This window comes from Chiloscyllium punctatum, chromosome 26 (assembly GCF_047496795.1).
Source record: "Chiloscyllium punctatum isolate Juve2018m chromosome 26, sChiPun1.3, whole genome shotgun sequence".
Classification (NCBI taxonomy): Eukaryota; Metazoa; Chordata; class Chondrichthyes; order Orectolobiformes; family Hemiscylliidae; genus Chiloscyllium; species Chiloscyllium punctatum.
This window is the reverse complement of record NC_092764.1, coordinates 50,429,614-50,573,792: the sequence shown is the minus strand read 5'-3', so window position 1 is coordinate 50,573,792 and position 144,179 is coordinate 50,429,614. Positions and strand designations below refer to the sequence as shown.

At 39.5% G+C, this 144,179-nt stretch overlaps 1 long non-coding RNA gene and 2 other non-coding genes across 3 annotated transcripts; 2 read left to right on the top strand and 1 right to left on the bottom strand.

Annotated features, from left to right (window-relative positions):
• Positions 1–33,520: 33,520 nt before the first annotated feature.
• On the bottom strand, positions 33,521–114,811 carry LOC140453039 (uncharacterized). Its single transcript, XR_011952287.1, has 4 exons — positions 114,706–114,811; positions 114,366–114,466; positions 109,359–109,459; positions 33,521–34,206 (listed from the first exon to the last, which is right to left on the bottom strand). It is a non-coding gene; the product is annotated as an uncharacterized lncRNA (long non-coding RNA).
• On the top strand, positions 67,892–67,998 carry LOC140453250 (U6 spliceosomal RNA). Its single transcript, XR_011952327.1, has one exon. It is a non-coding gene; the product is annotated as a U6 spliceosomal RNA (small nuclear RNA).
• Positions 68,002–68,074, top strand: trnak-cuu (transfer RNA lysine (anticodon CUU)). Its single transcript has one exon. It is a non-coding gene; the product is annotated as a tRNA-Lys (tRNA).
• Positions 114,812–144,179: the final 29,368 nt, after the last annotated feature.

Below are 144,179 nucleotides of genomic sequence, written 5' to 3'. Positions count from 1 at the left end.
AAAACGTCAACTCTCCTGCTCTTTGGATGCTACCTGACCTGCTGTGCTTTTCCAGCACCTTACTCTTGAGTTTATTTTGGATGTATGGAAGAAAAATTGTGGGAATTTTGCAGTGTATTTGGAAAGGTCTTGGGAGGTATATTTAGTAATTTTGCGGATGACACCAAAATTGGAGGTGTAGTTGGCAGTGAAGAAAGTTACCTCAGAGTACAATGGGATCTTGATCAGATGGGCCAGTGGGCTGAGGAGTAGCAGGTGGAGTTTAATTTAGATAAATGCGAGGTGCTGCATTTTGGAAAAGCAAAGCATAGCAGGACTTATACACTTAATGGTAAGGTCCTGGGGAGTATTGCTGAACAAAGAGATCTTGGAATGCGGGTTCATAGTTCCTTGAAAGTAGAGTCGCGGGTAGATAGAATAGTGAAGAAGGCGTTTGGTATGCTTTCCTTTATTGTTCAGAGCATTGAGTATAGGAGTTGGGAGATCATGTTACAGCTGTACAGGACATTGGTTAGACCACTGTTGGAATATTGCGTGCAATTCTGGTCTCCTTCCGTTCGGAAGGATGTTGTGAAACTTGAAAGGGTTCAGAAAAGATTTAAAGGGATGTTGCCAGGTTTGGAGGATTTGAACTATAGGGAGAGGCTGAATTGGCTGGGACTGTTTTCCCTGGAGTGTCAGAGGCTGAGGAGTGATGTCCTAGAGGTTTATAAAATCATGAGGGTCATGAATAGGATAAACAGACTAGGTCTTTCGCCTGGGATGTGGGGGTCCAGAACTAAAGGGCATAGGTTTAGGATGAGAGGGGAAAGATATAAAAGGAACCTAAGGGGCAATGTTTTCACACAAGAGGGTGGTGCGTGTCTAGAATGAGCTGCCAGAGAACGTGGTGTAGGCTGGTACAATTACAGAATTTAAAAGGCATCTGGGTGGGTATATGAGTAGAAAAGGTTTGGAGGGATGTGGGCCAAGTGCTGGCAAGTGGGACTAGATTAGATTTGGTTAGGATATCTGGTCGGCATGGATGAGTTGGACTGAAGGGTCTGTTTCCAAGCTGTATATCTCTCTGAATCTATGCAGAGTTATGGAAAGAAGTTTACAGATGTGAGACTGGAAACTAGTTTCCAAGAATAAGGGTAATGTGAAAATTGTATGTGTGGTGTTTGCTAGATATTTAGCGAAAGTATTACTTAATGTGGGAGTATGGAAGGGGGTCTCTGGTAAACAAGGGGAGGTGTGTTTGGAGGAAAGGGAGGTTAATCCCAGTAGGTAGGAGGAGATGGCTGTGACTTGTACTTCCTATAAGTTCTTTGGAGCACTAAGCATTCAGTACAGAGATGAGAAGTGGGAAAGATGAAAGGTGCCAAGAGCTGGAACAGGATCAAGAAATTGTAGTGAAAGAGGTTGTGGTGAAGACAGAGCAGATAAGAAGAATGAGGGTTGTGACACCTTATCAATTTTCTACACCTTGCTCTGCCAAAGTTTTATGTGGATCTCCCCAGGACTGAGCTTTGTTTCTGTTAAAGTGCAAATTTTCATGAATTGTAATTGATTTAATGATAAAGCATAAACTAGAATTACAATACAGTTAACGCTAATGTCATATCAATCAATTTTGAATATCAGCTGATAGCGAACGTAGGCAAGTCATTCAGAACATTTCTTCAAATATTATTTGTAAATTTATCTGCTTCTTTTAGTTCACACATTTAATGAGAACTATATACTTAAATGACACATGAATATGATTATTTGAAGTTACATATTATTAATGTATCAAACATTATCTAAATGATCTATCATTAATGAAATATTAAATTGATTTTAAATACTTAAATTATGTGGGAATATCATTAATACAAATAAAATAACAAATGCATTCTAATTTCAGCAAAGATGGTTATATTAAAAAGTTAGAAAATAATTCCCTATAATGAGGATACTATTTATTGAAGACCAAATGGTAGTGGATGTACATTTCTGGATTATTAATACTTTGTATTTCTGTACAAAGTAGAGAAATATTTAAAATTACTTACTCTAGCTATCATTTTTAAATCAGTGGAGGTATGTTTAATAGAAATCTGACATCTACTTGAGTTTTACTGAAACTGGAATGCAATTTAGGTTTGAGGTAGTTATATGTTACTCATTATTCAGAATCAGGACCAAATGCTGCCTTCAGATCAAGTAGGATTAGAGGGGCAGAAGTTAACTGAACCCAAGATGAGGGAATGAAGAAGGTTCAGTGGTACAGATGGATAAAGAAGGGGGGCAAAGAAAGTAAAGAGAAATAAAAGAACAAAAGGAGAGAGGGGAGCAGCATGGATGGGAGATGTGAATAGGGAAGAAAGAAAAAAGGAAGAGAGGGTTGGGCATGGCATGATAAGGAAGAAAAGGTTTGCAGGGTTTGGAGAACAATAGGGAGGAAAACAGATGGTTAATGTGAATGGAAACATTAAAGGAGAAAATATTTAAGCGTGGAGATGAATAAAAATAGTGGAGGAACAAGGAGTTGATAGTGATCAAATAGTTAATGGTGATGAAACCATTTTCCAGACCTGGTTTTAATGCTTTGAGGAGGAGGATTAGATGGCTGTGGAAGTGAAATTTGCATGAGCTAAGGGCTATTTCTGTTGCATTGATGGGCATGTTATTTATCACTATTTGGAAGAAGATCAAAGTTCTGTGCAGTTATGAGGAGGAAAAGGAAATTTCAGCATTTGTGTGTTAAGGTAGGTAGCTAGGATCTCCATTGTTACTCTCTAGCAGTGTGTTGCAGTAGTTAGAGGTATGGCAGGGTAGAGGTATTGGTTGGTATGGTGGCAATGAGTTAATGTTATATTAACAGTGATATGGACACATGTACACGTCCTCTGCTAGCATGATACATTACAGGAAAAGGATAGAGGTTCAGCAGGTGGAAGGATGGGTGATCCACAAGGTTGATTAGAATGGGAGGGAGGTAGGATTTGGGGCAAAAATGGTCAACGTGACAGTCTTTTGCTTGCCAAGTGCACAAGTGAAAATTATTAAATAGAAGGATTACTGAGGTAGCTTGTTAATATTTCCTACACTGCAGAAAATGGATCGAGTAGAAAAGTGGGCTAATTCATGAAGGATTATAACAGAAGGGAGTATGGATGTGGGAGTGCCAGTCAGGGCAATTCCAGTTCTCATTTATTGTCCATCTTCTATCAACACTTTGTATGTTGCCTCATGTCCCAATTATCGACAGTGACTCTGACTCTGTACAAAGTTCCTCTGCCAGCTCATTTCATAAACGCAGCACCCTCTGTGTGAAAATGTTGCCCCTCAAGTCCCTTTTAAATCTTTTCCCCCTCACCTTAAACCTATGCCCTCTAGTTTTGGACTCCTCAAACTAGGAAAAGGCCTCGTTTAATTATCCCATCCATGTGCGTCATGATTTTATAAATCTCTGTAAGGTCACCCATCAGCCTTTGATGCTCCAGGGAAAACAACCCAAGTTTATTCAGCCTCTCCCGATAGCTCAAACCTTCCAACCCTGGCAACATCCTTTTCTTAACCCTTAAAATTTCACAATGACCTTCCGATTGCAGGGAGAAAAGAAATGTACACAGTATTCCAAAGTCTTGTACAAACACAACATGACCTCTCAACCTCTATATTCAATGCATTAACCAATAAAGGCAGGCATACCATACACCTTCTTTAAGGAATATGAACCTGTACTCTGAGTTCTCTTTGTTCAGCAACACTCCCCTTACCATTAAGTGTATAAGTCCTGCCCTGATTTGCCTTTCCAAAATGCAGCACCTCACACTTAACTAACTTAAACTCCATGTGCCACTCCTCAGCCCATTGGCCCATCTGATCAAGATCCTATTGTATCTCAGGTAACCTTCTTCACTGCCCACTACACCTCCAATTTTGGTGTCACCTGCAAACTTACTAACCATACCTCTTATATTCACAAGCAGGTCATTTATATAAATGATGAAAAGCAGTGGATCTAGCACCAATCTTTGTGGCACACTGCTAGTCATAAGCCTCCAGTCTGAAAAGTAGCCCTCCACCACCACCCTCTGTCTTCTACCTTTGAGCCAGTTTTGTGTCCAAATAGCTAGTTCTCCCTCTCTTCCATGTGATCTAATCTTGCTAACCAGTCCACCATGAGGACTGAAGTCTATGTAGATAGTGTAAAAACAATGACTGCAGATGCTGAAAACCAAATACTGGATTAGTGGTGCTGGAAGAGCACAGCAGTTCAGGCAGTATCCAACGAGCAGCGAAATCAACGTTTCGGGCAAAAGCCCTTCATCAGGAATAAAGGCAGTGAGCCTGAAGCATGGAGAGATAAGCTAGAGGAGGGTGGGGGTGGGGAGAGAGTAGCATAGAGTACAATGGGTGAGTGGGGGAGGAGATGAAGGTGATAGGTCAAGGAGGAGAGGGTGGAGTGGATAGGTGGAAAAGAAGATAGGCAGGTCGGACAAGTTAAGGAGACAGTAACTGAGCTGGAAGTTTGAAACTAGGATGAGGTGGGGGAAGGGGAAATGAGGAAGCTATTGAAGTCCACATTGATGCCCTGGGGTTGAAGTGTTCTGAGGCGGCAGATGAGGCGTTCTTCCTCCAAGCGTCTGGTGGTGAGGGAGCGGCGGTGAAGGAGGCCCAGGACCTCCATGTCCTCGGCAGAGTGGGAGGGGGAGTTGAAATGTTCATCAACTTCACCAACACATTCCACCCTGACCTTAAATTTACCTGGACTATCTCTGACACCTCGCTCCCCTTCCTGGACCTCTCCATCTCCATTAGTGACGACCGACTTGACACTGACATTTTTTACAAACCCACTGACTCCCATAGCTACCTGGATTACACCTCTTCCCACCCTATCTCTTGCAAAAATGCCATCCCATGTTCCCAATTTCTCTGCCTCCGCCGTATCTGCTCCCAGGAGGACCAGTTCCACCATAGGACACACCAGATGGCCTCCTTCTTTAGAGACCGCAATTTCCCTTCCCACGTGGTTAAAGATGCCCTCCAACGCATCTCGTCCACATCCCGCACCTCCACCCTCAGACCCCACCCCACCAACCGTAACAAGGACAGAACGCCCCTGGTGCTCACTTTCCACCCTACAAACCTTCGCATCAACCAAATCATCCACCGACATTTCCGCCACCTCCAAAAAGACCCCACCACCAGGGATATATTTCCCTCCCCACCCCTTTCCGCCTTCTGCAAAGACCATTCCCTCCGTGACTACCTGGTCAGGTCCACACCCCCCTACGACCCACCCTCCCATTCTGGCACTTTCCCCTGCCACCGCAGGAACTGTAAAACCTGTGCCCAAACCACCTCCCTCACCTCTATCCAAGGCCCTAAAGGAGCCTTCCACATCCATCAAAGTTTCACCTGCACATCCACCAATATCATTTATTGTATCCGTTGCTCCCGATGTGGTCTCCTCTACATTGGGGAGACTGGGCGCCTCCTAGCAGAGCGCTTTAGGGAACATCTCCGAGACACCCGCACCAATCAACTAAACCGTCCCGTGGCCCAACATTTCAACTCCCCCTCCCACTCTGCCGAGGACATGGAGGTCCTGGGCCTCCTTCACCGCCGCTCCCTCACCACCAGACGCCTGGAGGAAGAACGCCTCATCTTCCGCCTCGGAACACTTCAACCCCAGGGCATCAATGTGGACTTCAACAGCTTCCTCATTTCCCCTTCCCCCACCTCATCCTAGTTTCAAACTTCCAGCTCAGTTACTGTCTCCTTGACTTGTCCGACCTGCCTATCTTCTTTTCCACCCATCCACTCCACCCTCTCCTCCTTGACCTATCACCTTCATCTCCTCCCCCACTCACCTATTGTACTCTATGCTACTCTCTCCCCACCCCCATCCTCCTCTAGCTTATCTCTCCATGCTTCAGGCTCACTGCCTTTATTCCTGATGAAGGGCTTTTGCCCGAAACGTTGATTTCGCTGCTCGTTGGATGCTGCCTGAACTGCTGTGCTCTTCCAGCACCACTAATCCAGTCTATGTAGATAGTGTCCACTCATCTATCCTCTTTGCTACTTCTTCAAAAAACTCAATCAAATTCATGAGATACAATTTCTCATGTGCAGCATTTAAAAGGCATCTGGATAGGTATATGAAGAGGAAAGGTTTAAAGGGATATGGGTCAAATGCTGGCAAATGAGACTAGGTTAATTTATATATCTAGTGGGCATGGATGAGTTGGACCAGGGGATCTGTTTCCATGCTGTATATCTGTATAACTCTAGATACAGGCAAGGCCATTATGAGCTTCATAACCCAGAAGGCATCAACCAAGAGCATCTCAGCAGTCAATAGAGGGAGCCTGCTTCTATCACTGCTGAAGGTGGAGGAATTTTTGCCTCGAGAAGCAGTTAAAATGTTTAAGGAACTGTAATGCTTCTGCACTCTAGCACATAAGTATTATACTTTTGCAGCTGCTGCTTACTTATTCGATATGTGATGAATGGGAAAATGTAATCTGATGAGGACCAATTAAAGAATGTCCAAAGTGTGGTCAGTTGGCTCTAGGACTGCTTGAAGTCAGTGACATTGCAGAAAGATGGTTGCAGAGATGAGCTGTGGTTGTTGCATGTACTTCTATCATCTGTCCGCTGATGCAATCTAAGTGAACCTTTTATTAATAAAGGCAGCCCTGACATCTACGCAATAATGTGGATAGCTAGTAATCCATGTGTCTCACTATCTTCCTTAATCCACATTTCTATCCTGCTTTTCCTTAGAATTGTCTGAAGAGATCTAAGTTCAGCCTTGTGCTTCTCACAGGTCCAAACCTTGTTGGAAGCCATACAAATTTGTACAGAGTGCAGCACATTGCAACAATTTGGGAGACCTGGCTGTGGCATGCTGCAGAACGACTCTAGATTTGTTTGAACACCTGAAGGACATGTCCAAAATGCCATTACTTATTTGATCATACATCTGTAGTCATATGGCTTTCATTTTAGCATTGTTGGGTGTCATTAGTCAACTTTCTGACTGGCATCATCTTCTGAATTTGGCATATGCACCTGTTGTCTCAGAGCAACCAAACAACCCAATCCTGTGTCTGCTTACCATCCAATGATGACAGGGAACGTGGAGGGCTACAGGATTAAAATGTCATGGTCGATCCCTGGGAATTTTGTGTGCATTTAGAGGAAATCTATTCGTGGCTGCAAGTTGGAGCAGGCGTTCTTGTGGTTCATGAATGCTCCTGGCTTATCTAGGGTGTGAAGATTGCCAAGTTCTTGTATTCACTGACACCCTGTACTTGTAGGAAGCCAGCCAGTGACTCAGACCTAAGCTCATTATTACTGACACCATCACAGAAAAGGTTCACATAATCTTCAGCAATGGAAAGCAGCCCATCAGTCACCTTTTTCTAGGCCATCAACTGAGAAATCATTATATTTGTTTCTGCAGGAGCTGTGAAAGGATCTGAAAGCAAAAATGTTGAGGGTAGTGGTGATTTTGACAACATCTGACAAAGATTGTGGAATCAAGCTAGAACATTGAAACAAGTTGTTCTCAGTCATCATGAATCTCAGAAGGTGAGATTGGGCATTCAAGTGCTTAAAGATGAGTGAGTTCAAGTGTAGATCCAGGGATTTTAATAGCAAGGCATGTATAGTCATAATGGATGTAAACTGGCGACTTATTGATTTAAAGTGTGATGTGAGTTGTATGTAGAACTTTATATATAATAGTTAAGTGTAACTGAAAATAGAATAGATATTAAAGGTCAAATTCAGTGATCCACAATCTCAATGGGGAATCATGCTTCAAAGAAGAATGATTTGGTAATCAGTGGTGCAAAAATGTCTGGACATGCTCCTTTTGAATGCAGTTTTTCACTGGTCACTTAATTTAGTCTCAAAGTTGGGAGCCTATTTATTGTACCCATCCCTGGAAAATTAGGAAAATATTTTAAAATATGGAACAAATACCTTTACCAACTGGAAGATGACAATGAAAAATGTTTGAGCCATTCCAGTAGCCGAAGTCTCACTAAACAAATAAAAGAGCTTTTGCAATTTTTACAAGAATTTTTTTTTAATTCTAAGGGCTTTTCTGCTGTATTGTTTGAAGTACCCTTTTAATAGAGTACTTTATTTATCTGCCTCAGTGATACATGATAGCAACCATACTGCACTAGCACTGTAATTTCTATCATAAAAAGAACCCTACTGTATCCAATTTACTGTTTAGAGAACCTATGTACAATAGTTACTTTATATAGAAATCTTGTTTGGCATGACGGAATGTCACTTTGTCAGGACTTCTACTGTATCAAGAATCACTCTATTAAGTGGTACTGGCTGAGAGTTTGACGAAATGAACTCAGTAGCACCAGCTTCAGTTACAGTAAACAGTCACATCAACTTGAAATTGCCACAATCTCCACACTCATTTAAGGTAGGATTGAAAAACCAGTCCCAAAGCAGCTTCACATTGTGTTTCTTTCTCAGAACAAACGTTGCTTAAAATTGGCCACATTCAAAATTGTGAGAGGAATATGTATCTCTGTGTCTAATCTTAGATGCATGTTGTAACTTATATCTCACTTTCATGATTTAATTATTATGCTGAGAATCTGAGGCAAACTTGGATTCAAACCCAACATGAATGAGACAGATGCAGTTAAAATTGAGATTTCCTGTTTGTGCCATGATCCTGGCATATTCTGTGCTCAATGCCATTTTTCTGTCGCATGAAACTTGTTCAGGCTGACAGCTGTATGAGGATAATCAGTCAAAAGTCTCAGCTTGTGTAATTAACAGCACATGATTATTTTAAGTGATTAAAAATGTTTGAAGCTGGTGGGTATCATGTCGCTGCTGTTGTGTTAAAAGGGAATATAGTTTCAGTTTAGTAGATCATTGGATCATCACAATATGGTTAACCAAAGACTCTAGCATCCAGTCACTTCAATCTTCTTTGCCTTACATTACCTCAGAAAGTTTCTCTTACCATCCATGAGTTCTGTAATTACTGTTTTTTTCTTCTGGATTGAGGAACTGTTGGAAGAAAAGCAAGAGCCTGAGGGAGCTGTGCCTCTCAGAAGACACAAAGTGATACTGATGGGTTTGGGATATTAGGTGGGAATGTGATCAGAGGCCATATCCACTACTCAGGATATACAGGGTCACTGTAACTTGCCTGGACCTAAAAGCAGAGGAATGTATCAGACAAGCTATCTTGGACATCTGCACCTTTCTACAAGGATACCTGCTGTTGGTACTACTAGGCACTGTATTTGGCCAGAGGCTCTAAGTCACCGTAGCTGTCGATTTCTTTGCCACTAACTCTTTCGATGTTTTGGAAGTAGCCACCTACCCCCATATGCCAGGCATCCATCACTAAATATGTGTTATTATTAGGACAGGGCATCATATGATCAGTTGAAAAGGGTACCCTGGTCCATTAATGTGCAATTGATGGTTGCTCATAGAAATTGGATCATGGACATCGTTGCAAAGTACCCAGATGGTCATCGCAGTATGTATGTCCTTAGACATTGTGCTAATCCATCATCTGTTGATCCTGAGGAACATGACAGGATATTTAGTGGGTGGGAGGGGGGCGAATTTGATACTCTCTTCAGACTTGGTTCATAACACCCATCCATAACTCTAGTATTCTGGAGCAACATACAGTGGAAGCTGTGAAACCACTATGACAATACTGCCCATTTAATACGGATATGTTGTCCTATGTTTGTTTCAAGAGGGGTTGTAAAGGCAGTGGTGCCAAAATGGCTAATGGAAACTACCTAAGTCAATAATCAGAGGAAGTCTTTAGGTATTTTTTTCATGTACAATGAAATTGGGAAGGGGGTGGGGGAGATGGTGGCCAGTTCAGATTTTTTCTAGTTTGGTTTAGTTTCTGCAGGCAGTCAAAAAAAACTGCTGGGAAAAGAGGTTCCATGCTTCAACAGAGGTATTACCTGAACTTTCTGTCTGAAATCTCTCCTGCCTGTAAGAACCTGTGTTTTAATTTACCTTTTGCCAAGGGGTGTGTTTATGGGATATTGCAGGCATTGGAATAGGTTTCTTAAGTTGCGATAGAGTCTGTTGGGTTTTCAAATAGTTAAGTTATTCTAAATTTTGTTTTCTTTTGTTTGCATTTCAATGGTATTGTTTAAATAAATTCTGTTCTGTTTAAAGTTGAGTGGTTTGACCAGCTGCATCCCTCCACTTTACATTTGCCTTTAGATTAGATTCCCTGCAGTGTGGAAACAGGCCCTTCAGCCCAACAAGTCCACACCAACCCTCCAAAGAATAACCTATCCAGACCTATTTCCTCTCTGACTAATACACCTAATACTGGGCAATTTAGCGTGGCCAATTCACCTGACCTGCACATCTTTGGACGGTGGAAGGAAACCGGAGCCGCCAGAGGAAACCCATGCGGACACAGGGAGAATGTGCAAACTCCACACAGACATCCGCCCGAGACTGGAATCGAACCTGGGTCCCTGGCGCTGTGAGGCAACAGTACTAACCACTGAGCCACAGTGCCACCCTTTAAAATGAGAAAAAACTTAAAATCTGGGCTACCTTCTTAAAACTTTTTGGGGGGTTCTGGCCTGGTCCATAACAGCTGCCCAAGATCATAATTAAAGATGTTATAGTAATTCCAGCATTGAAGTGTAGATATTGTCCAAGGAATGTCCATGAAAATTCTTCCATATTGTTGTATGTTAACAGAGCCCTTCAGAGCGTCCTGCCTTTGCAGGACCTAGAGAAGAAGTAGACAAGATTGGTAAGTAAGTAGTAATATTGAAAGAATAGGCCATTTAGCCTACTGAATCTGCCCCACCATGCAATACCATCATGGCTGGTGAACATTCCAATCCCTTTTACCTACCCCATCCACATAACCTTGTGTGCCATTGTTCATCAGAAGTCTACCAGTCTCTAAACATACTCAAAGACTGACCTTTCACAACCCTCTGTGATAGAGAACTCCAAGGGTTCACAAGAATCTGAATAAATATTCTTAAAAATCATCTTTGATGTAAGTCCTTACTTTTAAAATCCTTCTTCTAGACTCCACATCCAGGGAGAACATCCATGCATTTACCGTGTCTATCCCTTCAAGTATTTTGCAAGTTTCAATGAGGTCACTTCATTCTTAAAAACTCTAGAGATTATAGACCCAATTTGTCCAATCTCTCTTCATAGAACAGATCCCCCATCCCAAAAACAATGCTGGTGAGCCTTCATTGCACTCCATCTATGGGAATATTATCCCTCCTGTGATAAGGAGTCCAAAACTGCACAAAGTACTGTAGGAACAGTGTAACCAAGTTTCTGTAAAATTAAAGCAAGACTTCACTCCTCTTGCACTTAAATCCTCTTGCAATAAAGGCTAAGATTCCTGTGACTTATCAGCAAGACCACCAAGATCCCTTTATACATCTACACTTGCCAGTCTCTTATCATTTTCAGGCAGACTCTGCACATCTGTTTCTCCGACCAAAACAAACAAACTAATTTTTCCCATTATAGAACATAGAACATAGCAAAATACAGCACAGTACAGGCCCTTTGGCCCTTGATGTTGCGGCGATCCAAGCCCACCTAACCTACACTAGCCCACTATCCTCCATATGCCTATCCAATGCCCGTTTAGATGCCCATAAAGAGGGAGAGCCCACCACTGCTACTGGCAGGGCATTCCATGAACTCATGACTCGCTGAATAAAGAATCTACTCCTAACATCTGTCCTATACCTACCACCCCTTAATTTAAAGCTATGCCCCCTCGTAATAGCTGACTCCATATGTGGAAAAAGGTTCTCATGGTCAACCCTATCTACACCCCTTATCATCTTGTACACCTCTATCAAGTCACCCCTAAACCTTCTTTTCTCCAATGAAAACAGCCCCAAATGCCTCAGCCTTTCCTCATACGATCTTCCTACCATACCAGACAACATCCTGGTAAACCTCTTCTGCACCCGTTCCAGTGCCTCCACATCCTTCCTATAGAATGGCGACCAAAACTGCACACAATACTCCAGATGCGGCCGCACCAGAGTCTTATACAACTGCAACATGACCTCAGGGCTCCGGAACTCAATACCTCTACCAATAAAAGCCAGTACACCATATGCCTTCTTCACCGCACTATTTACCTGGGTGGCAACTTTCAGAGATCTGTGTACATGGACACCAAGATCCGTCTGCTCATCCACACTACCAAGTATCCGACCATTAGCCCAGTACCCCATCTTTTTGTTACTCATACCAAAGTGAATCACCTCACACTTACCCACATTGAACTCCATTTGCCACCTTTCTGCCCAGCTCTGCAGCTTATCTATATCCCGCTGTAACCTACCACATCCTTCCTCACTGTCAACAACTCCACTGACTTTCGTATCATCCGCAAACTTGCTCACCCAACCTTCTAGCCCTTCCTCCAGGTCATTTATAAAAATGACAAACAGCAATGGTCCCAAAACAGATCCTTGCGGAACACCGCTAGTAACTGCACTCCAAGATGAACCTTTACCATCAACTACTACCCTCTGTCTTTTTCCAGCCAGCCAATTCCTAATCCAAACCTCCAACTCACCCTCAATGCCATACCTCCGTATTTTTTGCAGTAGCCTACCATGGGGAACCTTATCAAATGCCTTACTAAAATCCATATACACCACATCTACCGCTTTACCCTCGTCCACCTCCTTAGTCACCTTCTCAAAGAATTCAATAAGGTTTGTGAGGCACGATCTGCTCTTCACAAAACCATGCTGACTATCCTTGATCACATTATTCCTATCCAGATGTTCATAAATCCTATCCCTTACAATTCTCTCTAAGACTTTGCCCACAACAGAAGTGAGGCTCACCGGCCTATAGTTACTAGGGTTATCCCTACTCCCCTTCTTGAACAAGGGAACCTCATTTGCTATCCTCCAGTCTTCTGGCACTATTCCTGTAGACAACGAGGACATAAAAATCAAGACCAATGGCTCTGCAATCTCCTCCCTTGCTTCCCAGAGAATCCTAGGATAAATGACATCAGGCCCAGGGGATTTATCTATTTTCACCCTTTCTAGAATTTCCAACACCTCCTCCCTACATACCTCAAAGCCGTCCATTCTAATTAATTGTGACTCAGTATTCACATCAGCAACAACGTCCTGTTCCTGAGTGAATACTGATGAAAAGTATTCATTCAGTGTCTCCACAATCTCTTCAGCCTCCACACGCAACTTCCCACTACTATCCTTGACTGGACCTATTCCTACCCTAGTCATTCTTTTATTCCTGACATACCTATAGAAAGCCTTTGGGTTTTCCCTAATCCTACCAACTAAGGACTTTTCATATCCCCTCCTTGCTGCTCTTAGCTCTCTCTTCAGATCCTTCCTGGCTACCTTATAACTCTCAATCGCCCCAATTGAACCTTCACGCCTCATCTTTACATAGGCCGCCCTCGTCCCTTTAACAAGGGATTCCAATTCCTTATTAATCCACAGCTCCCTCACATGACCCTTTCCTCCCTGCCTGACAGGTACATACTTATCAAGGACACTGAATAGTTGCTCCTTGAACAAGCTCCACATATCAATTGCGCACTTGCCTTGAAGCGTACTTTTCCAAGGCACGCATCCTAAGTCGTGTCTCACCGCATTATAATTTCCCTGCCCCCAGCTATAACTCTTGCCCTGCAATGCACACTTATCCCTCTCCATCACTGGAGTAAAAGTCACCGAGTTGTGGTCACTGTCCCCAAAGTGCTCACCTACCTCCAATTCTGACACCTGGCCTGGTTCGTTACCCAGAATCAAATCCAGTATGGCCTCACCTTTTGTTGGCCTGTCTACATATTGTGTCAGGAAACCCTCCTGCACACATTGGACAAACACCAACCCATCTAACAAACTCGAGCTATAGCTTTCCCAGTCAATATCAGGAAAGTTAAAGTCCCCCATAACAACCACCCTATTACTTTCACTCTTCTCCTGAAGCATCCTCGCAATCCTTTCTTCTACGTCTTTGGACTATTAGGAGGCCTGTAGAAAACTCCTAACAGGGTGACCTCACCTTTCCTATTTCTAACCTCAGCCCAAACTACCTCAGATGGCGAGTCTTCATCCATCGTCCTTTCCACCGTGTGATACTATCTTTGACAAGCAATGCCACACCTCCCCCTCTTTTACCCCCACCTCTGACCCTACTAAAACATTTAAACCCTGGAAGCTGCAACAGCCAATTCTGTCCCTGTTTTACCCATGTCTCCGTAATAGCCACAACATCGAAATCCCAGGTACCAACCCACGCTGCAAGTTCACCTACCTTATTTCGTATACTTCTTGTTCCATCTGCCATGTTCTTGTCCATTCACTAAGCATGTTCAGCTCCTCTTGCAGTCGCTTTACAAATATGCTAGTAAATAAGAGAGAGGTGCTCTGATATAACCTTTTGACTCAAGGATAGCAGTTGTTGAAAATTGGGAGGTGTACCTCGAGAGCTTTGTGAGGTACTGTTGTGGGTTGAGCCAAATAAGAGGTGCACTCATCCCTGTTGCTCTTGGGAATTTATGAAATCTTCCTAATCTGAACCTCGGTGATGCCACTATATTATAATGAGACTCAGAAGTTAAAATAGCCTGAGAGTTATGTTCAGCTGTCAGCAGGGTGTTCCCCTCTCACCTTGGACGCACTCTGTTAACATTGATGCTTTTGTATCATCTGTTCTATTCCAAGGATTTCAATTATGTTGTATGAATTTATTGGTGGTGCTGCTTCAATGTTGGTTTTTAAGATTACAATGTAAGTTTATTCAAAATAAATTCTCAGCAATATTAACTTAATTTAATAAAATATGAGACATTAGACAATCGAAATGTGTGATTCAGTATTTGGAAACATCAGACCCATTATAGTTTTGTTTTGCAAAAGATATAGACTAAAGTAAATATAAGGAACCAGCATGATATGCAATTACTTAACCACTTTATAAAATTCTTTGCTCGTGAAATAGTTGATTATAGTTAAAATGTTAGTTCTTGTTTTCTCAGAGAAGAATACTGGTCGACAGTTCCTTCATATGAGTATTTGCTTTCCATGACCTTGAATTTGGGATCTTTAAAAATATTCCACTTGTTGTGACACATTTTGCTGTGAAAATAATCGTGAAACTGATGGCAACATTTAGTGAGTGGACATATGCAATTAAAATTGGAAATTTGGAAGTTACTGTTTTGAGCTACAGCCACTCCTTCATAAACTGTATGAACATAACCTCTTTCAATCTAACTATCCATACAAATGTGTTGAACAGTATGAGGTTCCTGTATTGACATAATGGATAAGAACTACACTCAATATAAGTGTCAGAGTTTATCCTTTCCCATCTAAGAACCCTTTTCACACATTGATAAATCCTAATTACTGCTAATAACCTCTCTGGCATTGAATGTTACCTTTATCAAGCATTAATTCTAGGTTTTAATTATTGTTATTGATTTAAACCAACATGTGACTTTTTCCTGCTTTTGATTTATTTTTAATCTCTTCATCCTGTGTTTCTTTACCCCTCATTTCACTATGCCAACTTCAGTCCTGGTGCCTTTTTTTTAACAGTTCTTCAATTTGCTTGGTTGATGTTATACTAAATTGTTTGCCCTATTTGTAAAGATCTCAAAACCTCTGTAGAGAATGCCACGTTGTTTGGATGTCCTACGAATGGCAATTTTTGTTTTCATTTTTTGGCAAATATATGGACAAGTATAGATCCAGTAAGCAAAAGGTCATTGCTCAAAGCAAAATATGGTCCATTAAATATGACAAATGTGCACATCACACAGTTTACCAGTTACTATATTGATCTGAAATAATCTAAATATAACTGTGCTAATCAAAGTCATTGTGAGAATTACTTTGTCCAGTAGTGGGTAGAAACAGTAATCATATAAAATAAGAGCAGAGAGAAAACAGCATTGTTGAAATGATAAGATGAGAAATAAACTTGCAACAATTATTGTTGCAGTCTCGAATAGTTCAATTGATGGGCAACAAAATGCAATTGAATGGCTTAAGTGAACATTACTTGGAGAAATGTAATGCTTCGAAATTAGTAAAATATTTTTCTACTTATTTCCAAACCGTGTCTAAAGATTCTCTTCTGTCACTTTACAAAATGGAGCTTTTTTGGTGGATATGATAGTGTTCACTTTTATAATTGTTTGATTATGTTTAAGACTCTGTCATGTGGGCCATAGCAACTTTTTTGTCATTAATTTGTATTAGTATTCTAACTTGAAAATTTGAGCAGTTGTTGATTTTTTATCATCATCTGCAATGATCATTGATTGTAAAGTTAATTCGCATATATTGTGATAAGTAACAGTTTTTTCAGTGAAATATGAAGACTGAAACATTTAGAGCCGGTATATTATGTAGTTTTCAGTAACAATTAACCTTAGTTAATATATGCAAAATGTGGCTAAGAAGCACTAATTATGATTTTCACTTTAACATGCATGTACAATGTCTAATTTTTATAAAATTTGACTAGTGAGGAAATTTATTTGCCACAGTGACCCTGTGGCATAAGGTAATAACCCATTTTAATTGACATGTGCATATTAATTAGAATTTAGGCAAAGGTTTTTTTTCAGCGTTATCATTCTCTGGAAATGTTCAGTGCTGTTAAGGTGATGAATCACTTTAGCTGTAATGGTTCACTGTCTGTATTTTTAACCAACCACTGTTATAATTACTGTACTGATACTGTAATACAACTCATTAGCACAAAATGTTTGAGTTGGTAATCCATTACTGATTTCAAAGATATTAAGTCATATGTCCTCTTAAAAGTTTCAAGATGAATGAATTGGTATATTTAGACCCTGGAACCATTGTCCAATGTTGTATGAATATTATTAAAGTTTTCAGTATTAGTGTCATTTGAAAGTGTATTGGTTAAAAACTTTGTTAAATAATAAACACTCTGGATCAGAGCCTTAAAAACTAAGATATGTTGCCTATTGCAAATTCTGATGGCATGTTTTGTTAATCTTATCATAATGTTGGTTTCAGTATTTAATTTGAGGATTTGCAACCAATTACCGCAAGCATTTTCAGAAGAATTGTCCTATATTTGTATTTTTGGTAGATTTAGGAATGGATTATGGCTTATATAGGTCACATAATGCAAATGTCACAACATTTGATTAAACATGATAGATATTATTTTCAAATAAAGCAACTTTATTAACACAGTACACTGAAAAGATACATCAGTTTACGTGTGTGCTGAAGAGAAGCAACATTTAAGTTTAAAAGATAAAACTAGAATATTCTGAATTACGAAATCTTGGGCTGTAAGAAATATGTGCAGGATAGTGCACAGTAAATCCGACAGTCCTATATTTCATGGCCTCACGCTGTTATCAGCTAAGAATATCCTTTATCAATACACTAGGTGCCACTAATCACTGAAGTATAGATTACAAATAAGAGGACTTTGCTGAGTCACTTTGATGGCTTGTAGGCGTTTAGACCTTTCTTTTTAGCTGTGTTATGTGCTTGAGTTAATTTTACAAAAAATAAGCAGAGTTAATTTGTGTAGCTGGAAAACTATTTCCGCCTACGCACAAAATTGCTCTTGCCTGGAATTTCCCATTTGCAGTTAAAAAGTGGTGGTGAAAGAGTTTCATGGAATCATGTCCATCATGGCCTAGGGTGAGTTATCTTTCACGATCAGGAGCTTCTCACCTTATTAATTATACAAGCAGTGTATCACATAGCCAGTGAGACAGAAGTTTTCATCACTGCTGGGACCTTTCTGCTTCCAAGGCTTTGCAGCCATACTTCAAGCACAAGCTGAACACCACTTCAGATGCTGCAAGCTAGGAACTGTTCCTTTTACTGCAATACTTGCCTCTGAGGTCTCATCACATGTCACAGAAGAAAGACACGCCTTCTCCTTGCTTCCCAGAGAAAACTCTTGAGGCACTGGTGGGGCAGTGCACTTCTTAACTGATTGCAAAATGAGGCCACCTAGTCAGATTAATCCAGCCTGGGCAGAAGTAGTAACACAGGTCAATATTGTCTCCATCATCTATAGCGATCACCAGCAGTGCCACAAGAAGGTTGATCTCTGCTCCACAATGGTAGATGGCACCATCTCTCTCTACCTCATATTCACAGGTCTATCTATCACTGTAACTCTGCTAATACACATGCATCTCACTTCGCTGCCTCTCCTGCTCAAGCATGACAACTAACTGCTCTTGCAACATCTTCCATCATACTCTGTCTTTCCCATTGTCTGTTTGTAGGAACGGTAAGCTCACAGCTTGGCTGAGAGTCCTAAGGTAGGTGGGGAAGCAGGATATGGCAGACATTGGGCTTCTCAATCTGTGGTTGATAGTTAAACTGGCTGTGGAAGAGCAAGACTATCCCAAGATGAGAGGGAGACCATGCTTGGCCACCAATACGATAAGCTGATTTTTGCTGTGCTCTTCTCTAGTAGCCATTAGTGCAAACTCATTCTTATTCTGCACAAGCTTTCATCCATCTTCTCCAACTGATTTCCATACTTCTCTTAAGAAATGCTAGTAGTACCCAAGGAACCTCTGGAAGGAAGAGGCAACAGCCTGAACCTCTCAATCACAGTTCCACCTCTGAAGTAAAAGCCTGTGAACCCTTGAAGAATGCAGGCATTCACCTGCACCCACCAGTTACTCAAGCGACTTTTATCTCATGCATAGATTAGATGCAGGAGCATGATCAGGCATATACATCAGCCACACATCTCCCCAGCTGGTCAAGGAAGAATTGTCTAAGGTCTCTGGTACTGCTAGAGACTGGGCATTTGCTCAGTCAAATGCAGAAAATGTGCCTCGTTTCTTAGCCAGAAGTGATGTGGTCAAGCTGCAGAGACAAGCATGGAAACAACAGGCAGGTGTGCCAGACGTCCTTAGTAGCCTGGAATGAAAGATGGCGAAGCCCTCCAATATCTCCAATATCTCCTAGGCACACAACTGCCTAGCTGTGTCCATGGAAAGAGTGACAGCTGCCTTGAAGACCCAAGTCGTGCAGAATGTTCAGCGGTTGCCTGGTCTGTGTTTGGTCTTGTATGCCATCATTTAGCTAAAAGTGCTCAGAATTATTGTCAAGTTGAGGGAGGGAGAAGGCATCTCAGCCGGTCCCTGTAGGTGCCTATTTCCCTCAGGGAGACAGGACTGTGACAGCAGACACCTACATGGAAGAGAAATAACAAATAGACATACTGGAAGTTTCTTCTTAGAATATTCCCTAGGGGCCTGGCCATCAGACACCCCCCTGCCTGTAATCTCAAAGTCCTTAGCAGTTCAAAGCCGAGAAGAGTGAGCCTGCTTCTGGGCAGGAGGCTGACACGGGTTTGGGCTCTCTATCCCAAAAGTCACCAGGGGATGACTGTCCAAGACTTCCAAATCAAGAAAGTCAATCACAGACCAACTCTCTCCACCTGAGCTGTGGATGTTGGGGCTGTATCTTGCCATAAAGGGAGGGAGAGGAAGAAGGAAACATATTAAGGGCACATGTGTGGCATGAGTGCTACATCGTTATAAGTAAGCCACCATATTTGACAATATATTTTTGCTTGCATTATTACACTGTAGGACCTGGTTCAGCCATGTCCATGTGAGAGATACGGAGCCTTTTCATACATCCCAAGGATATAAGGAGTTGCAATCAACAAACATTGTTCATCTAAAATTTGCCTTTGACTGCAGATATTCTCATAGATCAGGAATACTTAAACATTAACTTTGAGAACTGGAGTCAAGATGTTCCATGTTAATGTAGAGGACACTAAGGCTAGAGGCAATGTGGAGAAATGTGCCAGGCCATGGCCTACATACATCCTTTGATGCTTACACCCAATTCATGGGTGAGTGTTCAAATTATCGATTATCCCACACATCTCAGTAGAGAAATATTGTTCCTTTTGTAGAGCTATTCCAGGGAACATAGTAACATTTGAAAATGTTCAGAGAACAGCTGCATAAGCCTGGGCTCTCTATGACAAAAGACACCAGGGGATGACTTTCCAAGACTTTGAAACCAGGAAAGTCAACCATAGACCAAATCTCTCCACCTCAGCTATGGATGTTGGGACTGCATCTAGACATAAGGGGAGGGAGAGGAAGAAGGAAACATATTGAGGATGCATGTGTGGTATGGCTGCTACATCTTTACAAATTAGCCATCATATTTGACTATATATTTCCACTTGCCTCTTCAGGTTGAGCACTGTTGTAGAGCATGATCGAGCACTTAACGCTCTTAAGAGTGTCTGTTCACTCTGGAGCATTGAAAAGATGCACATAAAGAAATAATCAAAATGAGCTTTTTGAGAATTTGTTGCAGTGTAATAATTCTCATGACAGACTGGACCACACATGACTCATGTCACATCCTCTGGGATGCTTTCAGAACTACCTACTTTTAGCATTATTCAATGTAAGTGCACTGTCTCACTGCTTTTCAATGATTCAGGGCATATTATGCATAATTGCATAAGTCTTGGTTCAACTCAAGATATCATTCCTACATTAACAAAGATAATGTAAGCTTTAATCTTCAAGACAAAAAATTAAGAACAGAAAGCCAAGAGTTAGACACATCCTTTACATGAAGCAATGGGCTACCTGATAGATGAGCAACTTCAATGTGCAAACAATCAGAGAAAGTTTGACTTCACCCAGTCATCCTAGAAGCAGGAGATCATATAATGGTTTCTGGCCTCTTGGGCCATCCAAAGCATTGATCTTCCCTCCTGTCATTGATGGCTTCTCTGGATATTCTCCTAATTCTCAGCCTCATTTTCATTGTTAGAGGATTTTATTTGCTCCTCACCTTGTCTGCATCTAGGACATCACCCTTTGATGTAAAAGTTTTGAGAGGCACAGCATACCACAATGATGTAGGACAATCTGCCTGTGTTACACTGTAAACCCTGTCAGAGAGATCCAGGAATTAAAACCTGATTTTCAGGAGGCCCATAGTTTGTTTCACTATGGCCCTGGTGAAAATGTGAGGTGTTTTGGATCTTTGTTCTGATCCATCTGTGAATTTCCTGCAGGTGGCATGAGTTGGAAGGGGTACTCCTTGATTCCTTAGACGAGCTGAGCCATTTGGAAAGAGGAGGGCATTGTTGAGTGTTCAGTACATTCAAATCCTAGCAGTTCCCAGAATATCTGGCACCAACCTCCAAAATGTAGTTTTAATGGTAACAGTTTAGTTGAACATTAAGGGTGGGATCACAATCTGTTCACAAAAACCAGTGGTTGGTGATAGGACACTTTCACAGCAGCAATTAATAATACAGAGCTCTGGAGCTTTGCAAGACAAGCAGATTTACTCTGCAGCATTGTGTAATTCACATAAAAGAACTCTGACATATGCATCAACGAGAATGGATTTAATTGATTCTCTGATGGTATGGGATATTATGTCATCATATCTTGCAAGACTATTCTTGGTCTCTTAGCAGTCTCTGATTTCTTTATTCTGTTACACTTCTCTATCCTCCATCTTTTCCACCCAAAAAATCAGGTTGTAAGCAACACAATTATAAGTGCAGAGATGTGCTAAATCATATCTACATGTCTCAAGGAACTTTGATTGAACGACTCAACCCAGTGGCTCAAATTGATATCCCAAAAGGTGGGGTTCTGCTGTGTGCATTGGTCTGTAGACAGCATGCAATATGGCCTTCAATGTTTTTGCACTGTAATCATAGAATATGCCATTTATTCCCTCAAGCTTGGTCCAACTTTTAATGACATCCTATCTGATCTGCAACCTATCTTTGATCTGTAACTGTGTTAAAATTCATTGTTCCATTCTGCATTCTTTAGAACTGTTCTTCAAAGGAAGAAACCCTCAGAACTACCTAATAAAGAAGTAGACATGTAGGAGTAGGAGGAACAACTGATAAACAGAAGTGCCACCTGTCCTGCCAGCTGTTAGAGCTTTAAGGCAGCAAAACACAAAGGTACAAGATAGCACAAGTCTAAGCTTCCATCACAGCTGTCAGAGCTGTTACTCAAGGCTCCATTGCAGAGAACCTTATTGCAGTATGCATATGTGATCACAAGCCAGTGGTTGACTGCATTGTTTCCATGACTTCCATGTTGACATGTTATAGGTAGATGTTTTCATGCTGTTTGACATTGTTTGCCAGCAAGCCTGCACACAGCCAAGGTCACTGAGAAACTCATATGTCCGGTAGCATCTGTGGAGTGAGAAATGTAGTTCATGCTTTAGGTCGATGAAAGGTCATTGACTTTAAATATTAAATCTACTTCCCTCTATGCAGACAATATCAGCGTATTACTGAGTATTTCCAGCATTTTCTGTTTTTATTTTGGATTTTCTACACGCACAGAATCTTATTCTTTGTGTGTGAAGAACTGAATTCTGCATCCTTCTATCCCTGTGCACTTCTTGTTCTATCTTACGCTCAGTACATCTCCCAGTACAGACCCTGTAACTGATCCTTTAAATATGCCAGTATATCTGAAGGTAAAGCGATGTGTAACACCAAGCTTATCTTTATATGGTTGCTCCTGAGATCAACTTGGTCCAGGAAAAAGAGATTTGAATATTTGTGATGAATGGCAATCCAAAGCATCACCATGTTGTTGCGCAGTGTATATGTAAAAGAAAGTCAAGTAGGGACATAAAGGAGCATGAAATGGACAAAATCTTCAGTATCCTCCAGCTTTGTGATGCTCCTGATACACGGCTGCTCATGAATTCTAATATAGCCTCTTTAAGTGAACACAGGACTGTTATTGATTAGTCCTTTTTCTGTCCTTATCTACTCTGAGTTCATCTCCCACAAGAAAAGTATGAGCGTTAATATGTTGCTCTCTACAAAGTTGTAAGCAATATTCCTTCTAAACAGCATAACCACAGTGAGCAAACAGACCCTGTATGAGCAATTTTCCCTTTAAGATGCACAACTATGTGGCTGCATTTCAATCTTAAAGGAACCAGGCAGTGCAGCAAGCCAGCCATGCATCGCAAACAGAGGTTGGAACTAGCATTGGTTTTAAGATGTGTGTGTCAGGATAGAATAGTGTACATGATGCATGAAAGATGCCTAGGTCTGGGTAAGTGTAGAAAGTAATTGCGGGGACAGCAGGTGCAGAGCCTGCAACAGAAGCTAAAGGAGGCTCAGTGAAGCGTGATGCTGTGTTTGTGCCTGTTTTCAGCACTAGCTGAATTTCCCCCCAATGTTTCTCTTTTCTTGTGCCTTTCTTTGCTTCTTCTTTCTTTCATTTAGCATATCTGGAACCTAAAAGTGCAGACATTCAGCTGTGTCAAGACAGTAACCAATGAATAAAGCAAAACTGCATTTTACATTTTACAAACACTTTTGATGCAGCTATGGCAAAAGAGTTGCAACATTTTTGATTAAAGGAAAATGTTTTTGCTAACAAACCAAGAAATAGTTTCACAAAATAGAACTTAAGGCAGAATTTTTAAAAAAATTATTATTCACTAATACCTTTTTAAATTTAGTATTATGATGTCTTCCTGTTAATTTATAAAATTTAATTATTTGAACATGAGAACAATTTATATACAGACATTTAAAACATCTATTCAGGAAAGATTGACATAGTAAATTCAGGATATTACAGGCAGTTGATTTTTAATTTCGCAGACTAAATTTATTCCAGCTGCATGAAGTGTTGTATAATAACTTCAATGCTTTTCTAAAATGGTGAAACCCAATGATCGGTGAAGTCTGTCACACACAGAATACAGAAAAAAAAATGTTTGCATCAAAATCAGATATGGTTGTCTAACTGATGGACATTTTCCTCATGACCTCAGACAATCTGCATGTGACCTGTACTGTCAAAAGGAGCAGACTTTTTATTGATGCATTAATTTTATATTTCCCAGTTTTATTTTCTATTAGAAAGAGTATGGTACCAACTCCATGAATTTCAAATGCATGCCTTTAAATGATGTTCTGATATCACAACAAAATATACAGAACTATAGCATTTTAAGTTGCTTTGCCACTAGCAATGGAGTTACCGTAAGTACTCTGCCAGTTTTTAGTTAAGTTTTATATGAAAATTGACCATGTTTAAAGTTTTAATTGGCCAAGGAGTTGCTGGAATTTATGTTGGTGCTCGCCTATTAAAATGAAAATTTTCATTTAAGTGAAAAATCCTCAAGGTATTCACATCCAGTTAATTCCTCACAGTTCTCTCTCTGTCATGCAAACTACATCTAATCTTGCTAGTTGCTTCTGGAATTTGTTTTGTTTATCACTACTCTAACACCAAAATGGTCATGGCCAAAATCTAACAATTGCTTCTGCAAATTTGGTAACTTCTGAGATTATTACAAGTGCAAAACCATAGATTGTTCATTTTCCACACAGATATATTCAGGCCAAAAGCCACCATGTTTAGTAATCAATAATGTTTAGAGTGAAATGTGTTTGTGTGCAAATACCTAACCTAGACTGCTCTAGTTATGTGGCCTTTATCACAAGAAACACATCCGGTAGACAGATATCTTAGGTTTCACTTCAACATTATCCTCATATTGAAAACACTGTATGTTGTACTTTGTAAACACGGTGTCAGAAGAGGCACTGAGATGAGTGTTCAAGCTGAAATAAAAAGTACATCTACAGAGTTGTGGGCTGCCACTGAGAAAGGAAAATGAGAATCACAATGAAAACGTTGCTTAAGAGAAAATGGCTGCAATTTTTTCTCTACCAGATCCTATTCAAATTACTGCAGAAATGAAACATAACTGAGAATTCTCCCATGAACAGTAGTGAAAAGTATAGCTGTGGACTTGTTGAGCAAACCAGAACAAATTGCTATGTTTTTATTACTGTTGGGAAAAGACTGTTTCAAAATATATTCCAAAATTCTCAGAATAGCAGATAAAACACATGGCAGAAATTTTAAAGCTTTGAAGGCGCAATATTTTATGTAAGTAAATGTTATGTGTGAACAATCTGTATTCAATACTCGAAAACAAAATGAGAAAGTCAGTTGTTCAATGTGTAATGTCATTAATTCAGCTTAAAGAAACTTCTGAATTTGTACAATTAAAGCATGGGCTAATCAGACACATGATTGTATTAGGAATAAGGGATTCGAAAGTGAAAGTATGCCTACTGAGAGAAGGCAGATTTACACTCAAGAGAATAATAGACCTGTGCAGCAGTGCAAATGATGTGAATCAACAGCTATAGCATATTCATAGCAGGACAGACCAGGGCTTGCATTTTATTGACAGATCTTTCAGGCAAATGGAGCAGGATAATCACAAAGAGTAGAATGCAAATACTGTGGAAGAAATCGTACTGAAGAGAAGAAAGCTTGTTCGGTGTGTCATTTTGCACACAAGTATATGACAAAAAAGAAGCACAACAAGTAGGTACAGCTGAACACTGGAGAGGCAGCAATTGAAGACTCCGTTGAATCACAATACAACAGCTTTGATCAGTAAAGTGAATAGGAGAAACATAGTTTATGAATGTTGGAATATGGACTGTTAGAAGGAGAACATCAGGTCAACATAAAATTACTGATAGATGCTGGTGTATTGTGCAACATCATTACCTTAACAGACCCATGCAAAGTGATCAACAGGGCAATCCAAAAATGAAGACATGGAAAGTTAGGCTAAGATTTTATGATGGCATTATATTGGTGCAAGAAGACAGATTACTGTACTTTGCAAGTGTATTGCAATAACATGAATGAGGATCTGGAGCTCAAACTCCACTGCAAGCAAATGATACTCATCTCAACTGGAGCTTTTTATTGTAAACTTCAATGTGCCAAAAGCAATTTGCAAAGTGTTGCAGTACACAAAATAATTGACTGTGGACCACATTGTAGATGGTTAGGATATCTTCCAGCCGAATATCGTTGCCATAAGTGACAATGGTCTCATACTATCCCAAGTCAAATGGAAATGCTCAGATGGCAGTGAAAATTGCCAGAAGAATCATAAAGTAATTGGATAAATCCTGCACAGATATATACAAAGCATTCCTTGACTGGAGAAATACACCAACTGAACAAAGAACAAAGGCATAAACAGTATGGAAAATAGTCTAATATGAAGACTAATATGACACTACACACAAACAACTCCAATAGCGAGAAAGCTATGAATCCTGAAGTAGTGAAAGGTGTGGTTAAAAAAGAAACTCCAGGTGAAATAACAAGAACAAATTTAATTTCAACATGACTGCTAAATCATTGACAGAATTGATATTGCAGTGTCATTAAGTCTGCAAACAATCTCAACAAAAACGAGACCAAGTGGCAATATAGGACCTGCTTGGAGTGGTTGTCATCTGATCTTCCGCAGTGAAAGTGTATGACCAGATCATCACAACCACAAACACACATGTCCAACTGCAGAATTCGTTCTTCAACTGCAGGTGGCTGATCAGGAAAAGGTGAACATACAACCTGCAAGGAACAGACCTCAACGATCAGTCTAAGAGGTCCATAGCAACTTGGCAACAGAGAAAGAATAACAAGTGACACAAGAATATATCACTTAATGAAGTGATATCACCCAGATGACAGTCAATGATAACACGTGCCATTCAGAGGTCACAATTTAATGACTGTGCAATGCAAATGTAAAGATTGATGGAAATAACAAACTGGTAGAGAATAGCAATACTCCCTCTATTTTTATTTTAGTACATGGACCTTCGAGGCATTGAATGCATTGGCATACTGGATCACTGTACTCTGAACCTTATGTGGAGGTGCAGGGTTGGACTCGGGTGGACATGGTCAGAGATCACACGACATGAGGTTATAGTCCAACAGGTTTATTTGAAATCACAAGCTTCGAAGTGCTGCTCCTTCAGGTGGGATGAAGAGAAGCACACAAGCATATAATTTATAGGCAGAACGATCAAAAATTGTACAAATGGTGTGAGTGAAGTGTCAACAAGCTGAATAATAAGTATTTGCAGATGATCAAAAGTGTTCGACGGTGTGAGTAAAGTGTCATCTGCTGAATGGCAAGGAAAGAGATGACGTTTAATCTGATTAATTGAGCCAAAGAGATTATTGCATAAAATAAGGTGTTGCTGGACAGAAACCAAATAGCTGGAATAACATAGAGTCATACAGTCATAGAGATGTACAGCATGGAAACAGACTCTTCAGTCCAACCCATCCATGTCGACCAGATATCCCAACCCAACCTAGTCCCACCTGCCAGCACCCGCCCCATAACCCTCCAAACCCTTCCTATTCATATACCCATCCAAATGCCTTTTAAATGTTGCAATTGTACTAGCCTCCACAACTTCCTCTGGCAGCTCATTCCATACACATACCACCCTCTGCGTGAAAAGTTGCCCCTTAGGTCACTTTTATATCTTTCCCCTCTCACCCTAAACCAATGCCCTCTAGTTCTGGACTCCCCCACCCCAGGGAAAAGACCTAGTCTATTTATCCTACTCATGCCCCTCATAATTTTGTAAACTTCTATGAAGTCACCACTCAGCCTCCGATGCTCCAGGGAAAACAGCCCCAGCCTGTTCTGCCTCCCCCTATAGCTCAAATCCTCCAACCCTGGCAACATCCTTGTAAGTCTTTTCTGAACCCTTTCAAGTTTCACAACATCTTTCTGATAGGAAGGAGACCAGAATTGTGTGCAATATTCCAATAGTGGTCTAACCAATGTCCTGTACAGCCGCAGCATGGCCTCCCAACTCCTGTACTCAATACTCTGACCAATAAGGGAAAGCATACCAAACGCCTTCTTCACTATTCTATCTACCTGTGACTCCACTTTCAAGGAGCTATGAACCTACATTCCAAGGTCTCTTTGTTCAGCAACACTCCCTAGGACCTTACCATTAAGTAAATAAGTCCTGCTACATGATAGGTATACAAGCTGCATTCCGAGGGTCTAACCAAAGTAACAAGTAATCCAAAACTGTACAAACTAATGAAGGTAGAGAGATCATAACAAGTTATTAAGGTGATGGTATCGAAACAGGACAGTAAGATTTTACAAATACAGAACTGTATGATGGGGTTACTTGTAGCGTGACATGAATCGAAGATTACTGTTGAAGTAGTCTTCATGGGTTCGTGTCATGCTACATGTAACCATACCTTACTGTCTGTATCTGTAAAATCTTCCTAACTGTCCTGTTTTGACACCATCACCGTGATAACTTGTTGTCATTTCTCTATCTTAATTAGTTTTGAATTACTTGTCGACACTCCACTTGCACCATTTGTGCGATCTTTTGATCTCTCTACCTATAAATTTTGTGCCTGTGTGCTTCTCTTCACTTCACCTGACAAAAGAGCAGCTCTTGGAAAGCTTATGATTTCAAATAAACCTGTTGGACTATAACCTGGCGTCATGTGACATCTGAACTCAGAACCTTAGCATGACGGCACAGCCACACAGCTTAGATGGAACATTGGTGTATAGAGTTGGGAACTAAAATTGATGAAGCAAACCTTTCAACAGGGGGCATTTGGATTGAAATGAAATCATCTACAAATGCCCACTCTAGTCTGGTGGAGAGATGTGACCTCTACCATGAGGCACACACCCTGTAGACAGGCATCTTAAGATCATTTCAGTAAAATCCTCTGTTGAACACACTGCTTTGTTTCACAGTCAAAACAGGCAGCATCTCACATTCGTATTTGGATGCACCAGACAGTACATTGAAGTGTTCCCTCTAATTTCTCTTTGCTGTGCATGGCTTGCTTGTTGCTGCAAGACCCATGCATCTTAAAGGGCTCTGTGCAGTCTGTTTGTTCCTTATGTGCACAGTTAGTGCCAAACAGCTATGTACCCGTTCTCAGACAGAACATTGGTACAACGTCATGAATTAAGAAACTATTAACTTTGAAAAAAAATTCTAGATTTTAGATGCGGAATTTATTAATTATAGTTAAAGTTATAGTTAAACTAAAATTTATTAATTTTAGTTAAAGCACATACTGTAAAAGATGGTACATCAGAAATTCTCCATCAATTATTAGTGGTGTACAGAAATTCTGTAAAAAAAAAATTGAGTTTACTGGTTCTTGCAACACTAAATTTCTGTATGGCAGTCATCAATGATGGGTGTCTCAATGTGTAATGTTCACGTTTACTGATGTGTAGTGCAAATTCTGAGTGAACTAAGTTTTTTTTTCCATCTTGAGCTTACATTTTAATATTTTTAAAAAGGACTTTTTATAGGTTATTTAATGTCATTGATTTTTATCCAACTCAAGCTATTTGTTCAACAATAACACAAATCACCGAGTTCCACATTCTTTTAAAAGAAACTAAAAATGACAAACTCAATGCACAATCTTTGCAACTTTTTTGCATATAGCTGTCATATTGTTCTAATTTTTATATTTGCACTGTAATGTTAATCATGCATTTTGTGGAGCCTCCAGTTTTAAATTGCTCACCTAACAACTTGAATACCCTACATATCTGATTTGCCAATGACAAATAGTAATGCTCAGTCATTCACTGTGTCAATGAAGTTAGTTTCTGAGTGCTCCATAGACTGAACAAACAATAGTTTTAACAGACACTCAAATAATAGTTCAATATATTTATTATTCCAACTGTTTGGTTATGAACCACAATGTTGTAATAGAATGTTCAAAAATATCTTGGAATGGAATAAATGCATAAATAAGCACAGCAAGGAAAGTAAGAAAACAGTAGTAGTAGTTCAACATGACAGTTAATGCTGAAAATTGGATCATCACCACAAGAAACTGTACAAAGTCACTGACCAGGGACAAAGCACAATCGAATTGGCCCAGCTGGATGATTGCATGGATGCCTTAATAGGGCAGTAGTTATTCAGTGGAACCCTCACTTACACATATACAGCTCGATTGGTCTGTGAAGATCACATTAGAACCACCTCCTTTGCTGATTTTGATAGCACTTGTATAAAATATTATCATCTGTCCAAAAGCAATTTGAACAGCTTTCGCAATCATGGTACGAAGTTAATTTACAACTTGTCTTCTTTTGATTGTGTTAGTGGTAAGAATGACTTCTTAAATATTCCTTTGTTGTTATTGTACAGAACATAGCCGCTCCTATTCCACTTGTTTTTCAGTGCATGAGTGCACTCATTATTCAAAGTCAGAAAAGTAACTGATCCACTTAGGTATATGGCACTCTACATTTTCTTGCTGTATTAACATTTTATGTTTATTTGATAGAAAGGCAATGTTGAAACTACTCTTGAAGGTAATGCATAATCAACCAAATAGCACAGCACAACCAACAATAAATGTTTTGTTTATACCTGATTTATTGTACTACAGGCAATGTTATTCTTCAAATTATTATAGAAATGGATATTGTGCTCACTGCTAGCTGCTTGCCATTTATTAGACATAACAGTGTCTTTCATTTGAAATATTGGTCAAGTAGAATTCAAACATTTTTAAGAGAACTTGTCCCAAAGATAAAAACATATTCCTGGAATAGATAAACACCATTGTAATCTAACTGGATTACACTAAACATTATGAAAATTCTCTATGTGCTTGGGGTAGCAAAACCATTTTGGAGGTGAGTTGTTTTTAAGGTCCACCCACTTTACATCTGTTATTTTGGCAGAATAATAAAAACAAACCTGAGAAAAACAGAATAAACAAAGTTAATACCATACTTTGGAAATTCAATGGCCCTACAAGAGTAAATGAATTACAAAATCCCTCAGAATTTTATCCTCTATAGTTTGATGTTATTGACAGCTACAGCTAACGCCACTGCTATAAATGGGTAGTGAAATTGAAATCAGCCACATCTATACTAAATTACAAGAAAGTAAATATGAATTTTGGCATCTATAAAACTCAGTGGGACTGAAATTGTAAAATATTGCTGATTATTGTTCAATAATTTGGAAAAGTAGAAATCTCAGTAGTTTAGTTCAGTCTGGCACCACTGATAATAAAACGTTTCGATCACAGTGTGTGAATTCTTGGATGGAAAGGTTATATCACCAATTGTACACTTCTTTCAGACTGTCTCATGTAGTTAATGTTTATAGAAAGCCTGGAAGCTGTGACTACTGTTAAAACTTATTGAATTGAATGCCTCTTGCAGCCTCAGAAACCTAGCAGTCATCTTTACTGTATCTTTAAACCATCCTTCTGGAAGGCCAGTCCATCCAATAGAATGGCAATGCAGCAACTGAGGCCCACTGATAGCTGCAGCTTAATTAAGGGATTTGGAAGAGGAGGCTTCATAAACACAAGTCTCCAAGCATTTTTAGACTGGACCATCAAGTGGGGTTTTCCTACCAATGGGAACATCACAGTAGTGTTCCTGGTCAACCCACAAATGGGCAGTTAATTTGGCAGACTTACTACTTGCTGATAGATTACCCAGCAGAAGGAACACGTTGCATGGCTGACCCAAATGCCAGGTTTTGTGATTATTTTTTCCAGTCCTGCCTTCATGTCTGTCTCCATGGGACCAAGAAAATTATTTCTGTGCGCCAGAAAACTTTGGCAGTTGGCAAATTTCCTATAATATCTTTCATAAGGCTTTGTTAAAGAATGCAATTTTGAAATCTATGGCACCCAACTAAGACCTAAATTGCGTAGGCTTTTTTACTGCATAACTTGTGTGGTTAGGATACATGCCATATGTGCCACAGTTAAAGCCATTAAAAGTATAGTGGTCAGAAGATATTTGGATAGAAGTTATTAGATATGCAAAAATGAGGGCAAATACTACCGTCTTGGTGTTTACACCAACAACCTATGCTTTTACAGGGATAATTACCTGCATGGTTTGTCAAAATGGGATATGATTGAGCTCACAAGCTTTGAATGTCCACAAGCTTTGTCTGAAGCATCAACTTTGACTGATACATTTATGAAAAAAATGTTTCTCAGCAATATAACTAAAAAAGGATTCTGTATTTCTTACAGGGAATTCATTTGTTTCCCATCCTCCAATCATGAACTATTTACCATGGAGTTCAAAATGGACAGTCCTTCATGTGCTGTTGCCATCATGAAAAGACAGGCACAGCAAAATGTGAAAATGATTAATGCTACAGCAAATGAGAAGAGGACCAGGAACACTCACCATTGTCTGCAGTCTGTGTCATTCTCTTGCTGATTGCTTAGAATTAGTCTGCCGAAGGAAACAGTACTTCAGAGGAAACATTGAAGGCACAAACTCAATTCCAGCTATCTTTCACCGAGCTAATGTGTTTTTCTGCAGATGTTTTGTCATCTCACTAGGTGACGTTATCAGTTCACCTCTGGTCAAGCAGTTGTGGTCCATCCCGCCTGATATTTGTGTCTCTGTTTTCTGCTACTTCTGGTTCTGTATCTGAGTGGATTGTATATGGGGTCCAGTTCAATATGTTTGTTGGTTGAGTTTCGGTGGAATGCCAGGCCACAAAGAATTCTGTCACTTGTCTCTGTTTTGCCTGTGCCAGGATGGTTACATTGTCCCAGTTGAATTCATGTTCTTCATTGTCTGTGTGGGTGGAAATGAGAGTACTGGTTATGTCTGGCAGTGGCAAACTGATGTTCATGCAGTCATATAGTCAGTTTTCTTCCTATTTGTCCTATGTAATGTTTTTCACAATCCTCACAGGATATCTTGTAGATTATGTTTGCCCTGTTGGATGTATCTTTTGGGTCTTTAACTTCTGGTGCTGGTGAGAGATGTTTATTGGTTTGTGGGCCACTAAGATTCCGTGGGGTCTGAGTAGTTGGGTAGTCATTTCTGACATGTCCTTGATGTAGGTATGGTCACTATCATGTCTGGTTGAGTAACATTTTCTTCTTTAGGTTTGTTGTGTAAGTACCAGAGGATCATGCTCTTGGGGTACTCACTCTGTTTAAATCCCTTGAATAAGCATTCCCATTCTGCCCTCTGAAGTTCTGGGTTGCTGCAGAGTATCCTTGCCTGTTTAAATAGTGTCCTAATACAGTTTCATTTGTTGGGGCTGGAGTGATTGCTGTTACAGTTCAGTATCTGGTCTGTACAGGTGTTCTTCCTGTACACACTGGTCAAGAGTTCACCGGTAAGTGTGCATTCCACTAATACGTCCAAGAAGAGGAGTCTGCTGCTATTCTCCTTTAGTGAACTTTATTCCAGTGAGGATGTTATTGATATGATGGTGAGTTTCTTCCAGTTGTGTATGTTTAATGATGACAAAATTATCATCTATATACAGGCCTGCTCTTCTATCTTGATAATTAGGTGAGGTATATGAGCTAAGTAGAAAGCTACATAGGCTGTCACCAAGAAAGAGGACACATCCAGAAGGTGAATTCTAAACATTCCACTCATGCTGGGTCCTGAGTGGCTGACCATAGATTTAATTGTATCTGTTTAGAAGCCCCAAAACATTATGAGCTGATTTCAAGATATTATTTACTTCAAATGGTTCATCAATTTCTGTGGTCGAAACATCCTATTTGGATCTACTGACGTTTCTACCATAGAAGATGAATATAAATATTCATGATAGAATCACTTGCTCCAGATTGAAATACATTATGTTGAATCCTTGTTATATATAAATGTTGAATCTGGCACTGAACTTTGCTGTGACCCATGCTATCTGATTCAGATCATGTAAGGTGATCTTCAGTGATTTGTGAGGTGTCATCCAGCATCCTTTTTATAACCAAACCTCAGAGATCTGAATCTGAAAGCTCTTAGGCAAGGGAATAATTTTTGCAAAGTCTTTGTTCTGCTCTGCTGACTCCACATTATATTTTGGAGTCCTCTGGTACTGAGAATAAAGGATGAAGTTATACTGCATATACACAGGGATTAAGTCTTTTTCTTTTATTTTTCTGTATTTTTTATTGAGGACTGAAATAGGGAGAAAAAAAGTTTTTAAAACCAAGGATTGGTGGAGCTTCCATCACCTTTTGGAAAGCAAGTAACCTGACACTTATCGTAAGTACAGCTATTTGTTTGAGTAGTGGTTGAAGTGTAGTTTGAAGCCTAGCTAGAGCCAAGGGCTGTGGACAAATGGAGATTCAACCTGCAACAATTAGCTGATTGGTCCATGGACTAGTGACCAGTTACTGATGACAAAGGTCTTCAGTCTGCCAGATTGGCTCCCAGGTAGTTGAATCATGTGGAGCTGTGAACAAGAAAAGGAGAAGTCATCAATTTTCACAAACATAGGAACTGCATCTTCTCTGCAAAAAAGCCATTTTAAGCCTGAAGAAAATCAATTTGCTTTTCCTTTAGTAGTTGCTGTAAGCTGTGACTTTTAATTAATAAATCAAAGACCTTTACAACTACGAACTGTTCATCCTGTGCTTTCTGCAAATGAGTAAAAGCTTCCAGAGATAAAGACTAAGAAGCAATATCTGATCTGCACAAGAATCATCTCGCTGAATATTTTCCCAGTCATTGCTTTTGCCTAAAAAACCTTATTTTGTTTCCTGTTTATGTCTGTCTGTGTATATGTGTAGAGTGTGATTTCATAAGGGGGTTAGAATATTAACTAGGGGAGTTAAATGCTAATGCTTCATAATTGTTAACCTGTCGCTAGAGTCTATTTATTTGAAATAAATAATAATTCTGCTTACGTGCAGAAACCTGGCACATGCTTTCTAATAACCTGGATCTAAAAGTTAGGTAAATGCGGAATTCTGTGTACTTTTAAAACTTTGACTTTTGTAACAGAGGAGTAATTTCAGTATGCTATCCCAGTGAGACTCAAAGGAAGCAGCTAACTGACCTTGGGAATTCAGGTAACTATAATTCTTCCAGCATATTTTTGGTCCATGACACCTAGCAAACTGCCTCCTTCTGTTCTATGTCAATGTTCAGCTACCTGGAACTTGCTGTGAGCTCCTTGAATTTGTTGTCTCTCTTGTTACCGTGATTGCCTACTTCTTCAACTGCTTTTGCCTCAAGTAAGACACATATCTTGATGCTGGGCCATAACCCTGTCCTTTCCACAGCTTTTTTTCAAGTCTCCATTTCTTCATTCTTTCTCTCATCCATTTCTACCTTCAATTCAGTCTTCCCATCCCATCTCATCATTCAAATCCTCCATCAACTCCCCTTGTAATATTCTTTTCACTCAGCCCATAATACATTTAGGTACAAACTTCCATCTGTACTGTCATTGTCTGCCGTGCACCTCAGCATATCTGTGTCTGGCCCTGTATCTTATCACAGGTTGTCCTGGTTCTAAACTTTTAAACCTGAGTTTAGATGCCATTTTCATTCACTGGACTGATATGTAAAACAGGCATTTTTAACTTTAAATTTGTACTTGTTTTGTTAGATTACTTCCTAGCTCTTTGTTGGTAGCCTTCCCAGATATGGCACTTCAAGTGTCTTTCAAAGACCTTATTCTAAATGTTATAAGTTTCTCCTTTGCCATTCTTTTGGGCAGTGAGTTCCAGATTCCCACCTCTATCTGAAAGAAAATAATTTCGCTCAAATTTCCTCTAAACCCCTTAACCAAAATCTATATCCCCTTGCTATGAACCCTATAACCAAAGGGACTGTGCTTATCTTTCTCTTCCTTTTGTGTTCTCTGTCCAAGGGAAGTACAATATACAGTCTAGCAACCTCCATTGATCATAAAAGGGGCAGCTTATGCCAGCTTTAATAATGGGGATTGGACCCTCACGCTATTGCATCAACCTGTTCAGGCACTGAGTCAACAGATTCAACTTGAACATTATTCATCATTCAAGATAATACTATTATTTAGGGAATTTTGATTTCTTCAGTGAACTTTGTGTTAACTAAATTATGATCTGCTATTAAAAACATCACTCAATTCATCTGATTTGCTTTTTGTTTAGGTACATGAAGTATATTCTTTCCAATTAGCTAGGGTGAGAAAGAGGGATTATCAACTGTGATCTGCTATTTCTGTCATAATTAAGAGTTTGCAGCTGTATTGGAGATTATATTCAATATTTTGGGTTATGGTAAAAATATCTTTATTGATGGTCTTCTATCATGAGGAAAATAAATCATAATCAATGAATCGGAATACCAATAATATATGTGTTGTAGTGTGAAGTTGCAAATATCTTTTGTGATTAGTTTGTAGAACACAAGTATTCAGTGAATTCTACAGAAACAATATCTCAAATTTTTGAAAGTAATAAAATGTAACTAAACGTTTATTTAAATCTTTGAAATTTAATGCTGTAAAACATTTAATAGTGAGTTGATTTACTATTGTAGATGTTCAAGATCTACGTGATTGACAGTTTATTGAAACAGCTACTGTAGGATGGTCAGTTACAGTAAATGCTGAGCCAAAGTGGGACTGTTGCATTCAAAATATTGATTCAGGAAATGATTCCATGACTAATCTAATGAAGATTCCATGCACTTTGTTTCTTAAGTTTGTGAACCAACTTGAAACTGCGTATTTCACCAAAAAAAATGATTCAGAGACTGATCGTTTTAGTCGCCGAAATGGAATGAACACTTTTGAAAGTGTATTACTGTAAAAGGTTCAGTCAATGTAGTGAGATTAAGTGAGTTTCCATTGATTTGTGAGGTGCATTTCCATGCTCTTTATTGGCTAGATAATAAATCAACTCTCAGATTTTCTCTAAGAGGACAAAAAGTTCGATACAATTGTAATATTATTCAGTTCAGTTTGTAGTAACTGATTTCTCACACATTAACTATTCAAGTCTAAGGCACTTGGGTTGATGACTAAAATTGGGTTTCATGGTAATACAAAATTTTTGTTTTTAACACATGTAATGAGCTGTTCTGTTAATATTATCAGTATTTTGTTTTCAACTGTTCCAGCAATTTCAGTGTGGTGGAGGAGTGCTGCTAAATATGGTTTATGTAGGGTGCCTGCTGGTGGCTGACACAGTGCTACTGATAAAGTTAATTGACTAAATCCAGTGAACCTCAATTTGGCAAACTCATCAGTGTCTGTTTCAAATTTTGGACTTTTTTTTAATCATCGGTTGAAACACTAACTGAAATAATGTTAATTGATTCCATGTTAAGGTTGTTATGGTTTTGATTGTAATTGGAATGATAGCATGATGTCATCAGCAAGGAAAAAAACCTTCACAATGGTCATTTTTGTCTTGCTTCTTTCTACATCTGGGTGCACGATATTGTGGTTTAGTCTTTATGTGCTGCATGGTTTATGGTCAAACTAAAAATAACATTTTCTTCAAAAAAGGTTCTATGGATAGCCAGGAAGTACTTTGATTTTGCTAGAGTTTATAAGAATATGGAGTCCAGGTGGTGTTTTCCCATTGTCTTTCTGCAAGAAGAAAGCACAACGATATTTTATCCCATGTGTTTACAGGATTATTAATCTGTTAATAATTTTATATAAAATGATAGCGTTAAAATTCTTGGAAACATTTACTCATAAATTGGCTTTGGTTCTGGAATATGATATTTTAGCAGAACATTACAGATTTGCCAACTTCTAAAAATATGTTTTAAACAATGACTGGTTGAAAGAACGTATGTTGAGGTCAGAAGAAACCTTTTCTTATTGAACATGGGGTCAAACTTGAAAATGTGCCAGCTTCCAATTCAGGCTTTTAAAATATAGTTGAAATTACTATGGTATGCAATGCAAATCACAATCCAACAGGCTAATTATAAGAAAAATGCATCCACTTAACTAGGTAGCATAGATGTCAGCACATTGAGAACTATCATAACCATTTGCTGTCTCAGGTGCAATTAAAAGAATGGAATTGTTTGCTGCTTAAGTGCCATAAGGATATTAGCAGATCATTAATGTAATTGGCTTCTTCAGTTTCATGTGTGAATAGCAGTATTACAAAAGAACTTGTAAGACATACCAAGGTATCCCTCATTTAGTCCTTCAAATTTATAAATGCACTATCACAAATTCCTGAACACAGTATTTGTAACATTTGCATTGCAGCCTGCATTACATTAAATAGCCCATACGATTACTGCGTTTTTTCTGTAAAGATGTTCAAATGTTAAAAATTGTTGAATTTTCCTGCATAAAGGAGGCTATTTTATAGAGTTCCAGTTGCAATCATTTCCTAATGTCTCTCAGTATATAAGTTTCCCTTTAAAAACTATAATGCAGTATGCTTCTGCTACTTGTTTCAGAAGTTCAGTGCTGTAATAATTCAAAATGGGAGTATACTTAAATGACATAGATTTTGAAATAATAGTGAAGTTATCACCATTTTCACAGAGTAAATTGAACAGCAACTTCCAGCATCCACATATTATGCAGTTAAATACAGTATTACAGAAGTTGCTCTCCAGTTTTCTCTGCTTTTTCCCAAGCTCCACTGTAAATAGCTCACTAGGATTCAGCATTAAAATAGGTGAACAATATGACATTTTGGTGTGTACCCATCAGCTACTCACTAAATATAGCAGAAAACAGTAGTGTAATGAATTCTGGTATATTTGAGTTTTTAACAGCATAATAAAACTTGTTATAAATTAATCATTTTGATTGCTGTGTCAACTGTGGCCGAATTGGTAGCACTCTCACTCACCTCTGTACTCCTCTGACCCTCAAGCATGTTTCATACATTCCTTCCTCCCCAGTCACCACTTCAAATCTTTATCTCAACAGGCAATACTGACACTCATTCATTCTCATTCTATTGCCTTTCACACCCTTTCCTTGCCCCTCTCCCCCCTCAACTGTATATTTTAAGCCCCAGGGTGCATGAGAAAGGCACTCTCCTTGGGACTGGGTCATCTGATTTGGTCAGTGCAGTGATCAGGAACTGAGTGAGGCAGGCAATGGGATCAAAATGTGGAGGAGCTTCAGCATTTGCAATTCGCCAATATGTTTGCAAGTTCTTGGGTGAAAGTGGGGTCTGCAAGGTGTGAATTGACCATGGCACATGGTACAGAAAGCCATTCAAGTAGGTTGTGAAAATAGACATGTAGTGGCACAAGTGAAAATATAATCAGATGAAAAAACATAATTTTCTGCAGCCAAGAGCAAGTGTGCAGAAGGCTGTGTTGTCTGCCTGATTCCAGGGTTCAAAGCATCTGCTCAGGGCTGGAGGGAACTTGCAATGAGAAGAGAAGGACTCAGTTGTCTTTGTACACATGGGTAACAATGACGTAGGGCCACAAAAGAATATTTGTTTGGGGATTATAAAGAGATGAGGGCTAAATTAAGAACCAAAGCCACTGGATCTCTGAATTAGTACCTGAGCCAGGAGTAGATGGAAAAGGATAAATAAGATGTGAGAAAAGAATGTATGACCCAAAAACTGGTAAGGGAGAAATGAGTTTCAATTCATGGGGCACTTGTACCATTACTAAGGAATGGGGGGGAGCTGTAATATTTGAATGATCTTCAGCTGAACAGTACTGGTAAATTATATAACCCAGGACAGTGGAGAGGATTTTAAAACAAATAATGAGGGTGGAGGAGGGATATTTTGTGAGGAAATATGGTAAATTGTGCTGCAATAGCAAAATGATAGATCAAGATAGTAATTTGAAAAATGGTAACCAGCATGTAACAGAAGGGACCAAGTGTACAAACTTGACTGCATCAGCAAATGACTAAATAAAGAAAGTAAGGATAGGATTAAATTGAAATAAACACTGTACAAATCTATGAAGACTACTGGTATGTCAGGAGATTGGGAAGATTTAAGAACCCGAAGAGAATGACAAAAAAAAGGACAGTATGAGAGAACATTAGCTAGTAATACATATACAGATTGTAAGAATTTCTGCATGTATTTAAATTGACAGAAAGTAATTAAAGTGAGGATTGGGCTCCAGACTATGAATCTGGGGAATTAATAATGGAAGACAAGGAAATGGCCTCAGTAATGAACAGGGATTTCATGTGTTGTTACGCCTCACTGGGTTGGCCTTCTGGAAATCATGCTCTGCAATTCCCAGTCTCAAAATTTGTTCAAAGTATGCAATGTCCACAATTTACCTGTTTTTTTTAGACCCAGGCTAATAGGAAACATGGAACAGACTTGTGTATTTAACATTTAACTGCTATTTATTACAAACAAGTAGATTCTAACTACACATAAACAACTATCAACTGTCAATATATAATTCTACCAGTTGACTCCTTCACCCACTTTTAAAAACACACATATACAGGCAGACATTAACAGACAAAATAACGCTGGTATTATGAGTGGAGGGAAGAAAAATCTGGGGAAGCAGTTAATTGGCCCCACTCCACAGGGTCTGCTGAGATAATCATTTGTTTGCTAAGATTTTCTATTTTTCACTCTCTCTTCTCAGGTTCTTTTCACTTTTTCACAAGAGTCATAAAGTCATACAGCACAGAAACAGACCCTTCAGTCCAACCAGTCCATGCCGAATATAATCCCAAACTAAATTAGTCCCACCTGCCTGCTCCTGGTCCACATCCTTCCAAATCTTTCCTATTCATGTATCTATCAAAATGTCTTTTAAGTGTTGTATTTGTACCTGCAACCACCACTTTCTCAGGAAGACGGGCAATTGGTCCTCTCGCTGAAAAATGTCTTAATTACTGGTTAAATGCCACAGCTTCCAGTGATTGGTGATGGTAGTAAACAGGCTTTCTTTAGGTTTGAGGGATTTTACTGGAGAGAAAGACACCCCTTTCTGCTGTTATGGCGGTCCAAAGGCTTCTGCCAGTATTACACAACCCACAAGCTGTTCACTAGCCAGGGCCCAATCAGATAATTATTATCAGATTTATGGCCTTTGTCATCCAAAACTAGTCATAACTCGACAAACCAATCACCAACCTTTTGCCAGATGTATTTCTTCCTGTTGTTGACCTGTCCACACTGCTGGAATAAAGCAGCAGTGCAACCATAACTTACAATAATTGCAGTTACTTACTTTTTAGAAGTGCATCAACTTCTTCCACAATTTTTGGATTTAAAACTGTCCTTTCCCATTTGAGTCCACAATCAAAATATAGAAAATTACAGAGTTATCATCTTCACACTGTCTTCACTAGAGAACACTCAGAATGTTTCCAAAGGTAATTGCAGATCAGGTGATGGAAGGGAGGCCATAACTTTAAAACAATCACCATCCACAGGGAAAATGTACTGGGAAACTGTTCAACCAAATTCCTAAGACCTGTAGCTTCCTTATTAAGGTTCTGAAAGAAATGGCTGCATAGATATTAGAGGCATTGGTTATAATCTTCCAAAATTGCTTAGATTCTACAAGGGACCCAGCAGATTTGAAAACAGCAAATGTAGCATCATTATTCGAGAGAGGAGAGAAACAGAAAGCAGGAAACAATAGGCTGGTAAGCCTAACATCTGTCAAAGGAAAATTGCTGGGATACATTAACGAATAAATTCAGAAAATCATAATTGGATCAGGCAGACACAACATGGTTTTCTGAAAGGGAAATTATGTTTAGCTGATTGGATTTCTTTTAGAAAGTAACAAGCAAGGTATGTACAGAGGCATCTGTAGATAGAGTATGTTAATATTTCTGAAAAACAATTTGATTAATGTCACATGAAAAATTATTACACAAGTTAAGAGCTCATAGTATATGCTTCACGGAGTCATGGAGTATTACAGCACAGATGAGGCCTTTGGCCCATTGTCTGCATGCCAGTCTCAGGCACCTATCTGTCTAATCACTTTTCTCAGCACTTAGTCTGTATAGCCTTGTATATTATGGATTTCAGGAGTTCAAAAAATACTTTTTAAATGTAATTGTTCCTGCATCTTTCACCACTCCAGCTGTGACCTAACCAATGCCTGATACAGCTCCATCATAACCTCCAGCTCATGTATTCAGTGCCTCGTCTAATAAAAGCAAGTATCCCATATGACCCCTTAATCAGCATATGCAACTGTCCTGATGCCTTCAAAAATATTTGTATATGTACACCAAGGTCCTGCTGATTCTCAGTACTACCTCAGGTCCTACCTTTCATCATGCACTGCTTTACATTGCTAGTCCTCCCCAAAGTACATCAGCTCACAATTCTCAGGATTAAACTCCATCTGCCCACCTGACCAACGTATCGATATCTTGCTGTCGTCTAAGATTTCCTTCTCACTACCATAAGCAACAATGTTTATGCGTCTGTGAATGTGCTGATAAAATCTCCAACACTGATGCCTAAATCATTAATGTACGCTAAAAAGCAGCAAGGGACCCAGCACCGAATCCTAAGGTATACGACTGAACAAAGGCCCCCATCACAAAAGCAAACTTTGATCATCACCCTCTACTTCCTGCCACAAAACTAATCTTGGCTCCAATTTCCTAAATTGCTCAGGATCCCATGGCCATTTAGCTTAATGACCAGTGTCCCATATGACACCTCGTTTAAAGTCCATAAGGACTCCCATCAATGCAGTACCTTTATCTGCATACCTAGTCACCTCCCCAAAACATTCAGTGAAATTTCTTAGACATCATCTCCCCCTGACAAAGCCATGTTTGACCCTTCTTGATTAAGTCTTGCCTGTCCAAGTGTTCCTCAGAATTTTTCAAAAAGCTTCCCAATCTCAACCCTTTTTTCCCACACCATAAATCTTATCTGGACCTGAGGATTTATCTAACCTTAAGCTTACCAAAACTGCTAAAGGGGGGACCAAAGTAGCATAAATGTATAGGATTGGTGGCTAACAGGAAGCAGAGAATACGATGCTTTTCAATTTGGCAAGTTGTGACGAGCAGAGTTCCCGATCGGGATCAGAGCTGAGAACTGAACTATTTACAGTCGGCATAATTGACTTGGATGAAAGGACTGAATATATTGTTGCTAAATTTGCCAATGACACCGAGCTAAATAGAAAAGTAAGTTATCATGAGGAGGTAAAGAGTTATAAAGGATACAAATAGGTTCTAGATGTAAGTTTGCTCGCTGAGCTGGAAGGTCTGAAACATCTGAAAACTAACCTTCCAGCTCAACGAGCAAACCTACATCCAGAACCTCAACCTGAGCTACAAATCTTCTCAAAACTCACTGATACAGATTAAGGGAATAGGTAAAAAAAAATTGCCAGATGGATTATAACATAGGAAATGTGGAATTAATTACTTTGAAAATGGCAGTAGAAACATATAAAATCCTTAGGGGGCTTGATAGGAAGGATACAGGATGGATGTTTGTTCAGGTGGGGAGTGAATAGAACTAGTAGGCGGGGTTTAAGAATAAGAGATCTCCCTTGTAAGATGGAGATGAGGAGAAATAATTTCTCTGAGGACAGTTATTCTGTTAAATTATCTTCTGCAGAAAGTGGTGGAGGATGGGTAATTGAATTTATTCAGATAGATAGAGTTTTGATAATCAAAACAGTTGAGGATCATGGGGACCAGACAGAAGAGCAGTGTTGAGGCCACAGTCACATCAACACAAACCTATTGAATGGCAGAGCAGGCTCAAACGGCCAAATGCTTCTGAGTCTGATGAATGTTCTCATTTCATCATCACCATTCATTTTCCTTCTCACGCTCACAGCTCACTGCTTTTTCTCATTATAGAAGAGAACCAACAACTCCAGGAAGGGGCAGAGAACTGGAGGTAGAGCTTCGCCTGTGACCAATGGAGGAGAAGGCACTTGAGTTTGATAAGGTGGCAAATGTATTGGCTAGTAACAATGGAGTGGTGGATGTGTGCTGGTGACAGCATTAGATTTTGCACCATCACTTTTTTATATTTGTTCATGGGATATGGGAGTCACTGACTAGGCCAGCATTTATTGCCCAATACTAGATGCCTTTGAAAAGTTGGTGAACTTCCATCTTTAAGCACTGCAGACCATATGGCATAGGTACACCCACAAAGTAATTTGGAAAGGGGTTCCATTACTTTGACCCAGTGACACTGAAGAATGGTAATATATTTCCAAGTCAGGACAGAGAGTGGCTTGAATGGGAACCTGCAGGTGGTGGTGTTTGTACATACCTGCTTCCGCTGTCTTCCTAGTGGTCATTAATTGGAAGCTGTTGTCCTAGGAGACTTGGTGAATTTTTTCAGTGCATGTTGTTGATGTACACATTGCTACCACAGATTGAATGTTTGTGGATGAGATGCTATCAAGGAAGTTGCTTTATTCTGGACGGTGTTAGGGTTCTTGAGTGTTGTTGGCGCTGCACCCATCTAGACCAATGGGAGTATTTAATCTCACTCTTGACTTATGCTTAGTAGATGTTGGACAGGCTTTGGGGAGTCAGGAGTTGCAAGATTCCTGCTTTTGTAGCCACTATATTTATATTGTTAGTCCAGTTCATATTCTAATGAAGGGCTTTTGCCCGAAACGTCGATTTTCCTGCTCCTCGGATGCTGCCTGAACTGCTGTGCTTTTCCAGCACCACTCTAATCCAAAATCTGGTTTCCAGCATCTGCAGTCATTGTTTTTACCCAGTTCATATTCTAGCCATTTGTAGCCCTCAGGATGTTACTAGTGAGGGATTCAGTGTCAGCAATGTCATTGAATGTAAAGGTGCAATGCTTAGGTTCTTTCTTGTTGGAGTTGGCAATTGACTGACACAGTTGCAGTATGAGTGCTACTTGCCTGTCATCAGTTCAAGCCTGGATATTGTCCAATTCTTGCTGCATTTGCACATGGACTGCTGCACTCTCTGAGGAGTCACAATTGAACACTGTGCAATCATCAGGAAATATGCCCATTTTTGTCCTTGTGATGGAAGGAAGATCATTGAAGCAGCTGAAGATGTTTGGGCCAAGGACATTGCCCTGAGGAGTTCCTGCAGTGATGTCCCAGAGCTGAGATAGCTGATTTCCAACAACCATAACCATAATTTTTTGTGTCAGTTATGACTCCAAATTCTGGCAAGTTTGCCCCTGATTCCCTTTGACCCTAGCTTTGCTAAGAAGCTTTGTTGCGACACTTGTTCAAATGCATCTTTGGCATCAAAGGCAGCCCACTCCCACCTGGAATTCAGCTCTTTTGATTATATTTGCAAAAAGGCTGTAATGAGGTCCGGAGCTGAGTGACCCTGATTGAACACAAACTAAGCTTCAGTGAGCAGGTTATTGGAGCTTGATAGCACTGTTGATGACCAATTTTGTTACTTTACTGATGTTCAAGAGGAGACTGATGTGGCAATAATCGGCTGAATTGGATTTGAACTGTTTTTTTGTGTACAGGACATACCTAGGCAAAAACCAGTATTGTACCTGCAATGGTACAGCTTGACTAGGGGTTTGGCAAGGTCTTCAGTACTATTGCTGAAACGTTAATGGGCCCAATATTCTTTCAGTGTGAAGGCAAGACTTAATCTTCACAAGGACTGTATGGTAGTCACTCTTGCCAGTATTGTCATGGATAGATGCTTCTGCAACTCACAATCAAATATATTTTCCACTCTAACTGTTTCTCTCACTATCTGCTGCAGACTGAGTTTAGTAGCTATATTCCTTTAAACTCGACCAGCTTGGTCAGTAGTGGTGCTGCTGAAGCACCTTTGAGGGTGCGAATTGAAATCTCCTGGCCAGAGAACATTCTGCAGTCGTGCCAGTCTCAGTGCTTCTCCTAAGTAGTGTTAACATGGAGGTGCACTAATTCATCAAATGAGGAGGGCGGTATGTGATAATCAGTGGGTGATTTCCTTACCAATGTTTAAGTCGATGCCATTTGACTACTTGAGATATGGAGTCAAAGATAAGGAATTCCCAGGACAATTCCTTCGCAACTGTATGGTACTGTAGCACCACTTCTACTCAGTCTATTCTGCCGGTGGGACAGGACATACCAAGGGATTATAATGGTATTGTTTGGGACTTAGGGTGTCAGAATGATTCATGAATATGATGACATCTGTTGACTGTTGCTTGACTGGCCTGTGAGACATCTGTCCCAACGTCGTCAGCTCACCCACTCCACCCGATGTTAGTAAGGAGGACTTTGCAGGGTTGACAGGGCTGTGTTTGCTGTTATCATTTTTGGTGCCTTAATTGATGCCAGGTGGTCAGTATGGTTTCATTTTTTTCAGATGTTCTAGCGCTTGATACAACTGAATGATGTTTTAGGCCATTTCAGAGGGCAGTTAAGAATCAACCACGTTGTTTGTCTGGAGTCAGGGACAACAGTTTTTCTTTCCTTCTGTAGAGGACATTAGTGAACCAGATGGATCTTTTTGATAATCGATAACGGTTTCATGACCATCATTCGACTTTTTAATTCTACATTTTTTAAATTGCATTAACGTTTCACCATCTACCTGGGTGACTAGATTACTAATCCAGTAACAATACCACTACATTACCACTTCCCAACAATTCATTTGACGCAATTACTCATGTAGAATTAGTACACATCAATATTTGAGCTATCATGTTTTGCAAGTCTTTCATCTCCCACAGACCCTTTGTAGATTGCAATGAAGACAATGTGGAATCAGGCCAAGGTTCCTCAAAGGAGGATGTGCACACTGAGGCTGCACTGACTGCTGTATACCCTTGACCATTTTGGTAGGTTCTGCTTCACAAATAGAGAGAGTTAACATTGATGTGAGGAGGAAGAGGTTCTGGGGGCACCTGTTGAAAGCCGTCTTTGGAGTGTGAAAGACACACCAAGATCATCTCAACTGGACTTCAGTTTTGAGCCTTTGGTATCACCCCTGAGAAAAAAACCGTGGAGACCAATGGGATATCTGTATACTGGTGTCAGCATTGCAATAAGTAGAGCACGTGTGAATTATTGATGGTGAAAACATAGTGAAAGAGTAAATGTGAAGGGGTTTTGCATTTTGCTGGAACACAGAAAGCAGAAGGGAAATGTATAAAATTATGAGAAAACTAGAGTGGATGAGAAGGACCAATTTCCCTAAGCAGAGAGGTCAATAACCAGCAGATATTATTATGATCTAATGCCCCCAGTTATTATGGAGTATTGCCTAGCTAATGTTATTACTGGACAATTCACAGTCACTCATACAGTAAGATTTGTAAAGTGAACATATATTTACAAATGTGATAGTATATTTACAATGAAGTTTTACGGGAAGTTTCACCCATCCCACCTATGCACCCTGATAAGATATTAATCCTTCCCTCTACCTTTAGGTGCAGTTGCTTAGTCTTCAACTGGGGTGGAGGGAGCCTGCCACTATGATAGAATCTGTTGGCTTCAGAGTTTTGGATATTTGAATATATTTATGGCTTGAGGCACCAGGTATGCTAGTCCCCCACTTCAATTTGAACTTGCATAGGGTTACAGATTGCTGGCAGGGTGGAGAGACCACGCACCTCTTGGAGGAACTGAGGGAAGGTTTCTGAGTGCATTGTGTGTGGTTATTGCTCCTGCTGAATGCCTACTTGCACCACACTGTCTCCTAGTGAGGAAGGGGCATCTGGAGTGAGGTCAAATCAAGGTCTTCTGTCCTCCTGTCACCCAGAACAATTGAGTCCAGCTGTGAGCTTTTCTCCAGCACATCTGAACATGCTGGACCTAAGTGTCTCTGGCAGCCACCAACCTGTCCATGGAGGTAGACAGATGCTCACATGCCAGAGGCAGCACAATACAGATGATATTGGTGGACACCTCATGTAGTTGTCTGAATGCTTTCAACAATCTTACCTGTTTCTCCCATGTCAATTTGTGCATTTGAATCAAGTTATTAATGGCTGACACCATGGGGTCCTCTCCTGCTTGGGCTGAGCAGGTGCCTATTCTCTGGCAGTCCTCTGAGTGCTGGTGACATTGCATGTTCTTAGCCAGCTGCAGCAATGCCCTTGTGATGTGCTTACCGAAATGTGCTTCCAACGCTTATCTTCCTAATGTACTCACCAAGGTGTCAGTATCTGAGCTGGTGGAGGGTGTAGGAAGCAGCCTTGCCAGTGCCTCCTCTGTGGGAACTGTGGCTTCTTCTTCAGATGTGAAGGAGAAAATGATATCCTGAAGGGCTGCTGTCTTCGTGGTGGAGGTCATGCAGATACTGTTGATACGTGCAGGAGACAAGGGCAAATAAGTTGTGAAATAGGGGTGGATGGTTGTGCATGTCAAGGGTGCACGCTCAATGCTGGTGCTGAGAGAGTAACACAGCATTGATAATTAATCTTCCTTGCTGTCACTGCATCACCACAATGAGCAGTCATGATTCTTTCACAGTATGCGTAGAGAGCAGCTGACTGGTAGCAAACCTCGCGTGATAATGTGAGTTCGAATTGTGAGATTTTACAACCAGGAATGTTGATAACAAACATTGCTTTTGGTTCAGAAGATCAAGAATTGAGTTGCTTTTTAACTTATGAAATATCCATAGATTGGAACATATTTTGAGGCTGTTCACAAGAAACCAAGCTAAGGTCAGATATAAGAACAGTTTCTCCTGGACAAAGCAAGTTGATCAGAACAGTTAGGAAATAGTTTATCTCAGTATTAGGGTTTTTATTCCCTGTCATCAAATTGAGGTGCCAACTCATCCCTGTTGACCACCTCTGAGGCATTTCTTCCCACACGGCAACTGTGGCACTTCCAAACTTGCAGCAATTGACCAAGCATAAAACTGGGTTTAAACATCAGGCTGGCAGTAGAAATCCCAGCAAGTACACCTGCTGTTGAGCCAAGATAACATAACAGCAATGCCATGGAGGCATACTTAATGAGGTGATCAGCAGAGAATAGCACACCAAAACCCACTAGAACTCTCAATAAAACTCTGAAAATACAGGTACACAATCCTTTATCCGAAATGATCAGGACCAGCTGGTTTTCAGATTTCAAAATTTTTTGGATTCGGAATGAGTGACAGTTTGACCGTGAAATTTTTTTAAAAACTCTTACCGAACAGCAGACTCACAGTGAGTACTATGGCCCCTGAGACAGAACTGAGGCCTGCCAGTGCTGGGCCACACCGCCCTCCCCCACGTTCCATTTGAGTGACATGTATCTAGTGTGTGTGGAATTAGGTTAACTGTTTGCATGCCAAACAACCTTGTTAATGAGACAAAAACTTCATGAGAAAACCCTTCAGATTTCAAAGCTTTTCAGATTTCGGGATTTCGGATAATGGGTTGTCTACCTGTATTATGTTCTCTTCTGTTTGAGCCTTACATATTGCTCACTATTATAACTATTCCCTGAAGGTTTCTGTCTGAGTCTGACTACTTTTATTGGTCCTTCCGTTGAGTTTTACCCTTGTGTGCAAAGCATCCAGCCTTGGGATGTAACTTCTTTCACATCTTTAGCATTTCCTTCACTTCCTTATCCATAATTAGTATGGTTTTTCAGGTTTCCGTTCAGTTCTTGAAAAACTAATCTTTACTTCTAGGAAGGGTCAGTGGCTCTCTATGTGAGAGTGATACAAAGAAATTATTCAGGGTATCCTCACTACTCAATATTATGGAGTCGTGAAATTTACCAGAAAAAAATGTCATTTGGTCCATTGTCTTTCTTTGCACTTTGCTACAGAATTTAAAAACTAATCCTATTGCCCCATTTCCCTTCAGTCTTGCACTGATCGTACCCAAAATATTGTTTTTTTAAAAAAATGCAATGGTCTCTCCCTCTTAAATGCCCCCAAAGCCCACTCCCCCAACAAGCCTTTCTGTCGAGCATCTGCATCAAAATTTCTCCTAATGTTTAATGATAATTTTAAATTTATGTTCCTTTATCCACACTAGTCAACCAGGGAAGATGATCTATTTATTCTGTCAAAATGCCTCAATATTAGAAGAAAAATTGTTATTAACTCCCTCACCTTCCTCCACTTGAGTGGAAATATTGCCACGCTTCCATTGGTACTTTTCAAAGACCCAGATAATTGGTACTTCTGAACTCCATTTTACTTAAAGAAACATTTTGTAGTGTTGTGTTAGTATTTGAAAAACTCTTTTGTTTAATACACTCAAAATTATGTTATTAAGTTAATTTGTTGTGAATATATACTTCTTAAAATAGCATGATAACAAAAGTACTTCAATAATATTACATTAAATACTCCCAGAGGAGTTTATTTTTAATGCTTAGTAGTACTTGATTAATGTATCTGTCAAATGTTTTGTTTATTCATACAGTCTTATAGATGTATTGCACAAAGAAAAGGAACACAAAATTAAGTATAAATTAAGAAGCAATTTGTGCAACATATTAATGTACTAATTTTCAATAAGGCTCAATATTTTGGATATTCTGTTTATCGTCTCTTTTTGAAATATTTAAGTGGAATGACACAGTCACAGTATTCCTCTGTAAAGTTTTGAAAGCAACATTGTTATTTGTACAGAAGGTGCTAAAGTATCTTAATAATATTTATAAAAATTATAACTGGCAGTGACAGCAAATATTACTTCAAGTGCATAAAAAAAACCTTTGCCCTATGGCAAAGCCATTTATTTGTTTGAATTTTGGAGTAGCATGCTAAAATTCTGATCTGCTGCAGGAAAAACACAATAGATAGTCTCTTGGCTATTATATTTCAAGAAAAAAAATTGATGACTTGAATGCATAGCACAGTCTGGTATATACTATTTGCACTAATACATTGCAGTATCAAACTGAGTGCTTTCATAGCACATCTTGGTCTTTGCACTATTAGGTGTGCAGGGACATATCTAAACCTTAAAAAAGAATTACTGTGGTCAGTGCTTGAGGCAGGGATTTTTACATCTATCAACACACCCAGACAATTGTCTAATACAGTGTTTCAGCCCAGTCTCCTTTACATACCAGTTTGATTCAGTAAAAAAGAATGAGGTTGCCTTACTTTTATGGCAATGGCAGAATGTGTAGCTGATAAATGTGAATTATAGAAAAGATTACACGATGATCCAATTATGTAGATATATCAATTTTTCATCACTTTCAATGAATGATCACAGTAATATTATGACAATGGGAATTTGACAGGAAATGAATGGTGGCATTTTGTGATTTAAGCCTTATCCCCTTACCTTTATAAAGCATGTTTTTTTCAGATTTTGTCCTTATTCATTTCTTTTTATATACAGCATGCTGCCTGAGTTAACAAAGTAAGATGTTTCAGATAATTTTCCAGAAATTCTAAGATGTACAACAGCAATTAACCAATTAATTGTTTTAGATTGGTTAATTGGAAATCAATTTTCTGAACCTGCCTTCCCAGGATTTCGTGTAAAACTAATGGATGAAACTAATGACATTATTGATGATGCAGAATAGATAGATATCACACAAAGTTAAAGCTTTGACTTTTTGTGAGATTTACTTCGGCAACAGCCTTCCAATGAAAGTGTAAATATTTGATAGTTACTTCAATAATCTATGTGCATAAAGGGGCATTGGTGTTATTTTAAACTCTCTGTGGAGGGCTCTGGTTGCATTGTGATTGTGCCCCTATCTCAAAGTCAAAAGGCCCAGGTTCAAGTCCCACCTGCCCCAGATGCATTTTGGACTGTCAAATTAGGTTGATTGGATGGCAGTTTGAATATTTTCAATCAGAGGGAAGAAAAAGCTTGCTGTTACATAATGTTTCACAACTCTTCCAGCCTAACTAACACTTTTAAAGTAATTGCTTTAGTAATGGGAAATATGACAAAAACTTGCAAGCAATTTAGTTGTCCTACAAGCAACAAGATTATAATGTGAAAGCAAAATCCTGTGGATGCTGGAAGATCTGAGCTAAAATGAGAAGTCATTCTGATGTAGGTCATTAAACTTGAATAGTATGTTTTTTTCTCCACAGATTCTGCCAGACCTGCTATGTATTTCCACCATCTTCAGTTCTTAATAAGGCATGTTGGTGATGACCAGGTAATTTGTTTTAATGTTTTGACGATATGTTAAACAAGAATTAGGAAGAATTCCCTTGCTGGTGCTCAACAACAATGCCATGAGACATTTTACTCCCACCTGATGGGGTAGAAAGGGTTGAGATTGAAAGTCTCATCTGAAAGACAGCAGCCTTGACAGTCTCCCTCTCCGTTATTACTGCATTGGAGTGTCAACCTAGATTGTATGCTGTGTTAGCAAAGAGTTATGCTGCATATATGAGGCATTACAAGGATTATATTTTGTTAATTACTCATTCTGCAAATCATTTCTAACAGCCCACTGGATACCTCATCCCAGTGTATGGAAGCTTATTGAAACAAGCAAAACTTTATAGCCAAATCTAATTCTGATTTCACTTGAGGTCCATGTGAGTGTACTTTTTAAAAATTGTCATTGCAAAGCAATTTGAACCCTTAAAGATAATGGGTACAATTTTGTGAAAGAGTGAAATCAGGTGCTGTGTGTTCTTGTGGAAAAGTGGGAATGGTAGCAATATATGGAATGGGTTGACTTAAAAATATCTGAAAACAGGTGCCAAATGAGTACAATGCTAATTCAAAAGCTTTAGCATGCAGCTTAGGGCTTAATTGTTTATTACCATGATTTCAACAATCAAAAACAAAGCTTAAATTTGCAAAGAAGTGAACAGAGTGATGGCAATTGGTTAAAGCATGGAGCACAATTTCTTTCCAAAAATCTAATTTTGTTTATATTTCACACATCATAAAATCATAGAATCTCTACAGTGCAGATACAGGCCATTCAGCCCATCAAGGCCACCCTGACCCTCTGAAGAGCATCCCACCCAGACTATTCCCTGTCTCCCCACTCCCATTCCTGTGACCCTGCATTCACCATTGCTACATCCATCTAGCCTACACATCCCTGGATACTATGGGCAATTTAGCATGGCCAGTTCACCTAACCTGCATACCCTTGGTCTTTGGGAGGAAACTGGAGCACCTGGCACAGACACAGAGAGAATGTGTAACCTCCATATACACAGTTCTCTGAGGTTAGAATCAATGCCGTTCATTCCAGATCCTAATGAGTTTGTGTATCAAAAATGATTTGCTTTATGTTGTGATTTCTTCTTTTGCCAATCATCTTAAATCAATGCCCTTCAGTTTTCACCCGTGCGAACATTTTATCCATATTTATTCAGACCCCTCATGATGTTTGAATGCCTCTAATAAATCTCTTCTCAATATACATAAATCTGCAATTGAATTGAAAAACTGACATGCTCTCACTATCATTTAATATAGCATTGTGCAAATGTGTTAAATTAATCCTCCAGTTTTCTTTTTTTGCTGTTGAGGATATAATTCCCCAGAAGAACTAGCTGAAATTATGGAATCCCCTTATATTTCTATATGCTTGTCAGCCAAGCCGTCTCACAGTTTTCCAACAGGGCATGTGAAGGCATAGTGGAATTATCACTAGACTGTTAATCCAGATACCAAGGAATGTTCTGGGTACCCTGATTTGAATCCCACTGTGGCAGATGATGGAATTTGAATTCAGTTTTAAAAGATCATCTGAAATTAAGAGTCAAACAATGACCATGACACCATTTTCCCATCTAGGTCACTAATCATTTTTAGGGAAGGAAATATGCTGTCCTTAACTGGCCTGTCCATGTAGGCAACATGGTTGACTTGTAACTACCCTCAAGACAAGTAGTGTCAAAGAGACACAAAGTCATTCAGCATGGAAGTAGACCTTTCAGTCCAATGTACCCGCAACAACCAGAACCCCCAATCTGGTCCTTCATATTTGCTAGCATTTGGCCCACCTCGCTCTAAACCCTTCCGATTCACATACCCATCTAGATGCCTTTCAAATGTTGTAATTGCATCCACCTCCACCACTTTCTCTGGCAGCTTGTTCCATACATGCACCACCCTCTGCATGAAAAAGCTACCTCTCAGGTTCTTTTTAAATCTTTCCCAGCGATTGGTATTAAATGCTAGCCTAGCCCATAGATAGTTTTTAATAAGCAGTGCACTGTGGTTATTCATGCCTTAATTAGTTTGCTTTATTTCTGATAATTCAGGGGCAAATTAAATAAAGAGCTCCAGTATTAAAAGAATTAGAAACTTGTTGAATTACATAAACTACCAGAAATCAAATTTTTAAATTTTTAAACTTTAAATATTTACCATTTTTGTTTGTCACTGACACTGGAGAAGAAATGTTCCAAAATTTGTTGGAACAGGGTTTGTTGTGGCATGACTGTTAGGTTTTGAGCCTTAACCTTCATTATGAAAATTTATGATGGAGCAGATTACTGGAAGTACAAGCAGATAATAGTGTCCTGGTGTGGCCAGAGCAAAAGAGCATCTACAACCTTGGTGATGATGAGACTATATTAGTTTTTGCATAATAATTTTTTTAATCATCTAGGAGCCATTTACTATCTGCAGGAATGATAGACTAATGATTTCATTTCTGGACTAGAGAGATTGAATGGCATTACAGAAAGATAAAGTAAATCCAGGGAACAATTGGAAAGCACACAGTGGGTGGCTCATTGGTTAGCACTGTTACCTGACAGTGCCAGGCACGTGGGTTAAATTTTAGCCTGGGGCGACTGTCTGTATGAAGTTTACACGTTCTCTCTGTGTCTGTGTAGGTTACCTCCTACAGTCCAAAGATGGGGAGGGTAGGTGACTTGGCCATGCTAAATTATCCATAGTATCCAGGAATGTACAGGCTAGGTACATTAGCCATGGGTCACAGAGATGGGTGGGTCTAGGTAGGATGCTATTCAGAGGGTCAGTGTGAACTTGATAAGCCAAATGGCCTGCTTCCATGCTGTGGGTTTTCTATGATCTAGTATATGAGTTTTTAATGTAAGGAATATGGAATAGAAGAGGGAGAAAATGTTACATTTATTAAAGTACAAGACAGCTTTGGTGAGACCACTCATGATAACAGATTTCTCGTTATTACATTGTAATCAACCTGTAAGTGATTTCATCATCTTCTGTGCATCCCCTCATGACAGAAGAGTATAATGTGAGATGGGCATAAGTTTCCACAAAACTGACAGTTCTTGATAATGTTAGTACTTAAGGGTATTGTAAAGCTGATTGGCCCTTGTGGAGGTAAGCACAGAAATTTGGTTCAGCATGCTTCATTCCCCAAGGACAATCTACACCAAACTCACAATATATAACATGCCCAGATGTAACAAGGCCAGATGTAAGCTACAGTATTTTCCCAATGCATAAGTTTGTAAGGCTTTTAAGAAAAAATCTGCCTTTGTACAGTTTGTTCCCATCACATTATTGAAGTTTGCCAAGAGATAATTTCCCCATAGAATATTTGCCTGGGACTCTTCCATGGCCTGTTGAGTTTGCTGGAGGATGGCCTCCATGCTGTTGATTGGAGCACCCATAAAGTTCTTGACTGTGTTTGATCTGTCACTGGATTCTCATGATGGGCCTAAGGTGTCTTTGGTGGAAACATCTCAGAGCTTTGATATGATTGATAGCATATTCAGATTCAACACTAGGACCACACATGAAACACTGTGTATAGTTTTGGGCTCCTCACTGAAGGAAGATAATATTTGAATGAGTGCAACATGGTTTCACTAGATTGATTTCTGGGGTGAGAGTGTTAAGGATTGAATAGTACAGGCTTACTTTTACTGGAAATTAGCAAACTGAGAGGTTATACTGGGATGAATAGCTCACATCTCGTTCCCTGGAAGGAGAGGCAAAGGAAATTCACCAGGATGTTGCCTGGGATGGAATATTTCATCTATGAAGAGAAGCTGGATAAGCTTGGTTTGTTTTCTAGGGAGCAGAGAAGGTTGAGGGGGACTTGATAGAGGTGTATAGATTGTGAAGGGCATGGACAGAGTGAAACAAAAGCAATTGTTCCCCATTGTCCAAGTAAAATGCAGGAGGTTTGCAGGGGTTTTGAGGAAAACCTTTTTGATCCTGACTGTGGTGAGGCTCTGGAATGCACTGCCTGGGAGAGTAATTGAGGTGGGAATTCTCACAACTTTTAAGAATTATTGTGATGGACACTTGCAGTGTCATAACATTAGTGCTGGGAAGTGGAACTAGTGTAGCTGGTTGTTTATTTTGACTTTACAGACTTGATGGGTGAAAGGCCTCTTCGGTACTGTATGATTCATGGACATCTGCTCACCATATACAAAGTACAAGTAAAGAATGTCTTCCGTTTGGCTGAATGAGTGCAGCTTCAAGAAGCTTGGCTATTTTACTGGCTAAGCAGCCAATATGATATCTGTCAGCTTAACATGATATTCACTTCATCCACCACCAGCTTGTAATGACAGCACTGCGTACCATCTATAAGATGCACTACAGCAACTCAGAAAGACTTCTTTGACAGCACTTCCCAAATCCACAACTATGACCATCTGGAAGGACAAGGGCAGTAGACGTATTAGAACATCACCACCTGCAAGTTCCCTCCAAACCCTCCTGACTTAAAACAATATTGTCATTTGTCCATTGTCACTAGGTCAAAATTCTGGAACTGTATCCATACCAGCACTGTGTGTGTGTGTACATCACATGGACTGCAACATTTCAAGAAGCCAGCACATCACCAGCTTCCCAAGGCAATAACACTGACATTGCCAGTGACACTTGCATCCCAAGTAGAAGCTTTTAGAACAAAAACTAAAACTCTAATTGAAACACATTAAATTCTTGATGGTGCTTAACAGTTTAGAGTAGTGGGAGTGGGGGAAGCTGTACCCCTGGCTAGAGAGTCCAGAACCAGCTGTCTAAGTCTCAGCATAAGTGAATAACCATTGTAAGATATAGATGAGACAAAACTAATTGATTTAGAGGGTTGTGAATCTTTGGAATTCTCTAACACATAGGACTGTGGATGCTTAGCCACTAAGTGAATTCAAGACTGAAATTGACACATCTTTGAACACAGAGAAACAAGACATATTGGAGAAATGGCAGGAAGGTGAAATTGAAGTAGCAAACCATCCATGCTGTCAAATGGAAGAGGTTGCTCCTGTTTTTATGTTCTTGTGTGTCATTAAAAGGTAAACAATCAATAAAACTTTCTATGGCAAAACAATTTGCTTTAATAGTGCAAATACAGCAATTTCTTGAAACTCTCAAAGAGATTAATAATGAACTGAAACTTTTTCAGTGTTCAAGGGAAAATCATCCAATAATTTATGATGATTCATAACTCATGAAATATCTCTTCCTTATCTCAAATTGCTTGATACTTGTACACTTGCAATAGCACGCTTCAATGCAAATTCTGGGCCAATGTAGTTGGCCACGTCAACTCGAAATCAACTTCTCTGCTTTGTTATCTGTTGTTGGATTATTTATGATAGAGTTTTGTATCATTATTCTCAAGTCCTGTCATAGCAGTCTCACCTCTGAATCAAAAGGTTGTGAATAGCACGTGCTGTACCATTGCCATCGTTTAGATGAGGTATTGAAACAAAATCCTGTTTTTCTTTACTGTGGTGGATATAAATGATTTTATGGCATTATTTAAAGAAAAGCAATGGAGTTCTCCTGGTACTCTGGTCAACATCTATTCCTTAATAAATACCATAAAAGACTCTTAATTGGTCACTATTGAATTTGGGGCCTTGCTATGCACAAATTGACTGTTGCATTCATTTATGTTGTAACAGCGAGTGCACTTTGAAAGAAATTTGTTGCCTGTGGAATCCTCTGAAATGTGCTGAGAGCATGAAAGGTGCTATATAAATGTGAATTAATTATTTTATTGCAGTTGGTGCTGAAAACGCTGTTGGAAATGGTTTACTGGATAAAAGCATTGTTCTAAAATCTAAGCATGAAGTGGGAACGGAAGGACTGAGCCCAGGCTTTAGTTAAACCAACAATAATGAAATGTTCTTCTTTGAATTGCATGTATAGTTATGGGTTGGGTTTGAGAGATAACCTTTCAGGACCAGTTGTCAAAACAATGTTTGTAACTGTGTTTTTTTCCCTTTAGGTTCTTGCTGCCGAGGCATGGAATATTAATGACATTGTTTATTCTCTTTGATTTTTCAGCTGATGTTGTGCAGTCTATTGATGAGAGACTTTTTTTTGCAGCTACTGTACCATGTTTTGTATTTATTTGCATGTTTTTCGTTGATGTTAGGACATCTTGATGCATCTTCAGTGCAGGTACAAAGGAAAACATTGATGAAACGTGTTTTCGACAGTCAGTGTCACCTATTAAAAAAGTAGGACTGCGATACTGTTGTCAAGTGTGTCACTATCTTTTCCTGGAAGAGTATCCATATTCAGCAAATTTCCTCTTGGAATAACAGATCAAAACCCATAAAGTGGATCATTTATATGCCACTCCCCATTATAGAACAGCATGGAGACAGTTAATGAGAGGCATGGCAAAAGGAATATTTCCATGACTTTGTTCCCGTGCAGTCAGTGGCTGAAAGTGCTGTCTTGAGGGAATTATTTGAAAGAACAAAAGTGCTGTCTGAAATTTTTGTGCCACTGGTACTTCAGTCAACACAACAGCTTGCTGCAAAAAGAGTGTGCTACACATAGAGAGGCTTTTTATTGCTCTTTTTTAATCTTAGAAACCCAGCAGTGATGATAAAGGTATCTGTGACATTTGCAATTTTCTATGCACCAGCCCACTCCATTTTCTTCCTTAGTGCCACTTACATGGTACAGTAAGTCTGTACCATTGAGAATAATTACAGTCTGCATAAAATGAACAGTGTAATACGAACACAGCTTCCTGTAATTGCCTTTTCATTATTTGCTAACAGTGAGCTACTCAGTCATAAGGAAATAAAATTGCATAGTAATTGACTGACGATAGGAAGCTGAAACAAATTCCACAAATATGATAATTTTCACGTAGCCATAACTCTTACCCCCCTCCCCATTTTGAAGGAGTTTAAACCATTTATTCTGTAAAGTAAAACTACCATTGCCTGGATTGAAAGAAAATTGTAGTATTAACATTTGCATCTGTTTAGACTGGAACATCCCATTAGCTGTATTAGAAGTAGACCAAGGTTATTTTCCATTTTGTAACTGTAGCCTCTGACCTGAATTGGATTTTGAGCTTTGTTTGTTGCAGAAGCTATGTCATGGAAACCTGTTAGCTGTGGGCTAATTATTTTAACCTCTGTTTAGTTAACCTTAGGAAATGTAAGATACTTACATAGGGGAAGCTATGCTTTTAGCACAAACAGATTTTCTAAATTAAGTACACTGTCTTTGCCAGAAGCTTTATCATTTAGATTTGTAACAAACCCTACTTTTGTTCTTGGCTTGAGCTTTGCTAGATTACTGATCTGCTGATTAATAGATCATTATTCATATAGCTTGCAGCCTTCCTTTTTTATAATTATGATTGTGTATCATAATTATCTAATATAGCAAAACCCAAATCAAATTAGTATTTCACGAACCAGACTAACCTGATTGGTATGAATACCTGCGATACAACCCTACTAACATTTAACAGTAGAAGTCACTTATACTGCTTGAAGGATTTGTTTGTATTTTCTCGGTATGATGATTGCTATTCTGTAATTAGTTCCATAGGGACAGTACATGCTAACAGTTAAAGAATAATTACAGCCCATGAAATATTAAACTGCCTAATACAACCTTTTGTTGAGAATTCGCTGAGGATAATTTCATGCAACAAGTAATCCACAGTTTTCATTCTGTACCATGGGCATGCTTTTCATTCGCAAAGAAGGGAATTTTGGACAGAGGTAAGTAGTGTCTAAAATGATAATATTTCAAAACATCAAAGTGTATTCAAGGCCAATAGCTTTGTTTAAATCTATCCTCCTTTATTTTCATATGCAGTACATCTTGAAAGTCTACACAATGCATGTTGAGAATGAGCTGGAATGTAATTTTCTAATTTCACTTAACAAAATATAAATGAACCACTTCTGAGACTCTATTTCTAGAGTATTGTATATTTGTGCACTGTATGTTTTGATTATAATTTGGAATGTTTAACATCAAATCATTTTCAGAAAAAGATAGACCAAACCACATAAGGCAAATTATTGTTGACAGGGCATTTCATAACCTGCTACAATTGAGAGATTCTAAAATGGTTACATTTTAAAATATCTTAGAGTGTTAACAATAGCTTACTTTTGGTGAACATACGAACAATTAATACCATCATGTTTCAATTCTCCTGATCCTTATGGTTAGAATAATATTTTGAATTGTTCACTTCCTGGGAAACTGAGTGCTGAGAGTAAACCACTGATTTAAATATTTGTTTTGGCAATTATATTTGGTAACATATTTCAACACAGAAGAAGATAATTTATAATCCAGGTAGTCAATCATAAATCAGAGGTAATGGCAATCACTATGAATCAAAAGCCTCAGGAACTAAGAGACAGATCTAGTGCTGTTATTATAATCATTGTGTTTTCTATAGCCAATTTATTCTTTTCTTTTCAGCAGAAGGTTTCCAATCTCAAAGATAAAGAATAATGAATTGAAAACTATGGTAAAGACTTTATTCAATGTGAGGAGGATTTGATAACTTTAATTAACAAATTATGAAGGTCATCTACACTCAGAGGATAAAATCTTTACGGTTTGCCATTGAGAGATTTTTTTGTATCCTGACTGTGTAATTGCCAATTGGAACTTTTTAAACATAATAATGGGAATAGTTATTATACAGTAAATGCATTTAAACTCTGCAATAGATTAAATCAGTTTCCTGTTCACATAGAATTCCTATGATCCTTTAAATATAAAAATGTAAGACCAAGAACAGCCAAAATGGCATGAATGGGCTCCTTCACCACTTAATTGTTCTAGAATTCATATAGAGATTATAGCTATCTCTAAGGTCTCTCTAGCAGCCATATCATTTAACTCCAAAGTCAGTTATGATCTACAATAAAACATGCTGCATTTTTTAACTGAATTTGTTGTGATATTCAAAATTTTAAAATATGAACTACAATCTAAGATCGCATATTGCTTTTAATTTAATTTATTATTTCACTAACTGCATTTACCATTTGAAATAAATACAATTAATGCCTGTGTTAAAGCACCAAGTAGAGAAATACCATATCAATGTGTGAAGTATTTGTTCATTAATATCATCAGTTGTAACTTTTAGGCTTCAGTTACATGAGAATAGGGGTGGTGGGGGTGGAGGGGGGGGGGGGGGCGGGGGCGGGGTGATACAGTGCATTTTCTCCATGAAGAAGAGTTGCAACTTTAAAACAATGTTAAAACTTATCTATTTTTCAATGTAAATAAAAGGAAAATACAGAGTAAAACTGATTTCATACCCACTAAACACCAAGAGGGAGCATTAATTCCTCTTTTTGTCACTACTAAAAACAAATCAAACTATGAAACAGAGCTAGAGAAGTAGACAGAGATAGAGTGACTAGGGGCAGGGACAGAAGCAAGCAGTGTGGAATTTCATGTCACTGTCAGCACACTGGTTTTGCAGCTTTATCCCTCTGCCAGGTCATTTTCACAGAAGGAAAAAGTGGTTGATGAGGTAGTGCAATAGAAGTTAAGCCTCACTATTCCCAGAGTCATTACAAAAAGAAGACAGAGGGTGGTGGTTGATGGGAAATGTTCATCTTGGAGTTCAGTTACAAGGATCTGTTTTGGGTCCATTGCTGTTTGTCATTTTTATAAATGACCTAGATGAGGGCATAGAAGGATGAGTTAGAAATTTTGTGGATGACACTAAGGTTGGTACAATTGTGAACAGTGCTGAAGGATGTTGTAGGTGGCAGAGGAACATAGATAAGCTGCAGAGTTGGGCTGAGAGGTGACAAATGGAGCTTAATGCAGAAAAGTGTGAGCTGATTCACTTTGGAAGGAGTAAGAGGAATGCAGAATACTGGGCGAATGAAGATTCTTGGTAATGTAGATGAGCAGAGAGATCTCAGTGTCCATGTACCTAGATTCCTCAAAGTTGCCACCCAGGTTGATGGGGCAGTTGAGAAGGCATACAGTGTGTTAGTTTTTATTATTAGAGGGATCGAGTATTGGAACCATGAGATTATGCTGCAGCTGTACATAACTCTGGTGCAGCCACATTTGGCGTATTATGTGCAGTTCCAGTCATCACATTATAGGAAGGATGTGGAAGCTTTGGAAAGGGTTCAGAGGAGCTTTATTAGGATGTTGCCTGATATGGAGGGAAAGTCTTACGAGGCTGAAGGACTTGAGGCTGTTTTCGTTAGGAAGAATTAGGTTGAGAGGTGACTTAATTGAGACACTTAGGATAATCAGAGGGTTAGATCAGGTGGACAATGAGAGCCTTTTTACTAGGATGGTGATGGCTAGCACAAGGGGGCAAAGCTACAAATTAAGGGGTGATGGATATAGGGCAGATGTCAAAGGAGTTACTTTACTCAGAGTATTAGGGGCATGGAACGCACTGCCTGCAACAGTTGGGACTTGATGGGCCAAATGGCCTGTTTCCACACAGTAAGGATTCTATGATGTTCAAATGGTTTTAGTTAATCAGAAGAATGGCTTTTTATAGCACATTGTGGCTGCAAGACTAACCCTTCTTCCAATAATTTTGCCAAATCTGCAAGAACTACTTATAAAATATTGCTACTTGAGAACAAAAATAATTTGATTAAAGTAAGCATATAAAGAATAAATAAGAAATTTGTATCAATGCGGAGAACCACACCTGGTATCTATATGTTCTAAAATGATTTACTTTGAAGCTTTACTTTTAATTGTATTCACAGCTATAAATGTATGAGTTTATAATTCCAGCAATAAATATATATTAGGAAAACAGATCTTTATGGCAGAAACTAATTATCAAGCTGTTCAATGTTTGCAGATAGCCAATTGAAACATCCAAATTGGTGCTAAATATGGAGACTTCTCCACCTTCCTTACTTCCTCTGATAATCTCCCGGAATCCATCGTTGAGCCAATTCCCACATTCCAACCCAAGTTCTAGCAAATCCAGGTTCTCTCTCATTGCTGCTGCTGAATCAAAGGATGACCTTTATCCCTCTACTGCCAGGTTTTAGAATTTGCATCTCAATGCTACCAATTATCAGAACTGTTATAACGGAAATATATTGATCCAAACTGCACTGAAGCACAGCTAAATGCCTTGATTGACAATGCCTATCCCAACCTAGTAATAGTCAAGACCCTAAGTTTACAGTTTACATCAGAAAATGAACAATCAGAGACTTGAATTCCTAAAACACAGTAGATTGCACAAAATACCTAAATTTGTTCTTTTTATTTGTTCTTCAGATGTGAGCAGTGCTGTCCTTGAGAAGAAACTAATGAGTGCATTCACAGGCTCATACAGTCCATGTGACGTGGATAGGAAGGGAGGATGGAGTTCTAGGACTTTTACACAGTGATAGTGAGGTTAAAAATTCTAAAAAATAGTTTCAAGTGAGGAAAATGTGCATATATATTTCTTGTACACACTACTCCCATAGTGTGCTGATGATCATGCAACTGAAAGTTGAAAATGGCAGATGGGGTGTTAGTCAAGCAAGCTGTTTTGTCCTAAAAGGAGTTGAAGTTGTTCAAGCTGCATTCTTCCAGACAAGAATTTCGTCAGGTTCTTGACGTGTGCCTTGTAGAAATTGGGCAGGTTTTGGGAAGTTATGCGCACAACTTCTGACTTATGATTATAGCGACAGTATTTTCATGGCTGGTTCAATTAGGTTTCTGGTCAATGGTAACCTTATGGATGTTGATAGAAGGGGATACCAAAGATGATAATGCCATTGAATGGACTTACCAGGTACAGACATAGAGGAGCCACATTCTTTAGCTGAGGACGATGGGAGGATACACCAGAATGGAAAGATCTGCATGTTGGAGTTTCAGTATAAGATGGAGAGATGCATGAGGAAGGATCATAAAATACTCTGAATAGGCTTCAGCAAGAACAATACCCTTTACAACCAATCAACGCACCCAGATAATTCCTTCATTTCCACCTGAAATCAAATCACCAACGAATGCAGCCAAGTTTGTCCATCTTTGCTATTCAATGACTGAGATGAGGGGCAAGGATAGAGCAGACAAGAAGGAACTTTTCTACTTGCTGGATCAATGCAAGGGGCATAAGTTTTAAGGTAAGGCGCAGGAGATTTAGAGCGGCTGTAAGGAAAAGATTTTTCACTCAGAGCATTCTGGGAATCTAGAACTCACTGCCTGAACAGGTGATAGAAGTAGAAACCCTCATAATGTTGAAGTAATATTTAAACATAAACTAGCAATGCCATGGCGAAAGTGAGGACTGCAGATGTTGGAAATCAGAGTCGAGAGTGTAGTGCTAGAAAAACACAGCAGGTCAGACAGCATCCAAGGAGCAGGAGAATCAATGTTTTGGGCATAAGCCCTTCATCAGTACTAACAATGCATTGGCATACAAGACTATGGGCCAAGTGCTGGGACATAGGATTAGTATGGTTAAGTACTCATTTTTTACTGATGCAGAATCAGTGGGACAATGGGTGCTGTAGACCTCTGATTCTATGAGTCGATGTTGGTACAGTGTACTTGCTGGAGTATCATTGATCAGGCAAATGATTACTTTGCATACCACATGAATAAACAAGGCAATTTAATTTAAAAAATGCAATCTAACATTGGAGCATACCAGCTTTGTGCAACCACTACTGGTCACAATGATGTGGCATGATCCTATCTTTTCATGTTCTTTCTATGAAAAAATGAGACACAACTCTAAACACAAAGGCAGAACATTTTTCAACTGGATAGACATGTAATCTCTGTTTCATGCATTATTCCTCTGACTAACAATGAGATTTTCTGGGTTACATCAGCACTCCCACTTTTTTGCCACTTGGACCACAATGGAAGTATGAGCCTGCAAGTTCTGCCCATGGGCATCCAGGCCTCATGATGCATCTGCTACTGAGCCTTAAACTGGATTCCACTGCTTGCCAGCTCTATCATCTCACTGAAAAACACTGGTTGTTATTCAATTAAAACTATGATCTGTCACCACCATTCAACTGGTATGTAATAAATGATTAAGCCTTTCCATACATTGTGCCTTAATGGACCCCGCAACTGCTAACTTTCACTACAGTCTTTATCCAGTTTCTTTGGTCAGATGAGAAAATCTCCTGATGTCATTGATGGGGAAGAAAACCTTCTGCTTCCCCAAACACCTCGAGAGAACCTGCAGGAAGGCAATATGAATGACAAGACTATGCATTTTCTGCTTGAATAGGAAGATCAGAGTGATGCCGGGGAGGGGTCGCTGGTAAAGAGAAAGGCTGTGAGTTCCTTCTGATGTCGTTGGCCTCAGGAATGTTGAACTTGGTGATTTCCTGGAGTTCATATCAGTCTCTGCCACAACAATGCTTCTGACTTGTGGGCACTGCAGGCATGTCCAGGTGCTGCTCTACAATGGTACCTGGATCTCTAAAGCTGTCTAGGAGAAAGTGAGGACTGCAGTTGCTGGAGTACCAGAGTTGAAAAATGTGGTGTTGGAAAAACACAGCAGGCCAAGCAACATCCAAGGAGCAGGAGAATCGATGTTTCGGGCATAAGCTGAAGAAGGGCTTATGCCCGAAACGTCGATTCTCCTGCTCTCCAAAGCTGTCACCTAACAACATGTTCAGCAACTTCTTGCTGGCCACTGTTGCATCATTGATCGGTTCACACATCTCCACATGTATTTTATTGCTACCGTTTGAAATTCTGAAATGGACCCAAAAATGGCTGGGGCCAAGCCAGGACAACCAAGTCACAGTGGTTTTTCTCTCCAGATGCAGCGTGACCTGCTGAATATTTCCAACATTTTCTGTCAGAGGAATGCTGCTTGATACATCTTCCAATGTTAGATTGCATTATTTGTTTGATTAAATTGCCTTGTTTACATTGTTTATGTGGTATGCAAAGTAATCATTTGCATGATCAATGATACTCCAGCAACTATTGTCATATCTCAGGCAACTGCACTTTTGCTCTTGTAAGACAAAGCTCTTGTTTCCTGGCACTCTGTAAATGTGCATCAAACCCAAACAGATTGCACACAGAGTGTTCTGAATTCCCAAAAGTTCATGTAGAATTAATCATATATGCAATATTTCAATGTGAAAACTTTACCTATACTGTCTTTTGCAAATGGAACTTATGCCAAAAAAGGCAATCAAAATACATTTGGACAGTTTGAATTGAATTATTGGTGTGCATAATTCCACAGTAAAACTTCTCATATAACAGCATTAATTGATAATTTACGGTAGAATGGCTGGTATGGAAAATAAAATGCCATTTTAGTACATTAAGGAGTGTTCTTTAGGAGTTGTGCTGAAGCATCAGTAATTTGAAAGAGCACGGAGAGTGTTTTTTGCTTGAACTTATGACATATCTCACCAGAACTTCATTCTGATGCTGAGCACGGGAAAATAATTGTTCCTCTCTAGTACTTTCTCAGGATGATGAACACAATATTCATTATTCAAGATGATATATACAAAGTATATGGAAGGAGAGGTGTAGGCTTTAGAATTTACGGAACAAAAATAGGCCATTTTGTCTCTCTGCACTTTTCTTTCCTCCACGTGAACCATTTAGTTGAGTACCACACTTCTGCTCTTACTTTGCAATCCCACTAATATACTTCTTTTTCAAGAAATAGTGTACTATATTTTAAATTATTGATGGAATGCTTCATTAGTTTACACCTTAAGAATAAAATTGTCTTCAAAATACTTATTATGATCACTTTAATGCATGTTTTGTAGTTATTGTTTGATATTAACAGTAATGTTGAAGGATGCTTGATTTGATTTTAACTGAACAATCCAGACTTATTACAGGCATGCAAATAATAAGATGATATCAGAACCACTTGTCTATGTATAGTGCAGAAAAATGTTAATACCTTTTCATTGCGACTGGTGGTGTTATGCTACATTTCATTTTAATAATGTCATGTCATTGAGGTATGAATACTCAATGAACACTATTGTAAGTTTGCTATGTAAATTCTTTATTTGATTTAGAATGACTACAAAACAAATGTTAAATTAGTTTATAGTTTAATCTATATGGAGACATTCTGGCCATATGTGAATATTGCACAAGTTTAAATCAACTCTTCTTCAGTTAGGTTTTTTATTAATGGTAACAAAGCAAGGATTTTGTGAACCTTATCTGATCACTGTCTTAGCAAACCTTGTTGTAAGTGCATGTGTCAGATGAAAACAGGATTAAACTTTATCATGAAGGCCCCTGTGGTAAAATAGCCTGCCAACATTCACTGTTCAGGCTCTCACATGAATAAATGGCAGTATTTACAAAAGGATGAAGACTACCTGTGGAACTGCATCCCAGCAGGGTATCAGTACTTTCAGGAGAGGAGGAGAAGGGAGAGAATTAGCAAGAGATAAAAAGAACTTTGTTGAACTTTGTTCTTTTTAAGGGAAAAAAGGTGTTCATATCTATTTGAATAAAATGGCATTGAACTTAAAGCATTTCTTTGATTATCTGCAGAACAACCACAAAACAAAACTGAAAAAGTATGACACCTGGTGGGATCTGAACTGTGATGCACAATTGCTGAGAAATGAAATGAGATTGCTTGTGAATTCAGTTGTTGCAGCTGTGTCTTTAAAGGTAACTGTTCCAAACTTTTCTGATTAATGTTTACAATAATTGCATAAATGCTAGAATTAAAAGCAAAAATACACAATTCTGATCAGGAATGTTTTGGAAAATGCAGTACGAGCAGAGACTATGCAAATCATATTACACTGCCTCTGAAATATCTTAGGTCACAATCCTGACTGTTATCCTGGAATTATGCCTGATGGCATTCTCCAAAAGTAGAATCTCTACCAGACTTTGGGGATCAGTGGGAGGATACTTCATTATATAGGGTAGGGAGCAGTTTGGATTATTCCTGCCCATAACCAAGAAATGCAAACCAATACATGCCTAAGGGTAGTTGACTGCCAGAATTGCTCATGTTTTCCCCTTATCAGTGGTATATTTTCCTACTGGGCATGGTGACCACTAAGATGTTTGAAGAAAAAAGATTGAAATTCATTTTGGTGAAGAGCATGTGGCATCCGGATCTTGCTCGCTCCGGCAACACATATACTAAAATTGGAACGATTCCGAGAAGATTAGCATGGCCCCTGCGCAAGGATGACACACAAATCCGTGAAGCGTTTCATATTTTTAAAGCACGGCTAGCTCAGTCAGTAGAGCATGAGACTCTTAATCTAAAGGTTGTGGGTTCAAGCCCCACGTTGGGCGCTGTGTTCCACTTTGAAGTTCTAAATTGGAGAAAGGCCAATTTTGACAGTATTAGGCAAGAAGTTTCGAAAGCTGATTGAAGGCAGATGTTCGCAGGTAAAGGGACTGCTGGAAAATGGGAAGCCTTCAGAAATCCAGAGAAAGTATATTCCTGTCAGGGTGAAAGGGAAGGCTGGTAGGTATAGGGAATGCTGGATGACTAAAGAAATTGAGGGTTTGATTAAGAAAAAGAAGGAAGCATATGTCAGGTATAGACAGGATAGATCGAGTGAATCCTTAGAAGAGTATAAAGAAAGTAGAAGTATACTTAAGAGGGAAATCAGGAGGGCAAAACGGGGACATGAGATAGCATTGACAAATAGAATTAAGGAGAATCCAAAGGGTTTTTACAAATATATTAAGGACAAAAGGGTAACTAGGGAGAGAATAGGGCCCCTCAAAGATCAGCAAGGTGGCCTTTGTGTGGAGCCACAGAAAATGGGTGAGATACTAAATGAATACTTTGCATCAGTATTTACTGTGGAAAAGGATATGGAAGATTTAGACTGTAGGGAAATAGATGGTGACATTTTGCAAAATGTCCAGATTACAGAGGAGGAAGCGCTGGGTGCCTTGAAATGGTTAAAGGTGGATAAATCCCCAGGACCTGATCAGGTGTACCCGAGAACTCTGTGGAAAGCTAGAGAAGTGATTGCTGGGCCTGTCGCTGAGATATTTGTATCATCGATAGTCACATGTGAGGTGCTGGAAGAAGGGCAGTAAAGACAAGCCAGGGAACTATAGACCGGTGAGCTTAACATCGATGGTGGGCAAGTTGTTGGAGGGAATCCTGAGGGACAGGATGTGTATGTATTTGGAAAGGCAAGGACTGATTCGGGATAGTCATTATGGCTTTGTGTGTGGGAAATCATGTCTCACAAACTTGATTGAATTTTTTGAAGAAGTAACAAAGAAGATTGATGAGGGCAGAGTGGTAGATGTGATCTATATGGACTTCAGTAAGGTGTTCGACAAGGTTCCCCATGGGAGACTGATTAGCAAGGTTAGATCTCATCGAATACAGGGAGAACTAGCCATTTGGATACAGAACTGGCTCAAAGGTAGAAGACAGAGGGTGGTGATGGAGGGTTGTTTTTCAGACTGGAGGACTGTGACCAGTGGAGTGCCACAAAGATCGGTGCTGGGCCCTCTACTTTTTGTCATTTGCATAAACGATTTGGATGCGAGCATAAGAGGTATAGTTAGTAAGTTTGCAGATGACACCAAAATTGGAGGAGTAGTGGACAGTGAAGAGGGTTACCTCAGATTACAGCAGGATCTGGACCAGATGGACCAATGGGCTAAGTAGTGGCAGATGGAGTTTAATTCAGATAAATGCGAGGTGCTGCATTTTGGGAAAGCAAATCTTAGCAGGACTTATACACTTAATGGTAAGGTCCTAGGGAGTGTTGCTGAACAAAGAGACCTTGGAGTGCAGGATCATAGCTCCTTGAAAGTGGCATCGCAGGTAGATAGGATAGTGAAGAAGGCGTTTGGTATGCTTTTCTTTATTGGTCAGAGTGTTGAATACAGGAGTTGGGAGGTCATGTTGCGGCTGTACAGGACATTGGTTAGGCCACTGTTGGAATATTGCATGCAGTTCTGGTTTCCATTGTATCGGAAGGATATTGTGAAACTTGAAAGGGTTCAGAAAAGATTTACAAGGATGTTGGCAGGGTTGGAGGATCTGAGTTACAGGGAGAGGCTGAACAGGTTGGGGCTGTTTTCCCTGGAGCATCGGAGGCTGAGGGGTGACTTTATAGAGGTTTACAAAATTATGAGGGGCATAGATAGGATAAGTAGACAAAGTCTTTTCCCTGGGGTCAGGGAGTCCAGAACTAGAGGGCATAGGTTTAGGGTGAGAGGGGAAAGATATAAAAGAGACCTACGGGGCAACCTTTTCACGCAGAGGGTGGTACATGTATGGAATGAGCTGCCAGAGGATGTAGTGGAGGCTGATACAATTACAACATATGAATAGGGAGGGTTTGGAGGTATATATGGGCCGGGTGCTGGCAGGTGGGACTAGATTGGGTTGGGATATCTGGTCGGCATGGACGGGTTGGATCGAAGGGTCTGTTTCCATGTTGTACATCTCTATGACTCTATATTCATTATGAGCCAATGTTTCTCAATCAGTGTATTAGCTGCCACACAGACATCAGGTCCTCCAAGAGTGTGACGGTGGAGTTTCTGAATTAAGAAGTCCCTTATACAAAGTCGTTAGGCACCTAATGGACATTGCAGAGACCTGATACATCCAAATGTAATTGTCAAAAATGTGAATTCAAACAACTGAACACCAAGCTGTTTGTTTTGTCCCATGTAGTTTTTAGTTTTTATTGGATGTATGCAGGACACTTCACATTTCTCCATTTTTACATCACTTGTGGGTAGTTTTGTTGCTCAAATATATTTCTCTGAATATTTATTTCTGTGTTAATGCATTGATTATACATAAGTGTAATTGCAGTTGTGTCACCATATCATTTAAACTTTAGAAAACCTTATTTGTAATTTCTTTCTACCTCCAATATCAGCTGCTAAGACTCTTCAGGCAGAAAGGCGATTCAGACATAAGCCACTGCTTATCATTGTTACAAGGGTTTAAGTGACGTTCTCTAATAATTTGCTTTTGCAACAATGAAGTAAGAAATTGCAGTGATGATTTTGCAATTAGTTGATTGATATCAAAACCCAATCATCTTCAAAACTTGTGTCAACGATGATAAATGATTTGTGGTATTCTATTGCTTGATTTAACTTATTTCCTGGTTATTTAGTCAATTCCTTCCAAGCAACCTACTTAACTTATATATATAATATATGCACACACACATATCTAAAATATATATATATATATATATACATGCAAGTGACATTTAATGCAAAACTCTCATTTCGTGCAGCTGGTGGTACAATTTGCTTTGGAATTGAACTGGAATAAACCAGTCATCTAAATCACTGCCCATCACCTAGAAATATATTTGAATTAATTTCACGGATGGTTGCTGAATACTGGCACCAAATGTTCCATTCCCCAGCCCCTACGAAAAGGAGTAGAAAAAAATGAAAGCTTCTTTCTCACCTTGCCACTGCTGCAGTTTTTCTGAGTTTTTCTCCTTTGTGTGCTTGACATGCAACTCTGCCTCATTTAGTCTCTTTTTCCATGTCATTGAACTTCCATATTGGTTCTACTACATTTTATTTTTTATTTGTCTCTCTTTACTGGGCATCTCATTTACCTAAGTTGTCACAGTAGATTGCTAGGTCCCTGTTTCAGACATCTATCCTATTGAGCTCATCAGCTCAATACCTCCAAAATATAATCAAGGGGCCAGGGAAGAGTTTTAAAAAGAGGCTGCTTAAACACTCAGAAGAAACTCCAGTCAGGAATTTCTAATTTCTCTTCCATCTAACGTGGAATGAATTTCTTATAAGTTAGTCTCCCATAGCACTGTTAACGTATAAAAATAAAATGTGCCACTTTCTCTTCGTGTTATCTCTGTTCTCATCAGTAGTGCTTGTTTGTAATTTCACCTGTTACTTAATTTGCTATTAAAGTCCTCAATTCTGGTTTAATGTGCTGCATCCTACATCATTGTCTGAAAATGTACTGGGCACCAACATAGTGTATCAAGGTAAAAGAGTCTGAAATGATTAATAGTGAGGAGTGGTGTCATCGGGGTCTTCCTCACAGTCTCTGTAACGATTGTAACGATGTTTATTACATCAGTGTAACTTGTATAAAGCTACTATGTTTAAGATTGGATCCTCTTCTCATTCAACTACCAAAGCTCATTCATTATGATGAGCATTGGTGATAATTCATTTTACAATGCAAGACATGTTACTCCCAGTGTTGGCTGAATACTTTTGTCCCAGTGTGGGAAGTATGAAGCGACTAGGTCATTCTTGATCTCACGTATAGTATCAAGACAAATTTGAAAAGGAGCAGTTAACAATAAGCATACAGAAAATAAGTGAATGTTAGATTAAAAGAGTGTAATGAAGAACAGACAAAAATGATAGATTTTTTTTAAAATACAAGATCAATAGTTGAACTCTTGCAGAGAATTGGGTCCCATATGCAAGGGCTGACTGCAAGATTTTAAAATACAACAGAATCTGTGCACAAGAGAAAAACACAGATCAGATTAGATCTCAGAAAAGTAAGAGTCATTTGAATGGGCAACACCACACAGACAATTACATATGTTTGATGATTTTAGGGCAATTCATTAACTTTTATGATTTTGCTGTGGATGTCTGGAAGTTGAGTGTTCAACATATAGTTATTGTAGACTTCTTAGAGAATTACCAAGGAATAGCATTGATGAAAGCTTGACAACAGGTTCCCACCGTCTGAACTATAATTTCATGTTGCAAATGAAATTCAGAAATGATTCTGAGTTGGTTGGACTCTTGCCTCTGTAATAGAAGATGGCGGGTTCAAGTTTCCACCTCGGAGTTGAGCACAAAATCAAGGCTGACTCTACTCTGCAGGGGTGAGAGATTGCTGCACTATCAAAGGTATCATCTTTCAAATGAGATCTTAAACTGAAGTCCCATCTTCCCTCTCAGGTGGATTTCGAAGATGCCATAGAGTTATGTGAACAGGAACATGGCACTTCTCCCTGTCAACCTGGCCTATCTCTCAATCAACAACATGAATGCTGATTGTCTTTTGTTGCATATCGCATTGCCATTGTGTGAGCTTGTTATGCACAACTGGATGCTGCATTTCATAAATTACGACTATAATTACACTTCAGAAGTACTTCATTGATTGTAAAGTAGCTCGGGAAGTCCAGTGTTCATGCAAGACACAATATGAATGCAAATCTTTCTTTCTAAAACAAAAATTGAAACCAGTTTTGAAAATTAAATGAACTTAGTGATGATATTGCAGTCATTAAAATTGTCACTTTACTGTGCAATCTTGGTAATCTATCTTCGAATTAATGTAGGCAAATTATTTTCTTTGAGTCATTGACAATATATGATGTGTTTCCATTTTCTTGCACAGAAAGATTAATTGTGCTTCCCTACATAGTTAAAGTGTGGCATGTTATATGCAAGAGCTTTCATCATGCGTGGAATTTTCATACAAATAAACAAAAATCCGGCATTCTCCATCAAGCAGATTGTAGTGTTGGAGAAACTCGCACAAAATTCCACAACTGGAGTCTCATAAAAATGTGAGATTTAGCGTACATGACATGGAAAATGTGAAGTATCACATTGGCCACGAACATGTTGAATGCTGCAGAGATTTTCTTTTGCCTCAAAACATGGGTGCAGTAGCCATAAGTGAATATATTCTGATGGAACTGAAGGAAAATAATCAGGCACCCTGAATCACATAGGGAATAATACAAGTATGACTAATAACAGATTTTAGTGCAGATTGTCAGCAGTGCGTGATAACATCCAAGCTCACCTGGAAGATAGTAATTGAGATATTTTGCCTGATATAACCACAAGTATAAACACAATTGTCCCTGAAGTGGCAGGGATCATGAAAGCCATTCAACTGCTCTGAATTTTATGACATAGCATTAACAAACATGTCAAAAATTTATGCAGTTAAATTGTCTTTTTAGCTAATTTTTAAAAAAGACAGCTATTACAAAACCAATGTGAATGATTGATTGCTCTTTTTGTTGCTTCTAGCCAAATTTCATTCTCCTAGCTTGCCTGTGTGAAATCCAAGTATCCCTATGGTTTCAGTATTATTTTGTTAAAATAGTCAAAAAAAATGCTTAATTCCCTTTGTATTGCAGTCCTTATGCATCCTTTTTTATTTATAACCCCTTGTTAACTTCTTGTTTTTCACCTGATTTTATTTCTAATCTTCTATACTTGGCATCTCATCCTGTAATCCCATTGTAAAATTGAATTGGCCACCACATTTATGGAAAATCTATGTAACTTCACCTAAATTCCTATCTTTCAACTCTAGCTGTTCAACCTCCTATGTCATGTGTGGCAATTCTTCATATTCTTTTAATCAGTGTTGCAGTAAGTGGTTATAAGCTGAGATGTACTTTGCCAGGGAATTTAGTATTCCCTAGTTTGTCCTTTTTGTTTAGCTGATAGGTCATTCGTAGTAAAGTTTCTGGAAATCATAGATCAGAAAGGGATTTACACTATATTTAAGCTGTTCTGATGCCTGAATTTCCTTCAAGAATTCTTTGGTTATCCATACATCTAATTTTTCTACAATGTTTCCACACAGTATTAATAGCACAACTGAAGATTGCTACTTAAAAGTAAATGGAATGCTACCAGGAATCTGGCTTCCTGAACCATAACTTGCATTTGAAAAAAAGAAAGAATTTGGCAGCTCCTCTTTTTAAGTCAAGTGGATCTTGCTTTTAGATGATCAAAAGAAATTTTTCATCCTGGCATACTTAATTCTGTCCATGAGAAATAGAAGTCAGGGGTTCTTGAAATTCCAGCCTTAGACTTTAACTAGTTACAGGGCAATTAGCCAACTATCAGTAACTGGCTTAAACACCTTTAGGTGACTTTTTCATTTGATACTTCAATTTAGCTAAGAGGAACTGAACCATTCTTTGAGATTTCTAAATTAGTGTTTCATTTGCTTTCTTTAGGTCTTGAAAATAAGCTTTGTTTTTGCAGGCTTTTAGGTGGGATACTTACCTTAATCCTCTTATGTTTGTGTGCCTGGAAGTCACACTGTTTGTATGGCTTAGGATTTAATGATTCTGACATTGCTGGAATTTTAAGGTCAAACTAACTTTTTTTTTGTTGAATCTATATACAGTTGTATATTTTTACATATTGTATTGGCAGACTTAGGCTTTTCAGTTTAAGTCTAAAATAATAAATTATAAATAATACATTCAATGCTGTGACTCATTTATTTTTCCAATATTTATTTTGGTAAACTAAATTGTTCAGATTAAAATAGTGAGAATTACAGGAACAAAAGCCATTCATCCAATTTCATTTTCCTCCCTCTTCCACATCAACCCAACATAAAACATTGATGAGATTGGGAAGATGGTTCATGTGGATAAGTAGATGTAAGTGTACGATCATTTGAAGGTGGAACCTTTGTTCTACTTTGTATTCAAGGATGTCTCATCAAAGAGATAATGGGAAGAATTGGGAGGGGCTGTGCCCCACTTCAGCAACTGGGGATCTCCAGATTCTAGACAAGGAAGGGCATTGATGGCTTTCCATTTTACATGGAAGATAATGTTTCCTAAAACCTGCCAGTAGAAACCAGTGCAGAGGATAGCCTGCCCCATGAATATAGCAGGGAACAGTGTAATGTAGAAAGAGATTCCATTACCTACTGCACTCCAGCATAGTAAGTTTTTCAGCACAAGCACATGGAGAGGTCCAAGTGCTGGTTCACAAGTGGATTCTACATCTATTGTGGGTGACCTGGCACATTAGATCCTCTGTGTCATAAGAGAGGAATGTAGAATACAGTCAGGTTTATTGTCACATATACTCAAGTACAAGGATACATGAGTACAGTGAAAAGTGTAAAAAGCTGCAATTTCCGATACCATCTTAGGGACAAAGATACCTAGGTATAAAATCTTAGGTATAAATTAGAAAATAAACAAATAAAAATAAAAGTTCAGCATTACAGTCTTTCTAAAGCAGGGAGTCCACAGTGAACTTCACCTCGAGGAGGCCAGGAGTCCGTGCTAGCTTCCTCGAGCCTAGGAGGCCGCGCTGTACTTACTCAAGACTGGGAATTTGTCAAGGATGGAGAATATTGTCTATAGCAAGTGCTAAAGGCATCTTTCTAATCGTGATAATGATGGTTATAGTTCTGTTAGTTCACTGAGTAGAATTTGTTGATTTGAGACGGTGTGTAAAGATTGGCTTGGATAACAAAGGCTCTGGCATTAGAATTAAGTGTGAGGGCATGTATCAAAATGTGCTCCACAGTATGAAAGGTTACATTTCATTCTCATTTCTCTTTAATGTCTTACAAGGCTACAGCACTGCTCACTCAAACTCACCTTCCTATTGATCACTACACCCTTACCCCAGGCCAACTCGTCCCTTGGGCATGAGGAGAAGGAAGAAATATCTGAGAAGGGAGACTCATTTGTGATTTGCTGATATTTGGCCAGCACAAATACAGCACATCAGAGGATGTAGTACACATTTAAAATCAGGGGTGTATAGTGAACAGCACCACAACAGAGTATGCAAGAGAGATATCTTTGCACAATTCCCTTTCAAGGATGTGGAAATTCACCATGATGCTCAAGTGGGTAAGGAGGGAGAGTTTCAGGAATCAGCTTCTGGGAGCACAGTAATTAAGCCACCAATAGTAAGTATGTGGATGTCAGAGAGGGTTAGTATGATCGCTTCTTGGCCTTCTTGGCGGTGGATGTGTACTGCCTGCAGGATTTCCCTGCGGCAGGCTATTTTGACGTGAATTTCAGGAGTGTGAAGAATTGTGAGCAGTTCATGAAGGTCTTCAAGGAGAAGGAAGGGGAACCTTTGTTCTCCATCTTGTCGGTGGTCCTGTTGCATGTGCTTCCTGCGCAGAGGAGTCGGGTTGTAACAATCCACATGTACAACCCCCCACATCCCAGCAGCAGATGTCCTGACCTTTCTGAGAAGATACGTCCAGGTCGAGGGAGAGAGTACTGATGTGGTCAATCCTTTCGGGATCTGGACCAGCAAACGACAGGTCAGGGTAACCTTGAGGGTCGATGACAGTGGGATCATCCACCACCCACCCTCCAGCTTTGCCATCGGAGGAAGCAGAGGTTACCTGACATACGTAGGGCAGCCGAAAATGTGCCGAACCTGCGGGAGGTCAGACCACATGGTGGCGGATTGTAAGGTGACCGTCTGTTGAAACTGCAAGCAGGAAGGCCACCCGACCAAGGAATGTAAGGAGGCCAAGAACTGTAATCTGTGCGGAGAGGTGGGCCACATGTACAAGGCCTGCCCAAGACGAGGGGCCGCCACCTATGCACAGATGGCCGGAGATGGCAACACGAGACGTGGACCGCCCAAGACCAGCAAGGTACCACAAAACAGCACAGGAATGGTGTCTGGAGGCACCCAGAAGGAAGGGCAGGCTGTAACGGAGCAGACGGCAGACAGCAGGGAGGTGCAGCAGCCGATCCAAGCTCCTTCAAGACAGACGGAGGAAATGGAAGAGGAGGGAACAAAGGAGGCAGAGGATTGGATCACTGTCATAAAGCAGGAAGAAGAAACCTCACAAGGCCCCCAAAGCCACTCAGCAAAAGGGGGTCGAGGATACAGGCAGCTCTTCCGACGGTGAGGACGGGCGCAAAGGGGGTCGTCACCAGAGGAAGAGACAGAGTGCCGCAGGGAAAAAGGAGGGCAGCACCGCCCAAACAGGAAAAGACGATCCCTCTGAGGCGATGGATAAAGGCCTCCCCCCACCTGGTGAGAACCAAGAGGTACCCACCGGCCCACAGCTCCAGGTAACTTGGAGCAGCAGTCCTGTGACAGCCCTGCTGTCAGATGGAGAACCGGACTGTGAGGACCCTGGGCCCGACCCGAAGACACCAGAGCAGGGAAATGGCTCCAGCATGGAGCCGGACAGCTACCTCAGCCCTGGGAGGGTCCAGCAGTTTGCCGTCACCACGGGGATGCACACAGCTACACCAGAGAGGCAAGACCAGCAGCAAATGGACACTTGTAACCTCATAAGCTGTTAAAATGGGGATAAGAATTGCCAGCATCAATGTGCGTAGCATCAAATCGGCTACGCGATGTGTATCTACGATGGCCTTCCTGGCCAACGTTAAAGCCGGTGTCCTGTTTCTGCAGGAGTGTGGGATACCGCACCTCAGCAGCTACAGGAGATGGTCGAGCTTGTGGGCCCATGGGCCATCAGTTTGGTCGGGGGGGCAACGATAGCTGCGCCTCCGACCTGGGTATCCTGTTGCAAGGAGGCAACATCACCATCTCCGAGGTTAAGGAGGTGGTGGGCGGGCGCCTCCTCGTCACCGGTGTCATGTACAGGAATGCTCCCCTGAGACTGATTAATGTGTACGCCCCAGTGGGTAAGAGTGAACGGTTGGCCATCCTGCAGCAGCTTCCACTGTTGCTGGCCAAGTCCAGGCCGATCATTTTGGCTGGAGACTTCAACTGTATCATTGATGCAGATGGACGATCCGGCGGGGGGGACAGTAAATTGGACGCCACGTTCAGAGCCCTGACGGACATGGTAAAAGATGCCAAGCTGCACGACGTCGCGCAGCGTAGATACACCTGGTCACGGGCAGACGGGTCTATCCGCTCAAGGATAGATTGCCTGTTTGTGTCCGAAATGCTCTCGGTCAGATCTACCGACGTCAAGCCGGTGTTCTTCTCTGACCACTGCCTCCTGCTGGCCGACTGTCACCTACAGGACGAACAGCGGGCTGGTAAGGGAACGTGGAAGCTGAACACAAAGCTGTTGACCCCGGGAAACATTGAGGAGCTCAAGAGGGACCACGCAGGTTGGAGAACCATGAAGCCCCTCTTTGAGTCCCCAGCGGACTGGTGGGAAATAGTAAAAGGGAACATCAAGAGGTTCTTCATCCTCAAAGGTGTTCAGGAGGTGCGAGAGAGGCGGGGAAAACTGTCCCAGCTCCAGGAAAGTATGCAGAATCTGCTCCTGCTGCAGACGATGGGGGTCGATGTCACGGAGGACCTCAAGGAGGTGAAGGGCCAGCAAACCTTGCTCTTTGCCTCGGAGGCCTCCAAGATAATCTTCCAGTCCAGGGTCCGCACCGAGGTGCAGGACAAGACGTGCTCATGTTTCTTCTTCCAGAAGGTGCACAAAGAGAGCTCCGTGCTCAGCAGCCTGAAGGAACAAGATGGCTCGATTACGTCATCTCAGGCTGACGTCATGAGGATTAACAAATCCTTCTATGCCAGTCTGACGCAAAGCCAACCAACAGCGTGGCCTCCCAGTCATTCCGGTCCTCTATCACAGAAGTCTTAGAGGACAGAACATGGGAGAGGCTGGACCAGCCGCTATCTCTGGACAAGCTGACTAAGGCCCTCGAGTCCTTCGAAAAGAATAGAACTCCTGGAAGCGACGGCTTACCGGTCAAGCTCTATTCCGCTCTGTGGGACTTGATTGGCCAGGACCTGCTGGAGGTGTATGTCAGTATGCTTCTGGCAGGTACCATGAGTGAATCCATGAGGAAAGGCATCATTACCCTCATCTACAAGTGGAAGAGGGAGAGGGAGGAACTCAAAAATTGGAGACCAATCTCACTGTTGAATGCAGATTACAAAATTCTGTCAAAGGTAATCGCTAACTGGGTCAGGTCTGCTCTGGGGTCGGTGAGTCACCCTGACCAAACCTGTGCTGTACGGAGCAGGAAGATCGCTGAGAGTCTCTCACTCCTCGGGGATATGATCACCTACGTGCAGGACAGAGGGTTGGACACCTGCCTGATCAGCCTGGACCAGGAGAAAGCCTTTGACAGGATATCACACAGGTATATGAGAGATGTTCTCTCCAAAATGAGCTTTGGGGAGGGAATCTGCAATTGGATCAGACTGCTCTACACCAACATTGTCAGTGCAGTCTCAATCAATGGGTAGGAATCAGATAGCTTTCCAGTCAAATCTGGAGTCAGGCAGGGCTGTCCTCTCTCTCCTGCCTTGTTTGTGTGCTGCATAGAGCCATTTGCCGAGTCCATCAGGAAGGATGCGAGCCTGAGAGGGGTGACTATTCCTGGCAGCGGGGGCCTGCAGGTCAAGGCCTCCCTGTACATGGATGATGTCGCCGTTTTTGGCTCAGATCCATTGTCCGTCCGCAGACTCATGTGCATATGTGACCAGTTCGAACGGGCCTCGGGGGCCAAGGTAAACCGAGGCAAGCGCGAGTCCATGCTCTTCAGGAACTGGGCCGACCAATCCTCAATCCCCTTCACCGTCAGGACCGACCACCTGAAGGTGCTGGGTAATTGGTTTGGGGGGGCTGGGGCGTGTGCCAAGTCTTGGGAGGAGCGTATCAGCAAAGTGAGGCAGAAACTGGGCAGATGGAAGCTACGGTCACTCTCCATCGCGGGAAGAAACCTGGTCATCAGGTGTGAGGCACTGTCATTGCTGTTATACGTGGCACAGGTCTGTCCTATTCCCAGAACCTGTGCCGCTGCAGTCACCCAGGCCATCTTCTGATTTATATGGAGATCAAAGATGGACCGGGTCCGAAGGGACTCGCTGTACAAAGCTCTGGGCAACAGGGAAAAAATACACCCAATGCCACCCTCACCCTGATAGCCACCTTTGTGTGTGGCTGCATCAAGCTGTGTGTGGATCCCCAGCATGCAAACACCAAGTGTCACTACGTACTGAGGTTCTACCTGTCCCCGGTGTTGGGAAGGATGGGCCTGGCCTCGCTGCCGCGGAACGCTCCGAGTAGTTGGACCGTTCTGTATCACCTGTCCGATGTGGAGAAGTTTATGAAGAAAAACACCTTTGACCACAAGTCCATCAGGAAGTGGTCAGCACATAGTGTCCTTGAGACACTTCAGGAAAAGGAGAGGGTGGATCCTATCGAGCAATTCCCTGAGCAGACTGTCAAAGCCATTTGGCAGAATGCCTCGTCGCCAGAACTTTCCAACAAGCACCAAGACATGGCTTGGCTGGTGGTGAGAAGGGCTCTGCCTGTGAGATCCTTTATGCACGCCCGGACTCTCAGCCGCACCGCACGCTGCCCTCGAAATGGCTGGGGGGGCAGGGGGGGGGAAACGAGACTATCACACACCTCCTTCTGGAATGTGCCTTTGCTGAAGAAGTCTGGAGAGGAATGCAGTGGTGTTTGTCGAGGTTCGTCCTGAGCAGTGCCGTGATGCAGGACTCCATGCTGTACGGTCTGTTCGCCGGGACACACACCGAGACGAACATCAACTGTACCTGGAGGATCATCAATTCGGTGAAGGACGCTCTCCGGGCGGTCTGAAACCTGTTGATCTTCCAGCTGAAGGAGTTGACCACGAATGAGTGAAGCAGGCTGGCACATTCCAAGGTTCAGGACTACGTGGTGAGGGACGAGCTGAAGCTTGGGGCAGCTGCCACCAAGGCGCGGTGGGGAAAGACCACCCTGTAACATCTGCCTGCCTAAGAAGAACAGGGGGCCCACGCAGTCATTTGGGCTCTGCTGACACCTCAACTAAATATATGGACATATGATTGATAAACGTACAGACTGTGTATACAAATGATAAATTCTGATCTCTGTATGTAAATGTTTACGTATGTATGGCATGACCAACTGTACAGACCATCAAATTCTTTTATGAATAAAGTATATTTTTGAAATAAAAAAAATGATCTCATTCATGCAGTTGAGGAGTCCATTGCAGTAAATTACATCTTGTCTTAGAGGCATGACCATATGGCTTCAACAAGACAGTGGCCAATCTCTTGGAGTGACACATGCCACATCACTTGAAGTACATGCAAGAGCAATATATATGTCTGCAAAAAAGTTAGAGCTCAATCAGTAACCTGGATTGTCCATTCTGAGGATGAGCACAGACAGCCATGGAAAACATGGCGAGTTACATTTCTTTCACAGGATGTTTGCAGGGTGGGATAATGTTGCTGAAATAGATGACTGCCCAGTAGCTAGCCCCACTAAATCCACTCAAGAGCCAATTTAGGACTGTGAATTCATGAATGAGCAAAGTAAAGGAACTGAGATAATCTCAGCACCCTCATCTTCTGCCAGCTCCCAATCCTTCTGCCAGAGCTCTCATCTGTGCCAGAAATATAGAAGTTTCGACTGGATTGGGATACCTGCACAATGATGCTCCACAATGCCATACAATATAACAGTTGAGCAGCTTGTCTCCATCTTCTCTGAGATCAAATGTGAGGGCAGTTGGAAAGAGGGTTCTTGAGCACAGGGTGCCTTTTTATCTTCATGTGTTCACAATGGTAATGCTTCATTTCACCCTGTAAATATCACAGTTAAGCACTTCATAAATATATACCCAAAATTGTGTTGTGTCTGCTTTTTTGCCATCAATAGTAAAATCTGCAGGATGAAGGTAGTTCTTATCTGTGGCATTGAAGACTGCATGCTAAAGTCCATCTCTCATTGTCATTATCAAGAGCAATGATGTACCCAAGCATTTCTAGCAGTGAAAGGCTGTTTCCTTGTCGAGGCCCACAGGGAAGGTTTGCAGATTGAGATGCTCTTTGCAACATTTCGTGTCCATCAATGATTATCTTTTCAGAGAGGATCAGTGATCATATTGAAGTATCATCTTCCAGTTTAGCAAGTGCACTTCAAGATATTGTAGCTATTGTTATTATGAGATATGATGCCTGGGTACCAACCACTAGTAGTTTGTAGTTGGAGTAGAATGCTGCTACCAATCCTCCTTCATAAGCTAATGTAAGGGCTCTCAGTGGTCTGTGCTTGAGGATTGACCTTCATTTGGTATCAGCAGAAGAGCTCTTATTTTTCATAATAAGATTTGTTTATTACATTAGAGTAACTATGTACACATTACATTCATTCCTGGAATGTTATTAGACTCTAGCTGATTCTCCACCCAGAGGCTGTGTGACAGCACCAAACTAGACAGAGCTTAGCATATCTCAAACATTAATTATTTCAGTACCACTATTTTGTATAACATTTTCCTACAAGCTGTTTTTCCCTGTTTAACCCAAAATACATTAATGTATATAAGTGTACTATATTTCTCCCTACCAATACACTCCGAAATCTCTGATCTCACAAATTCAAACTCAAATTCAAATTCGGAGCAATCTCGACATCTCACAGTCCTTCTGGAAAGTGTTTCTTTAACTTGAAAAATCTTTGGAGTAATGATTGTTGATCTTGATTCTAATCTTCATCTTAAGTGGCCTGTTAACAATGACCATCATGATGTTCCTCGTTAGTTTCATCTCAATGAAGTATTAATGACCTGGTTTCAAGTCCCACCTGCTCCAGGGGTGTATAATGACATCTCCAAACCCCCTCAACATGAGATGTTAAAGGCTGATTGTTATGGAGTGAGACCTGTGGTTCCTGTGGTTTCTCTGTACAAAATTCCCCACTATATGGACAATGTACAGTTATTGTTAGTCCATCAACTCTTGCACACCATACCACTTCTAATGACGTCCCTTCTCCACAGCCATCATCATTGTTCCAAGTCTGGCAACCACTATATATTTTCCTGAAGAAGGGCTTATGCCCGAAACGTCGATTCTCCTGTTCCTTGGATGCTGCCTGACCTGTTGCGCTTTTCCAGCAACACATTTTCAACCACTATATATGGTGACATCTATCATCGTGAGTAGCCATCGATGGGACTGTTCATAGAGTCATAGAGATACACAGCATGGAAACAGATCCAACTTTTCCAACGTCAACCAGACAACCCAATTTGACCTAGTCTCATTTGCCAGCATTTGGCCCATATCTCTCTGAACCCTTCTTATTCATATACCCATCTAGATGCTTTTCAAATGTTGTAATTGTATCTAACTCCACCACTTCCTCTAGCAGCATGTTCCATATATGCACCACCCTCTGCGTGAAAAAGTTACTCATTAGGTCCTTTTTTCAAATATTTCCCTTCTCACCTTAATCCTATGTCCTCTAGTTTTGGACTTCTTCAAAACATTTTTATAGTCTTTTGGACTTGGCTATAAATTCAGCCTCTTTGATATGTTGTGAAATTAAGTCTTCAGTTTTCACCCCATGTTGGAATTGGGTGACCCAGTAATATAGTAATGCTGTATAAATGTAGGTAATTTTTTTTCCAAAGGGCTTTGATCATCTGTACCCCTTTCTCAGCTTTCCCATTTGATTGTGGATATCTTGGGAAGCTGTTCACTTGTTGAAATCCAGAAGTGGCTGTATACTGATTTAAAAAACCCATTGAAATGTGTCATTGTCAGATATGACTGCATCAGGAATCCCATGGGTAGCAAACATTTCATAAAGGGCCCTGATAACTGCATTCATAGTGTTTGTACAAAATCTTTTTAACTTCCAGTGGGGAAAAAAAATTCAACCCCACCAGGGTATGGACTGTCCATCAAACATAAATAGGTAAGTTCCCATTCATTCGCATGGCCTGGTGTGGTAAGTATTGGGATCAGTGGTTATGCACGTTCAGAACTATAAATAGCACAAGTTTCCCAATCAGCAATGAGGTCCTCAAATCAAAGCAAAATACTGCGGGATGCTGGAAATCTGAAACAAATACAGAATATGTTGAAGAAACTCAGCAGGTCTAGAAGCATCTGTCGAGCCAAACAGAATTAATATTTCGAGACAAGTACAGCGTCTTCAGAATGAATGAGGTCTTTTGGGAATTCCTGACCACTACATCGATGCCTGGTTCTGTATTTGGTACACTGAGGTATTTCTGGTGCAATTTGCCAAGAATATCATCTTTGAGTGAAGCTGTAACAAATTGCCTGTCATCCAGTACCAACAAGCCATCCGCAATGGTGAAATTATTCAGATAAGTCTTCAAGCTAACCGACTCGGCCTTTTGTCTGGCCAACCTTTGACTCAATACCAATAAATAACAACATATTCCAATTCATTTTCTTTTGTTCTTTCAGATTTGATTGAGCTTGTTTTAGATTACTACACACTAGTGTTGTGACCTGAGAATATAATTCACTAGCGATCTCCTCCTCAGACATTGTAAGGCCGTCAATGATCAGTCTGGAGAGGACGTCCACTTTCTTTTGCAGTCTCTCCTGCAAATATTTGGTCTCATGAGCAAACCTTATTGGGTGGAAATGAAACCCCTTTCAACACTGGGTGCCTGTTAGTTGAGAAAATGAAGAAGGCTGAGGACAACCCCACCTTTTTGCTCAAGAGTAAAGTTTGCAGATTCTGAATGGCATATCCATTCTCGATTATCTGACATTCTTAATTTTGTTTTACTGTAACATATGGCATTCAAAGGAAGGTAAAGATGGATACAGGAGGAGTAGGACTGATGGCAAGGTCAGCCTTCCTGCTGTCCAAGCCTCAACCAGGGCTATGGTGGAGCAGATAATGGAGCTGCTGAAGTTGTGATTCTGCTGTTTGGACCAGGATTGTGGTGGAGTAGCCTCCTGCAATTTCGTTTTCATATATTCACTCATGCAACTTGAGTATCGCTGGCTGGTCCAATCCTGAGTTGCTCAAGAAAGAGGTGGAGAGCTGTCTGCTTGAACTGCTGCAGTCCATAACCAATCCAGACATGGAAATGACACACAGTGAGATGGGGCAAAAGTTGAATCAAAGACATGCCATAGGGGTGTAGTAGATAATTAATACAGTTTGTTAAGATACGACGAGAGAACTCACTCATCTCATGATGTCCAAACATCCAAAAATTCAATTCAACTTGGGCTTAACTATCAAAACATAAAATTCAGCCCTAGGTAATTTTTACAGCTTGTGCAGAGATATTGGGATACTGTCTCAGATTCTTTCCACTATGGAAGAGTGCAGCTGCCATTAATTGTAGGAAACCTCTAATTTGCAAACAGATGATTATTGTTTCAAAATGACAAATTTGCTGGTAAATGTGAAAAATGTGAATATCTATTTTTAACATTGCACCTTGCAGTAATATGGAACATCCCTTCATGGTGAGGACTGTTATCTGACATAATGTTTATAAATATAGATCACTTTAAGACTTCCGCGTTATTTCAGACCAACATTCACTTATGGCAGTACTGATACGAATTTCCCTCTCTCCTTCCCCTCCACATTCATTCACAAGCATTAATATATTCAGATGACATTCTTTTAACTACAGTTTTAACTAAATTGTGTTAGTGCATTATCCATTAACATCATTAATGGCAATCTCTGTGTGTTAATGATTAAGTAATGTTTGAAGTGCATTTTCAAACACTGTGTTAATGGTTCCCAACAGACATCAAGGGGTGAGTTTTATTTTTCTCTGTTCAGAGGAAATTGGGTGGCGGCATTTAAAATATAGTAGGCAACATACCTGCTGGCTTCTCACTCTGAACACACAGACTGCAACTTTAAATTACAGGCAACAAAACACAGGCAAAGTCAGTAGGGTTTTCTTTAAATATAGCACCACTGGGACTTGACTGCCTTCTTACCATTGGTCTGAGTAGGACCAAATGGAGCAGAAGATTATTGGAAATTTAGCCAGCAGCATGTTACTGAAATTCAGCTGATAAAATTGTATGGCCTCCTGCTACTGCTTCCAGATGGGCTCACCCTTCACTAGGCTACTTTTCTGTCTGCATTAAAATTCCCCAACCATCTTCCACTTCTACATTTGTGTTTACCTCCTAAACCGATCAAATTAGAATTTTACTTGAAATGTTTACATGTAAAGAGAAGATTTAAAACAAGTTAGTTTTGCAATGAAATTAAGCTAATAAATTATTGTCTGCTCTAAAACTGAACAAAAATAATAAGCCTTTACCTGAAACATGGCCCTATTCTAAGGCAACACTGAAGCTGCTAAAGGTTGTTAATCTAAATGAAATGAGCAAATGCTTTTACTAAAACATCAGAAAACTGAATCAGAAAACTATTTGATGGAAATAGTTTGAAATCAATTCTCTAAAAAGAACTGCAGACTAAGGTCACAACCTTCTATAACTTTGGCTAAATGTTGACTGATTCATGGCTAGTAAGCAGAAAATTTATTCAGTTACCTTTTATATTTTGGATTATCCACTACTCCCTTGGAAACATTTTAGCATGTCTCTACATTTTACAAAAAATCCACAGAAAAGAAAGATCCCATTAAAATACTTGATACCATTTCAACCATAATAATAAATTACTTATTGCATCGAATATTTTATTTATGTTTCAAAGAAATAATTTATCAGAACACATTTGTAACCTTTGATCAAAGAGCAAGTGAGCTTTTTACTGCTACTGCATTAAATAGTTGCATCTATTGCTTTCATGAAGATGATTAATTTGAATCTTAAACTAAATTAAACTTTTGCTGTATTTTTAAAAGTTGTGTACACAGGATGTTTTGAAAAAGGCATGTGAAATATTTGAGCAAGGTAAATCCTTTTGCGTTCGTAGCAACCAGAAGAAAGTTTTTGCCTGTCCTATTCTGATTGTCCAGCTGCATAGATCAAGAGATACGTCTATCGTTTTTGTTATGTGTGTCAAATATGGGAGGATTAAATGTCTCTCAGGTGACCTGCTGAAAAGAAGGGGTGTAGTATTTGTCTGGCAAATATGTCCTCCGTTTTATATCTGTGAGCAATCCTCATCATTTCCCTGACATGACAACCTTTGTGTATTCAACAGGGGGCAATGCTTGGAGCACAGGGGCAAGGTGTGGCTGATGAGGCCCAGATAAATATACAAAAAGACCACTGTGTTGCTGAACAGGTTTTCAGTGTCGTTTTTTAATTTCACTTGGTGAAAATGTTTCGCCCTTTTCATCCTGCTGCTTTATCTTTACTTTTGATCTAAGTGAAGCAGCAGCCTTTCAAATTGAACAAACCTTGTTTCAAATAGCCTCTTCAGCTTCTGACAAGATGTACCTCATTTTCACTCAGAGCCCTCAGCAAGGTCACACCTTTTTAATTTATTTTCTGTAAGGAAATCTACCAGGTTGATAGAACAACTGCCAAAGCTAGCTGGAGGTCAGTCCTCTGGCTAGTCATACAGTGAAAGGATAAAAAGCAGTTAAATACTATGGATCACAAAATGGAATGTTATTAACTATAGCAGGTTTCATTTATTGAAGGCATTGTTTATCGTAACTATTTTTAGTATTTTGTGAGAAAAATGCATTGAAAAATTCTATAAAGTTGATTTTAGTTAATGCTATTCGGGTCAGCTTGTGAGATTAGGTGCAAATTCATATAAGCTGGAGATACAGAAAAAAACCATGATAGTAGAAATTTATTGAAGCCATTTTTAAAAATTCAAGTTATAGGAAATGATATGCTCATGGTTAGCTAATTGTTTTACAAAGAACTGACTGATGGGAAAAGCCAGCTAAATAGGTTTGGTTTGTATTGTAGATTTTTTAACATTTTATTTATTTTCTATGTTTCTATACTTGAACAGCTTAGGCCTTTATTAATTGGAGTTTGGAAAAATGGGAGGTGGTCTTATTAAAACATACAAATTCCTGAAGGAACTTAACAGAGTAGATAGTAGGAGATTTCTTTTCTCTTACAGGGTAGTCTTGAACTAGGGGATATAGTACAAAAATAAGAGATTTCCCATTTAGTACGGAGATGAAGAATTATTTTCTTCTCTCAGATGGTCATTAATCTGAGAAATTAGCTCTGTCAAGAAAACAATGTAATTCTTGATTGACAAGGAGTTGCATGTTATTGGGGCAAAAAGAAAAGTAGAGGTAAGGCCACATTCAGATCAGCTATGATCATATCCTTCATCTAAGCCCAAAATGAAGATGAGGTTCTGATTCGAAATTGCTTTGGGGGGACCTTGCAATACACTCCAGTCAGAGTGTATTACATCATGCAAACTTGAAGCAGGTAAAGAGGAGATGAGATAAGCTGAAGAGCTGAGAGAGCAGTAACAATCTTCCATGGAGGCAGTGAAGACATTGATCAATTCCTTACGCATTGTAGAGTTCTTTGGCATTGGTCATAATATGCCAGACAGGATTTAATTGACATCCAATCCTAGTAGATGAGAGCTTGGGTGAATTGAAAGTGAATTCGTTGGTGCCTGAAAAGCAAGCAATCTATTTCTACTCTGAGAGGCAAATGCAGTTTCTTTTTGCTTATTATTCACTTCTGTTGGTGCTGAATAAAAGTGAGTACCTTTCATCTGTTTGAAGGCTTCCCTGGACAAGATGGTCCCAAATTGAATGATGGGAAGTTTTGGACAACACTTAGTATTGAGGAAACAGTAACACTCCCTCAGATGGTGTTATAAGATGAGATGAGGTTAAGATCAGGTAAGCTGTGTGGCTTGGATCCTAAACAGCAACATATTTAAGACCGTGACACATATATGTGCAACAAAGTGTCACCCATGCCACCTACATGCCTCTGGAAGCATTGATTTGTGGTTGCTCTCCCATGATGTGTATGATGAAGGGCAAATCCAGATGACCACCACTTGACCAGGTGCATTTGACTGGACTTGAAAAATGATGCTGGCGCAGAATCCTGGGATGTCAGAGTCGAGGCAAATATTTATGACGGTGACAAGTGGGAAAATATGATGAACAGAGCAGCCTCAAGTTTTGTAATAATGTGAATTTTGGATAAAAGCACAATAAAATTTGCTAGGCCTTGCAGAAAGCACCCCTCCATGAAACTCATCAAAAATGGCATTTAGCGATTTTTGATAAGACTCAGTCCTATGTCAACACCAGTAACATAATTATTTTTTAGTTAATGGACAGGTTATTAGACTCAAATTCCCCACTTAGATATGATTTAATATAATTAAGTTGAAGTATGAAGTAGTAAACTGTGATATTATAAAGAGCACAACAGATCATCTACAATGTGGATGTCTTTATGTACTTAAAAATTTTTCTATGAACATAACAAAAGATTAAAGAAGTGTAACATGCTAGACTCTCAAAGAAACTCCTGTTACCTCCAAAATCTTATCTGAACAATATAGCAGCCTTGTGGGGGTGAGGAGAAAGTGAGGACTGCAGATGCTGGAGATCAGAGCTGAAAGTGTGTTGCTGGAAAAGCGCAGCAGGTCAGGCAGCATCCAAGGAGCAGGAGAATCGACGTTTCGGGCATCAGCCCTTCTTCAGGGGTGAGGGACACTTTATTCATTTTGGCTTTTGCTCGTAAAATATGCTGTTACAACCATGAAGTTGTTGATAATGTTTGCATGCATTAAGAGTGCATGTGGCCTCCGTTAATTTTACTTTTTCACATATTTGATAATGTTTGTAAAATTTGTGTTCGTGGTTAATGTTACATAAGTCAGATAAAAATCAATATGGACTATGAGTTTATGGTTAAGATTATGAATCTTAATAGCTGAGTAATTCTCCCAATGTTTCTATGCTTTGATCAAGAAATATTCTACAGCCTTTGGGTTCTTGCTAGTTACAGTTCCACAGAAAGATTCTGGGAAATATCTTTTGAAGTTTATGGTTAAAGGATGATTACTGTTGTTTGACAGAATGAGGCATGGTGTTAATTGCATTTCATTCAGCTTTTGCAACCATGTATGTACAATATAAGCTTGGGATTGTAAAGTATAGCTATGCACCAGAAGTGAGCTCTTAGGTATGATTAGGGCTGGTTATTTATCATTTATTATAGGTTCTTAGATTCTATGAAATTTTATGTTCCCTATTAAAGGATCAAATTTCACAAAACTGACATAAAATCCTTATTTCCTTTGTAAAAGCTGCTAGTTTAGGCCATAAGTTAACTTGCGGATAATCAAATTGTCATCTGTTCTTTTCATGGATATTGACTGAAGAATTGCTAAGTCTCTAAAATCATTTTTTAAATTAGAGACAGCTCATTTTTGCCGCTTGACACAGGTTAAGGTATCACAGTCTGGAAGTGGAAAGTATTCTGAATATTATCAGAGCTCACAGCTATCCGTGCTTGATTTCACTTCTACCTGGCCCAATGTCACTGGCAGATCTATCTGCCACTGAGTAGTTATCTAAGAAATGCTTCCTTGCTTTATCCTTCACCCTCCTTCCAATGGTAAGCAACTAAAATTGGGATGCACAAGAGGCCAGAATTGGAGGAGCACAGGTATCGCAAAGGGTTTGGGGGTTAAGAGTTTACAGAATTAGGCAGAATCAAAACCATGGAGAAATTTGTAAATAAACATTAAGATTTTAAAATGGAGACTTTGGACTGGAGGCCTGTGTAAATCAGCCATCACGGGTCTTCTGGTTGAATAGGACTTGAAGCAAATTAACAGGTAGGCAACAAAGTTTGTATGAGCTCTAGATTTCATTGGGAAGAAGATGGGAAGCTGGTCTGAAGTGCATAGGAATAGAATCAAGTTTAAATGTGACAAAGGCATGGATGAGAGATTCAGCTGCAGATGAGCTAAGGTTGGACAGTGCCAGACAACCTTACATAGGAAGTAGGTAATCCCAATGCCAAATATGACTTCAAAGTTGCAAGTAGACATTTTCAGGTTCAGAAAGTCTTCAAGGAAAGGATGAGGATCAATGCTTCATGAATGTAGTTTGTGGCAGGAACCATAGACAATGGCTTTGATCTTCCCAACATTTAGTAATAGAAGTTATACAAACATTGACTCTTTGTTTATTAACGTGCTAAAAATTTCATCCATTCTTTGACCTATACTGTATTTTTCATTATCACATGTCTTAGTCTGTACCTGTTCAGTCCATCATTAAGAGACCTTTTAAAAGTCTCAGCAGCAGTTTCTGAAACTCTGAAACAAAGCAGTTTGTGTAAAGGTTTGTACTTCAGGTGCCAGTTTACAATTGTTGTAGGTATGTTCGCTGAGTGTGGAAACTCTAAAGCTCTGAAACTCTGACATTTCTCCTAAAAAAAAAACTGTTCATTGTACTATTTCATTACTTTTAAAAATTCATCCATGGTTTTGGCTGTCATTCCTATCTTTATGGAAATAGGGCATCAATTTCTCTTTTGTACGATTCAGTATAATACCTGTGGCTTCAAAGGCACAGTACACATGTAATTTGTAGCTCCTGACAGTATTCTTTAATTGGATATGACAATTACATTCCCTTAAATGTTTGCCTTTTATATAAAATGGACTAATATTTACACGCAAAGGAATTTATATCTTCTGTGTAGGTATTCTGCATTATTACCTATATTATCAACCATGGCTCAGTTGTGATTACTGTTGCTTCGAATCAGAATGTTATGAGTTCAAGTCGCACTCCAGTACATTACTGAGAGACTACTACACTATCAGAGTTTCTGCTTTCAGATGATATGACAAACAAGAGCATGTCCACCTTCTTCAGGTGAATGTTAAAGATCTCATGGCATTGTTCAAAGAGGAGCAGAGGGGTTCTCACCTCAACCAACATTGCTTATGCAGATTATCTGGTCCATATTTCACATATGTTCATGGCATTTATGAAAGTTTGCTGCTGTGTTTCTAAAACTACAACAGTGACTGCACTTGCTTCTAAAGCACTGCAGTTTTGAGAGTTTAGGAAGTAGTGCTCTCTCTTGTCTTTTCCCTTCCATTCAGAAATTGTTTATTTTGGCTGAAATTTACTTTGAAGAGAGCACCTGAATAAGAATTGTTTGGTCACCTTCTTAAAATGTAAGACAACAAGACTATTGAGTGTGAAATGACGCACTTTTATCTCTGCTGTAATGGTTGCTTGCACTTGTTTAATTTCCTGTCTGGTTATGATTTTGATAAATTGCAGACTCTGATTTGCAAGCTACTGATCATTTTTAAATGTTCACTGTTTAAATTTTGTGTGCTTTCTTTCTTGACTTGTCCCTTCTGAAGAGAGCTTAGAATATGTAGGTAATAAAAGAAGTCCAAAAATAATCAATTATTTTACAATTTATGCCCATTGTCTAAATTTCCAATTACTAGGTAATTTTATTCCTCTATTCAAATACTTTTCAAAATTACATGTTCTAAAATTATATGTTTTATTATACGTGCAAGCTGAATTACTTAGCATGGTTTTCTGTGTCAATCTCTATTGGGAGTTACCTACTTCCGTAAATAGTTTCTGAAGAAGTAACATGTAATATTTCTTATGACGGTAGGTCCAATTTAAAATAATATCTTAGCCAGTTTGTTTTTGTCTCCTTTACATTGCATTTCACAGTTAAACAGACATTTTCCAATTAGACCCACTTTTCATAATTTGTGTGAAATGCTTTCAGTTGAATATTCCTGAAAATCAAACAGAATTTCTGCTAAACAGGTTATTCCTACAGATAGTATTGCCCTCAAAATGAAGGCAGTGATTACAGTTTATGATTAAAGAAGGTATTTTCCATGAACGTTTTAACTAAACAATGAAACGGAAACAACTGTTTTACTGTCTACTGTAAGTTCTTTGATCCAAAAAGACTTTTGAGCCTAATAACAAGTTGAAGCTAGTCAATTAATGAAGTCTTGGCAAAGTCTATTTTCTTGTTGCTTCAAAAGAATTTCGATCCAATTGCTAAATTAACTGATTTATTTTAAAATAGCAAGACAATAAAATTGAGGTGCTTTTATCATTCCATTCTAAATATCAATCTCTGTAATTTTATAGTTTCAACATAACTAGTGTGTATCATATTACATGGCTGGAGATTTAAATAATGATTAATAGCAATAGTCTTCAGTCAAGAATTTCTGCTCTGGTCATAAAATTACATTAGAAAATGCATACAATACAATGAAAAAAATTTGAAGTGTTAAAACAATGAAGGCCTTGGATAAAATTGACAGGAAAGACCTGTTTCCCCTCAGAGGTAGGTCAAATACCAAGAGGCACAGTTTGAAGATAATTCCAGAAAGATTCGAGTGAACATGATGCAAACCTTTTTTACCCTGAGGGTTTCTGAGTATCTGAAATTTTCTGCCCGGTTTGCTGGTTTGAATGAAAGTCCTTAACTCCTTTAAAAGGAAAACTGGATCTGCTTTAACCTGCAAGACTATGGACCAATGCTGGAAAAGGGGGATTAGAATGAGTGGCTGGTTTATTTCAACCAAAACAGACAGGGTGGGCTGAATGGTTCACTTACAAAAGTACTTGATTTGCATCTATTGTCAAAACAGTAACTTTCAGAAAGAAAAATGGGACAGACTCCTCAGGGGTACTTTCAGATAGGTAGACTCATTCCTCCTATTATAGTTCAAGTGTGTCTGAGAGCTGGAAAATCAGGTGAGGATACATTTCACTGGATCTCCACTTAGAGTGTGCTGGAACACTACTTAAGTGGAAAGGTTGGCATTGTTTTCCTTGGAAAACAGAACGTTGAGAGGAGATTTGATGAATGTTTTCAAAATCAGTGAATTGGGCAAAAATAGATAATGAGAAACTGTCCTCATTAATGGAAGGATTGGAAATCAGAGAGGACAGACTGAAAGTAATTAGCAAAAGAAGCAACAGTGACATGAGGAGAAATCTTCTCATGTAGCAAGTGATTAAGATCTAGAATGCACTGACTGAAAGTGTGGAAAAGGTAGGTTTAGTCAAAACATTGAAGAGGAAGTTCAATTGTTATCTGAAAAGAAAGAATCTATGGGGCTGTTGGGAGAAAGCAAGGGAATGACACTAGGTGAATTGCCCCTTCAGAGAGCCAGTCCAGACACAACAGGTTACATGGTCTCATGTGCTGTCAGCATTCAGGAATTCTGTGATTCTGAGAGTACTGTTGGTGCCAAAATGCATCAGGAGGTAACTAACGTAAAAGCCCTACCCGTTTCGATGATCATCGTTCACTACCTGTCATAATCCAGAGCAGCCCGTTCAGTCAGTGGAGGAGGAGACCTCTGCATATCAGTAGCATCTTGCTTATTACCCTCAAGGTATCTTTGCTGATGAATTGTAACAATCCAGAAGAATTGTACACCAGACTTTCACTGACAAAACCTTAAGCTAAACACCTGAGCTACCAAATAATCCTGTCCCTATATGCATGCACCAGTGCCACAGTGCTTTGTTTTTTTGAGCTCATTTATTATGTACGTACAGCCTTTAACTTCCTGCTCACTTTAATCTGCGCAATCAAAAGTAAATTCTTATGACAACATTCAAATGAATTTAAAAAGTTGAACTAAATTGTAACTGATTCCCTCATTAGTTATGTGGTGATCATATGGTAGGTTTCTTCCTGAATTTGAATTGCTATGTTTTGCAGTAGCAAAAGGGAAAGTTATTAATTTCATTGTCAACAAGAAGGCTGAACTTTCCTATTTTTATGGCAATGTGGTTCTTGTTGCGTGAGATTCCTGACAATCAGTCCACCATGGTCTATACTGACTTTTTGCACACAATCTTCCTCTTTTCAGCTCATTAATTATGCAACTGGCCCCCCCAGTGCCAGTTTGGGGGAACTGTGTGGCAGGAGAGACAGATGTGCTTGTCATTGTGGGATTTGTAACATTCATGCCATATTTAAATCCCTACTCCAAAGCGTTTCAACTTTGCAAACAGGACTGCCATCCTACTGTAGTCCAGCACTTTTATCTCAAAGGGAATGGTTCAGAGAGGCAGGTTAGCTCCTTCGATCACCAACTGGATCTGGAGGCATTTGCTAGAAAGGAGGGCAGTGCTTTTTCTGCTGACCAGCAAAGAATGCCGTGGGGCACCAGACTCAGCCAGCCTGGAATGAGATAGCAGCCTGGGTCAGTGCAACAACCCAGGTGAATTTAGCATACGTCAGTACAGAGAGAAAGTTAATAATTTTCAATGCTCTGCAAAGGTAAGTGCCTCCATCTTCCACCACTGGAGATTAGTAAATGTATCCAACTGTTCAAAAAGGGAGGGCAAGAAAAATCAGAGAATTACTGACCAGTTTACCTGATATCAGTAGCAGTGAAAATACTAAAGTTTATTATAAAAGACATGTTCACAGAATACTTAGAAAATATTAAAGGCATTAAACAAATTCAGAAGGTGTTTATGAAAGATAAATCATGCTGAACAAATCTACTGGAGTCTTTTGAAGTTGTAACTCACAGAATAAATAAGGGAGAACCAATGGATATAGTGTTTTTAGATTTTCTGAAGGCTTTTGATAAGGTCCCACAAGAGTTTAATGAGCAAAGTTAAAGCATATGGGAGAGGGGATAAACTATTGATATGGATTGAGAATTGGGTGACAGATAGGAAACAGAGAGTGGAAATAAATGGGTCTTTTTCCAGCTGGCATGCAGTGACTAGTGGAATACCACAAGGAACAGTGCTTGGGGCCCCAGTTATTCACAATGTTGGTAAATGACCTGGATGAGGGAACCAAATGCAACATTTCCAAGCTAGCTGATGACTCAAAACTAGGTGGGATTGAAAGTTGTGAGGCAGATGGAAGGAGGCTTCACAGTGATTTAGACTACTTGAGTGAGTAGGCAAACAAACGGCAGGTCCAGTCCAACATGGCTAAATGTCAAATGAAACACTTCTGAGTGAAATACAGAAATGGTGATATATTGATAAATGGGGGTTTAGATTGTCAAATTCCCTTCTTGAGATGCTTACATGCTTGATGCAACTCCAATACACCAACTTCTGTGAACAGCTACAATTTATTTCAGTATGTACCAGCTTTTGGAGGATCACTAAACACTCCTCGTGATCCTAGTGGGGCATGTCAAACGAGGCTCTCCGAACAAGGGAACCATCCTCCCCCTATACAGGGCTATGCATCAGTCAGTCATGCATGCAAGACACCACTCCCTGCCACTGCCCCAGAGTTACATGCCACCCAAAATCAATCCAAAGTGACCAGACCGTTTCCAGAAACAATGTATGACCACATAACTCCCCAAAACAGCAGGTGATCAGGTCATTCCCAAAATAGCATGAGACCAGGCCATTTCCCAAAATAGCATGTGACCAGGCCATTCCATTAAACAACATGTGACCAAGCCATTCCCTGAAACAGTGTGAGACCAGGCCATTCCCTAAAATAGTGTGTGACCAGGCCATTCCCTGAAACAGTGTGTGGCCAGGCCATTCCAGAAAACAACGTGTGACCAGGCTGTTCCACAAAACAGTGTGTGACCAGGCCATTCCCCAAAACAGCACGTGACCAGGCTGTTCCACAAAACAGCGTGTGACCAGGCCATTCCCCAAAACAGCATGTGACCAGGCCATTCCTGAAAATAGTGTGCAACCAGGCCATTCTTCAAAACAATGTGTGACATGGCCGTTCCCCAAAACAGCGTGTGACCAGGCCACTACGCAAAATAGCATGTGACCAGGCCATTCTTCAAAACAGTGTGTGACCAGGCTACTCCCCAAAACAGCGTGTAACCAGGCCATTCCCCAAAACAGCGTGTGATGAGGCCATTCCCCAAAACACTGTGCGATCAGGCCATTCTGCAAAACACCATGTGACCGGGCCATTCCCGAAAACAGCATGTGATCAGGCTACTCCCCAAAACAGCGTGTGACCAGGCCATTCCCCAAAACTGCGTGCGACCAGGCCATTCCATAAAACAGCGTGTGACCAGACCATTCCCCAAAACAATGTGTGACCAGGCCATTCCCCAAAACAGCATGTGACTAGGCTACTCCCCAAAACAGCGTGCGAACAGGCCAGTCCATAAAACAGCGTGTGACCAGGCCATTCCCCAAAACAGCGTGTGACCAGGCCATCCCGTTAAAACAGCGTGTGACCAGGCCATTCCCCAAAACAGCGTGTGACCAGGCCATCCCATTAAAACAGCGTGTGACCAGGCCATCCCATTAAAACAGCGTGTGACCAGGCCGTTCCCCAAAGCAACGTGTGACCAGGCCATTCACCAAAACAGCACGTGACCAGGCAACTTCCCAAAACTGCATGTGATCAGGCCATTCCCAAAACAGTGTGTGACCGGCCTCTCCCCAAAACAGTGTGTGACCAGGCCATTCCCCAAAACTGCGTGTGACCAGGCCATTTTGCAAAACAGCGTGTGAACAAACCATTCCCCAAAACAGTGTGAGACCAGGCCATTCCCCAAAACAGCGTGTGACCAGGCCATTCCCCAAAACAGCGTGTGACCAGGCCATTCCCCAAAACAGCGTGTGACCAGGCCATTCCCAAAACAATGTGTGACCAGGCCATTCCCCAAAACAGTGTGAGACCAGGCCATTCCATAAAACAGCTTGTGACCAGGCCATTCCCAAAACAATGTGTGACCAGGCCATTCCCCAAAACAGTGTGAGACCAGGCCATTCCATAAAACAGCTTGTGACCAGGCCACTCCCGAAAACAGCGTGTGACCAGGCCATTCCCCAAAATAATGTGTGACGAGGCCATTCCCCAAAACAGCGTGTGATCAGGCCACTTCCCTGAAACAGTGTGTGACCAGGCCATTCCGCAAAACAGTGTGTGACCAGGCTATTCCCAAAGCAGTGTGTAACCAGGCTATTCCCCAAAACAGCATTTGACTCGGCCACTCCCCATAACAGCATGTGACCAGGCCATTTCCCAAAACAGCATGTGACTAGGCCACTCCCTGAAACAGAGTGTGACCAGGCCATTCCCCAAAACAGCGTGTGACCAGGCCTTTCCCCAGAACAGCGTGTGACCAGGCCTTTCCCCAGAACAGCGTGTGACCAGGCCACTCCCCAAAACAGCGTGTGACCTGGTCATTCCCCAAAACAGCATGTGACCAGGTCTTTCCCCAAAACAGCGTGTGACCAGGCCACTCCCCAAAACAGCGTGTGACCTGGTCATTCCCCAAAACAGCGTGTGACCAGGTCACTCCCCAAAACAATGTGTAACCAGGCCATTCCCCAAAATAGCATGTGACCAGCGACTTCCCAAAACTGCGTGTGATCAGGCCATTCCCCAAAACTGCACGTGACCAGCGACTTCCCAAAACTGCGTGTGATCAGGCCATTCCCCAAAACTGTGTGTGACCAGGCCATTCCCCAAAACTGCGTGTGACCAGGCCATTCCCCAAAACTGCGTGTGACCAGGCCATTCCCCAAAACTGTGTGTGACCAGGCCATTCCCCAAAACTGCGTGTGATGAGGCCATTCCCCAAAACAGCGTGTGACCAGGTCACTCCCCAAAACAATGTGTAACCAGGCCATTCCCCAAAATAGCATGTGACCAGGCCGTTCCCCAAAGCAACGTGTGACCAGGCCATTCCCCAAAACTGTGTGTGACCAGGCCATTCCCCAAAACTGCGTGTGATGAGGCCATTCCCCAAAACAGTGTGTGAACAAACCATTCCCCAAAACAGCGTGTGATGAGGCCATTCCCCAAAACACTGTGCGATCAGGCCATTCCCCAAAACTGTGTGTGACCAGGCCATTCCCCAAAACTGTGTGTGACCAGGCCATTCCCCAAAACTGTGTGTGACCAGGCCATTCCCCAAAACAGTGTGTGAACAAACCATTCCCCAAAACAGCGTGTGATGAGGCCATTCCCCAAAACACTGTGCGATCAGGCCATTCTCCAAAACACTGTGCGATCAGGCCATTCTGCAAAACACCATGTGACCGGGCCACTGCCGAAAACAGCATGTGATCAGGCTACTCCCCAAAACAGCGTGTGACCAGGCCATCCCGTTAAAACAGCGTGTGACCAGGCCATCCCATTAAAACAGCGTGTGACCAGGCCATTCCCCAAAGCAACGTGTGACCAGGCCATTCACCAAAACAGCACGTGACCAGGCGACTTCCCAAAACTGCATGTGATCAGGCCATTCCCAAAACAGTGTGTGACCGGCCTCTCCCCAAAACAGTGTGTGACCAGGCCATTCCCCAAAACTGCGTGTGACCAGGCCATTTTGCAAAAACAGCGTGTGACCAAACCATTCCCCAAAACTGTGTGAACAAACCATTCCCCAAAACAGTGTGTGACCAGGCCATTCTGCAAAACACCATGTGACCAGGCCACACCCCAAAACACCATGTGACCAGGCCACTCCCGAAAACAGCGTGTGACCAGGCCATTCCCCAAAATAATGTGTAACCAGGCCATTCCCCAAAGCAACGTGTGACCAGGCCATTCACCAAAACAGCACGTGACCAGGCAACTTCCCAAAACTGCGTGTGATCAGGCCATTCCCAAAACAGTGTGTGACCGGCCTCTCCCCAAAACAGTGTGTGACCAAACCATTCCCCAAAACAGCGTGTGACCAGGCCACTCCTGAAAACTGCGTGTGACCAGGCCATTCCCCAAAACAGCGTGTGTTCAGGCCACTTCCCTGAAACAGTGTGTGACCAGGCCATTCCGCAAAACAATGTGTGACCAGGCCACTCTGCAAAACAGTGTTTGACCAGGCTGTTCCCCAAAACAATGTGTGACCAGGCCGTTCCCCAAAACAGTATGTGACCAGGCCACGCTCCAAAACAGCGTGTGACGAGGCCTTTCCCCAAAACAGCATGTGACTGGGCCACTCCCTAAAACAGCGTGTGACCAGGCCACTCCTGAAAACAGCGTGTGATGAGGCCATTCCCCAAAACAACATGTGACCAGGCCTTTCCCCAAAATAATAGGGTCCAGGCCACTCCGCAAAACAGCAATTAACCAGGCCTTTCCCCAAAACAGTGTGTGACCAGGCCATTCCCCAAAACAGCACATAAACAGGCCATACCTTAAACTGCAGCATTTACAGAGTATGATTAGATTGTCACATCCTGCCTGCTAGACAGAAAAACATACACCCAGGACATCCAATTTCTCACATGTCAGCTGAACAAATTAACCCTTTAACATCTCAACATAGCCATCTGGGTGTCCCTGTACCATCAATAAAAGTTGACAGGCAGCAAGGAATTATGAAGGTAAATGATATATCCGCTTTCAATGCAAGAGGATTTGAGTTCGGAAGTAGTGATGTCTTACTACAGTTAAATAGGGCATTGGTGAGACCACATTTGGAATATTGTATATATTTTTGCTCCCACTGAGAAAGGATGTAATTGCCAAAATGGGAGTGTGGTGGAGGTTCATTAGGCTGATACAAGGAATGGCAGGGCTGTCGTATGACGAATGAACTGTTCACTAGAATTTCGAAGGATGAAAGCGTATTTGTTTAGATTAGATTCCCTACAGTGTGGAAACAGGCCCTTCAGCCCAACCAGTCCACACCATCGCTCCAAAGAGCAACCCAGACCCATTTCCCTCTGACTAATGCACCTAACACTATGGGCAATGTAGCATGGCCAATTCACCTGAACTGCACATCTTTGGACTCGAAACTGGAGCACCCGGAGGAAACCCACAGAGACATGGGGAGAATGTACAAACTCCACACAGACAGTCACCCAAGGCTGGAATCAAAGCTGGGACCCTGGTGCTGTGAGGCATCAGTGCTAACCACTGACCCACCGTGCCGCCCACTTGAAGAATGTAAAATTCTAACTGGACTGGATAGATTAGATGCAGGGAGAATATTTTCTCTCGCCGGAGAGTCTCAAACCAAGGATCACAGTCTCAGTAGATTATTTGGAACTGAGATGAGGAAAATTTCTTCAATTCAAGGGTAGTGAACAAATGGAATTCTCTACTACCAAAGGAGGGCAAGGTATTGAATATATTCAAGAAAGAGATAGATAAAGTGTTGGATATTAAAGGCATCAAGGGGTGTGGAGAGAAAGCAGGAATATGACTTTGAGATTGAGGATCAGCTATGATAATGTTGAACTGCGAAGCAGTTTGAAGGGCCAAATGGCCTTTCCTATACCTAGTTTCTATACTTCTCTCTGCAACCACAAACTTACACAGCCATCATTTACTCTAGCTCTGCCATTGCACTCCAAGGCTCATGTACTGCAATTCTGAAAATTCCATACATCATGCCCACTCAAAAACTCCTACACGTCTCACCCTCCCAAACTATCAATCCTTCTTGCTGTCTGTGCTACCTATTCACTCACTAGAATTGCCTTAGCTCCTCTCTGCTCTTGCATTATGATTAACTGTTCTACCAATCACTTTCATCATACTAACTCCCTCCCTTTGTCTCATTTCAGGAAACATTGACCACCCCCAGACCATACTCAATGAGCCCCCTGACTGACTGTGGTGGTTCTGAACTAATCATAGTCCCCCTTGAAACCACTATGGACTAATCCATTTAACTTTCAGACATGGCCCATTGGTTGAAATATGTGCAGTGTTTTTGCCATATAAGCTGCTGGCACATACTGTAGGTGTGACATTAATGTATAACAATGCCATACAGCAATGTGTCATTCCTGTTGGCTGTTCAGATTTCTGAGCCATGACCAGCTGCCTGCATCTCTCTTTGTGCTACAAAAGAATGTTGGCAGCCTCCAAGTTATAGTGAGTGCTAAGAAAGTAGGCTAAGAACTATAATATGTATCTTGTGCATATGTGTCCTTCAGACAAAGTCAACCTGACAGAAGCATGCATGCCATAAGTGTCCTTGCGTGTGAAAATGATGTCCTGAAGGGCTGAAGCTGTATGTGAGTTGGTCTGAATGCAGCCATGATGATGTGGGGAGGGTGGTCGTTAGGCAATGCCAATTTGCATGGATGAAGTTTGAAAGAAAACAGTGCCCACGGAGTATGCAGGGACATTATGGTGAAGGCAGCGTTAGGTTCAGGCTTAGAAAAGCAAACAGCAAGCTGCTGATGCCAGGTAAACACACTGACTTTCATGTCAGGTATTAGCACCTTTTTTTTCGGGAAGTAGGGGAGAGTTGAGAGCTGCATAGAAATGAGGTGAGAGTAGCTAATAATGAAAAACAAGTACACGAGAACAAGGTAATCACCAATCATTAACAAGATTCAGAACTCACCATTTAACCGTAAGGAAAAAACCAAAAAGGATTCAATTTTCTATTTTTGAAGTATTTTACCAAGTTTATCACTATTGCCCCACTATTGCCTGTTCTTGAGGGAACAGAAAACTCTGCCCTCAGTCTCTGTTCAATGAAGCCCACTTGAACCACACATATGCACAACACAGTATTTGGGACTAAGTTGTATCAGCCAAGTGACTCCCTGTGAGTCGGCATTTATTAATACATTTTGTATTGCTTTGTGATAGTATATCCTGAGGTGCTTACAATAGGGAGGAATGCACACATGAAATGTTTTGATTTTGAGTTTTGGAAGGGTTTATGTGCCAAGTTAAAAGATTACTAGACTTGTCTATTTATGTCAGTAATTGGCTTAAACAGTCCTCTTCCTTTCTCTTTGAAAAGAACATCAAGCTGAGGCAGCAAAGGTATGTCACCACCACCAATAACGTTTAGTAACTGGAAACTGTGACTGTGCATCAAAACAAATAAAGTTCTTGCCTTAAAGCATAGACTCAATGGAAATCTTGGTACATTATTTGCTTCTGTGTTATGGAAGTAGCTGAATGTTCCAGTAAAAGCAGCTACAATTGCTTTTTGCATTGTATATTCTTCAGACTTGTGTAACTTAATAACATTGGGCCCAGTATCTCATAAATAATAGATTTAAAATAATTTGTATTGAATAACCTGTTTTAGTTATTCAAAACATATTATAAGAAGCTGTGATCTGGATTTTGTTGTGTATTAATTTGGAATTCTTGAGTAGCAATGCTAATTGTAGAAATCTTGCTGCAGGGAATATATTTAATTTACAAACTGTAATTAAAAAGAGTTCAAAGTGTTGGTTGCGGGCAGAGTTCTTCAAATGTTACTACCTATTCTTGAGGCTACACTGTGACATTAAATGACTTATTGCTGAAGGCAATCTACATGCAAATTGCATATTTGTTAGTGATTGATCAATCCTTTTATGTAAACAATACAGAATTTGAAATATTTTGAGATATCAACAGTAAAAAACTTTAAAGTCTTACATGAATATTCAGCGATAAAGCTGCAAAGCTTGATATTCATCCTTCTCTATGCCATTTTTACTATGGTTCTTTGTATGGTTTATAAACCTATGTTAATTATTCTTAGTTCAGCAACTTGTTAGAAAGTTGTGCAAACTTTGTTTATTGGGAGAAAGTGTTTTTAACACGTAGCATTTACCTATTACATTTTATGATTTTCATTCCAATTCTGTTAAATTCAGACCTCATTTGTTCAGAATTGTTAAGTTTTATTTTAAAGATTCATCACTCTTCTGTTTATTTTAGAATCTCTTGTGCAAATAGTCTTTTCTGTAGTGTCATCCATTCAAAGTTGTTTGGAGTTCCATGCCTGGAATATCTTCATTCTGACAGCTGTTCTTGAAGAGACAATGGGCCAAATGGCTGTTTGCTTCTTGTATATTTTGCACTGGCAGTACCTGTTAGCCAAGTGTCAAGAAAGTGCAGCACTCCCTGCTGAACATGCAGTACCAATATGAACAGGGGTAGCTCTTCAGAGGGTCAGTGTGGACTTGTTGGGCCGAAGGGCCTGTTTCCATACTGGAGGGAATCTAATCTAGTCTAATCTAATTGTTTGTTTTATTAGCCAACCTGATTTATGAATGACTAATGTGTATCGCCAATCTGAATGAGGAAAGGTTAGTTATATTTAGTTAAATGACAACTCAGGTACAGTGAGCAAAATAAAGAGTGGGGAAAACAAATTGGAATAAGAGAAAGAGAATAAAAGAAATTAAATGTATTTTGATTGCTTTTTAAAACTCAAGATATAATCAAAATCTGAGTATGAGACTCTACGTTCTTAGAAGTTCAATTTCAGTGCCAGAGAGGTTATTTGTCAGTAATTAATAATTCCCATGCTATTAAAGGGTGTACATTATATTCCAGTATATGGAAATATCACATTTTTTAATTGTACTGAATTTACTTAAACTATATTTTCAATCATAATTAGTTTTTTTTCCTTTCACAACAATATCTGGCAGATGCCTGTACTGTTAGTATTTCACCTCAAGAAAACTATAACATTTACATATTTGACATATGCCGATTTCTGTGTAGACATGGAGTATATTTGTATCTTCAGCATCTAAATGTGGCATCATCTAGGCAGAGAAAATCTGGTGGAATTTTTAAAAAAATTGTTATGAAATACCGCTGTTCCCTGAAGTGGGACTTAAACCTGCACTTTCTAATGCAGAGGTAGGGATACTACCTCTGCACAACAGGGCCTGTGATGGGGATATTTGCATGCCTCTTCACTTAAATGAAATTGAAATCAAGTGAGTTCTGTTCTTGACATGTGGGTGCTATCCTGCCACACCAACCGGTGATGCATTTTTCTCGAATAGTAAAGATGAAAACACAACTGAATGAATAGATCTTCTTTCCTAGAATATAATAGAGCACATATTTTATGTTTGAAAGACCCAACTATTTTGTATGATTGTATATTCAGATTTAGAGGTGAAAATGCTAAGCAAAATGACAAATATTTCTCTGACTAATCAGATTAGATTGCACACAGCTCATCTCTTAGCCTAAATTTTAAAATTGGTGTTGGAAGGCATCTTCCATTTCAGCTTCAGCTATATTGCGTACACCTCACATGTGTCTCCTAGTTTGCAAGGCTGGCTGTGCCTGTATTAAAAAGGAGATACAGGCAAAGAAAAACTTGGTGGATGTAAGAGCAGAAAAATGATGGCAATATGCCGGGATTTCCAGGATCCAAACTGTGACCATAAAGAGCCCAAACACTATATTTTGAATTTGGAAGAAAGTTCAAGAGATTGTGGCAACCCTTGAAGCCTTTAATGCATGTATTGGATAACAAATGTCAATCAGTTGATTGACATATTGCTGAAAATAGTTCAGGCATTGCATCAAAGAAAGTCCCTGCCAGAGAGGCTTACATACACCCATTCAAACTATACTGATTTGGAATGTCTATGAATTTAAAAATAAGGTTTGCAACAATGTGCCCTTCTGTTAGCTAAGTTTAAGGAAGTTTGTCAAACAAGACATATCTGGTGAAAACTAGTAAATTTTCAGATGCTGATTAGAGGTGGAGGGTAATTGAATGGGAGAATTGACATCAAATTGGGTGCAGTAAAAGTGTTAAGAAAATAAAGATTGTACTGAAAGAGAAAGAAAGAAAGGAAGGAAAAGTAAGAACAAGAATTAAAACATTAAAATGTTAACACACACCTTTGAAATATCTAATGATAATTTACTATGAGAAAGTAAGACTAAACACTTAAACAATGTTTCCTTTTTGTGTTGAAGAGGTTCTATGACATTGCATTAACATTGTGTTACCTCATTCTGTTGCTGTTTTCTCTAATTCCTAAAAGAAGACTTATTGTGGTTCTCTAAGATCCCAAATGTCTTGCTATCCGCATCATGGCATCACAAGTTTGCGCTGCCAACAAGTTATGTCACAAACATTTTATGTTAAAAACACAGGAAAAGGTCAAACTAATGGCATATTAGCCAACTTCCGGCAGTGAACGTAATAGGTAGCTAACAGCAAGTTGGGGCAATTTCTTAAAATTAGCAGATAAATTAAGGGTAAAATGCCATTTATGTAAAGCAAATGGTGGTGCAGCAATAATCAACCAACACATTAAAGAGATCCACAACTCACATCAACTCCCTTATTCTCCTTAAATCGCTGGCCAATTTTACATTAAAGAAATATGCTTGCTTCAACAGAAGTAATCATCCTGTTTGGTCCCACTGTAGCCCTTTGTCTTGCTGTATTTCTTAGTTTCATGCATGACTTTAATAACACATTTGGGCTTCAAACAAGACTGTTACTGTTATCTTACTTTACTTTACCTTATTTATTAGTAATTCTGTCTCAGTCTTAGTAGCTCAGTCTATCCTAGGCAACTTCCACAAAATGGACATTGAACAACAATTGTTTTTACTTGTCAACATTGTTTATTTAGTTCTTATAAAGAAAGCAGTATCTTTCTGAATATATGAAAGTTTGAAATTGTTATAGAATCCAAGATTTCTTGGCAATGTTGTCTTCATGTCTCAAGTATAGAACATCAAATATTTAGGGTATACTTGTAAAGCTAAACAGGTAACCGACATCTCCAATTATATCATCTGTGTAAAATTTTCTTTTGATACAAGGTTTTCTTGATTAGTGCTCCTCTCTTTCATGCAACTCTTCATAGGTTCTATTAAATCTAACTGATAAAATTCTGTAAATATGTCAGTGTTTCCAGTGAAACTGGCAAACCTTAGGATGATTTCTAACCTATCAGTGCCCTAGAAATAGCTGAACAATCTACTCATTCAGTACAAATCAATTTGCCAACACAAAAATATTTAATGAAACACTTAAGATCAAAGCCTCATCATTCATTCCTGAAGTAGTCAGCATTAATGTTTGTTTAACCTGTAAATACATGACTTCAAATTTATCTGCCAGAAGCACCACTTGACTACTTTTAACTTAACAGTCATAGTTTCCTTTTGTTCACTATATCTCTAAATTACCCTTAATGGTGCATTAGATTTTTAAAAAGAAATTCCTCGGAATGTTGTATTCCTGTAGCATGATTGGATGGATCACTTTGCTTATCTTTACCAAACATAGATTGATTTGAACAAAAAGCCATAATTACTTGAGGTTGAAATTGGTCCCTGCTAAGAGTGCAAAATAGACAATAACAAATAGGCAGTCTGATTCACACCCCACACCTGTTTCCATTCCACTGGTGTTTTCTGGAAACATTTTCAGCTCTTAGATTCATATGTGTCTGTAAGGATACCCTTCTAATTTTGCAGATGATAATTTGTGGTGCATTTTACACTGTGTTAAGACCATAAAATATAAGAGCAGAATTAGACCATTCAGCCCATTGAGTCTGGTCCAAGATGCCATCATAGCTGATATATTTCTCAATCCCATTCACCTGCTTTTTGCCTGTAACCCTTACAAATGAAGAATCTACCTACCTATATCGTAAAGACCATTCAATGAATTAGCCTCCCCAGCCTTCTGTAGAAATGATTTTCATAGATTCATCACCATCTGGCTAAAGAAATTCCTCCTCATCTCAGTTCTAAAAGGTTGTCCCTTCATTCTGAGACTGTGCCCTTGGATCCTAGTCTCTCCTACTCATGAAAATGTCTCTCCACTCTATCCAAGCCTCTCAATTTTCCGGAAAGTTTTGTATATGTTGAAGTTGTAAATTTATTATTATTGAGTTAGTCCTGTAAGTGCAAAATTTTTCCTATTACCTCATTAAAGATACACCTAAGAATAATGAAGAGAAGAACTGGCAGGGAAAAAAGAACACCTAAAATAGGCAGTATGATTAACCTCAAAATGGCAGATAACCTCTCATGGGTGTGTAAATCTATAATTCTCAAGGTTCCTTGTAATGTGCACATTCAGCCCTCTGGTTTTTATGTGTTTGCACTAATAGAAATAAACATTGGCAATCAATTAGTTCACTGTTGAAATTAATTCCATTTCAACTGATCAGCAGATGTCAGTGTTTTTACTGGAAAGAAGCTTTCAGTTATGCATTGCCTCCCTTTGGAAGTGTGCTGAAATGTTCTTTAAAATCCAGAATCAGAAACATCCTGGGGCTTGTTCCCCGATGGGCCAAACAGCAAGCTAGCACAATGGACCCAGACTGGGAATGCAGAAATTCACAGCTTGGAACCTAGCTCTGCCCTAAACAGGAAATGAACATAACTTTAACATACTTATAGGTTGAGGCTACACACCACATGAGGAACCTGAGTTTCTGAATAAATGGAAGTGTAAACTAGTTGATTTCCAGAGGAAGAAAAATGCTTACTAAGTTTAAGTTACTTCATAGGGGATGAAAAGGGCTTCCTTCCTATATATTAAGTTTTGGTTTCTTCCTTTTTGGTTTTGTTCCCTTCCTCCTCAACTGTCCTTCTCTGTGAGTACCTATTGATGCTAAATCATTGAATCCATGGGTACAGGTTGCTTGCTTGTATGGATCCTGACCTGTAATCCTTCATATGTGGCCCTCTTCAACCAATGTTGGCAGGATTGTGGAAGAAGCCCAATTGCGCTCTCAGCTGTTTCCCATGTTCTAATAGATATTAAAAAGCAGCCAAGTGAAGAAACCTCGGCTGACTTTTCCCTTCCCTGGTCAAAAGGAATCCTTTAACTAATCTAGCTGAAATTAGCTAACAGCCTAGACCTAGAACTGTGTGTGTCAGTTGCTGTCACAATGCATGTACTGTAACCTGCTGAGACACTAAGGGACTTGCTTTCTGCAAATGAAATGGAAACAGAAATTATGGCAAATATGCAGCAGCCTTTGTGAACAGAGAGAGACATGGGGTTAACAGATCAGGGCAAGATCATTGGTCTGTATTTATTTCATTAAGAAACTGTACCTGTTTTCATAACATACAACTTAGGCACATTACATCAGAAATCAGCTAATCCCTGAGAAAATTGGTCACATGAACAATCTCATCCCATTTAACAGTCAACTAAATTCAGAAATTGTAAAAAAGCTTTACCTTATTACAAATATGCTTAAAGTATATTAAAGGTATGTTGAGATGAATACAAGTGTAAAATTATATCTAAGAAAAATAATATTGTTCAACAATATTGTGACTAAAGGTAAAGCCTCTCCTGTAGTCATCAATATTATTAAAGATAAGTAATCATCATTTATCTAGCCATTCACATTCAGTTCATGGAAAATTATGAATATTATAAAAAAAACATTCAATTTTAATTCTTTTAATTTCCTATCACAATTGTATGAAGGAAAGAATTCATACTTACTGTTAAGCTATTAATTAAGTTAACATGTAAAGACTTGTTTGAAGTAGCTATGACCATTAAATGCAGCGATTATCATGAACACCCCTGTGTTTCCACTGTTCCTGCAAAGGTCAAAGGACAAGGTTAGTTTATGAGCTTATTCTGCCATGTATCAATGCAGGCAGCACCACTGAACAGCAGGATGGATAAACGCCACTCACCTCTCCATTTATTACCCCTGTCAACTGGTAAGGGATTTCTTATGTTGTGAAAAGCCCATCAACAATGAATCAGTGGAGTGAATATGACAGTTGATTTGTGAATTCAGATTATATGAAGTGACTAGATTTCAGTGGACTATGTAGATAAAGAAACTGTCATGATAAAATGGGACGTGCAATTCAGCAAACAAAATTCATCATATGTCTGAAAATGCTATTTCAATGCCAGGAAATAATTTGAAAATGTAAATTATTTGACACCTCATTTCTTTATGCTTTTATTTGGTGCACAAAGACAGTAAAACATGTTCATTGACACTAATTATACTGCACATTAACATTTATTACTTCACATAATCTGTGTATGAATCATCATTTGTTTCTGATTTTGACCAACGTAAGATGTTAATCATCTGAAATAGGTCGTCTGAGAAGTTAGTCTGAAGAAATACCTTTACACAATTTAAGATACCATCTATATAGTTGTTCTAACCAATAGATTAGAAATGTTTACTAAATTATTGTTTCCAATATTCATTTTTTATGTGCCAAACATATTAAATGGAATGCTGATTTGTGTTTCAGCTCATAGCATACTCAAGATTTTGCTGATTACTGCCCATTAATTTTTTGTTCATGTGAAGTAAGATATTAAATACTATAAATATTGTACAGTGTGTATATAATTCACTATTAAGATAGAATTTAACTTTGATTAATTATTTTTCTCTGCATTTTGGCATAGGTTTGTGTTAATGACTATGTTACAATGTAAATTTTGATTGACCCCATTGACCTTTAATTTCATTGATCCCACACACAATTAATATCAGCTTATTTATTTAGATGTAGTCATATTTTCTATTTCTCTAGCTGAGAATCACTCAGAATTCTCTTTCTGTAAACTGACAGCTTTGAAAGGTGGCTTTAATGTGAATATCAGCTACTTTATTGCCTTGACTCGTGTGACCTCATCTACTCGAATGAAGTCATTCACTGAGCTAAGGAAGACAAACCTTCGTTCCAGGGAATTAATCAAGTCCATCAAGTGCCCCGCTTTACAGCCTTATCTCTAGCTAGTGAGAGAATGAGCAGTTAGAAACTTGACAGCCACCAGATAGCCTCCTGTCCTTCACGTTATGCCAACATCAAAGGGGAACAAAGAGGTTTCCAGAAGCTGAAACTATCTCTGGATAAGTGCAGCTGACATAATTTCTAGCTTGGGGATTACATTGTTTTAGAACAAGGTATTTTAGGGAGAATGACTACAATACATTGCACTGAACTTTAACTTTTTGACGATTAACTCCTCCGATAGGAATGCTCAGCACATAATCGCTTGGCCTGCCTTTTCATCCCAAGCTATCGCAGAAGCCATAAACATTCCAATTAGGCAGCCAATTAAAATGAGAAAGAACCTCCTGAATTATACAGCAGTTGGAAGCTGTTCTGCCTTTTAGTTGTCAGACTGTGAAAGGTTTTTATTGCATTTGAACTGAAGGAGGTGAAAGAATTACGTGAAACAGTTGTTTGAAAGGATTGTATGAAGGGGCAGAGCAGTGATAATAGTTCTCAGCACTAGTGTTAGAGAGCCATTAGTAGGATATAAAAAAAGCATTGTTATGCTAAGGGTGGACATTGTAGAAGTTCGACGGATCCATTGACGCAATAAAACTAAAATCAAATTTTATTTTATTGTTGCTTTACTGGTGAGGGGCAGAGCAAGGTAGCCATTGGCAGTTTCCAGATAATAGGAATGTGCTTTAATATTACATAGTATCCTTGAGATATGCTAGGGAAAAAAAATCAAACATCTTGCAGGATTTTTAAAAACAAAATAAAACTCATTATAAATAAAATGAGGAAATTCAAACCTTCAGTATGAAACTCGAGTATTATCAAAAAGAGATGTTTACTTCTACATTATACAGATTTCTTATTGTCATTCATTTAGTCATTGTTGGCATATTGGTAAGTTAAACAAATGATACCATGAGTGAAGCTTCCTTTGAAGTGCTGAAGTAACCACTTGCAGTAATTAGGATATCCTTGAACAAGTGTTTCTGAAGTATTGGCTGGTTCCCTGGCATTTGCCTCCTTTCCTGCCTACTAACTAGGAAGGCTTGATCTTAGATAATTATCCACCCACTAAGCATCCAACTATGACAGTCAGTTCCCAGGGGATTCTGGGATGCCTGTACTGTTGACTGATGACTTCAAAATGCCAGAAGCGTTAGGTCTGAATGTTAAACAACAAAATTATCTGTTTTCTCTGCCTTCAATCAAAGTTATTATGGATTTTGTAATTACTTACTGTGGGAACAATTTTCCCCAGTAAGAGTAGATGAAGAACAAATAGCACAAATGAAAAGCCTCCTGTATAGAAGGTTTCATTATCTTATGTATTCAAATCAACTCTAAAAATAAGTGCCTTAGCCACAGATGTACAGCATCATTGATATGATGTACATTTCTTTCCTCGTTTATATTAAGCCTCTGATCAATCATTGCTGACAGTGCAGTGTCTTTGTGTGAGAGACTGTAGGACAAATGTTTTACCTTGTGAGAAGAAATTGTTAGCATTTGAAACGAGAACAGTGCAGAGAGGATTAATGGCCCACTTTGATGGATTATAATGTAGGGAAATTGCTCAATATTGATATGAAAATGTTTGTGAATTGGCTGCATGGAGCTGCCAATGGAAAATGAAGGCTGTTAATTTCATCTTGTCACTGTTATCAGTCCAAGCTCAGCTCGTACGAAAGGCTGGTCAACAAAGACCGATGAGAGTGCTTGAAAAACAGATGAATAGGGCTGCAGTGAAAATCGATGTAATCAAAACACTGAACTGCCCAGTGTTACAATGTCAATTATTTTGTGCTTTGTAATAATATGATTATATGAAAGAACAGTTTTCTGCTAAATACCAATTACGGAAGGCTATTTGAGGCTGCAGTGTTTGTTTCCGAACAATATAATTGTCGACTTTGAATGCAGTATTTACAAAACACTATAATTATAATCTGCATCCTTGTGGTGTGTATACACACTCCTATTACTTGGACTTGGAACTGCCAGTAATTAGATAATTGGAATATAACAGTACCTTCAAAAATGCATTCAGGTATCAAATGTGAAACAGTTTAATTTGTGTCAATTTAGATCTTTACAACACAGCAAATTTTATTGTAAATCTTCAGCATCAATGTAAAGATTTCATCAATATCATGCAAATGCACTTAATGCAGTGCAGTGTTTGTAAATTAATGCTTATTTTCTAAGGTATGCCAAAAATGCCTATATAAACAAACATTTTAATTAAGTATTTATTGTTCGTTTTGCTGTTAATAAAATTTTGGGAGAAATTTATTTTTTAAAAAATATGTTCTTGGAATGTGAATGTCACAAAGCCAGTACTAATTACCCATCCATAATTGTCCATTAAGTAATGAGTTGCCTCCTTGAACTGCTATGATCAAAGTTTTGCTTGCACCTATAATGTTTATTTCTGTACTGGTTTGATATAACTGAGTGCCTTGCTGTGCCTTTAGAAAGATCAACTTAAGAGGTAACCAGGCTACTGTGTATCTGGAGATGCATGTGGACCAGACTTGGTAAGGTGGCAGATTTCCTCTCCTGGAAAAGCACAGCCAGTCAGGCAGCATCCGAGGAGTAGGCGAGTCGGCATTTCGGGCATAAACCCTTCATCAGGAATCCTCTTAGAAATCTTGGAGAAAGTGAGGACTGCAGATGCTGGAGATTAGAGTCAAAACGTGTAGTGCTAGAAAAGCACAGGCAGACAGGCAGCATCTGAGGAGTAGGAGAGTCCAAGTTTTGGGCATAAGCCCTTTATCAGGAATTCCTGATGAAGGGCTAATGCCCGAACGTTGATTATCCTGCTCCTCGGATGTTGCCTGACCGGCTGTGCTTTCTAGCTTCACATTCTTCGACTCTAATCTCCAGCATCTGCAGTCCTCACTTTCTCCTAGATTTTCTCGTCTGAAGTGAATCAAGTAAATTTTCTAACAGTCCAGTAGTTTCATGATTTGCAACAATTTGACAAGCATTTTTATTACAGATTATTAATTGACTTCTAAATTCCTCCAGTAAGCACCACAGATGAAGTTAAGTGCTTAAATCCTGGCCTCTGATTTATTACTCCAGTAACATTATCACTATGCTACCTCATTCATGTCATCAAAATCAAACAGTTTCTGTTTAATTTCTTTTTGAAGAGACTTTCAACATTTCCAAAGGGGAATTCTTGTGGCAGTCCTATCCCTGAGTCAGAAACTCCAATTGTCCCACACTAGCACTTGTTGAAGACAGAATGTGCCTTCATAATGTGGCCAAGCAGTTTGATTATTAACCTTTCAACACACTTATAACATTCAGCATGAGTGGGAGAAAATACTGGTCAGCCATGCTAGATGTGGAGTAGCAACCTCCAGATAGCTTCTGGTGATAGGCTAGCGACCTGTTGCGAAAAAAAAATAGCTACAGAAATATACATAGGCATGTATTTTAACTGCCTCATGTATCTCTAGTCAAATGACATAATCAGAATCTAACAAAATCTCCTTTTTTCCTGCAGAGAGTATTTTCATTTTGAAGGATGTCACGCAGAAACACTGAAACTCAGGGAAAAAAACTGTGCCATATCTAGCCTCAGTATGAAAGGTGCAATCATTCATCCTATGAAAATGATGTGTGAAAATCTGGATCTCTGGATTTTTAAATTATTGCTTTATGATATTCCCAAAGTGTTTTTTCTTGCTCTATTATTTGACCTCTTTGCAATACTCACCCAATTGCTTTTGTTTCTTTCTAGACATGTTAGATTTTTTAATTGCACTGTACAAATCTCCTCCGTTATAGCTTTATTGTCTTTGTCCTATAATCTTTGTCCTACAAGGTAAGATAGGTAATAAACAGCTGTAAAACAGTGGAACCAATAAATATTTGTATTATATAAATTCAAGAAGTGTATTTAAATTTCAAATCATCACTTTGATGCAGAAATAATTTGATATTTAAAAATGATAATTACATAGACTCAGAGAGAGATACAGCACAGAGCGTAAGAAATAGGAGCATGAGTAGGCCATTGGCTCCTCAAGCTTGCCCCACCATTCAACATGGCTGACCTGTACCAGGCCTTAATTCCTTTTTCATCCTCAGGAGGCCATTCAGCTTCTGTCGGCGCTTTGCTTTCCGATTGTCCCAATTCTCCTGCTCTTTTTCCATCATTCTGTCAAAAAATGTTTACATGTTTATCCAGTTCTCTTTTAAATATTTCTATTGAATTTGTTGCATTTTATGAAAACGCCTTCCATTTCACAGCACTTCATGTTGCCTGTGCTTCTTATTGTTAAACACTTTAGATCAGTGTCTTCTAGTTAGTGACCCCGCTACCAGTGGAGTCAATCTGTCCTGATTTCCCAGATCAACCCATTTCTGATTTTTAATACCTTTATCAACTCTGCTCGAGGGAGGACAACCCCAGCTAAACACATCTCTCCATATCATTGAAATCCATTCCTGCTTTTCTTGGCCCCTTGTTTTTCATTTACATGCCGTCCCTCAACAATATTCTTCAAAAGCATAGTGTTAGTTTTCATAAATACATTGTTGACACCTAGATCGGCCTCACCGTGACATCCCTTGATTCCTCCACCATTGCAAAATTTTCACATACTGCCTGACTTCCTGAACTGCATATGCAAATGTTTTCTGAAGTTAAATATTAGGAAGAATGAAACCCTTGTTTTGGTCCCCATTCCATACTCTGTTTCCAATCTGTTCACAACCTTGGTGTTTTATTTGACCCGGAGATCAGCTTCTTACTACATAGTTTCGCCATCCACCTATTTTTACCTCTTGAACTTCACTGGACCTTGCCCCTATCACAGGTCATTGATTGCTAAAATCTTCATTCATACTTGAGTAATCTCTAGGCATGACAATTTCAAAACATTCCTGCCTGTTCTTCCACGTTTCACTCTCCATGAATTTAAGGTCATCCAAAATTCTGCTGCCTGTGTCTTAATTCACAGTAAGTCTCATTCGCCTATTACTTCAATGCTTACTGACCCCCTTGACTCCCTGTTGAGTAACATCTTCATTCTTAAATTCTCATACTTGTTTTCTAATCTCTCCATGGTTCCCCCCCTTCCTTATCTTGTCATTTGCGCCTAACCCACAGTATATCTGTGCATGCTCAGTTTGTGACCCTTGAGTGTCCTTCATTTTAATTACTCCAATGGTGACCATGTTTTCCATTGCCTAGGCTCTAAGGTGTGGAATTTCTTCCCAACACCTCTTTGTATTTCGGCTTCACTTTCTCTTAAGATATTCCTTAAAACTTAACTCCTTGATCAAGTTTTTGATCATCTGCCATCACCTTATGTGGCTCATGAATGAAACACAGAGGCTAGCACACAGGTAACCAGGAAGGCTAATGCAATGCTGACCCCTATTTCAAGGGGGTTGTAGTATAAGAGGTTAAGATGTTGGCAGAGTAAGGTACCAGAGATCCTCTGCTCGCCAGCTCCTTTTCTTCTTTTTCTTTCTTTTCTCTTGCTGCAGTTTTTCTTTACCCCGACCCAACTTTTAACTTCTTAAAGTACCTTACTTAGAAGGAATGGAGAACTGACCCCAAGAGCAGTCCAGCATGGGAGACAAGCCGCAGCAGAAGCGGTGTGATCGTGGACCGAGCCCCAGAAGCGAGCCAGAGCCCAGAGCAGGGAACAGAGCGAACACGGGCCAAGCTGGGAAAGTCTAGTCACAATCGGAGCCAGAGTGGGAGCACAATGAGCGTGGAATGGCTGGGGGGACAAATCTTGGAGGCAAGTCCTAGATGGAGGCTAGCACGCAGAGGCAGCAAGACCTCGTGTTATGAAGTCCAATGGGCACAGACTCTGGAAAAAGCACTATAACTTGAGTCCTTTAAAGACATGTTTTATTGTCATTCTGGACAATTTAAATACTATTTTCACTATTTCAATTCTGTAACAATACATAAAGTATCTTGTACCTATGCTGGCCCCAAGAGGTGACATTACAAATTTTTTACTGCACTCATTCGAGTGCATGTGACAATATAGGCTATTTTATTCTGTTCTACCACCACTGTACAAGGTGCTGGTGAGACCACATCTGGAGTATTATGAGCAGTTTTGGTCCCCTCATTTAAGAAAGGCTAATATTTCTTTGGAGGCATTTCAGACAAGATTCATTTGGATGATCCCTGGCAAGGAAGGATTGACTTATGAGCACAGGCTAAATAGGTTGGGAACTCTGCTTACTGGAGTTTCGAAGAATGAGAGGTGATCTCATTGAAATATATAGATTCTTACAGAGCTTGCATGATAAATATAGTGAGGATGTTTCCCCTAATGGAAAATTCTAGAACCTGAGGGCACAGCTTCAGAATAAAGGGACACTAATAACAGACTAAGATGAGGAATTTCTTCTCTCAGAATTGAGAGTCCTTAGAACTCCTTGCCATAGACAGCTGTAGAGGCAGAGTTTTTGTGAATATTTAAGATTGAGATAGAGAGATTCTTGATCAACAGGGCAATCAAGACTTACGGGAAAAGCAGAGGAAACTGAAAGTGAGGAATGTTGGATCAGCCATGATCCTATTGAATGGTGGAGCAGACCTGAGGGGCTATATGGCCTACTGCTAGTCCTATTTCTTATGATCTTGTGATGGAGGAAAGATTGATAAATCAGCCAGTTGAAGTGTTGTCCTTCCTCGTCTGTATGTAAGGATACTAGTGAGAGTGGGTCATGTCTTTCTGTGGCTAGTTCATGTTCGTGTATCCTGGTGGCTAGTTTTCTGCCTGTTTGTCCAATGTAATGTTTGTTACAGTTCTTGCAAGGTATTTTGTAAATTACATTAGTTTTACTTGTTGTCTGTATGGGATCATTCAAGTTCATTAGTTGCTGTTTTAGTGTGCTGGTGAGTTTGTGGGCTACCATGAATGCCAAGAGGTTTGATACCGATGAGGAAGGACACCACTTTGACCAGGACAACACATCCACCCTAGGACAAACTAAACAGAGATATGGATGAGAATTCCATGAAGCATGGCCCATTCTAACCAGAACTCTATAAATAAACACGTTGATTTGGATCCCATTTACCACCCCCAAAGAAAAAGAACAGGAAATGAAGTCACTAACAGGAAATGACATCACAACACTAGGAAACATAAACACACAAATAGAAAGTGAGCCATACCACCAGTACTTCATCTGGAGGCTCACTGATGATGTTACCTAGTATGGTGATGAAACATCTGAAAACGAACCTTCCAGCAAACCTACATCCTCGTTGTTACTCTGAGGAACTCTTACAGTGACATCATGGGACTGTGATGATTGACTTCCAACAACCACAATTATTTTCCTTTGTGCTAGGAATGACCCCAACCAAGAGAGACTTTTCCCTTGATTCCCATTGACTCCTGTTTGCGCAAGTTCCTTGTTGGCATGCTTGGTTAAATGCAGCCTTAATATCCAGGGCAGTTACTCTAACCTCATCTCTAGGATCCAGTTCTTTTGTCCATCTTTGTAAAAAACTTGTAATGAAGTTAAGAGCATAGTGGCACAAGTGGAACTCAAACTGTGCGGCAGTGAACAGGTATTTGCAGAATAATTGTGAGATAATACTTTAACAACACCATCACTTTAATTACTGGGAATGACTGATGAGGTGGTAATTGACCTGATTGGATTTGTCCTGGTTTTAATGCACAGGATATACCTTGGTAATGTTTTACATTGTCACATAAATGCCAGTGTTGTAGCTGCACTGGAACAGCTTTGCTAGGGGCTTTGCCACTTCTGGAGCACAATTCTACACTATTATTGTCAGAATGTTGTCAAGGCCTATGGCCTTTGCACTATACTGTGCCTTCAACAGTTTCTTGGAATGGAATGAAGTTAATGAAAATGGAGTAAAACGGGCATTTGCAATGTTGGACACTTCAGCAGGAGACCAAGATGGATCATCCATTCAGCATTTTTGGCTGAGGATGGTCAGAAATGCTATGGCCTTCTCATTTGCATTGATGTACTGGGCACTACCATCATCGAGGCTGGGATGTTTGTGGCGCCTGCTCCTCTAGTTCGTTGTTTATTGTCCATCACTATTCATGATTGGATTTGGGAAGATTAGAGAGTTCAGATCGAGGTCCACTTTTTGTGGGACCACTTTTCTCAGTTAAAAATAGTCTTCTGTTGTAGCTTCACCAGGTTGATACCTCAGTTTTAGGCATGCCTGGTGCTGCTCTGTATTCTTCATTGAATCAGGGTTGATCCTCTGACTTGAAGGTGAATGTAAAGTGCAATGTTTATAATTGGCCCCAAGATAATAAATAGCAGTTGAATACAATTCTGCTGCCACAGATAACTCACAGTGCCTTTTGGTTGCCCATTATTGGTTGACCTGTTCAAAATGTATTCCATATAGTGCCACAGAACCAAATGGAATGTATTCTCAATGTGAATACTAACTAGTAACAATATTTGGTGGTCAAGTCAATTCCTTATAGAACCATATCGATTATTTTCTGGAATGATTCTATCTAATTTTTGTATTTGATTCTCTAATATTGCCTTCATCAGGTGTAGGAAGGCAAGTGTTTCTTTAGTATGGGGGGAATCATTTTGGATCGTGATCCCATAAATGTCTCTATCCACATAAACCTCAGTAGTAGCTATTCAGTATTAATTAAAATCTCAGCTTATGTTGTTACTTTGAGACTTAGCGATTAAGCAAAACAGTGCTATATTCAATATTTATTTCCTATTTGTCAATGATGAGTCTATAGTCATGCCAGATTTACATGGATAGCTCTGTCACCTTTGAGCCAAAGGTTGTGCATTCAGATCTCATTCCAGGGACTTGAGCACACAAATATAAACTGATATTCCAGTGCAGTACTGAAGGAGAACTGCATTGTTACTTTTGCCCTCTTCAGATGTCATGGCTAAACAAAGGAGTGATAGCCCCTCTTTAGTGGCATGGAATCTTTTCTGTTCAGCTCTTTAGAAGAGGAGCAGGAGATTTATCTCTGGTGTCCTAGTTAATATTCATCTCCATATAAAAACATCTCTAAAACAGATAATTTTAGGTAGAAGTCATTAAATACACATTTAATGGGCTACAAAGTTCCATTTCCCCACCACATGGGTTTGCTGGCATTCCTTTCAATAGAGAGGACGAGACAATTAAGAATTGATAGCTGATCTTTGGATCAATTTTCTAGCTGATTCCACTGCTAACTTAGAAAAATGATCCATGTATTTCCATAGCAGAAAAGTCCTGATTCCTCTCATCTTTCCTTCTCTCCTCTGCCAGGATCTGGCACATTTTGTCAGGATTCCATTTCCTTAGGCAGGTGCTTTGCTTTCATTGAACCTATACGAGACCTTCCATTTTTGTTCTTTCATTCCTTCTCTCCTTCAACAGTGGCAAATTATCAGACTTCCCTCAGTTTTGAAGAAATTAAATTCAACTCAAAATGATAGATCTCGCTACAGATGCTGCCAATCTGTTGAGTATTTCAAGCACTTTCTAATTTTTATTTCATATTCTTAGCTGCTCCTGAATTGTTAGTTACCTTCTCTTATCAGTAATAACAGTACTATAAATTATAGGTTTCTTGAATTGTTGAATGTTGACTTTGCTCCCATATTCTAAACATTTCCAAAGAATGTCATGTCATTTTAAGATAATACTTTTTCCAAACCAGATAAGTAAATTAAAGTGGAAGTTTATCCAAGTCACAATGAACAAAGACAGAATTATTTTAAAGTTTAATTTTTTGCCAAGTGTAAAAAGGTGCATCATCGTACAGGGTGTTGCATGACAAGGAGATTTTGTTTTGGAAATCATTGAAGCATATTTATGTTAATTCACTGTTTTGAAATTGGTGGAAACCAAAGGAGCTGATCTTTGCAATTTATTTGGAGTTTTAAACTTGTAAAGCATCACTTATAAAATTCCTACTATTTTTTTAAAATCTTTATTCAAATACAGTTGAAAGTATTGACAGATGTCCTGTTCCATTACAGTACTATAATATGAAATCTTTGTAAAACATACAAAGTTAAATCAGTAACAGGCTGAGAAAATAGTTTCCTTCGTACTATGGTCTATGTCCTTTGGGATTGTTTAGATGGAACTGGTGCAAATCCAGTAAAAGGTGAACTTGACATTCTGCTTAAAGCCTTTACTAAATGATAGCGTGACATTTTTCAATTATAGTTAATATTTTTGTTCACTCTTGTTTGATTGCACAAGTCCAAGCAAAACCATCTTAAAATGTCACCATGCTGAAACTGTTCTCTAATTTCAGGTTCATGTCATTATTTACCTTCACCACTTAAATTTACATGAGTGCATTTGAGATATAGCACCATTAATGCTTCTTTAAGCTAAATGTACATGATGCTGCATACATAATCTCTCAAGTGCAGCCTTTTACTTCAATTCTGAAGGTTTCTGCAGGGAATTGGATGATGGTCCACCATCCGCTTATGTAGCCGAAGTTTCCATGTACGTTGGTCACTGCAATATAATCTATTCAGAGGTTTGTCGGGTTGATACTATTTTGAAACTTTCACTTAGGAATAGAGGACAGATGTAGCTTTTGAAACGAATCAGAATTGTATTGTTAGATTTTAAATGGAAGGGAGGAATGAAGTGGTTGTAAAAACAGGCCATAGAAGGTAGTGCATGGTAGATAAGATCCCAAAAATAACAATAATCAATTTTTTAAAAAATTGTATCTAGAGGCATACAAGTCAAAAGCAGGAAATGGTATTACACTTTTGGATAACTTTAGAACTATGTGAACTGCTTTCCATAATTTTGAGCACTCTTTACAGGAAAGATATAAAGACATTTTAAAAAATGCACTAGAACATTACCAAAAGTGGTTGGTGACCACCTTGATTTTAAAGCATTCCACCTGGCAGGAAAAGAATTAAGTAATGGTTAAAATGTAAAAATTTGTCTTGCAGCCCCATTACTACCATAAACCTGGCAACCACCATTTTAACTCAGGTGTCCATCAAGGACTGGCATGTGACTCATAAAAAGTATAAATCTTGGTCAAATGACGTTAGCAGGATCCAAATGCAATCTTAACTAGGCAAATCAAAGGTGCTGCCTAGTGGCAAATGCAGAGTGAAACTTAACAGGATTGGCTCCAGCAAGCTTACTGATACAGTGGGAATCAATCTTTCAAGGTTCAGTGGTTTGCAAGTGATAAAGTTGATAATTTTAACCCTAAGCACAGTTATTTTGGTGAATTCTTCAAGAAGGTTTGCCAACATTATTAATCCTCTGTTGGTAGAGCTGATGAAAAGTTGTTCTCGTTGAAGGGATCCTTGAGATGTCCGTGGATGATAACTTCAAAAACCTCAAAACTGAGAGGGTTCAGCTGCCAACTGCAGCAAATTGGCTACTACCAGGGCAGTATGGTTTGGCTAGCTTTCTGGCTATGCTTGGTACTGGTTCAGGAGGTGATTAGAAGCGGGTGTGCTGACATACTTATGGAAGCCATGATGTGGAGGAGCTGGCGTTGGGCTGGGATGGACAAAGTTAAAAATCACACAATACCAGGTTAAAGTCCAACAGGCTTATTTGGAAGTACAAGCTTTTGGAGCCGACTTCTCAAAATAAGCAAATCCCTGAACTCTCCTGTTATTGCTTGAAGATATCATTGCTAAGATCTGCATGTCCTTGCTTACTATGATCTGTCTGTACTGCTCGTAAACAAAGCTTTTCCCTGTATTTAGGTACCCGTGACAATAAATAAGTCAAATCAAATCCAATGTATTGCTTCTCGATTGGCTTTTGGGCTAAGAACCAGGATAAAACACATGACCAACTGCCATGTGCAATCCAGCAGAAGCATGCTCAAATCAAGATGCATATAATAGTTACCTGTAACTGCAAATTATAGTCTAAATCGTTGAAACAAACCTGCATGAAATTTTCAAGTAAGTTGAATCCACACTTATCTATTTGTATTATTTACCAATAACACGAGGAATACGTGCTGACCTATGCTAGCAAAGTTTCCTCCAGTTTCTTTATGATGGACACCCAACTGTCCAAACTGATGCCATATCCTGCGGGACAGCTGCTTGATCTTCTATCATTTCTTTAGTTGTCAGGACTTGGCCACAGCATTCCTCCAGGTGATGATTCTTTCCCATACAAACTGCAGGATGTTTTTGCCTTGTGAGAAATCACCACACAGACTAAAAGCAGACTCTTCCATACTTTCAGTGTAGTTGGTAGAACACCCTGGTAGTCCTTTTGATACACTGCTAGAAATGCTGACATGAAGCAAATAGATTTCTTGGCAGAACTGAGAGAGGGCCTAAGCCGTCTATGACTGATTTCTTAGTCTGTTTACAGCACCAGTACTCTACCTGCTCACCTGTGCTGTATAGTACAACATACATAGACACCCATGCTTTATTCCTGAACCCAGTCAAACCACCTGTTTGCTGATATATGACTGTGATACAATGCTGCCTTCTCAGAAGGATTTTACTCACTCTGGTAATATATCAAGAACAACATTCGAAGAGGGGTGGAAAATAACTTATTCTTGATGACCACTGTTTAAAAAATGCTCACGTAATTTTTCCAGGCTGAATAATATAGTTTTACATACAAACAGCTGGTATAGAACTTCAATTGCTGAACTGGATTGATATAGAACCATAGCTTCCATAACTATAAATATAAGATATGCAATAAGAACTACAACAGAGAAGTCTGCAAAAACATCGTTGCCCAATGATTTATTATGTGGAACACACTATCACAAGAAACATTTCAGACAAAAGCTTCAATGTATACAAAAGATAGATGGATAAACATGAAGGAGAAATAATTAAGAAGTTATGCTGGTTAAGTTAATTGAAAGAGAAGAGAGGGCAAGGCTTTTTGAAGTTATTCACTGGCATGAACCAGTTGGGTTGAATAGTTTGTTTCAGTACTAGGCCATTGTATGTAAACTGTTCGATTTTAGCCCTGATTGTCAGCACACAGAGGGTGGTTCTGAAATTCCCTTGAGCATATATTGAAATGTTTACCAACTAATACCATGATTACACTAGAATTAGAATTAGGTTTATTGTCACATGTACTCAAGTACAGGGATACATGAGTACAGCAAAAAGTGTACAAAGTCACCATTTCTTACACCATCTTAGGTACAAAGATTCCTTGGAACAAAATCTTAGCCATAATTAAGAAAAATAAAGAAGTAAAGGTAAACGTTCGACATTACAGTTTTTCTAAAGAAGCTTGTGAGCTCACGCATTTCATGCTTGCATGAGTTCAAAGTGTACAATTCAGCAGGATTTCTTCTGCCAAGTTTATGCATGAATGTTTGTGTTGGCCAAAATCACTCTGCACTAATCCTGACAAACAAACAGGGTATGCGATTTGACTGTAGAATGGGACTGGCTCTGAAATCAGTCAGACAATATGACATACAAACCTTGTTGTATTTCCCAAAAAGATTAAGATATGAAGAACTCACTTTCTTCATTCAAGAAAGGTTCTGTGTATCATTTATTTTCATAGAAATGCTAGCTTCAAATAGTTTCACTCACTGCACTTTCTGTCAATGATTTTTGATTATTCATAAGGGATATTGAACTGTTTACAAAATTCATGGATGTGATTAAAATTCTAAATTCTATACTTCTAAGAGTATGTTACACAGCCTAGAAATGTTCTTTGACATTAATGTTAATTATGTAACAAGCTTTCCTTGTGTTAGCAATAGCAAAAATAAAGATGTTTTGACTAAATGTTATCTTTTTGCATTTGATACTTAAAAGAAAGTGTTTTATTAACAATACTTGAAATGGTGATTAGTTTTTTTTAGATGAGATTACATTACAGCGTGGAAACAGGCCCTTCGGCCCAACAAGTCCACACCGACCCGCCACCCACCCATGCCCCTACATTTGCCCCTTACCTAACACTACGGGCAATTTAGCATGGCCAATTCACCTGGCCTGCACATCTTTGGACTGTGGGAGGAAACCGGAGCACCCAGAGGAAACCGAAGCACCCAGAGGAAACCCACGCAGACACAGGGAGAACGTGCAAACTCCACACAGTCAGTCGCCTGAGGCGGGAATTGAACCCGGGTCTCTGGCACTGTGAGGCAGCAGTGCTAACCACTGTGCCACCATGCCACCCACAATTAGTTGGTGAACTGCAGAGACCTTTGATTGAGACAAATGTACAAACAGGATAGTGCTCAACATGTCTGGGAGTGATGGGCAAATTTGTCAGTAAAAACACTCAAACAACCCATAAAAATTCAATTGTATTGAAAAATTAGAGAAAAGTTACCTCTATTTGTGGGACAAATAGGAACTGTAAGCAGCTGCTCTTCCAAATAATTCTTCCTCTTTCATACTCACTTCTCCAGATCGTCCAATAACAAATTCTTTTCCTCCTACTCTTCTTGCTCCGAAAGAGACAGAGTCAATGATAGGAGGAAGAAAAAGGGTGAGAGAGGTTAGAGGAATAGAGGACAATTATTCAGCTCTGGCCTGCTGCCACCATCCAGGAGATTTTTGGCTGCACCATCAGCAACTGTTTCTCAACATCTTCCAGGAGAGTGAGGAGCAGAAGCAGAATGTAAAGAAAGAGGAGCAAGGCTCTGCCTTTGTATGGAAGTCATATGAAACAGTTTCTAATGGGATCAGGGGTGATAATGGTGGGCCTGAGTCTTCTTTTGAAGAGTGAGATGGACAATCTACCTAGTGTTACTGGGTCAGAGGATGTATTTAGCTCGGGAAAGAAAAATAGTGTATGAGCAGTGGAGGTGTCTAAATATTCTGGAACGCCTTATAGATCAACAAATGATTATGCAGAACATTTCCCAGTGAGAAGGGGTTGCAGTTGTTAGGGGGCAAGGTGACAGTGGCTGCTGAATGAATGGAGCGTCAGAGCATTTGAAAAAGGGACATATATTTTATGGGTGTTGATTTATGTATTGCTGTGTGCAACTGAAGGAATAACTTTTAATTGATATTTTACCTGAAAAAATGCTTAGGATTAATACAATTCATTTTTAATTGTTGGATTTTCAATTTAAAAATCCAGTCCAGATTCTTCATCTAACATTGGCTAATTCAATTTCAACTGCAAAAGTTCAGGTTTTTCCAGTGCTTTATTTTGGAAACAAAGAGTGGGAGATTAATTTATCATAAATTAACAAAATTTTGTAAATTCCAGGTAAAAGGTTTAATAACATGCATTTTTAAGATCTTTGAAATTTATTCTATCTAAAAAGAAGAAAAGTCTAAATATAATTTAACACATCTACACAAGAGAATCTTATTTTATGTCAGCATCACCTTGTTGGTGAGATTGAAATTAAGCCTCTGAAAAATAAAACATAGCCCCATAAATCGAAAAATAATGCTTTGGAAAGTCTCACAAACACCCCTGAAACAGAAACCACACTGCCAACTTAATCAATTTAGAAATTTTTTATTATCTTATTATATTTCTGGTGGAGTGTTCTGGTGTGATATCCTAAATTAAAGTTATTATATACAGGTAAACTTTCATTAGTGATGTGCTAATATGTCATATCAATTAGCTCCACCTGTTCTGATGTACAAATTTTGCTATTATTTACAGTCTGTGCTATAAAGTTATACAGAAAGGACATGTGTTCATATACAACAAGTGATATTAAAACTTGCTCAAATCTCCCATTTATATTGGGAAGTATAATATAAAGATCAACTATTTTCTACCTTTTGTGCCTGTATTGTTTGGTTAGGTTTACTGCAGTCATTAGTAACGCTTTTAGTGAAGACTCAGTATAGCATTATTCTTTACAAGGCTGCATAATCACAAGTCTGAGCACATTAAACTAAGTAGCAACATATCATCACAGTGATAAAAAAAACTCAAAGGTCCTTTGTGAATCATGATGAATAGGATTCAATTTTGCTTTATACCTTTTGCTTCGTAACTAATGCATTTTTCCTTGTCTTATCGTTGGGTAGCTATAATATATACTAGTGATAAATTTGTTGCTTGTCATTCATGGCTACAAATTGCAGTATTGTGACACATCCCTTGCAAGCTTGTACTTTGCAAAAGGCAGGAATCTTGGTATAATGGGATCCAACATTGCTGGACACCCAAACCAGCAGCATGCAGAAATGGTGCACTTGAACGAAGAGAATCACACTATATTTGCTGTCATGCCTCATGATAATTTAAGATACAATGTGAGTATTAATTATTCTGTAATACTACTTTCCTCATCAATTTCAGTTGCAGTAAAGCCAATTTGTTAGTTCAAAAAGGCTGAGCCAGTTGAAAGGGCATGGTCAGGGATGGATTGGTAGCAATACAATGTTTTTAATGGACTCAGAAGAAGCATTTCTGCCCCTTCTGATTCAGCAAAAATTGAAATTTTGTGGTGTTAAAGGTCTCCTCCTTCGATGTCCTCCAATGGTTGCTTTAAGATCTGTTGCTTTGGTTGTTCAAGTACCCAAAATACCAGATAGGCACATGATTGGTTTTTGAGGATGAAAAGATGTTGGTCTTTGAGGATGAAAAGATGTTGGTCATAATTGTTAATATAGGGATAAATGATGCTTCAGCTTAAACACTCTAGATTGAGTATATCTGCAAACCACTAAAAATACTTCTTGTAGAGTGCCGATTAGGAAACCAATAGAACTGTCTGGGCAGGAGATTTTTCTTATGCTATCCAAAGGCCTGTTCATAAAATTAGTAATATTCAATTGTGTCATGAATCTAGCCTTGCTAACCTTGCGTTATATTGTATATGGGCTAATAGAAGATACATTTACTCTGAAAATAATTCTATTTTAATCAACATGAAAATGAAGTAGAGGTTGAGGATGACTTTCACAGTGTTACAACTGCACTTGTTATAGTAAGGCTTTTGTTATATTTTTAAAATGCTGTTAAATTTATACTTTTTGTGGATACTTTTTTACAATGTTTGTCCCAATTGCCCTCAGGAGGAACCTGATGAATTGTTGTAGAAAGAGGCAGAGATATGGTTGATTCTCATCGACTTTCAGAGATAACTGTCAACTTTATAAAAGATGGAACTTCTACTTTCCAAAGTAATGCTGGGGGCAGGAGGTGCAGGTGGGACTTTGCATAAAACTTCAGATCACTGAGAAGAGTGAGGCATGCAAGCTTTCAGAAGGGTGTAAGTGAATCCAATAGACAGGTGGGGAACGTGGGGAGGGTTCTGGACTTGGAAGCATGGGAAAATGTGTAGAACAGTGGGCTGGTCCCCTTTGTTCCCAGTGGCAGCCAAATTCCAGATTTTCTAATTCTTTACATCAGTGCTGCACCTGCCTGACCCATGCTAGCTAGGTGCACATCCAGAAGATCTCAAAGTTCAGTGAGATAAATGCTGGAATGGCATAATTCTAACATAATTACTGGGTCTTCAGATACAGATATATAGGGCCATTATTGTTTTCATTGTTTGCTAATAATTATGCATTATATATTACATATTGCTGAAAAGAGATATACTTTATCAAAGCTTCTCATTTTGCACTCATCAGGGAAAACACAAGAATGACAAATTTCAAATAATCACACTAAGTTATCCTACAGGAGAAAAAGGCACTGAATGGTTGACAAGTCAACTTAGCAGTGGTTTTGCCATGAAGAAAGAATCAGGGAAATAGAAGCTTCCAGAGTTCTCAGGTAATTCAGCAAGCTGCAAGGCTTGAACTTTTTTTTATTGCAGAGGATGGGTCCTTGGGTATAAATATATATATTTTCTAGCAAATATAAATGAGCCACGTTGCAAGCTCAACTAGTCATCTTTGATATTTTCTAATCAACTCTTTCAGAGATATTCTTACACATTTCTGGAGCTGGTGAGACTTGAACCCGGGTCATCTGGCTCAGAGGTAGGGACACTTCTGTTGCATCATAAGAGCCTAAGTTCAGCTGATCATCTTAAATTGGTTGTTAGAGTAGTGAATAGTAAACTCAGGATTGTTCAGCACATGCTGCCCAATAACTGAAGTACATGTAACAGTGGAAGCTTTGTTTTATATGTCATATTGTTAATTGCTGCAGTTGTTTTCTTTACTGATGTGGAATTTTTTTAAATTAACAATCCATTTATTGAAGACTCCAGTAGAAGCAAATAGTTATATTATATAATACAATATGAATTAAGAATTTGAATCAAAAAATGCTTTTTTTTTGTGGAGGCCAAAGCAAACAATAAATGACCATGAGAGCTAGGAGTTAAAATCATTAGCATGCCCAAACACTGTCTTGAAACCAAATCTGGTGGGAACGAAATCAACATTGGCAGATGGAAGTTAAAATTGATGAGCCCTCGGGAAAGATAATAAGATTGTCCTGTCAATGTAAGTAAGTACTTGGGAGGAACGAATGCATCTGCGACTATGATTTGCTTGAGTATTTGCCGGTAATAGTGGTATGCATGGTGTATGATGTACTGTATAGAAGCAACATGACAAGGTAGTATTAGACCTGCTCTTGCCACAAGTTTGACTTCACCTTGTTTAATTTCCTCTCTGTCCTCTATGGTAGTGATTTCTTCAATGACCTTTTCTAAGACACTTTGCCACTGCCTATTTCTGCTTTTTGCCATTATATATTGATTTGCTGCAAGCAGAGAAGCAGAATCATAAAACTGTGTGAAATTGCACAAATGGATGTATTATTTTGACAGCTTCTTATGGATGTGAATACTTGAGCATTATACTTTCAGTCACAACAATGATGATGTTTGAAGTAACTTTTTTGGGGAAAGCCCTTTAACGATGTACATTTGGCAAATATTGTTAATGTAAGTCACAGAAATGAACTATGCTGTACTGCACAGTAGTAACTCATGAGTATTCCAAAACTTGTCCAATTGTCTGAGTGGAAGGAAATCCTATATTGTCTGTTTTCCCATCTACTTTGTGTAAGTTCATCATGAATGATATTACCTTGCTGATGTTCCAAAATCTCGAAGCATTTGTGTAATTTGCTGTTAGATCTCCTCAATCATAGCAACTGCAATGATATTGACCTACTAGCTCCTTATTCACTCTATGAAGTTTTCCTGTAGGGGAATGTGAGACCCCCTTTCCGAAACTCAGTTCTTCCAGGTTAGCAGTTTATTATTCTAATGCAACAGTAAATTAAGGAGTGTAACTTGAATCTATTACATCAGTAATTTTAAGCTGGTGAAATTTTAATTCAGCAAAACCTCTACCGTGCAATTTGCTTTTACAGACAATTTAACCTTGCAGCATCAGACATCCCATGCCACACCCAAAAGTAATATTCCAGAATTTTGCAGAAAGTGCACGGTGTGCCTGCATAATCTAATTCCATCCCAGAAAAGTTGGTAGTGTCAGGTGTATGCTGTAGTAGGCAGGAAAGTGTGTGTGCAAAATCCCTCCTTTCATTATGAAAATCTATTCCTGATTTAAGAATTAAGGAATTCTGCCAATCTTGGTCGAGAATATTCCTACAAGATATTCTTATCATGAGGATAGAGAAATGAAGTTCCAATAAATAGTAAACAAAGCGAGGATTCAGGCTTTGAGAACAATGGAGTTTCTATTTCGACTGTTTCTGAAGTACATCCGAGGTATAATGCCAGAAAGGCAATCAATCTCTTTAAGCTGGATGGATACTTTTGCTATCTTAACTGAGCCAGCTCTGCTTCACCAAGTGACCTCTTTTGTATTTTTAAAACCAAAATTGTTTCCTTTGACCTTTGGACGTTGCATAAGAGTAACTGTGGGAAAATGTGTAACACTGCACCACATGTCATTTGCACTGCCAGGAATAAGAAGAATTTTTGCATATTGACATTGAGTTGTGAACCATGAAAAGTTATAGCTCTGCCAGTTTCCAGTTTGCTCACAGTATTCCCTTCCGTTTCTGGTTAAAGAAGCTTTATAACAAAACCCGATCTGTTTAGCCTGGACAGAAAGCCTTAGCTGTCCTTCCTGTGCGACCACAGAGAGAATGAGAAATGAAGGTTGAAGGCCTAGACAGTTTGCAAGGGGAAATGCACACAAGGTCAGGAAGAAATGAGAACTTGTTCGCTTTGTGCTCCCTGGGTGATATTCAATAACCCTTTCAGCTTTCAAACTGTAAAACACAGATTCATTTGCTCAATTCAGAAAGACAGGAGCAGATTTTGTCAGAAACATAGCTGGAGTTAAATATGTCAGACCCTTACATAGTCGAAGAAACACTTCCTTTATCTAAGCAACTGGAGGGCATGAAAATGTAAGCACTTGGCAAAAATAACATGAATTCAGTGTTTTTCTGATCTGACCCAGACCGGGTGAAAGGAATGCACCATTTTCCTTTGACGGTCTGATTTCCTGACTGACGTTTGAGAAGTTGTCTAGCCTGGACGCGAAAGTAAGTCTACATCAATTACTTAAAAGGAAGCCAGCCTTGTGTCTGAAAGCTTGGCTGGAGAAGTGGTTATTGTTGAAGTAGAGCTAATGAACTTACTCTTTTTTTCTTGTATTTTCAAGACTCAATTGTTTGGCTTAAGGTCACAAGACCCTTAAGAACTTGAAACACAGCCTGCTATGGAGCTGAAATCTCATTAGATCAGATAACACACAGCAGGCTCCTTATGGTTTACTATGCAGCTTTCTTTTCTTCAGTTCACCATTTTCCAACTAAAATTATTCTTAATTATAACTAGCTACTTTAATATGGGTTCTCATAAAATCTCACCTTCACAACCTGCAACTGACTGTTTTGCCTCATGAGTAGGGATGACATTTATTCCCCTAAACATACACAATTGCTGCTGTATGATGGGGAGTTTATAAAGTGTATATCTCCTGCCATCACACTGGTACAGGAAATTGATGCTTGTGTTCATTGATGTGTACCTGGAACTGGAAGTTGGCACCCACTGCATGTGTTTTACCACTGACATCATCATTGTGTTTGCACAGCCACTCGCTGCCCAGCCCCACTCAACACTTGATTAGCTGAGGTATAAACAATGACGGCAGATGCTGGAAACCAGATTCTGGATTAGTGGTGCTGGAAGAGCACAGCAGTTCAGGCAGCATCCAGGTAGCTTAGAAATCGACGTTTTGGGCAAAAGCTACCTGGATGCTGCCTGAACTGTGCTCTTCCAGCACCACTAATCCAGAACTTGATTAGCTGTCCTGATCCTCGGTGCTTGATTCACCAGCCAGCTACACTTTGGCACTTGTCTTGCCACCTTGCTACCCGTTTGGCTCACTGCCACTCCCTAGCTCGCTGACCTGCTCATGGACCACTCGCCACTCAGCTTACTGCTCCACCTGGCTCTATAAAAGCTACAATTCTCAACTTTGATACCAGGCTGGCAGAGTAAGTTCACAGAACATTTAAGTCTCTACATGTAAGAAACCTTTGAAAACGAAGGCATTTTGATTGTTCCACAGTTGTTGAAATAGTTTTGAATTGGTCAGTGTTACTGATGACCCTAAACATTGATGCAAGAAACAGCATGGTATAGATGTCTTGGGCATTATTTTCATTCATTTTTCCATATTTTGAAAGCATTGATGGATGAAAAGATTTGACTATTTGTGAATAACATATTTCCTGAATGTATATATTGGTCAAACCCAATAAACGTCTGAAAAGTGTTTTTACTTAGATTACTTACAGTGTGGAAACAGGCCCTTCGGCCCAACAAGTCCACACCGACCCGCCGAAGCACAACCAACCCAGGCCCATTCCCCTACATTTATCCCTTCACCTAACACTACGGGCAATTTAGGATGGCCAATTCACCTAAACTGCACATTTTTGGACTGTGGGAGGAAACCAGAGCACCCGGAGGGAACCCACGCAGACACGGGGGAATGTGCAAACTCCACACAGTCAGTCGCCTGAGGCAGGAATTGAACCCAGGTCTCTGGCACTGTGAGGCAGCAGTGCTAACCACTGTGCCAATGAATTTAAAAATTCATTCATGGGATGAGAACATCACTATGGCTGGGCCAGCATTTATTGCCTATCTCTAATTGCACAGCGAGCAGTTTAAGAGTCAACCACATTGCTATGGGTCACATGTAAGCCAGAGCAAGTAAGGGTAGCAGTTTCCTTCCCTAAAGGATGTTAGTCAACCAGATGTGCTTTTTCAACAATTGATAATGGATTAATAGTTATCATTAAACTCTTAATTTCAGATTTTTATTGAAACTCCATTATCTGTAGCAGAATTTGAACCCAGGTCCCCAGGACATTACCTAGATCTCTGGGTTAATAGCCTAGCTATAATACCACTAGGCCACAGTGCGCACCAGGCAGTTTTGGCATTTTCCCTCATGTTTAGAAGTTGAGAATTTGATGAAAACCAAATCAGTTTCAAAACATGGTTTATTTTAAAGTCATGTATTTATTGATTTGTGATGATGACTCATAAATATATTTTTAAAATAATGACTTGTATCCCAAAAACTGCAGATAAGTGTAATCTGACCAAGCGTCTCACTGAAATAAAGGAGGGGTTATTAAGATATTCATTCAAGTAAAAGATGAGCCAACAAGAAAAGGTTTTCAGGAGGACAGAGAGAAGTGGACAGACAGAGATTTAGAAAGTGAATTCCAGACCTGAGGCTTTAGGTAACTGAAATATGGCTACCAATAATTTGTAAAGTAAGTAGAGGATGAACAAGGGGCCAGGGTTGGAAGAACACATAGCATGAAATCTTTGAGGTCCACCTGGAGCTCTTAGAATGCCATGAATACTTATCAACACCACAGCCTGCTAGAAGTACACTGATAGGCACAATCTTGTTCGGCGAAAAAGACAAAAATGTTGTTCACAAACTTGATTACATTGAAGCAAAGTAGACTTCATATGGTGAGGAGGATGCAGACTACCACTCAACTCAGCTCATGAACAATCCAATTCATAATTGGCCTTTGTTGCATTCTGCTCTTAACAGAATATGGGATGCAGGCTTTACAGACTGCCCAAGTGAGGCAGCCACACTGATTGATATCTACAAACCTGAGCAGAGCAGGCATGGGAGGTTCAATAGAAAAGTTATGGAAGGTATGACAGGTATAAGTTAAACTTAAAGAATGTGTTTGTGAATCTTGGGAAATTGAAGTAGGCAACTGGGAGTCAGTGGGGAGAGTCATAATGATAGGGGCATGGGTGACAAGGAAAAGGGGTTCCCCATATTGAAAATAGGGAGACAATAAGGGGTTCCCTAGATTGACAATAGGGAACACAATGAGGTAAGCTGGTGAGTGTGAGGAAGGTGAATTGAAAAAGGGATGGTGCAAGGCCAAAACTTGACATATGGATGTATGCTCGGGGGGAAGATCAGGAGGGTCATGGGAAATTGTGAATAGGGCCACAGTTATAGGGGAAAATTGAAACAAGATAGTGGGGACACCAGAGGAAAAGAGAAGAACCTCTACAGTGATGGTGGGAGGAGTATAATTTGAAGGGGAAGATTCAGGGTGAAGGAATTGAAAGAAAAACGCCCTTGCTGAGAATGTGCAGTAGAAATGGGAGGGACTTAAGGTCTATTTCCATGAGTGCCTGTTTAGCTCAAATGCCCAAATATATGTAAAGTAAAACAGAAACCAAAAACAGGTTGTGCAAAGTAAAGGATTGTATGTTGAAATGAAGCATTCACTGCACCATCAAGGTAAATCAGCTACTCATAAAACCAACATCTCAACAGGTCCCCGACACATTGAACTCCAAGCTGAACGATTAATCACAGTCAAAAACATAGTGGTAGTGTCATTAGTTTACATGAAGCTTTGTAGGAGCTGAAATTTTATAGACATGAGGACAAAATTATCCAGAGTATGGTTGATTATAAGATTTCAATATTGAAATACAACCACCAAGAGTTGCTGGATTTACAGCCATTTGGCTGGGAAGAAATGGCTGTGGTTATGGTGTAGAAGATTACAGCAGGGCTGAATTTGCTGGACACCGGCTCTTTTCAAATCTCATGAGGCATCTCTGAATCAGCCAAACACAAGTGAATTTGTAAGTTAAAAGATGGTCTTCTGAGGAAAGCACATTTATCTGTTCACATGGTCCCAGAGAGCCAAGTTACCTGAGTCACTGGATATGCCTCATTTACTGGGTTTCCTAAGATTTGAGGGACCATCAAGAGCATATGTGCTCAGAGCTCCCCAGCAACACTCAGTTTCTGCCCAGCTGGTTTATGAGCGTTCATCCTTTTGCAACACTGGATCCAGATTCTCCTTAGCTACTCATGACCGCTGTAGTGAGAATTCAATAAGATCTTATGAAAGGGCATTCTAACAGAAGTACTATAAAGACATATTTGATAAGGCATGAATGTTAGTGCCCTAATTGTCTGCATCAGAAATGATGGAGAGGAACCTTATACATTCTAAAGCCTATATCAAGCTTGAGAGCAGATTAGAATATAAACAGACTCCTGTAGGCAGGACAAGAGAAAGATCTGAAGTGGGAGATTTCTGTTTATTGTAAAAGAATGAAATGTAAGCAATACATTTATATAAAGTTTGATGCTTTCCTTTATGTATTGCACAGACATCAGACCAGGATGGGACAGAGGTGGAAGAAAGTCAGGCAGAGATAGGACAAAGTATTAGACAGAATTCTGTTTAAATTGTCTAAACTGAGATTGTTTGGATAAACATGAAGTTAACCTGCACCCTTGAGTCCTCCTGGGGTCTGTTTAAAGAGATTGACCACAACAAGCACTGACCTCTGTAGCCACATCAGTTCAGTCTGGATGGTTTCCTGTTGCCGTTCCATGGAAAAAGTGTTCCCCTTCTCCTCCAGACAGCCTGCAAGGGAATATTGAGGGAGGCATCCCTGAAACATGGAGCAACTTTCTGTCTGGTGTCAGGCATCTTTTGAGGTGGGTGAGGCAACTTGCAGAAAATGAAGTGCTGTCCTGGTGTCTTTTGAAAATGGTGCGCAAAAGGTAGAGGCCAGTACCCCAAGGCCTTCTGAGCTTCCTGGCTGCCTATATAAGATTTGGTGTGCCACTCATGGAGGAATATACAATGAGCTGAGAAGAACATACTCGTGTGAGGCAACCTGACTTGCCCCCAAGCAGAAGTAACTCCCACTTTTCTGCACCATGCTAAAACCTAGTTTCTAAAATAGATTCCATGCATTTTTTGTTTTTTGGGGTAGAATGCGGGTAATGTGGAGAGTTTGAAGATATAGAGGTAGAAAGTGAGAGAGAGAAAGAGAGAGAAATGGGGAAATTGAATGAGTATGTGATTCTACTTTGAAGGCAAGAAGGAATGAAGAGCCATTGTAGGTCAGTACAGAGAGGGGTAAAATATACCAGGATAAAAACTCCATCTTTGGGTGAATGTCATTCATGAAAGGTGAGTTTATGAATGCAGGTTGGCCTCGGAAACACTGGAATAATTAAGGCTGAAAGTGGAAAAGGCTGCACATAGGTTGAGATAATGTTAGAGATGATCTTCGTGATATATAGATGAGGGAGCTCAGTTCGGTGCCTGCCAGTTGACTTCAGTCTGAAAGAATAACAGGGATAAAATCTGAATGATAGAGTTTGTGGCAAAGGTTTGAGAATTCCCACTACTTAACTGGAAGAAATTGTAGCTCACTCACCCAGAACTTGAAGTTGGACAAGCAGGTTAACAACACAGCAAGGGTCAAAAGAGGAAATGGAGTTGTAGCACTGGATTTCCTCAGCTTATATGTGGGATCAGATGCCATGAGCAGTATGGAGCTGATAAACAACCAAGGACCAAGGATACATATTTGGAGTACCCACTGGTAACAGTGTAGAGGCCAGGAAAAGGAAGTCATTGCAGCAGATAGTCTGGCTATGATTGGATAGTTAGGAACTAGAACCAAGTGAGGACAGCCCCACTGAGCTGGACCTTAAAAAAGAGATGAGGAAGTTGGAACAAATGGGACCTTTAATAAATAATGCCTTTGAGATTAAGTTTGGAACTCTTACAAATGGTAGGCATAATATAAGGCCATCTCAGCAAAAGAACTGGTAAAACACATAAACTGTCACTAGGTTTCTTGGTTCATATTTCCATGTTGATATTCCTAAATTGATAAGGTAGCATGTATATTCATACCTGCAAGTGTTTTGGAAGAGTGACCAAATTATTCTCAGCATTCAGTAAATTAAACATGGCCTCAAGTTAAGTGGTGGTCCAGGAAGAGTCCTCCACAATCAACATTTTGGTACATATCATTGACTAGAAATTCAACTGGTCTAGCCGTATAAATAAAGTGGCTACAGGAGTAGGGCAGGAGCTAGGAATTCTGCAGCAAGGAATCCCCAAAGCTTGTCCATCATTTACAAGGCACAAGTCAGGAGTGTGATGGAATAATCCCCACTTGCCTGGATGAGTACAGCTCCAACAACACTCAACCAGAATAAAGCAGCCTGCTTAAATAAAAACTGAAAGAACTGTGACTGCTGTAAATCAGAAACAAAAACGGAAATTGCTGGAAAAGCTCAGAAGGTTTGACAGCATCTGAGGAGAGAAATCAGGGTTAATGTTTAGGATTGGTGACCCTTCCTCAGTTTTGACCTGAAACGCTAACCCTGATTTCTCTCCACAGATGCTGCCAAACCTGCTGAGCTTTTACAGCAATTTCTGGTTTTGTTAAAGCAGCCTGCTTGATTGGCACCACACCCACAAGTGTACTCTCCACTGATGCTCAGGAGCAGCAATATGTACCAGCTACAAGCTGCACCACTGACATTTGGGTAAAGGTTCTGAGGCGGCTCCTTCCAAACCCACAACCACTTCCATCTAAAAGGTCAGGGGCAACAGATACATGCAAGCTCCCCTCCAAGCTACTCACCATCCTGACTTGGAAATATATTGTTGTTCCTTCACTGTTGCTGGGTTAAACTCCTGGAATTCCCTCCCAAACAGTATTTTGGGTCGATCTACAGCACATGGACTGCAGTGGTTCAAGAAGCTAGCTTGCTATCACCTTCTCAAGGGCAATAAGCGATAGGCAATAAATGCTGGCCCAGCCAGCGGTGCCCACATTCCATGCATGAATGAGGAAAAAAGGTGACCATCCTAATATCTTCAGTATTTATCCTGTAATCATTAGTTAGAAAAGTTCAAACATCAGGGTAAACTATCAGCTCCTAAGGTAAACAGTGAGTCCCTAGAAATAAAGTATATTAAATGACCATCTGGCAGCTATCTTCAGGTGGAAAAAAGGCCAGGGAAGATGGAGGAAGATTGGTGCAGGTGTGGGGAGAAATCTCTAACATTTTGGCTTGAGAGCAGATACCATTAAAACAAGCTACCATGCCACATATTGTGCCAACCATTCATTTATTCTCTGGGACCAATCAACCATTGTCAATGATCAGGGGTCATTAACTATTCCTGTCTGTTTACCTAAGTGTCATATCTAAGTTGTTGCTTCTTAATAAATGTAATAAACTACTTTAACAATCCTTACAAATTCTCAACTTCCCACATTGGATATCTGTGGTTTTAGAAAGAAAAGATTTCCAAAATATTCGAGAAGGATGATGTAGTCAGTTAATTGTATCAAAAACTGAAAAAAGTTTTATAAAGAGGAGAGATGAATCACCAAACTTACAAATTATAAAATTCCTGACTTTGTTTATGTATCTTTCTGTGAGTGGCAAGGTAGAAACCTAATTGGAAAGATTCAACCAGGATATTTAACAAGATTGACATGGATTTGAGGTGACAATGCATTCAAGAAATTTAGAGAGAGGATGTTGGAGATGGACTAGTATTTTAGGAGGAGGTGGATGGACAGCACATTCATAAAACAATTGATGTGAATTTAACAGTTAGATGAACATTGATCAAGGCTATTTTCTGAGAAAAGTATTTTGGTGTGTAAACATGCTCAGCATGAACCTTCCTTCATAATTCAAATCTCTGACTCTGCAAATCCTTCATGAGTAACAGACTTAGATATTCAGAAATTTGAGCTAAGCACATTCAGTGCTCATGGGCACTGTTGTTGGGAAGAAACAGGGGTAAACTCCAAACCATGGTATATTTTGAAACATTGGTCTGAATTTTATCTGTCTCTCGGTGGCAGAAGTAGAGATGGGGACACAAAATAATTTCAATAAGATTAAAAAGTTTGCAAATAAATTTGGGAGGGACTGAGAAGTGGTGTGGATTAGAGATGATGAATTTAACGTTAAATGCAAAAGAGAAATAAAGAGAGCAAGAGAGAGACATATGGTTGGTTTAAGAAAGTGTTTGAAAAAGTAAAAATTGACATGGTAAAATTCTCCTGAAACAATTCACAAACCTGAACATGAGGGATTGATTGGCGATCATTACCCTTTTAACAACATGATAACTGTTTCTTGCACTGTTATTAGATGTAATGTTGTATGGCTTGTTTAATGGGTAATGAAAATCATGGGGAGGTTAACCACAAGTTCTCGTTTTCACAAAGCTAATGGCGGAGTACAACATAAAGGGTCCGCCAACTCATGGTGATTCACAGTTGAAACGATTTCATCTTTGCCACAATTGTTGGCCATTTTGCATGTAATAACAGTGTACATTGTTCAGACACTTAATTTTTAAATAAAACTTGCCCCCCCCCCCCACTTTGTTTGATTTGGTCTTCTTTCATCCTTATTGCATTCACTATCGCACTTTCGATTTAAAGAAAAATAAGGTAAGAACCTAGAAGGGTCATAAGAGTGCTGTATAAATCTGTAAAAATGGACTGTCATCATGAGCATAAAGGATGAAGCATTCAGTGTACGTTGTCTCTATCATTTGGTGGTTTAATGGTGTTTGGAAACAAAAGCATATGAAGACTGAGGACTGCTTCATCTCTCATGAGTAATTCGCTGTATTTTCAGTTTGAGACCTCATTTGTAGCATAGTTATGACCTTTAGTTCCTGTAGTCTCAACAAGCACTTAGATACTTTCTCACAGAAGATGTTTCGGTATATTGAACATCATTTTCTGTAATGATTTGGTGCACAGTCAGTACTTTATGTCATTTTATCTGATGTCTTTATAGTATAGTTCACAAAGTAGGAGTGCAACAAGCTGAAACACTTATACAATAAAGTCAATGACATATATATCCCTTTGACAGTTTCAAAATAATATCTAGGTCAGATATACATTTTTTTTTAGATTTTTAATATATTCTTTCCATGAAATCACTGCTTATAACAGCAGTTTGCATTTATAGAGTTCCACTAACCTTGCTTTTCTCAAACTGTTTCAATACTAGGCATAAGAGTAATGGATGTCCCACCAAGGGAATAGATTAAGAGTATAACTGAAAGCTTTGTTAAAGAAATGGATTTTGACAAAGGTTTTGAAAATTGTAGGTAGATTCAGGAATATTTAAGGAGGGAGTGCCATAGATCAGGGCCAATGGGGCTATGGGCAGAGGAATATACTTCAGGGAATGAAAAGAAATCTATGTATAGAACTGTTGCAGTTTGCCAAGTAAAGTGGGGCAATGCTATATGGGGTGTGGTGCCCTTTGGATGAAGACAAGAAATTGAAATTTAATGTATTTGAAAACGGGAAGACAATGTTGGTTAGAAGAATGTATCAGGAGGCAGCATGACTTAGTCTGAGATCAGGTAGGAGAAAGTGAGGACTGCAGATGCTGGAGATCAGAGTCAAAACGTGTAGTGCTGGAAAAGCACAGCTGGTCAGGTAGCAACCGAGGAGCAGGAGAGTTGATGTTTCAAGCATAAGCTCTTCATCAGGAATGACATTCCTGATTAAAAGTTTATGCTGGAAATGTTGACCCTCCTGCTTCTCGGATGTTGCCTGACCTGTTGTGCTTTTCCAGCACTACACGTTTTGACTCAGTCTGAGATCAGCCAGTAGAATTTTACAGATTGTCCTGTTTCAGAGTAAACAATTGCTCACAAACGTTTATAAGAATATAAGAACATGGAAACATAAGAACTAGGAGCAGGAATAGGCTATACTTGGCCCCTCAAGCTTACTGCGCCATTCAGTAAGATCATGGCTGATTTTTTTTTGGACTCAACTCCACTTTCCTGCCTAATGACCACAACCCTTAATTCCTTTACTGTTCAACAATTACTATCAGTGTCAGTCCATGATCAGTGAACAGTTGTTAAGATTCAAAGGTGCATCTGCCATTGCTGACTCCAAGTAACTCACTTGATTTCATATGGTGCTTCATCCACAAATCCAAAAGTAAATGTGAAAACTCAGTAGTGTTTTTTTGTTATAACAATATATCAAATATATGTAGCAATATATAATTTTATTTATATAGAGGAGAACAAATGTAGATCATACTTCAAATCCAAAATGCCTGGGTTTAAGTTTTAAATTAGCATTTGACTTCAGTATTTTTCAGTAGTTGTAAACTGATTTAACAGTGGTCTTTTATTCCTGTATATCTCTACAAGTGCACCTTTCTTTTAGTTCTTAACTATGCTTCACTTTCAGACTTTTTCTACTGATCAAAGGTGTGAAATTTCTAAATATTGAGTCCAAAAACACACAGTTTCAGTATTGAAGAATAAAGACTGTGACAACTGACAGAATTTAAATAATGCCTTAAATTAAATGCCTAATAAATAAATAGAAGGTTTACAATATGCAGCTGTTGTCAACGTGAAGTATTTTGTATACTAGAAAGAATGTAAGAAACATGGCCAAACAATATAACCACAGTCGGTTAAAGGGCTGTCTAGTCTCTATGGATTCTTCATGCTGCTCATTGTCTGAGCTTATTTTTTCCCTCCAATTCATTTGCATTTGAGGGACAAAGACCTTCTGTTAGAGACCCACAGCAGCTCTTCACATTTTATCTTTCAATAAACATTGGTATCCATAGGGTGGGGAGTTTTCATTACTTCACTCCTTAAGAGTCTACAGGAACCAATACAAATCTGCCTTTTAACACAACTAACAGCACAAAAGTGGTGCTTTCTCCAAGAATAAAGCTGATGGTTTGAAAGGCTGCATCAAGAATAGAAGCCTTTACTGTGAAGGGTTGAGATAGGAAGAATGATCAGGATGGTCAGATTGCTTACACAAACAAGATTGTTAGGGGGTCTATTCAGACTGTCTGCTCTTTAGTTTATACTGTAAGGAAGTTGTGACTTCTGGAATGACAACACAGGATTCCCAGCTTCCGATGCTTACATGTGTTTTGGGTCTCTGAATTATGTATGTGACTTTTATTAATACTCAGCAACAAGCCGCATGCTAAGCATATCTTGTAGTTGGCAACCTATTAAGTAGCAAATACATTAGCTTTTAACACTTGTGAATGGATAGAATTAGATGTTTATCCATTGAGTAGCTTTAAAATAGTTGCTAGAAATGTGAAATGAACACTTTTCCTTTGTTGATGGGCTTTAGCTGCAAAAAGTATTCTAATTGCTTCATACAAGTTGCACCATAACACAATAAATTAAACTGGTGTCCACTGCTGGTCTGGAACACCTCTAAACTGCATATGGATTTTACTTGAAATCTTGAACTCATACCATTAAAATAAATGACCACTAAGATGTTATTTAAGTATCAAATTACAAGCTGTTTTTCCTAATGTGCTGTGGTAAATTTCTATTATGGCCTTATTCTTGGAATTCATTGTTGCTTCGGAATTATACCAACAGAGGAACACTTCTTTTTAGTGTTTTTCAGGCAGTTTCTGATCTGTGTTGGCAGACCTTCCAACCTGATAGTAGTAACCTTTATCAGGGTAATGTCCACTGGTTGTTGAAGATATGAAGCATAACCAAATTTTTTTGATGATCCAGAGAGTAGAGTAGGATCACAGAAAGTTTGTTTTTTTTTTGTTTAATGCAAAATGAAGCAGAAAACTAAGTAACACATGTATTTGCAAACAAAGTGGGCAGTTTGTTCAGAAATAAAGATTATTAGTGATTTTAATGGAGTCATTGATGATTCCTCTTGGGCCATACTGTGTAGCTAAATTCTTATGATGTCACCTAAAAACAGGCAAGAACTTTGACACTCACACAGCATGAAGCTACTTAAATCAGGGCCTCATATACAGGACCCTGCTGCCTGCAAAATGGCTCTAATGGCATTATCTCTGGGCCTGAGGAGCAAGCTGCATAACAAAACTCTAAACACTCTCTAATGTGGAAAAATAAAGCTAATCCCTGACATTATAACCAAATTGCCTCTTTCTCTGCTCTCAAGCACCTTTAGGATTGAGCAAACAAAAAGTTGAAAATATTGCAGAGCTGCAGCATAATGTATGTAAGCATTTCAAAGAGAAGAATCATTTAAAACTTGTGCACAACATTATCATCAGCTGCATAGCATTTCCAAAGCAAACCTTGATATTTTTCTCAAAATTAGCACAACTAAGAGATATCCTTCAGAGATTCAATTTCATAGTTTAAAAGTTTAAACCTAATTCCAAAATATTAAGTAATTAGTCAGTGGGTTTCAAACAAGTTTTATGTTGAAATATATGCACCTTATAGTTTCTTAGTAATTACTCATAATTTATCAAGGCTTGTACAATCTTGTGTGTTCATATCAAAGCAGATATTTTTAAAAAGCAAGTTTACTTGCAGTATCCATCACATTTCTTATGACCTCAGCAATAAAATTTTATTGAGTATCCACCTGACCTCAAATTGGAAATTTGTGTTGGAACCAACCTAACCAACTATTATGGCTCTCCACTGTTGTTAATTTTACATTTGCCTAATAAAACACAGCAGGAGTTACAGTAGTTCCCCGTAACAGGCAACTTTAACACAGATTGTCTTGGGCTATTTTCTGAACTTATTACTCACATTTCTTGAGAACCAAGTTAAAAAATACCCTCAGCTGCTTGATTATAATTTATTATATCTATTTTTCCTGTTTTGATAAAAGCAGAAAAATGTGTTCGTGGTGCATACTAAGATAACTGTGTAGCTTAGAATGCAGTTTCAGAGTCCAAAGAAAAAACATTATACAAGGAATGTAGAAAGATTTTATTTTATATTCTTTCAGAACTGTCTGCTTGTTTCCATAAGGTGGAATCAAACACAACATTTTCATTCTAATCAATTAGATCAGTGCTAAGGATACACCACAGGTATTAATTTGTGATTTGATAAAGTCTCATAAAGCAAAAAACTCATATAAATATAATAATTAATTCAATCAAAACAAGCAACTTTTTATAAGACCAGAAATTACACACTTTTTGGCATAAACAATTTCATGTCAGTGTTTCGACTAGTTGATTGTCATTCTTATTCAAATTCAAAAGCATAGTACTTTAGTACTATTGTACTTTTTCTCCCAAAGCTACATGAAGTTTGGACAATTGTAAACTTGTACAGTATTATTTCTCTATAAATTAAATGTATAGTAAAATATATTGAGACTTCAGAGGATTCTACTTGCAAATACCAATTTAGTCCTACAATGCAATTGAATGTTAAAGCATTACATTCAAAATGCAATCATAGCTTTTCCTTCTAAAACCAAATGAATGAGATTTTTCATTGAGTGCA